Genomic DNA, 144,179 nt, shown 5'->3' on the forward strand with positions numbered 1-144,179 from the left:
ATATACAGATATAACCTAGGACAAGTGAGAAGTATATATACATATATTATACAGTTATATTACATATTATGAGTATACATTATATTGTTGTGTGTGCATGCTAAGTTGCTCAGTTGGTCTAATTCTGTATGACCCTATGGACTGTAGTCTGCCAGGCTCCTCTGTCCATGGGATGCTTCAGGCAAAAATACTGAAGTGGGTTGCCATGCCCTCCTCCAGGGACTCTTCCCAATCCAGGGATCGAACCCACATCTCTTACATCTCTTGCATTTGCAGGCAGGCTCTTTACTACTAGTGCCACCTAGGAAGCCCCTTATAGTGCTATACATAATATATAATACATAGTATTTCCTTATATGCAATGACTGACATTGCATATATTAGGATTACATGTGACATTCAGTTAATATGTATTTACCTTTGCTATGTATAAAATAAGTATATTATGTAAAATCACCACCATTAAGTAATATATAAAATTAAATAAATATTAACAATCATTGAATGTGATGATATGGATCATGGGTAATTATTTTCATGGATTTCAACTTTTATAAAAATAAGCATGTAATTTATAGCTCTTCATCATAATTTTAATTATTCTAAATATTTTTTAAAAATATCTCACAATTAAAATTTTGTGAAATAAAAGTGTGTCAAAAAGGCTTAAATGCTAATAGTGGCTCATGGCTTCATTCATTCAACAGATATTTATTGAGCACATATTGTGTGCCAGGTAAATTCTAGATCTAGTCCTTGACCTCATAATGCCAATAAGGTGAGAGAGACAGATTTAATCAAACAATTGCATGAATTAATTATTCCGATAAAGTTGGAAGAAGAAGTGCTTGATTTTGCAAGAAATGCTAATAGTGGGGTTTAACCCCAGCTGCAAAGGTCAAGAAATGCTCCTGGAAGAAGTGTGATATTAACTGAGATCTTTTGGAAGAATGGAAGTTTACCAGGTGAAAATGGGGAGGAAGCAGCATTGCAGGCAAACACAACGGCATATGCAAAAGTACTCAGAGAATTTTGGACTTACCTTCTGAAGACTGAGCCTGTAGGTTACCTCAACTTTTTCCAAACTGAAATTTGGCTAAATTCTTTTCCTTTACAACTGGCTACAGAAAGAATCTAGTCCATATTTAACCACCTTTTATGCCTATTAAAAATTTGCCTCTGCTTTAGATTTTTCAATTTGGAAATCAACGTTCAATACTCAAAACAGAACCTTCTATTAGCATATACTGTCCACATGCCTCCCAGGCTTCCCAGGTGGTGCTAGTGGTAAAGAACCCACCTGCCAATGCAAGAGACATAAGAGACGCAGGTTCAGTCCCTGGGTTGGGAAGATCCCTTGGAGGAGGGAACGGAAATCCACTCTCGTAATCTTGCCTGGAGAATCCTATGGATAAAGGAGCCTGGCAGGCTACAACCCATAGGGTCACAAAGAGGTGGATATGACTGAAGCAATTTAGCACATGTCCACATACAGCAGTGATTTGAGCCTGAAGTTTAATGAAAGGCATTTGAGGAGAAAATACTCTTATTTGTTTACTTTAAAAAAAGAAACAGTAAATTACAAAATATTATGGAAACAACTGTTCAAATAAAGTTTTAGCTAAAATTTAGTAATGATTTTGAAAATATTAGATGAGTACTGGCTGCATCAAATCAGTTTGATTTGGAGGCAACATGGTAAGAAATTGCTGAGTTCTTGATTCATTATGGGAAGCAAAGTTCAGGGTGATAGAAAGGTGATAGCTCTGTATATATGGTTAAAGGCCCCATTGGCTCACTTGTGTTTGGACTTCAGTAGAACAGCAAAAGTGAGGAAGGATGCTCTGCCTCCCCTGCTACTGTCTTGAGTAGACTGCTAGCATTGCCCGCCCTTGAGAGAAGAATTCCTTTAATTCTAATTCAGAACCAACCACAACTGTATGCGATTTACCAGCCCAGGGTTTCTCTACCTCAGCACTACAGCTTTGGACTGGATTAGTCTTCAATTTTGGGAGCTGTCTGGTGCATTGCAGAATGTTTAGTAGTATCTCTGGCCTCTGCTTATTAGATGCCAGGAGAAGTCTCCCAAATCGTTGCAACACAAAATGTCTCTAGATATTTACAGACATTCTCTGGGAGGCAAAACAGTCCCTGTTTGAGGACCACTTATACTAAACCATGTACAGGATCTGTATAAGAAGCAATATTAGAGATATCTGGGACCAGAAGCACCAGGAAAATGGTATTTCCCTGTGGAGCCTACTGAAATAAACAATAAGTCATTTCTGTAGCCCATTTTATATAAGAAATAATGGAAAGCAAGATATATATATGTATAAAGAGAGAGAGAGAGTTAAAAGTTTGGCCTTCATTGTCTCTTCCCCAATTACTCAGCTATTCCTGCCCTAATTTGCCTGTGATAGACTCAGGAGATGGCAACCCACTCCAGCGTTCTTGCCTGGAGAATCCCAGGGACGGAGGAGCCTGGTGGGCTGCCGACTATGGGGTCGCACAGAGTTGGACACGACGGAAGCGACTTAGCAGCAGCATACTCAGGAAAAACAGAGATGTTTTATGTGTGGAAGACACTTATTAAGAAGACATGCTAGAGAAACACATATAGCTATATTGTTAAAAATAAGTACAACTTTGCTAATTTTTTTCTAATGTCAAGTCAACATCAATAGTTGCTCAGTCGTATCTGATTCTTTGCATCCCAAAGGACTGTAGCCTGCCCAGGCACCTCTGTCCAAGGAATTCTCCAGGCAAGAATACTGGATTGGGTTGCCATTTCCTTCTCCAATGTCAAGTAAGCTTCTTTCAAAATTCAGGGAGCATTTGAACTGCGTAAAGCTGTAAATCCACTACGTTTATTTTGTTTGTGTGTAGAGTAACTGGAACTACTTTAAAATATCAGTAAAACTTCTCTTTGTGTAAAGATTCATACATTTAAAGAACTTATTAAATACATTATAATTTGTGATTTTCAAATTTTGGTAAGTTGAAATTATTTTTGTTCTTTTATTTCTAGATAAAGAATTTAAAGATCTGTTGACAGACACTTGGGTTGCTTCCATATCTTGACTATTGTATACAGTGTGGCTACAAAAATTGGGCTGCATGTATCTTTCTAAATTAGTGCTTTTATCTTTTGGATATATACCCAGGAGTGGAACTGCTGGATCATATGGTATTCCCATTTTTAGTCTCTTGAGAAAAGTCCATGCTGTTTTCTGTAGTGGCTATACCAGTTTACATTCCCACCAAGAGTGTATAAGTATTTCCTTTTTCCACATCCTCACAGACATTTATTTGTAGAATTTTGATGATAACCTTTCTTACAGGTGTGAGCTAATTTCTCATTGTAATTTTGATTTACATTTCTCTGGAGATTAATGATGTTGAGCAAGATCTTCTGCGCATTTTTGGGCAACTTGAGTTTTTTGATATTGAGTTGTATGAGCTGTTTATATATTTTGAATGTTAACCCCTTGTCAGTCTTTAATTTGCTGACATCTTCCCCCCATTGTTTAGGTTGTCTTTTTGTTTTGTTGACGGTTTCCTCTGTTGTCCAAAAGCTTTTAAGTTTAATCAGGTTCCATTTGTTTATTTTTACTTTTATTCTTTCGTGTTAGGAAACAGAGCCAAAAAAATATTGCTACAATTTATGTCAAAGAGCCTTCTGCCTGTTTTCTTCCAGGAGTTTTAAAGTTTTAGGTCTTACATTTAGTTCTTTAATCCATTTTGAGTGTATTTTTGTGCATAGTGTCAGGAAGCATCCTCATTCTTTTACATGGAGCTGTGCAGTTTTGCTAGCACCACTTATTGAGGAGACTCTTTTCTCAATTGTATATCCTTACCTTCTTTGTCATAGATTAATTGAACATAACTGTGTGGATTTATTTCTGGGCACTCTAAACTGTTCTCTTGAGCTATGTGTCTGCTTTTGTGCCAGTACCATGCTGTTTTGATAACTGTACTTTTGTAGGATAGACAAATAGGTAAAGAAGATGTGGTGTGTATATATGTGTGTGTGTGTGTGTGTGTGTGTGTGTGTGTGTATGTATACACATTTACACAATGGAATATTACTCTGCCATAAAAGAATGAAATTCTGCCATTTGCAACATGTGAATGGACCTAGAGAGGATTGTGTTTGCTGGAACACATCAGACAGAAAATGACAAATACTGTATATTATCACATATCTGGAATCTAAAATATAATACAAATGGAGGTACATAGCAAAATATAAACAGATTCACAGACAAATAAATCAAACTAATGGATGCTGATGGGGAGAAAGAAGGAGGGAAGGGCAAGATAAGGGTATGGGATTAAGAAAAACATACTGCCATATATAAAATGGATAAGCAAAAATAAATAAAATAAAATAGATAAGCACCAAGGGTACACTATACAGCACAGGGAATTTATGACCATTATTTTGAAATAACCTTAAATGGAATATAATCTATAAAAATACTGAATCACTATGCTGTGTACCTGACTCATATAATATTGCAAACAAATTATGTGCCAATTAAAAAAGAAGTTAATGCTCAGAGAAATTAAGTGACTTGTTTCAGGATGTGTGTGTGTTTCTGTGTGTATGCATCAAAATGATGAAGGAGCTGGGATTTGAACTGTTTTGTTTAGACTATTGGGTCCACATTAAAAAATGATATCCAGTAGAAAGTAGTAAAGAACTTGACTTCATAAAGATACATGTGTGTTCTTGACTATAAATTTTCATTTAAATGGCATCTGTAAAGACCTTAAAACTATTTTCTTTAGAATGGAATTAAACTGGCCTTTTATAGCCATGTTTGCACTAACTTGCTGTATAAACCCCCTCCTTTTCTGAAGATTTTGAGTTGAAAAAAATTCAGGGCATTGTCTGCATTATTTATGAATTACTGGTAAAAATCTAATGGAATTTTTCCTCTACAGAGATAGAGAAGAGGCTTCTTCCCCCCTATATTTAAGTGCTGCAAAGAAAATAAAAACTAAAAGAAAACTTTGCCCTTCATTTTACTCTTCTGGCAGGGACACAGCAATGGAGCAGATGTCAAGAGTCATATTCAGCATTGTAGGAAGAAAATTTGTTAGTCAGCTGCTGACTGTGGGGAGCAATGCAAGCCTTGAAATCTGGCAAAAGCAGGACTTAGAATTCTGCAGTGAGTTTTCCCAGACAGGTTTGAATCAGGAGACATGAAGCTTGTTACAGGGCAAAAAAAGTTGGGGAATCCATCCAAATGCTGTCTCATAACTTACAATGAGTTTAACATAATTGTGACATTTACCACAGCAGTAGTTTAAGGTCTGTTATTAAGTGGGAAAAGCAGATTGCAAAACATGATGTTCATTCTATAAACTCATTTTATCTGATTATATATGTATACTCCTAGACATATTTATTCATAAAGATAAAGCATTGTATTTCCAGGGAGAAGGGTAGAGATGAAAAAATTAATCATGGTGTCTGTGGAGTGGGGTGGAAATATGGTGGGTAGGATTTCTAATTCCTTCTTTTTTGTTTACAAGTTGTTTCTGAGTTTCTTTACAATCAACAGTTACTGCATATGATACATTTTACATTATTAACTTACTGATGAATTGTGTTATATAGAATAGGACATGCAGCCTGCTCTGACATTTGTGTAATCAGAGTCCCAGAGAAGAGAGACAGTAGGATTGAAAATGGGCTAAAAAAAAAAAATTAGAGCTGTGGCTGAGTAATGTTCTATTGTGTGCCTCGCTGCTTATGGCAATGTGGATGGACCTGGAGGGCGTTATGCTAAATGAAATAAGTCAGACAGAGAAAGACAAATACCATATGATTTCATTTATATGTGGAATCTAAAAAGCAAAGCAAGTGAACAAATTAAAAAAAGATTTATAGATACAGAGAACAAACTGGTGGTCAGGGTATGAATAAAATTGGTAAAGAGAATTAACAGATACAGGTTTCCAACTGTAAAATAAATAAAGCATCAGAATGCAATATACACATACAGAATATAGTCAGTAATGCTGCAACAACTTTATATGGTGGTAGATGGTAATTTGTTGTATTTTGGTGATCATTTCATAATGTTTAAAAATATTAAATTACTATGTTGTACACCTAAAACTAATATAATACTGTGTGTTAATTATAACTCAAAAAAGAAAATAATAGCTAAAACTCGCCCAAATTTGGCAAAATATATAAACCAAGAAATTCAGGAAGCTGAGTGAATCCAAATAGAATAAATTCAAAGATATTCATATGAAATCACAATATCATCATACGTAGATCCCTGTATCATTAAGAAATCTTAGCAATAACCTTGCATAACTTTATTCTTAGAGACCAAGTGATGCCCCAAATTAATTTTAAACCATAGCTGGGTTTTCCTGCCTAGAGAAGTTTGCTGGATAAAATACAGGACCCTCAGTTAAATCTGAACTTTAGATAAACAAGAAATAATATTTTTAATATAAATATGTCCCCCATATAACATAGAACATAATTATATTATACCTTAAAATGTCATTGTTTTTCAAAATTCAAGTTTAACTGGGTGTCCTATACTTTATTTGTTAAATCTTATAACTGTATGCCTAGAACTTTTTGTATAATTTAGGTTAAACTTTAACATGTATTGTAAACATACTGTATAGCCCTAAGTTGTTAATGACAGCTCTTTTTTCATTACATTGATTTTTCTGTTCATTCTACCTTATAGTTTCTCAAGTATGCCATTCAAAGGGAGATCTGGACCACCTCTAAGGAATCATTTGAAGTGATTGTTAAAAATTGTACCTCGGGCTGTTGAAATTGTGAGACTGAATCAACTCTAGCAATCTGCATTTCAAAAGCACCAAGGATGATTTTTATGCACAAATGAAATTGAGACTGTTTCTATTAAAGAGATGCAACAGAGCCTCTGAAATACAATAGAATTTCAAGGAGCCTGTGGATAATTATGAGGTTCTGACCTAAGTGATGATCTTGCTGATTCTGAGTGAAAAGAGGCAAGGCTGGTGCTCCAAGTGCCTGGGCAGTTCCATTCTCCACTTCAGCTGGAGCTCTTGAAGCAGGCTTCTCTGCTCCGACATCTGGAAGATGCTTCCAGCATCTCCAGCTGTGACCGCAAATGGGCTGACTACAGCATGGCCAGCTGCTGTGGACAACTGCTAGGCCCCTAATCAATTCCATGAGTCATAAAACCAGTTTAGCTACTAAACAATCAATGGCCTTCCTGCCAGCAGTGCGTCCAACATCCTGCAATCACTTGAGGAGAGAATTCATCAGTCATTCAGGAATCATTGTGTATCCTTGCTGAGAGCTAAATTGCTGGCTAGGAGAGAATTGGAAAACGATAGTTCAGCACTCTTGATTGCTCACCTGGTAAAATTTATTTGATGCAATTTATATCATGATCACAGCCTGAAAAACAGTTTTTGAAACCCTCGTGATCAAGTGATTTAGGTAACATAGATTCTAATAATAAAACTGAGATTGTCTAAGGCCACATCACCCAGAAAACATTACCCATAAATTTGAGTCTTCCTGAGCTTGTTAGACCAGTGATTCTGAATTTAAGTTGACTATGGGTCAGAATTTCCTTACATTAGATAGTGTTGACCTTGCAAGTACAAGATGTCAGGATGGGAAAAATATAGATTAGAGAAAATCTGGGGAGTTGGCACAATTGGATATGAAGCTTTGAAAGTTTGTTTTCCAATCTGCAAAGCATATATTGCAAAATTCTGCTCAAGAGCATACTTAAAATTTTTATATCAGCTTTTATTTTTTTCTTACTTAAAGTGTGTCTTTTCATTTTAATCTTGTTTACTTCCAATCATGGGTATGTGAAATTCAGTTAAGCATATTGTCCTATAACCTGGATGATATTTCTTTAGTGTCCTAAGATTTTATTTCTTTGTTTCACAAAATGAATAAGAGTATTGACTGCTCTATCAGCTAACAAAAATGTAATATAAAAAGCAATATGATTATGATCAATCTGTGAAAATGCTAGACATCTAGTCTGTGCCTGGAGAAGGAAATTGTTGGGGGAACATTAGTTAGGATGCTGTTGCCAGCAAATAACGAATTACTGCCTGAAACAATAAGAGAATGTATCTTTTCACTTGAGATTTGAAAGCATAAAGCTTCTGCAGGCAAGAATATCTGAGTGGGTTGCCATTCCCTTCTCCAGGGGATCTTCCCGACCCAAGGATGGAACCCGGGTCACCTGCACTGCAAGCAGATTCTTTACCATCTCAGACACCAGGAAAGCCCCTAGGATGAATGCCATACCATGCTCCTGCTCAGTCATGTCTGACTCTTTGCAAAAACATGGACTGTAACCCATCAGTCTTCTCTGTCCATGGAATTTTCCAGGCAAGAGTACTGGAACGGGTTCCCATTTCCTCCTCCAGGGGATCTTTCCGACCCAAGGATTGAACCTGCCTTTCCTGTATCTCCTGCATTGCAGGCGGATTTATTACCGTTGAGCCAAAGGGGAATATAGTGACTTAAATAATAAAAAATCCATCTGTTCTTTCAACTGGGGTAAGCTCAGTCTGCTATACCTTTCTTCTCAGAAGTACATTGTGTTTACAAAGTGACTGATACAACTCAGAGCACCTTATATTCATATAGTTGTAATCATACACACACACACGCATACACGCACACGCATGCACTCATACACATTAGTTTTTCAGTTTTTCTTTATCTGTCTCTCTCAATGATTAAATCTTTCCCTCAAATCTCTCCAGGGCCGTTATCTCAGGTTCCATTATCCAGAATGACTATGTCACCCTGGGTGAACACAGGCTCTACCAGCCAGAAATAACTGTGGCATTGGGAGATGGGATTCAGATAACTTTTGAGTAGACAACCATAATACAACCGCCACAAAGCAGAAGACGCTTTCTTAACTTTAAAGGCTTACAAGTTGATTATAGTTGTTGGACTTTTAATTATATCTTTTGTACACTGATTTCAATTTGCAAATTACCTCAAGCATATTATTTTACTTAGTTGTGACACTAACCATGTAATGTATATATTATCGCTATCTCTTTCTGCAAATAAGAAAATAAAGTCACAGAATGAAAAAAATATTATAATATAAGCTTTCTCATATATTATAGTATAATAAGTCTCAGTGCTCAATGACAAAAGATAATAATACACACATGCCTTAGAGATATCGTAGATTTGGTTCTAGACCACTGAAATAAAGAGCATATATCAATAAAGTGAGTCACAGGAATTTTTGGTTTCCCATTGCATGCAAATTATGTTTGTACCACTTTGTGTTTATTAACTGCAATAGCATTATGTCTAAAAACCAATGTATACACCTTAATTTAAAAATATCTATTGCTAAAAAATTCTAACCATCATCTGAGCCTTCAGTGAGTTGTGATCTTTTTGTTGGTAGAGGGTTGTTGAAGGTTGGGGTGACTGTGCCAATTTCTTCAAATAAGACAACAATGAAGTTTGTCACATCAGTTGGTTTTTCCTTTCATTTGCACACTTAGAGGCTATTGTAGGGTGAGCAATTGGTTTAACTTCAATACTGTTGTGTATCAGGGAATAGAGAGACCCAAGGAGGAGAGAAATGAAGGAAAGGCTGATTAGTAGAGCAACCAGAATACATACAACATTTATGAATTATGTTCTCCATCTTATTTGGGATAAGCATGGTTCATGGCACCACAAGGTAATTACAATAGTAACTTCAAAGATCACTCCTCAAATATCGTCACAGCAAATAAAATAATAATGAAAAATTTTGAAATATCATAAGAATTACCGAAATGCTACAGAGACACCAAGTAAGCCAGTGCTCTTGGAAAAAATGGCACTTAATAGACTTGCTAGATTCAGTGTTGACAAAAATCTTCAATATGTAAAAGCTACAATATCTGCCAAGTGCAATAAAGTGAAGCATAATAAAAAGGAGGTATGCTTACAATGAATTTGGAGATAAAAACATCTTAAATCAGAATGAGGGTAGGCAGTTGCTCTATGATACCAACTTTATTATAAAACAGCTGCTATTGTAGGTAAACAAACAAACAAAAGAGTAACAGACAAGAACTACTTGGAAATTAATGAAATGCTAAATTCTGTGGTTTTTACTGTTAGATAATGTAGTGGGTTAAATCTCAGCTTCAAGAACGATATGCCAATGTCCTAATCCCTTGAAACCTGTGAATGTTTGGAAAAAAACATTTGGAGAAAAAAATGAATTTCTGTAGATGTCAGAAGGGTCCCTAAATCCAATGACAGAATTCCTTCTAAAAGAGAGGCACAAGGAGATCTGATACAGAGATACACAAGGGAGAAGACCATATGAGGATGAAGGCAGAGGTTGGATTTATACTGCCAAGTCAAGGAACACCTGAGCCACCAGAAGCTAGAAGAAGAACAGAAGGGTACATGATTTTCTCCAATAGCCTTTAGAGGGAATCAACCCTGCCAAGACCTTGATTTTGAACATCAGGTGTTAGGATGTGAGGGAATAAATTTCTGTCATTTTTCAGCTACCCCAAAAGTGGTAAGTTTATTGCAGAAGCCCTAGGAAATGAACATAGTTTCAAATAGTTAACTAAATGACCGTGAAGTGCAGAACGCATTAGAGAAAGAAAAGATTGAGGTGTCAATTTACTTAATCCTTTCAGAAGTAAGGACAGTGTGAATGTAAGTGATTGTAGCTGAAGTACTAGGAAGAGATTCATCTGAGAGATTTCCAGAGGAATGAAGGACTAACCACACAGAGGAGTCAAGATAGGAAAAATCAAAGGTAATTCTAGAACTATCCTGGGATGTGGGAAAAATGACAGCATCTCTGATAGAAACTAAGATGGTAAGACAAAAAATTTATTTGGAGGATATAATACCAGTGGTTGGAATGTAGTATGCTTGAGGTAATGATTCAAGTTCGAGATAGAAAAGCCCAGCAAAGTGATATTCTGAAGTGAAATAAGGGACCCTCCTTTGGGAGCCATTTATAGAGCAGAGATAGATAAGGCTTTATGTGTTAAGACATGAGGAACAAGAAACAAACCACATGGAGGATATCCCCAATTTAGGAAGACCATTGTGTTATTATTACTGTTTATTTATGTTTTCTGTCAGAAGGAAGCTCATACAGTGCCCACCAAGGAATGCAGAATTATTTCTTTGCTTCGAATATAAGAATCATAGAGCACAAGTGAGTGAACCACTAACCATAAAGCAGGATTAGATAGTGAATTTGGAAAAAGAGGAAAAAAAGAAAAGTATACATTGGACACGTTTTATTGTTTAGACACACTTGTCCAGTTCTGCCATAGGGATTTTGCACTTGCTTTTCACTTTGCTTGAAAGGTTCTTTCTCACAATTTCTAGAAAAGTGAGAAGTGTTAATTGCTCCGTCATGCTTGCCTCTTTACAACCCCATGGACTGCAGCCCACGAGGCTCCTCTGTCCATGGAATTCTCCAGACAAGAATAGACAAGAATACTGGAGTGGGTTGCCATTTCCTCCCTCAGGGGGTCTTCCCAACCCAGGGACTGAACCTGGGTTAGATTGAACCAGGTCAATTTCTTAGGCCTGGCTGATTCTATTTATTTAGGTATTAGGGTGTGTCGCCCACTCCATAATAGAAGTGTGAAGCGTCAATATTCCCATCCTTCTATTACTATCATGATACTCTTGTTAGTTTTCATCCTAGTAGATTTAACCAGCTGAATTTATCATATACATATATTTTTAAAATATATATAAATTCTATTTTCAAGAAAAATGTCCTTGGAATTTTGATAGGGTTTTTCACTGAATCTGTAGATTGCTTTAGAGAATGTGGACATTTAGCAGTTAATTCTTTCAACCCATGAGGATGAATATATTTACATTTTTTTGTCCATCTTTAATTTTTTTCAACAATGTCATAGTTTTCATCATACAAGTCTTTCACCTCCTTGATTAAATTTATTCCTAGGTATTTTATTTTTTGTCTCAGTTGTAAAGAGGATTGCTGTCTTAATTTTTCTGTTAGTTCATTGTTAGCATATAGAAATGTAATACATTTTTGTCTGTTGATTTTATACCCTATCACCTTACTGTAGTTATTATTTCAAATAGGTTTTTGGTCAAGTCTTTATGCTTTTCTATATGTAAAATCATGTAATCAGGCAAACTGACAGTTTACTTCTCCATTTCATTTTCAATGCCTTTATTTCTTTTTCTTGCCTAATTACTCTCACTATGACATCCAATATTTTGTTGAATAAGAGTGATGAGAGTTGCATGCTTCTACATTTGTCTCTGTTAATGACATTGTTTTTGATGGAAAGTGGTCCACAAATAGACTTTTTTTCAAATTCTGAATAAATATCTTTAATTTTTCTCTGTTGTTGATATTCAGATATAGTTGAAATGAAACTCTATCTGGATCAAGGACATTTCCTTAAAAAATTAATATTGCAAAGCTTACATCATTTTATATGACTTTGTTCTGAGAAAAAATATAAACACTGTTTGCCATGGTTTTTAGAACCACTTTCTTTCTCTATATCACCTGCCTCTATTTTTTTTTTTTTTTGTCTCCTAAACTTCCTTAAGAAAGTTTAACTGCTTATGCAACTGTCCTTTCAGAGACTTTTGTAAATATCATTAAGACTTTTTCCAGACTGAGGAAAGTGCCTTGGGTAGCTGCCTAGCCTGATCTCATTATTATGCATCCCCATTGCCCTCCTGTGACAGACAGCAGAGAAAATACAGAGGCAGGAGGGTGGGGAATTAAATTATGTGAATTTTCCTCTGGTGACAAGGTGATGAATCAAATAACCACACAGGTCTCTGAATATCTATTTTTATACCTCATTCCAGGAATTTCCCTGGCAGGTAAGGCAGATGATCAGACAATCTAGAAAATTCATTCATATTGAGGTCAGTTAACAGTCTTTTCACAAAATGTGTCTGAAATTCATCTGTGACTTCTGTATAAGGGTATTCAGAAGGGTATATTTTAGAGAAGAAAAACACAAGAGATTAAGTAGTTAGCTATTACGGTTTGTTCAACATGGAAGTCTCTATCTAAATGGATATCTAGATGACCTCAGAAGAGGAATAAAACATTTTATTGCTTGGGAACTTTGGCTCTTATACTGTGTATTTGCTCTCCTTTTTGATATTTTCTATTAGTTCCTTCCATAAATGAGTACAGTGTGAAACTATTGTTTTTCTTTGCTATAACTTACACATTTTAAAGGGTTTAGATTCTTATTTAAAAGGATGTGAGAGTTGGACTGTAAAGAAGGCTGAGTGCTGAAGAATTGATGCTTTTGCACTGTGGTGTTGGAGAAGACTCTTGAGGGTCCCTTGGACAGCAAAGAGATCAAACCAGTCAATCCTAAAGGAAATCAACCTTTATTTGATTAAACTTATAAATCAACCTTTACTTGAATACTCATTGGAAGGACTGATGCTGAAGCTGAAGCTCCAATACTTAGGCCACCTGATATGAAGAGTTGACTCATTGAAAAAGACCCTGATGCTGGGAAAGATAGAAGGCAGGAGGAGAAGGGGATGACAGAGCATAAGATGGTTGGATGGATTCACTGACTCAATGGACATGAGTTTGAGTAAGCTCTGGGAGATGGTGAAGGACAGGGAAGCCTGGTCTTCTGCAGTCCATGGGGGTCGCAAAGAGTCAGACATGACTGAGTGACTGAACGACAACAGCAATCCATTGTGATCATATTTTGTGAGCATATTGTGAGCATATTTTCAGAGATCACTCTGAAATAATACTTCATTGCTCAAAGAAGTGACTGTAGATCCATATCTGAGGAAAGGGAAAAAGAAGACAAGATTGATTCAAAGTACAATAATTAGATCCTTGTGTACCCTCTTCACCCACAGGAACCAAGCATATTCATTGTACTTACACATTATCCACCCATCCATCCATCCATTCATTATCTACTTATCAGTACTCTCACAGTCACCTATATAGTGGAATCTGTTATTCAAAAGAAGGTAAGGAACAAAACGTAAAACAGATCAATGTAAAACTGCTCTTTTCTTAAGACAGAGCCTCAACGTCTCTGTTTTACAGCTGTACCTTTATATCTTGCTTCTCTGACTTCCTTGCTTTCCAGCAAGACCATGGAGAAGTAACATTGTGCACAGTTTTCAAATTACCACCCAGAGTCATTTCTGTAATAGGCAAATCTATTATTGACTTATTCTCTGTGTAGGTCTTTGAAAAATTATGAAAGGAGGACAAGATAACTTGCTTTCTTCTCTTTCTGGCTACATCTCTTCCTTTCTGGAAACTTCTTTATTTTTGAATGCCTGGAAATTCCCTACAGCTTGTGGTTGATGAGATCTGCCCTCTTTGACTCCTAATTTTTATCCCTGCTCAAATTTGCCCATTCTTATGCATGCCACATACTTCATATGAATGACTACTGGCTTAATTTACCCAGTTAACTGATCTCATTATGCTGTATAGAGAAAAAAAAACTTATTGTATGAAATGAATAAAAATGTTTCCTGGTTTACTTTGGTTTCGCTTTTAAAAAGTCCTGAACCTTGCTTTGTACAATTTATGTGAGATTATAAATTATATTTTAGAGCACTGCAATGTTTTAGATGTCCTGAAAACTCTACTACATAGGTGTTTGCCAACTCACCTTACTAAGACGTGCAGCTCTGCTTCTACTTTGCCACGTATGCTTGTAGGACTTAACGTAGTGTTGGTGCAGTGCACGGATTTTACACATACTTGTTGAATTTTATCAGTAATCGTATTATGTCTAAAAAGAGAGCTGTGAGCATCAGGACCTTGTCTGTGACAAAACAAGGGCTCTTTCAGCATCTTCAGGTGAGAGTTTCAGTGGGAATGGGTAAACTAGAGTACCCTAAGAGGGAAAGGGGATTGAGGTCTGGATCTTATTTATAACACTCTACTTCGCTTGCATGGTACAATGGCACAGGCCTAGGAATGGGTCATATTTGTGAATATCCCGAATAATGGGATTTTCTGAGAACCTTGTGGAAGTTATAGACTTTATACAAAATGAGCAACAACAATGTGGGCAATGTGTGGCCATATTAGGGGCTTCATGATAATTTGGCATCCAACCTAGTAGATCTATAAACTCTATGTTAAGGATTGCTGGTCTGTTACAGTCTAAAATAGGGCTTAAAGATGTGGGAAATGAAATTCTCTATGATTATTTTTCAGGTTAGGGCTTGGAATTCAACTATCATGGAAACTGCGGTGGCCTTATGGGAGGCTCTGATAGATGAATTATTATTTTTGTAACGGAGCACCAATTACAATTGATAGAGATAATTTGTATATGTGTTAGTCTGTGTGTTTGAGGATCCTGATAGATAATGCTACTAAATTGGTTCTGTTTGATTCATGGAAAATGCAAACCAATAGAGACTCACATGATTGCTAATTTGCATAATGATTACTTAAGATTTTGCATTTAATTAATGAGTATTAGTGGCTCAAATAAGCTCTGAGAACTGACAATAGCAACTTGAAAGTCACAGCTTGTAAAGAAAAAAAACAAAGAATGGTGCAGTGAGATGATCCTCAATGTCCTTAATTCAACTCTCTCAAACAGAGAAAAGTCTGCTTTATTAATGCCTTTATCCAAGGACAATAAGCTCACCAAAACCTGATTTTACTCCATATCTAACAAGTCCTGCATAGTTTAGCAAAAAACAGCTGAATTAAGTAACAGGTGTTCTTTTTAAGTTGCTAAGTCATGTCTGACTCCTTGTGACCCAACGGACCGAGCTGCCAGGCTTCCCTGTTCTTTACTATCTCCTGGTTGTTGTTGTTCTTCAGTTGCTCAGTTCTGTCCAACTCTTTGTGAACCCATGGACAGCAGCACACCAGGCTTCCGTGTTCTTCACTATCTCCCGAAGTTTGTATCGCCACTGAGGCAATGATGCCATCCAACCATCTCATCCTCTGTTGCCATCTTCTTTTGCCTTCAGTCTTTCTCAGCATCAGGGTCTTTTCCAATGAGTTAGCTCTTCACATCAGGTGGCCAAAGTATTGGAGTTTCAGCTTCAGCATCAGTCCTTCCAATGAATATTCAGGGTTGATTTCCATTAGGATTGACTGATTTGATTTCCTTGCTGTTCAAGGGACTCTTGAGGGTCTTCTCCAGCACCACAACTCAAAAGCATTAATTCTTTGGTGCTTAGTATTCTTAATGGTCCAACTCTCACATCCATACATGGCTACTGGAAAAATCATAGTTTTGACTAGATGGACCTTTATCAGCCAAGTGATGTCTTTTCTTTTTAATATGTTGTCTATGTCTGTCATAGCTTTTCTTTCAAGGAACGAGCATCTGTTAATTTCATGGCTGCAGTCACCATCTGCAGTGATTTTGGAGCCCGGGAAAATAAAGTCTGTCACTGTTTCCATTGTTTCCCCATCTATTTGCCACGAAGTGATAAGACTGGATGCCATGATCTAAGTTTTTTGAATGTTGAGTTTTAAGCCAGCTTTTTCACTCTTCTCTTTCACCTTTAACAAGAGGCTCTTTAGTTCCTCTTCACTTTCTGCCATTAGGGTGGTGTCATCTGCATATCTAAGGTTGTTTATATTTTTCCTGGCAATCTTGATTCCAGCTTCTGCTTCCTCCAGCCTGGCATTGCACATGATGTACTCTGCATATAAGTTAAATAAGCAGGATGACAGTATATAGCCTTGTGGTACCCCTTTCCCAGTTTTGAACCAGTCACTTGCATGTAAGGTTCTAACTAGTGCTTCTTGACCTGCATACAGGTTTCTCAGTAAGACAGGTAAGGCGGTCTGATATATCCATATCTTTAAAAATTTCTTCGTAGTTTGTTGTGATCCACAGCAGTCAAAGGCTTTAGCATAGCCAGTGAAGCAGAAGTAGATGTTTTTCTGGAATTTCCTTGCTTTCTCTATGACCCAATGAATGTTGGCAATTTGCTCTCAGGTTCCTCTGCCTTTTGTAAACCCAGTTTGTACATCTGGGAATTCTTGTTCATGTACTGCTGGATCCTAGCTTGAAGGACTTTGAGCATGACCTTACTAGCATGTGAAGTGAACACAATTGTACTGGAGGAGGGAATGGCAAATCACTTCAGTATTCTGGCCACGAGAACCCCATGAACAGTATGAAAATCATGTCTAAATCTTCATTTTTAACCTTGGCTCCTCTCTCATTTCACAACATGTTTAGCTTAGTTTGAGAAATAAAAAAAGAGACCAATAAATAGTTAAGTGAATGAATAAACTATTTCATGCCAATAATATATTTTTTCTTAAGCATGTATTATATTTTATTGACTCGACTATAAAGAAAGCTGAGCGCTGAAGAATTGATGCTTTTAAACTGTGGTGTTGGAGAAGACTCTTGAGAGTCCCTTGGACTGCAAGGAAATCAAACCAGTCAGTCCTAAAGGAAATCAGTCCTGAATATTCATTGGAAGGACTGATGCTAAAGTTGAAAGTCCAATACTTTGGCCACCTGATGTAAGGAAGTGACTCCTTGGAAAAGACCCTGATGCTGGGAAAGATTGAAGGTAGGAGGAGAAGGGGACAACAGAGGATGAGATGGTTGGATAGCATTACCGACTCAACAGACATGAGTTTGAGCAAGCTCCGGGAATTGATGATGGACAGGGAAACCTGGAGTGCTGCAGTCCATGGGTCGCAAAGGGTCGACACAACTGAGTGACTGAACTGAACTGAACTGGAATAATCAAGGTGACAGCAAAATATTATTTCAGATGAAGTATGAAAATGGAGGTATGATAGATCAAAGAATGTATTAATGATAGCTTCTATATTTTTGAAAATAATTATGAAAGTTTCATTTCATGTGGTCACATGGTGTATCACTTGGTCTGTTTAATGACAGTTCCATCTCCATATTTTGCTGTTTGACTGCTGCCAACTTTTAAGCTTATCCTGCGTCTTTCTCCTTTGCCCTGTAAGTGGGCTATAGCTGATAGAAACTCCCTTCTTCGATGCCAAAGGGAGATTCAAACCGCAAAAACCCCAGGCAGCATGCAGGAACTCTCAGTCTGGCCCTATCTCCTCACCACAACAAAAACTTAGACCAGTCTCCTTGCCTTGCTGTCTCAAGCCATTTTGGACTGGCTTGAGACTGCTCTACTCAAAGACTTCAATAATGTGAGTAATAAATCATTTTCCTAGCCTTTTGGTTTGTATGTGTGGCATGATGTCTTGCTATATGAACCAATGTGGGGTGAGGTTCCCTCCTGCTTTTGCAAGCTGTTTGTAATTGTGTGAGATGCCAGGTGCATCATCTATGTATCAGTATGTCTAATGAGCACAATTCATAAGGACTCGCCTGTGTCTAAGCTTGGGATTTCAGGTGTCATGTTCCTTTGTGGTGAACAACGGGGCCAAGTAGCACGGAAACACAGAAAGTGTTGTAGAGTCAGACACACTGCAGTGTGCCATAGGTTCTGTTTTTAAAATTTATTCTTGTTGAGCTATAATTGACACAGTACATTGTATGAGTTTAGTATGTAGAACATGTTGATTTGATACAAGTATACATTGCAATGTGATTACCAGGCAGCATTAGCTAACATCTCTTTCATTTCACATAATTGTTTCTTTTGTGTGGTGGGAACAGTTAAGATCTAGTCTCTTAGCAACTTGGAAGTTTATAATACAGTATTATTATCTATAATTGCTATGCAGCGTGTTAGATCTTCAGGGCTCATTTACATACTGGTTCCAATTTTGTACCCTTAAACAACACATTCCCAAGTCCCTGGCTCCTCAGCTTCTGGTTTCTACTCTCTGTTTATACCAATTTGACTATTTTTTGATTCCATGTATTAGTGATATTATATATTAATAGTATCTGTTACCTCACTTAGCGTAATGCTTTCAAAGTCTATCCATGTTGTTGCAAATCACAGGGTTTCCTTGTTTCTGAATAATGTGTATATGTGTGTGCACATGTTTATATATAAATCTCACATCCTCTATATCAGTTCATCCATTGATAAACACCTAGGTGATATGGCTATTGTGAATAACACTGCAGTAAACACAGGAGTGCGAATGTCTCTTTGATATCGTCTTTTGATCTCTTTTGGATATATACTCAGAAGTGGAATTGTTGGATCCTATGGGTGTTCGTTGGGAGGACTGATGCTGAAGCTGAAACTCCAATACTTTGGCCACCTCATGCAAAGAGTTGACTCATTGGAAAAGACCCTGATGCTGGGAGGGATTGGGGGCAGGAGGAGAAGGGGATGACAAAGGATGAGATGGTTGGATGGTATCACCGACTCAATGGACATGAGTTTGAGTAAACTCTGGGAGTTTACTGGGAGGCCTGGCATGCTGCAATTCATGGGGTTGCAAATAGTTGGACATGACTGAGCGACTGAACTGAACTGAACTGTTGATAGTTCTATTTTTAATTTTTTGAGGAACTTTCATACTGTTTTCCAAGTGACTGAAACAACTTACATTCCCCAAAAGAGAGCAATGGCCTGAGGCTATTCTTCATGGGAAAGTCTGGACAATAGGTAGCTGTGGTCTCCTGGGACAACTTCTAAGCTGCTTATTGCTGTTGGTCACTGCCTGGAGGAACACTCGGCCCCAAGGATGTGCCATGGAAGGCGTGTTTGGATGGCTGCAGTCTTGGACCTTGGCAGCATGGAGTTGGGACCACAGGGGCCCACACCGGAAAACCTAGTTGCTGCCCTGTGCCTGGAGGCCAGACTTGCCGCCTGAGCGTGTGCAGTTCACTCCCGGTTCTTGCCTCATGGTGACACCCCTGCAAAGTCACTGGGCCAGAGCCTGGTCTTCAACAGCCGGCTGAATCCCTGGGGCCGCTGCCACAGCACTGTGACCTGAGTAGGGGGTGGAGGATACATGGATGAAAACTGAGGTTTGCTTAATCAGTGGTATGAGCCATACTCGTTAGTGATGAGTCTGGGACAAGGGCCTCCAGTACCGGTCTACCCAGATATCCCCATCCCAAGGCTCTCCCACTGGCCTCTATAGAGCTCCCAAGGTCCTGAGAGATCTGGCTTCCACTGGGGGTGGGATTGCAACAGCAGCTTCTTGGACCTGATTCAGCCGTCTTCTGAGTCACTCAAGATGGCATGGGGAGGTATCGATTTTTCATGCTTCTCATTATTTCTTTCTGCAAATATTGTGTATGTGGAAGATATGTAGAATGCTTTTGTGTTTCCTTCTCAGAAAATCTTTGTAAAAGAAAAATTTGTTTGAATAGATTCAAGCCCAAGGGGGTGAAATGGCAGTTATAAAATAAAAATATTCTATAAACAAATCACTTGGATAATGATGCTGCCAACAGGAAGAAGTGCCCCTGGATTCAGAGAGAAGGTCAGAAGAAGTCTGGAAACAATAACTATTTCTGGTGGGGGCTTCCCTGGTGGCTCAGGAGTAAAGAATCCACCTGCCAATGAAGGAGACGCAGGCTCCATCCCTGGTCCAGGAAGATCCCACGTGCTGAGAAGCAGCTAAGCCCGTGTGCCAGAACCACTAAGCCTTTGCTCTAGAGCCCGGGAACCAGAACTGCTGAGCCACAACTACTGAAGCCTGCTCGTCACAACTACAGTGTAGCCACCGCCGGCTGCAACTAGAGAAAACCCCGCGCGGCAAGGAAAACCCAGCACAGTCAAAAATAAATAGAATTATTTAAAAAAAAAGATTTCTATTCTTAATAAGGAAGAAACTATACTAGCAAATGAATAAGTCATTGAAGAAACTAGAAGTGCATTTGTCAATCAGTTCAGTTCAGTTCAGTCGCTCAGTTGTGATTGACTCTTTGTGACCCCATGGACTGCAGCACTCCAGGCCTCCCTGTCCATCACCAGCTCCTGGAGTTTATCCAAACTCATGTCCATTGAGTCGGTGATGCCATCCAACCATCTCATCCTCTGTCGTCCCCTTCTCCCCCCACCTTCAATATTTCCTAGCATCAGGGTCTTTTCCAATGAGTCAGTTCTTCACATCAGGTGGCCAAAGTATTGGAGCTTCAGCTTCAACATCAGTCTTTCCAATGAATATTCAGGACTGATTTCCTTTAGGATGGACTGGTTTGATCTCCTTGCAGTCCAAGGGACTCTCAAGAGTCTTCTCCACCACCACAGTTCTAAAGCATCAGGTCTTCAGTGCTCAGTTTTCTTTATAGTCCAACTCTCACATCCATACATGACTGGAAAAACCATAGCCTTGACTAGACGGACCTCTGTTGGCAAAGTAATGTCTCTGCTTTTTAATATGCTGCAAAGTTTGGTCACAACTTTCCTTCCAAGGAGTAAGTGTCTTTTAATTTCATGGCTGCAGTCACCATCTGCAGTGATTTTGGAGCCCCAAAAAATGTCTCTCACTGTTTCCACTGTTTCCCCATCTATTTGCCATAAAGTGATGGGACTGGATGTCATGATCTTAGTTTTCTGAATGTTGAGCTTTAAGCCAACTTTTTCACTCTCCTCTTTCACTTTCATCAAGAGGCTCTTTAGTTCTTCTTCACTTTCTGCCATAAGAGTGGTGTTATCTGCATATCTGAGGTTATTGATATTTCTGCTGGCAATCTTGATTCCAGCTTGTGCTTCATCTAACCCAGCGTTTCTCGTGATGTACTCTGCATATAAGTTAAATAAGTAGGGTGACAATATACAGCCTTGGCATACTCCTTTCCCTATTTGGAACCAGTCTGTTGTTCCATGTACAGTTCTAATTGTTGCTTCCTGACCTGCATACAGATTTCTCAAGAGGCAGGTCAGGTGGTCTGGTATTCCCATCTCTTTAAGAATTTTCCAGAGCTTGTTGTCGTCCACACAGTCAAGTTTGTCAATAATAAAATCAAAACTAGACGACAAGAAAGTCTAGACTTAGGTGGGAAAAAAGTCATCATCGGAGATAAATTACCGTTATGTAAAGCCATATACTAAAATTAATTGGACACTATGCCAAGAAAAATGAAAGAAAATTTCAAACAACAAAGTGATTTAAGTCAAAGTCTTTTTCATTTGCTTTAGGACTTAATTTTCAAAGCCTTCAATCTAGGTACATAAAATTCATATATATGTATGTGTATATATAGGCTGTGCTGCGCTAAGTGGCTTTAGTCATGACCAACTCTTTGCAACCCTATGGATATAGCTCGCCAGGCTCCTCTGTTCATGGGATTCTCCGGGCAAGTATATAAGGAGTGGGCTGCCATATACATAATCACATTTATGTAAATCACAAATATATATATATATGTGTATATATATATAATCACAATATCATAATTAAGTAATCTCGGTGATGGATTGCTTTATATATCTAAATTTTATTCAGTGTGAGAAAGAACAAGTAGTCCTTGATAATTGGAAACTGATCGGACCTATAGAGTTTGGACTCTGTTGCCAGAAGCTTTCCTGACTCTTAACAGTTCAAAATCCGTGAATGCTACTTTGCTTTTCTAGGTGTTTGCCTATGGATGCTTCATTTAAATTAGCATAAATTAAGATGGTTTTCCTATCTCCAGAAATGACTTTTAAGAATGTTTTCTCACCTGACTTTAAATGAAGCTGAAGAATAAAACATTACATATACATGTAATTTTTTAAAAAGTTCAGTCTTAGTTGATTACCTAACTCCTTCATTTGATTTTTTTTTCAAATTAATTAAAACTTTAATGCTAGCTCATGAAAAACCAAAAATGACAACTCATCCACTCTGCTGGTCTTCCTTTCAATTTCCCATTTGTTGGGAATATACGTTTTCCCATATAGCCCAGTGTGTAAAGAACATGCCTGCAATGCAGGAGATACATGAGATGAGGATTCAGTCCCGGGATTGGGAAGATTCCTTTGGAGGAGGACATAGGAACTCACTCAAGTATTCTTGTCTGGAGAATTCCATGGACAGAGGAGCCTGGAGAGCTACAGTCCATAGGTTCACATAGAGTTGGGCAAGACTGAAGTGACTGAGCCCCCTAGTGATGTATACTTCTTAGTAATATTTGTTGTTTCCTTGGGTTCACCGATATTCTTGTTTAATGCTGTTACACCAAATATCGTTTTTCCCTAATGGCCTATGAGTGAAAATGCAGTGACTAAATTTGTATGAATTTCCAGGGACCTTTGGAAGCAGCCCGACTCACAGACTCACAAGGTCCAAAACCTTGTGTACTGTAATAGCAAAATGTTATTAGACAGTTTCCACTAGTCTATCAGATTTTTCCGAAGTAGATGAAACTAGGAACGGAGAGTGTAGGACAAAATTCATAGTTTTATAAGCATTAGTAACTTTTAACATATAAACATTAGTGTAAAGTTTTAAAACTATGTAAAATTAGTGTTTTATCTCTAATACTAGTGATTTTATTGGGTTTGACCTAATAGTTAACTTCACAAATTATTGCAACATACTTTTGGCCAGCAAAAGAGACACAATAGGAGTAAGGGAACAAAATCTCTCTTGGCCTCTTTTAGTCTCTATTTATATGGACGTTTAAAAATCCCAGGCTTCCCTGGTGGCTCAATTGTTAAGAATTTGCCTGCAATTCAGGAGACCCGGGTTTGATCCCTGGGGTGGGAAGATTCTCTGGAAAAGGGAATGGCAATCCACTCCAGTATTCTTGCCTGAAGAATTCCGTAGTCAGAGGAGCCTGTCAGGCTACCGTCCGTGGGGTTGCAAAGAGTCAGACGCAACTGAGTGATCAGATCTGTTAAAGGTCCCATGTAGGTTTAGTGGAAAAGTAATTACTTATGCCTTGTTTTTCAAAGAAGTTTTCATTTTAATATTATTATTTATTGACCATCTACTATGTATCAACCAATGTTGTAGAAAATTTATATCTTCTAACTGATACTAGCAGCAATGCTTGAAGATAAATTTAATTATTTCTGTTTAAAAAAATGACAGACCTGCAGGTAAGGTTGATTAAATAACTTGCTACATTTCTATCTTACTCCAAAGTCCCTGCATTTTCCACTCTCTGAACATAGCTATTTAGTCCTACTCAAATATAAGGAAGTTTTCACTCCATATTTGAACATACCCTTCAGTGAACAGGGAGAAAATATCTCCCCAAATGCCAATTAAATAGATCCATTTAACTTGTTAGCAGTTCACTTAGAATTATTGGTTCTCTTCCTGGTTCATTACGAAGCAATTACATCTCTGGCAAATGAAGGAGATAAAGATGACTGTATTGACTTAGAGGAATAGCTTTGCCAGAATCCCATCTTTGAGTTCTTATGCATCTAACATTGGGACCATATTTTACATAATAAAAGTTCCAGTCTCATTTAGCAGCATTTAAATATTTTATGTTGTTGCATTTGGCAAAGAATAATTAAAATGTACTTCTTTTCTACAAAAGAGTCATTTAAAATGTTACATTTCACAGTGATCAAATGTGAGTAAATCAGTGGCTTTCACTTCAAGGCATTTGATTATTGTTTCAAGCCACTCCACATTAACGCAGGCCTGATGAACATCTTGCTGGTATGAACCCTGGGACCAGCCCCCATTTGGTAAATGTCTTTCTTTTATCTCTAAGTATGCAAGACAGTTTGAAGAGAAAGTTTTGCTTTAAATTTGAACCAAAAGTTTTCTAGCAAATGGATTCTTCTTACTCAGGACACAGAAACAAATAACTCATTGAATGACAACACTAGGAGAATGCTGTTCCTCTTGAAATATTGAAGCAAAATTGAAAGAAACAAAGAGGAGTAAAGAGAGGGAAGCCCTGATGTCAGGCCAGCCTGGCAGAGCCTGGCAGAGAATAAAATTCCATGCCATCTGAATATGTATCAGAAGAGGGAGGAGGAAGTGACCCAGCACCAAGAGAGAAGAGCAGACAGGCAGGACGTGAAGGGAATCCTTTTATAGGAAAAATGCTGCCAAAGAACCTTGCAACCAGCTCCCGAGGGTGTCAGCTCCAGACTGAGAGCTACATGCATTTTTTAACAGGCCTAAAGCAATTTATATCTGCAAAATTACAACCTGAAGAATCTATTTCCGAGAATAAAAAATTAACTTAGACTTAATGAGTAAGGAAGAAGAGGAAGAAGATACATCGATGGACACAAAAGCTCCAGGATCTTTCTTGGTGTCATTTGACATTGTCTTATTTTTTCCAAAATGATTTGTAGACTAGGTGGTTAGAATTTTGACTACAGGCTAAACACACACACAGAGGAAGTCACAAAGTGGGACATTCAATAATTTCATATATGGTTCCTTCAGACATGTCTTAAATTCTGAGCCATCTTTTCAGAGACGCAACATAAGTGTTCATGACAGAGGAATGGATAAAGAAGATGTGGCATATGTGTGTATATATATATGCACACACAGTGGAATATTACTCAGCCATTAAAAGGAATGAAACTGGGTCATTTGTAGAGGTTTGGATGAACCTAGAGTCTGTCTTACAGAGTGAAGTAAGCCAGAAGGAGAAAAACAAATACTGTATATTAACACATATATGTGGAATCTAGAAAAATAGTACATATAAGTAGTTTTAATGAATGAGACTTAATTCCACAACTTTAGAGTCAAGCTGTGCTAGTTTGATTGAGGTTCTGCCACCTCTAGCTGTTTGGCTTTGGAGAAGTTGTTAATCCTTCTGGGCCTCATTTTCCTCAATAAAATGGGACAAATATATTACCTACTTCATATACATATAACTAGTCTAGAACAGTGAAAAAAATGAAGAAAAAAAAAACCCAGAATTTTTAGCTCTAAAAATTATTTTATTGTTATTATGATAACATTATTATCATTATTTTTTACCCTGACATCTCTACTCCTTATCCCAGGAAATTTTGAGCACAGTCAATAAAGTAAAAGCCTCTGGAGTCATAAAGTCTGGGCTTAAATCCTGTCTTCATCACCTGCCAACTTAAAATCCATAGGCTGATTACTTCATTTATCTGAGCTACAGTTCCCTCACCTGTAAAATAGGCCAATGAATCATTTAACTCAAGTCCATATGAAGATTATCTGTGATATTTTAGGTAAGGTATATTGCATGACAGTATACTTTTAATAAATAAACCAACTTTCTAGCTACTCTTAACACTCCTAGCTATCAATAGATTGGATCTTAGGAGCTTTCTTCTACAGGTTAAACCCTCTAGAGAAAAGAATTTGTAAAATGCTATAGCAACAAAATCCTCACATCTTTTTGTGTGCAATCATTTGTATCTTTTTTCAAGAGTTTTTTTTTTTTAAAGCAGCTTTAGTTCACAGAAAAATTGAGGGCAAGGTACAGAGATTTTCCATAGACCACTTGCACCAACATATGCATAGCTCTTCCACTATTGTCATGCCTTACCAGAGTGGTACACTTTTCACTGTTTCCATAGTTTTGCCCTTCCCAGAATGTTGTATAGTTGGAATTGTACTGAGCACAGCCCTTTCATATTGGGCTTTTTCATTTAGTAACATGCATTTAAGATTTTTCCATGTCTTTTTCTGGCTTGATAGCTCATTTCCTTTTAGCTCTGAATAATAGTTGCTTCTCTAGGGTTATGACAGTTCACTTATCCGTTCACCTACTGAACACTGTGTTGATTATTTCCAAGTTTTGGCAATTATGAATAAAATGGCCATAAATATCTGTGTGCAGTTTTTTTGTGTAGACAGAAGTGTTCTGCTCCTGTGGGTAAATAGCAAGGATCATGATTGCTGAAGGACTGATGCTGAAGCTGAAGCTTCAGTACTTTGGCCACCTGATGCGAAGAGCCAGCTCATTGAAAAAGACCCTGATGCTGGGAAAGATTGAAGACAGGAGAAGGGGGTGGCAGAAGGTGAGTTGGTTTGATGGCATCACTGACTCAGTGGACATGAGTTTGAGCAAACTCAGGAGATAGTGAAGGACAGGGAAGCCTGGCCTGCTGAAGTCCATGGGGTCGCAAAGAGTCGGACATGACCTAGCGACTGAACAACAACAACAGTGGTTGCTGAATCAAATAGTCAGAGTATGTTTAGTTTTATAAGAAACTTCCAAATGGTCTTCCCAAGTGGCCATGTCATTTTGTATCCCCACCAGCAGAGGGAGAGTTTCTGCTACTCCACATCCTCACCAGCATTTGGTGTTGCCAGTGTTCTGGGTTTGGGCTTCTCTAATAGGTGTATTTTGGAATACTGTTGTTGTTTTAATTTGTATTTTTCTGATGACGTATGACATGGACCATTTTTTTTTCATGTATTTATTTGCCATCTGGAACAGTGTCTGTTCAGGTGTTGGCCCATTTTTAAATTGGGTTGTTTTCTTATTGTTGAATTGCAAGAGTTTTTTTTTTTTTTAATATATTTTAGATAGCACATCCTTATCAAATAAATATTTTGCCAATACTTTCTTCCAGTCTATGGCTTGTCTTCTTGTTCTCCTGATATTGTTTTTTGTGTTTTATATTTAGGCTTGTAATCTATTTTGAGTTAAATTTTCTGAAAGATGTAAGGTCTGTGTCTACATTAATTTTTTCTTTTTTATTGAAGTATAGTTGATTTACAGTATTGTGTTAGTTTCAGGTGCACAATAGTGATTCAGGTTTATGTATATATATATTCTTTTTTATTCTTTTCCATTATAGTTTATAAGGAGATACTGAATACAGTTCCTTGTGCTCTACAGAGAGTCCTTGTTGTTTATCCATTTAATATATGGCAGTGCACATCTGTTAATCCAAAACTAATATATCCCTACCCTTCTTTCCTCTTTGATAATCATAAGTTTATTTTCTATGTCTGTGAGTCTGTTTCTGTTTCATAAATAAGTTCATTTGTATCATTATTTTTAGATGCCACATGTGAGTGGTATATAATACTTGTCTTTCTCAGACTGACTTGCTTCAGTTAGTGTAATAACTTAGAAGTCCATGCATGTTGCTGCAAATGACACTATTTAATTATCTTTAAAGGCTGAGTAGTATCCCATTGTGTATATAACATATCTTTAAAAGTGTAGATCTCCTATAGAAATTATTCTGTTGTGGCCAGTGCATAATCAAAAACAGCTTCTCTCTTGGGACCAAAGTAAGCGTAGAGACCAAGAGGGCAAACTTTGCTCATCTATGCAGTTTGTCTTTGAAAGATGAGATGCTACACTGAAAAATGCAAGGAGAAGGGAAGGTGGTGACCTGACAACCATGTGTGGATTGTTGAGAGGATATTGTAATCACTGTTCTATTGTTATCACAGTAATGATGCTGACGATGGTTTTAGTGCTGCTTTTTGCTGCCTGAGCATCCTTTCGCCCTCCACAGGATGGCCATCAGGTAGCTCTAGGTAGCTTAGGCCAGTTTCTTTTCAGCTGCTTATCTTTCAATCTACTACCTTCGATTTAGATCTGAGGTACTTATCCTTCAATCTGTTAACATTTAGAATTTTACCCATGATTGAGGTCCCCTTTTATATGTCACGTATGCTTTAAGATGTTTGCAATAAATGTGTGTCTACCCCATGCTGGTCTTTTAAATTAGTTTCTTCCTCTTATGATCGCAAAGCAGCAAAGGAGAAATAACTGTGCAGCACAGCATCAGATGTTGAGCCAGGCCCCTCCTCCAGCTCTGCGTATGTGAGATTCGTATCATCATGGACCTCTCTAAGTTGCCGCAAAGTGCCAGGCTGGGCTCCCTGTGTTAGACACCAGCTTCCCACAAGCTAGCTATTTTAAACATGGTAGTGTATATATGTCGGTGCTACTTTCTCAATTGATCCCACCCTCTCTGTCCCTGGCTGTGTCCACAAGTCCATTCTCTATGTCTGCATCTCTGTTTCTGCCCTGCAAATAGGTTCATCAGTATGATTTTTCTACATTCCATATATGTGCATTTTACCTCCTCTTCTGATCAAAGGATTTCCTAACACAGCATCCACAGCATTAACAGACTACTGTGAGATTTAAAATTTGACTCAATTAAATTTACCACCTCAGTCTTTTTTGGTTGCTCTGAGGTGGTTCCACCATTTACAGTACAACCAAAACCTTAAGAGCAGAACTATGGTTGTAGAAATATACTAAATACAGTCACCGCCTCACCTCCCTTTCAAATGGTTTTTTTCTTAGGTGTAGTGTTCCCTCAGAATCCATGTTTATCTGGTAACTCAGAATGTGACCTTATTTAGAAACAGTCTTGGAAGAAGTAATTCAGTTCAGTTCAGTCACTCAGTTGTGTCCAACTCTTTGCAACCCCATGAACCGCAGCATGCCAGGGCCTCGCTGTCCATCACCAACTTTACCCAAACTCATGTCCATTGAGTCGGTGATGCCATCCAACCATCTTATCCTCTGTCGTCCCCTTCTCCTCCTGCCCTCAGTCTTTACCAGCATCAGGGTCTTTTCCAATGAGTCAGCCCTTAGCATCAGGTGGCCAAAGTATTGGAGTTTCAGCTTCATCATCAGTCCTTCCAATGAACACCCAGGACTGATTTCCTTTAGGATGGACTGGTTGGATCTCCTTGCAGTCCAAGGGACTCTCAAGAGTCTTCTCCAACACCACAGTTCAAAAGCATCAATTCTTCGGTGCTCAGCTTTCTTTATAGTCCAACTCTCACATCCATACATGACTAATGGAAAAACCATAGCCTTGACTAGACGGACCTTTGTTGACAAAGTAATGTCTCTGCTTTTTAATATGCTGTCTGGGTTGGTCATAATTTTCCTTAAGGAGTAAGCGTCTTTTAACTTCATGGCTGCAATCACCATCTGCAGTGATTTTGGAGCCCAAAAAAATAAAGTCAGCCACTGAAGAAGTAATTAGGTGAGGAAATCTCCCTAGAATTAGAGTGGATCATGAATCCAATGACTGATCACTTTATCAGAGAAAGGAGAGGCATGTTTAGAAATAGAACCACGGATCAGAATAGGACAGTGTAGGATACTGTCACTGCCTAACAAGTACAGACTGACCAAGGATGTTAGATCTTCAATTACAGTTGAAGATAACGACAGAGATTGGAGTGATACAGCTTTAAGTCAAGGAACATCAAGGCTTGCCTGGAGCCTCCTGAATCTAGAAAGAAGCAAGAAAGGATTCTTTCTGAGGCTCTTTAGAGGGAGCATGGCCTTCTTGACACCTTGAGTTCAGATTTCTAACTTCCAAAATTGTGAGGACAAATTTTTGTTACTTTAAGCCATCGAATTTAAGTGTGTTTAACCACAAAGTAGCCCTAGCAGATGGATACACCAGGAAAGAGGGAGGAACCACTGTATCTTCTCTCAGGGTATTTTGTCAGTAGCACCCTTCCTGTGATCCTTGAAAACTAAAATGAGCTTCTTTTTATTTTTTTGGTCATGCATTGTTAAAAATTTTAATTGGAGACTAATGACTTTACAATATTGTGGTGGTTTTTGCCATACATTCCCATGAATCAGCCATGGGTGTACATATGTTCCCCATCCTGACCCTCCCTCCTACCTCCCTTCCCATTTGAGAGAACAGCAGTGAAATATGTATATTATCATGTGTGAAATAGATCACCAGTCGAGGTTCGATGCATGAGGCAGCGTGCTCAGGGCTGGTGCACTGAGCTTCTTTTTAAATCAAGTTTATGCTTAACATGGCTACAATTTTTGTAATTTGTTGAATGGGAATCTCACAGTGGATGTGAACTTAAGTTTGGCGCTTCATTTTTATTTGTTTGTTAACCTCTCACATGTGTAAGCTACAAGGGTTCTATTATTTGGATTTAATATTTATTTAAGTCCTAGGTTATCTGCATCTTAAAAGTCACCCTCTACTTAAACATCCTCTATAGAGGCCCTGACAATTTCTTGTTTAAACTATGCTCAATGGTTGTTCAGTTCTTACTGAGATAGGCTCATATTGGCATTGCAGTTCTTCAATAAGTATCTCAATGTGGAGTTAAAATGTTGCTAGCTATAATATCTACATTCCATTTAATTCAAGAACACAGGCCAGCCAGATGAATTCTACTCTCCCCCACCCCATAAGAACATCCTATCTTTTCTATAGCACCTATATTTAATGAGTTTTACTTCCCTTTTATTCTGTGAGTTAAACATGTCTGTTCTCCAAACAGATGCTCATGAAAAGGAAAGTTTACCTGTACTATTAACATCTTTGAATATTTCCCAGATTGGCTTCATCTCTTCTAGAGCACAACAGCCAGAATCAAATACGCTGCCTTTTTAAAGGACATTCTTCAGTGCAATCGAAGGGAGTGTAGGACACTATCACTGCCTAACAAGTACAGACTGACCAAGAATGTTAGATCTTCAATTTGAGGGGTTTGAGGAACCCCTGAACTGGAGCGGTCATATAGAAAATACTTCACACACAAAATAGGACTCATTTGATGTAGAAAATAACTTGTCATTCAGAAGCAAGTCATGTATTTTAAAAATGTTCCCCTCCCTCCCATTTAAGGTAAATCTACGTATTCCGTGAACTTAATATTAACCTTCCCTTTGTAGACATCCTCTCTGCTTTATTTTGAAGTCTAAAACGTAAATGGAAACTATGCAATTTTTCCAGTAATTGGGTATGTTACATGATTATATTTTGGTTCAGACTATTTTTAAACATTTAAGTGAAAGTGAAGTCAATTCAATATGAAGATTCATTTGGTACATGAATTTTTTTCTCATATGTTAAACTGGGTTCTTCCTAACTAGAATGCAATTTCTGTGAAGGCTGATGTAATAAAATGTCTTGCCGGTGCTTAGATAATGTCATTCAAACAGAAGACGCCCCATGTATGTTGTAAGAATGAACTTAAGATGAACCCTCTGGGACACTGGGGTCGTGCACCAGTTTAATCACGAAGTGACAGCTCCAGAGCTGGTAACCTCAACTTCTCCCTTGGCTTCTTGTCAGTCTTCTTTCTGCTGCTTGAATAAAGAGTAAATGAACCACAGGAATTAAAACTAACCCGGGGGAATTTGCATTAGATAAAGATCAAAGCCTCTAGCTAGATTTATAAATTTTGGATAGTGGAAATTTGGGCATCAACAAAAATTAAGGTAGAAAAAAAAGCATTTTTCAGACCCTGGCAGGCACCTTATACTATGAAAAACAGTTACAAAGATTTTGGAGTAATTGAATGATTTTTTAAAAATGCCTATTTCTTTCATTGTATTGTACTGGCTAGCCCCCAGGGATATTTCAGCTCTCTACAAAATGCCAGCAATGGTTTGGATATTGTGCCAAAACTGTACATTAAAAATAGCAAAGTAAGTTAAGCTAGAATTGTTTTTTTTTTCCCCCAAAGTAACTAATCTCAGTTATGTGATTCCCCTAGGACAATAATTTGGAAGTTTTTGAACTTGATAAGCCAGATTTGAGCCAATACCTTTGGACAGAATATCAGGTGCTCTAAGATGGCCTGAAGGGACACTCTTGTATAAGAAACAATTTTCAGGTTATAAATTAATTTTAACCATACCTATAAGACTTCCCAGGCTAGAATACTTTGGACACTTTAAAAATTAATACTTTGAGGGGTTTTTTAAGCTTGAAAAGTTGGGAGAGGTTTATATATGTGTGTATATGCCTGCATATGCAGAATATCACAGAGAAAAATTCTTTTCTATTTAGCAATGACTGAAGAGAGAAATTAAAATTGGCATTTGGAGAAAGCATTTTAGTGTATTAACAAACTTAAATTCATAAGTTCCTCTTTTATCTGTATCCTCTAAAATGTCTAAGTTTCCCTTCCTTTTTTTTGGAGAGACAACTATAACCCAAACTATAAATACATTCACATGAATCTAAAAATGTCAAAGAAAGGTAACTTCTATTATGAAAAAAGAGGAAAAACCTGGAGAAATCTTGGGGTTCAAATTCAGTGTTTGTCAGCTGTAGCAACCAAAACTTTAGTCATCAATCTTAGTCAAAATTATTTCTACTTCTAAAGTGATTTCTCATTTGGAAATCACAAAGTGTATTATCAGCAGTGGGTGAAACAGAGATTCCAAGGAAAAGCAGTTATATTTGTTGCATTTACCTAATGGACTATCATTGTTTTCCAATTTTTGGTTCATAATTCTAGTTTTATTTCTTATTTAAAACCCAGGTTGCACACATTTTTTTCCAGGCCACTGCATCCTGAGGAAATATAATTTTTAGGTGTAAATGCCTAATGATCTCTGTTCATTTCCAAGGCTAACCGTTCAATACCACAGTAATCCAAGTCTATGCCCCAACCACTAATGCTGAAAGTGCTGAAGTTGAATGGTTCTTTGAAGACCAACAAGACCTTCTAGAACTAACACCAAAAGAAGATGTCCTTTTCATCATAGAGAACTGGAATGCAAAAGTAGGAAGTCAAGAGATACCTGGAGTAACAGGCAAGTTTGGCCTTGGAGTACAAAATGAAGCAAAGGCTAACAGAGTTTTGGCAAGAAAACACACTGGTCATAGCAAACATCCCCTTCCAACAACACAAGAGATGACTCTACACATGGACATCACCAGATGGTCAATATTGAAATCAGACTGATTATATTTTTTGCAGTCAAAGATGGAGAAGCTCTATACAGTCAGCAAAAACAAGACTGGGAGCTGACTGTGGCTCAGATCTTGAACTCCTTATTGCCAAATTCAGACTTAAATTGAAAGCAGGGAAAACCATTAGATCATTCAGGTATGACCTAAATCAAATCCCTTACAATCATACAGTGAAAGTGACAAATAGATTCAAGGGATTAGATGTGATAGAGAGAGTGCCTAAAGAACTGTGGACAGAGGTTTGTAACATTGTACAGGAAGCCGTGATCAAAACCATCCCCAAGAAAAAGAAATTGAAAAAGGCCAAATGGTTGTCTGAGGAGGCCTTACGAATAGTTGAGAAAAGAAGAGAAGCAAAGACAAAGGAGACAAGGAAAGATATACCCACCTGAATGCAGAGCTCCAAAGAATAGCAAGAAGAGATAAGAAAGCCTTCCTCAGCGATGAATGCAAAGAAATAGAGGAGAACAACAGAATGGGAAAGACTAGAGATCTCTTCAAGAAAGTTAGAGATACCAAGGGAACATTTCATGCAAAGGTGGGCACAGTAAAAGACAGAATTGGTATGGACCTAACAGAAGCAGAAGATATTAAGAAGAGGTGGCAAGAATACACAGAAGAACTGTACAAAAAAGATCTTCATGACCCAGATAACCACGATGGTGTGATCACTTGCCTAGAGCCAGAAACCTGGAGTGTGAAGTCAAGTGGGCCTTAGGAAGCATCATTACAAACAAAGCTAGTGGATATGATGGAATTCCAGTTGAGCTATTTCAAATCCTAAAAGATGATGCTGTGAAAGTGCTTCACTCAATATGCCAGCAAATTTGGAAAACTCAGTAGTGGCCACAGGACTGGAAAAGGTCAGGTTTCATTCTAATCCCAAAGAAAGACAGTGCCAAAGAATGCTCAGACTACCGCACAATTGCACTCACCTCACACACTAGCAAAGTAATGCTCCAAATTCCCCAGGCTAGGCTTCAACAGTATGTGAACCATGAGCTTCCAGATGTTCAAGCTGAATTTAGAAAAGGCAGAGGAATTAGAGATCAAATTGCCAACATCCATTGGATCAGAGAAAAAGCAAAAGAATTCCAAGAAAATATCTATTTCTTCTTCATTGACTATGCTAAAACCTTTGACTGTGTGGATCACAACAAACTGTATAAAATTCTGAAAGAGATGGGAATACCAGACCACCTGACCTGCCTCCTGAGAAATCTGTATACAAGTCAGGAAGCAACAGTTAGAACTGGACATGGAACAAAAAACTGGTTCCAAATAGGGAAAGGAGTATGTCAAGGCTGTATATTGTCACCCTGCTTATTTAACTTATATGCAGAGTACATCATGCAAAATGCTGGGTTAGATGAAACACAGGCTGGATCAAGATTGCCAGGAGAAATATCAATAACCTCAGATGTGCAGATGACACCACCTTTATGGCAGAAAGCAAAGAGGAACTAAAGAGCCTTTTGGTGAAATTGAAAGAAGAGAGTGAAAAAGCTGGCTTAAAACTCAACATTCAAAAAATTAAGATCACGGCATTTGGTCCCATCACTTCATGGCAAATAGATGGGGAAACAGTGGAAACAGTGACAGACTTTATTTTCTTGGGCTCCAAAATCAATGCAGATGGTGACTGCAGCCATGAAATTAAAAGACACTTGCTCCTTGGTAGATAAGCTATGACCAACCTAGACAGCATATTAAAAAGCAGAAATGTTACTTTAACAACAAAGGTTATCTAGTCAAAGCTATGGTTTTTTCCAGTAGTCATGTACAGATGTGAGACTTGGACTATAAAGAAAGCTGAGTGCCAAAGAATTGATGCTTTTGAATTGTGGTGTTGGAGAAGACTCTTGAGAGTCCCTTGGACTGCAAGGAGATCAAACCAGCCCATCCTAAGGGAAATCAGTCCTGAATATTCATTTGAAGGACTGATGCTGAAGCTGAAGCTCCAATACCTGACTTAATGGAAAAGACCTTGATGCTGGACAAAATTGAAGGCAGGAGAAGAAGGGGATGACAGAGGATGAGATGGTTGGATGGCATCACCGACTTAATGGAAATGGGTTTGAGCAAGCTCCAAGACTTGATGGACTGGGAAGACTGATGTGCTGCAGTCCATGGGGTCACAAGGACTGAGTGACTTAACTGGCCTGAACTGACCTGAGAGCAGTTTGGGGCTTGAAGTCCTTACCAGGGAAATTAACATAACCCCAGTCTTCTCCTCCCATTTTGCCATTGTCTTTACTTCCAATCCTGGGGGCATTGACATTCTCCACAGACATTCTGAGTGTTAATATCTTTAATGGTCACTTGTGGCTTTAGGTCAAGAAGTATTACTAACCATTACTCTCTTTTTTCATTAAGTAAAGAGCTCCTTGAAGAATCGATGTCACAGTCACTTCTGTTTATGTCACATGGAATTTTTTTTTTTTAATATTCTTACTCTCATATCTTAACATGCTAAGGGGGTTCTGGATTGCATGCAAGAGATGAAAATTTTCCACTTCCCAGGTCTTTGCCACACTCTTTCCCAGGCCAGATAACAGTCCTCTTTGTACCCAAATTTTCCTAAATTTGTATAACTTGCCCATACCCAGTCAGTTCAGTTGCTCAGTTGTGTCTGACTCTTTGCGAGCCCATGGACTACAGCACACCAGCCCTCCCTGTCCATCCCCAACTCCCAGAATTTACTCAAACTCATGTCCATTGAGTCAGTGATGCCATCCAGCCATCTCATCCTCTGTCATCCCCTTCTCCTCCTGCCTTCAATCTTTCCCAGCATCAGGGTCTTTTCAAATGAGTCAGTTCTTTGCATCAGGTGGCCGAAGTATTGGAGGTTCAGCTTCAGCATCAGTCCTTCCAATGAATATTCAGGACTGATTTCCTTTGGGATGGACTGGTTTGATCTCCTTGCAGTCCAAAGGACTCTCAAGAGTCTTAGATTCAAGGGATTAGATCTGATAGACAGAGCGCCTGAAAAACTAGGGACAGAGGTCCGTGACATTGTACAGAAGGCAGGGATCAAGACCATCCCTAAGGAAAAGAAATGCAAAAAGGCAAAATGGCTGTCTGAGGAGGCCTTGTAAATAGCTGTGAATAGAAGAGAAGCAAAAGGCAAAGGAGAAAAGGAAAGATATATCCATTTGAATGCGGAGTTCCAAAGAATAGCAAGAAGAGATAGGGAAGACTTCCTCAGTGATCAGTGCAGAGAAATAGAGGAAAACAATAGAATGGGAAAGACCAGAAATCTCTTCAAGAAAATTAGAGATACCAAGGGAACATTTCATGCTCATACGCAACCACACGCAAATAATATATCCCACCCTTTAATTTTCACCTGAATCATTGGGATAAGAAAAAAAACTTGTCTTTTCTCTCCCTTTCATAAAACAAATACATCTGTGCATAGATATGGATACAAGTACATCTTTTGAGTCTATAACTTGCAGAAAGATTTTACACCAATGCCATTTGTGCCCTAGTCCAATCAGTCTAAAAATTTACTGCTTAACATTCATGCCTGCAAAGTGTCATTTTTTTTTTTTTTTTTTACTGTTTTGGGAAAAGCATGTAGTGAATGAATAGTATAAAAATTTTAAGGTCTTTTGTGCCCTATTGTTGTTGTTGTTCGGTCGCTACGTCCGACTCTATGACCCCAAGGACTGCAGCATGCCAGACTGCCCTGTCCTTCACTATCTCCCAGGGTTTGTTGAAACTCACATCTGCTAAGTCGGTGATGCCATCCAACCATCTCATCCTCTGCCATCTCTTTCTCTTGCTGCCTTCAATCTTTCCCAGCATGAGGGTCTTTTCTAATGAGTTGACTCTTCGCATCAAGTGGCCAAAGTATTGGAGTTCAGCTTCAGCATCAGTCCTTCCAATGAATACTCAAGGTTGATTTCCTGTAGGAATGACTGGTTTGATCTCCTTGCTGTCCAGGGGACTCTCAAGAGTCTTCTTCAGCACCACAATTTGAAAGCATCAGTTCTTCGGCACTCAGCCTCCTTTACGGTCCAACTGTTACATCCGTACGTGACTACTGGAAAAACCATAGCTTTGACCATATGGACCTTTGTCAGCAAAATGATGTCTCTGTTTTTTAATATGCTGTCTAGGTTTGTCATAGTTTTACTTCCAAGTAGAAAGAGTCTTTTAACTTTGTGGCTGCAGTCACCATCTGCAGTGATTTTGGAGCCTTTCTGTGCCTTGTAGCACCTCTGTATCCACACACATCTGACTTCTCAGCTGTGGGAGAATTCTTGGGACTTGCAGCTAGGAATCATCTGCTCCAAAGAGTCTCCTGGATGAATCCAAAGCATCCAAAGAGCCTTTGGAAAGAATTTACCCCAACCCCACCTTCTACAGTTGTAGATCACGGCAAGCAAACTATGCCTCCCAGTGGCTCAGTAGGTAAAGAATCACATGCAGCGCAGGAGACATAGGTTCAATCCCTGGGTCAGGGAGATCCCTGGGAGAAGGAAATGGCAACTCACTCCAGTTTTCTTGCCTGGAGAATCCCATGGACAGAGGAGTCTGGTGGACTACAGTCCATGGGGTCGCTGAGTGACTAAGTCATGACTGAGTGAGGAAGCATACAAAGTCGGTCACATTGCCTGACTCTTTGAAGTACTTGGACAAAGCCATTGTGTCCTGAAGAGTGAACTTTGTCTCAGCAGCAGAAGTACATTTAAAATGTAATGGACATGCCCCTTAATGGGTTGCCAGATAAGAGTTCAGAAAAGTAAAAGGAAACACGATAAAATCTTATTCAATGAATAAAATAAGCTCATGCATGTATCTAAATGTGAAGATTTTATCCTTTTCCTCTTCCTTCTCCCCTGTGCTATTTTAAGGTGACATGGGTCCCCCTAAACGGAGGGTCCTTGCTTGGATAGTGGTGGTGTAACTGTAGGTGTGCAATTTGCTGAACTGTTTTGAGTATTAACGTAAGGAGCCAGTCGCAGTTTATGGAAGTGGGAGAGAGAAGCCCGAAAAAAATGGTGCAGGGTAGGGAGGAAGGAGCTGCATGGGATAAAAATGAAGAAGACTAATCCTGTGAATAGGCTTCTGAGGATTAGAGGATTTTTAAAGCTAGATATGCCTGTTTTGAGAAATTTGCTGTAGGGTGGGAAATGTAAACATCTTACAAAGTTACTACAATCTTTTCAATGAATTTTGCATAGCTCCCTGAGCTATTCAATTGAGTGGATTATTTCTGGGTAATATGAAATGTGTACTGAATTCTCTGTAAAACTAGAGGAAAATGGGAAAAGGAGTGCCTGCTTAGAGATATATTTTTACATGGGAAGTGAGTTGATAGAAATTTACATTGCATCTTTTATTCCAATATGCACTTGCACAGATTTTTTGACCACATTTTTTTTGCTTCTAACTACATCAAATATATATGCTAGAAACCACTTAAGATTCTCTTCTAAGTACTCTAGCTCTTGTGCTAACTTGTCCATAAATTATTCATAACACCAGCATTTGCCAGAATAAATTTTTAAAGATGGAGCCAATTTTAACAAATTGGGAACAGAACTTGTTTTGCTAGAGAATAATTATCAGGTAACAAATTTTACCAGAAATAATTATCAGGAAATACTATTTTCTCTAGGAAAGAGAGATAGGATATATCTAGAAAAAGGACCAATTAAATTAAAATTGTGAGTGATGACACATATGCCTGAGTAGAGCATTTACAATGTAATTACATAATATGCATTTTATGGTCTAAGTATTATCATTATTATTTTAATAGTTGAAGAAACTGAGGTTCAGTCACTAACTCTTGTCCAACTTAAAAGTGCTTAAAAGTGTTCACCCACAGTCATATAATAATTCATCAGCCTCTGCCAAACTCTGCAAGACTCTGGGCAAATTGGAAAAGAAGTTACTCTTTCTTGAATCTAGCAGGTTGAATGTTGGCTGGATTTCAGCCCCTAAACTTGTTATAGACCTGACATCTTTGCACACAACAAACATTGTTCAATATTACTTGGCTGCCGTAGGCTTTGAGACCCCTGCTATGTTTGCTCTTCACCAAAGAGAAGGTGAAATCTATATATAACTAATTATTTTGGGCACAAGCACAGAAGCCAAATGGTTTTTGTGCTTTGACCTCTAACAGAAGTCAATGTTTCTTAAATAACGATGATGACTCTGTGGAGCCAAAACTAATTTCATAGTAAGTGTCTCAGTAAAAAGTGAGAATCGATCATTGTAAAACACCAATGTGTGTGAATTAGAGAATTGCATCACCCGTTGGTTAGAGAAATATTTTCTAAAATAGCTTCTGGGCAAATGTGATTGCCTAACAAAATCTTGCCTTCCCATAGTAGCCAAGTCATGTAAGCAAGGATTAATACTCTTATTTCATTTTCATCTGAACTATCATGAAAATGGAGAGATTGAGTTGTTTTGTATGGTTTCTCTCTTTTGACACAAGTGGATACAGACTTAATTCCACAAAAGAGTAGTTGGTATAAGCATTTCCTATTCTATAATAATCCAGCACCAATGGGAATAAAGAATTGAGCACAAATGAATTTTCCTTATAAATGAAACTTTTCATTTTAAAACTGAAATTTAAAACCTTTCTACAGTATGTTATAGCTTCCCAGATGGCACAGTGGTAAACAATCTGCCCTCCAGTACAGGAGATGCAGAAACTGTGGGTATCATCCCTGGGTTGGGAAGTTTTATACTTTAACCTAATTTGTAAGAGGATATTATGAAAGTAGGTGATATAATAGAAAGATTATAGGTTGTGTCCTCAAAAAGAACTTGTTTTTGTTTTGTTTTGGTTTGGTTTTGGTGGTAGGGTGACTGTTTTGTTTGCCTTAAATTATTTTCTTTCTCTGAGTTTCCATTTTCTCCTCCATGAAATGGCTTTGTGTGACTCACACGCTATTTCTTGTGATCTCTGCTTCTGTGTAATAAGAGTATTAATATCACCAAATTGTGTGTATTTAATCAGCTCCACACATTCTCCAGGACTCAAATTGCCAGGGAATGGCTACTTTACTCAGACTGTTTGAGCAAGGGAAACCCCAAAAGAATTATCTCCTTCAACAAGAGAGATGAGAGGACATTAATTACAGAGGAAAGAAAGGAAAGCACCAACTTTAGTCCCAGCCTCAGGCAAGTTCAGTTCAGTTCAGTTGCTCAGTTGTGTCTGATTCTTTGCAACCCCCTTGGACTGCAGCATGCCAGGTTCCCTGTCCATCACCAACTCCTAGAGCTTGCTGAAACTCATGTCCATCAAGTCAGTGAGGCCATCCTATCATCTCATCCTCTGTCATCCCCTTCTCCTCCTGCCTTCAATCTTTCCCAGCATCAGGGTCTCTTCCAGTGAGTCAGTTCTTCACATTAGGTGGCCAAAGTATTGGAGCTTCAGCTTCAGCATCAGTCCCTCCAATGAATATTCAGGACTGATTTCCTTTTCGATTGGCCGATTTGATCTCCGTGAAGTCCAAGGAGAGTCGTCTCTTGTGTTGTTGACTTCTTCTCTTTGTCCCAGTCTTTGCCTGAAACTTGTGTAGAGTTGTCTCTTGTGCTGTTGACTCTACACAAGCTACAGGCAAAGAGCGGGACAAATAGAAGAAGGCCACTGGAAAGTGTGTGGGTCGTCCAGACTTGGAGCCTGGGAGACCCATGCCTCCAGCATCACTCAACTTGCGTGGTTGCGTGAGGATGTGTGTACACGCACACACACACACACAGACACAGACACACACACATATATGGAATAATAATAGTAGTTACCTTACAAGACTACTGTGAAGAATACATGCTATCATGTACAGACGTATTTATCTAACTAATAAGTGATGTCATCGCTATTGCTGTTATGTAATATTATCATAACAAATAGGTAACTTAGTGGTAGTAACATTAAGTTTAAAGTCAGAATTTCAACTCTGCTCTTTATTGATTGCATAATCTTAAACAAGTCGTTTATCTCCGGTTGGCACATTCATTCATATCAAGCCCTGATTCAGCTTTCTAGATGCTGGTATCAGTGTCATTCTTCCAAAACATTAAATATCTTTCTCCTTCCTAGAGTAGCCTAGAATAACATCATGCTATTTGCAAAGCTAAGTTTGAATTCTCAGTTGGGTACACAAAGCCCTTTTCAATGAGGGTGTTGCATTTCAGTTTTCCAGTCCTGGTGGCTCTGTAACTTTTTAACATCTTTGTAACATCTGTGACTTCAGTCACCACAGTGAATTCCTTGCTATCCTCCACCACATACATCTCTTCCCCTTTGGAGCTGATTTCCACATTAAAAACAAAGTATTCTTATTTTTTTCTGAAAACGCAAATCATCTTATTTCCTTATTTAAATCTATTCCTCAATCTTTTTCATTGTCACTAAAGAAGAAAATTATTTTCATAGCATATGGCATCCTAACCTGTCTGCTCCTGCCTGTGTACTCATTTCTCTCTACTTGTCTCTTTGTCTTTTATTTGACACATATTTACTCTCCACGTACTAAGCCCTAGTTCTTCTTGGTAGTGAGAACAAGGCAGTTCAGATCTCCTGCTCTAACAGGGCTTACATCCTAGATGAGGGAGAGAGACAGAAGCATAATTTATATCAAAAGATACTGCAGAATAGAGGTAAATAATGAGTGCTGGGAGTACTGAATTTTAAATTACATAGTCAAAGAAGACTTTAGCATTTGAGCCAAAACTGGAATGAGAAGCAATGAGCCATAAGTCCATCTGGGGACAGAGCATTTAGACAGAGGAAAACAAATGTAAAGTTCAGGGACCTCTCGCCCGAGTAAGTTCTCTTTATACTGATCATCTTCACTTTCCAGATTTTCCATGCACTTGGATTGCCTTCTGCTCCCTTAAATTTAACGCTCCCTTCTCTCTACTTCCTTTTTAATCTAATTTTGACTTTTTCTTCAGGCCTCAATTGAAACACCATTTTCTAAGAAAACTTCCTTGATTCCAAAAGTCTGTTGTGCCCCATTGCCATTCACTCACGATGCATCTTTTAAATTTCCTTCACATGTCTTCTCACCTTCACAGGGACTTGTTCATTGCCCATCTATCTTGCTGGATGGACCACTAGAGGGAAAGCCTGGGTCTTTCTCATTTAACACCTCCTTTCCATTGCTTTGAAGAGCTCCAGGTACCTATGGAAATTTGGTATTTACATCATGAATGAACAGAGCATGAATGCTCTTGATTATAATCTCCCAGTCCAACCTATGTGATCTTGGGCAGGGGAGGAAATCATAAATATTTCCTGAGTCTTATTTAAAATATGGGGCAAGAATATGTGTTTGTTTTGATTTGTAGGTTAAAAATGAAGGAGGTAAGGAAGGAGAGAAAGGAGCAGAGAGAGCAAGTCAGGAAGAAAACTGAGAAATCCTTTGAAAATGTTCTCTCCCAGTTTATGAATGAAAGTCTGCATTTAAGAGAATATTAAACCAAGGCTAAATTTTCTTAGTTTTATTCTTATTGGAAGGAAAAGAATGACAGTCTCTTAACTCAACTGAACTGTCTCAAAGGCAGTGAAGCAAGACATCACACCAAGTGTCTATAACAGGTATAGAAAACTAGAGTGGGCAGTAAATGAAATTGGAAAACAATGTTAAAAATTAAGAAAAAGGATGACAAAGGCAAATTTCATCAGCTTCTTTATCATTCCATCTTATTTCCCCCAGGGGTCTCTGAAAATCAGAGCATTTCCCCAAAAATGGATTTCAAAAAGTAGCTAGTCTCTCCATATTGATTATCTCCTTTTTCTAAAGTGGTTGAAACAGTTTTTATTTTTAAAAAAATTCAATGGATTTTAATTTTTATTGTATCATATGTGAATGTTCTTTTCTTTAAAATAATACATGTGCACAATCTGGGAGAGTCTGATCAGGAGGTTGCAAGTACCGTCCTTTATTTGGAGATCTTAGTTTCCATTTTGTATAAAAATACTGTCTCCTATCTGGTTTGTATTAAGTTTGACAAAATAGTGTGCTGTGCAAAAATAGAGCCATTGATGTTGTGGTTTTGCCATGTGAACATGCTTATTGATGGCTAGATTCCAGCTTCCTTAACTCTATCAGGAATGTCCGAAGCAACAGTCTGATAAGATGAGATACTTTTATTTGGAGGCTATTCTCTCATTTGTGAACTGAAAGCTATTGTGGGTTTTCTTGTGCTTTAGATTTGTTTTTATAGTCTTTGGAAAAACCCAATCCCAAGAATATTTCTGACAAAGTGCATAACAGGAAGAAAAAAATTAGTTATTTGTCATTGATGTACTACTCTGAAATTCCACAGTTTAATTCCTGCTGTCATTTCCAATTTAGCCTTCAGAAACAGGGTGGGGGTTGCGGGGGCAGGTTCCTCTTTGCATTCCCATAACCAATTGTAAAGCTTTCAGTTCAAAATCCAATAACTTCTAAATAGTGCAAATCTATTTGGGTTTCAAAATTTTCATTTATTCCAGTGCTACTGAGGTTTTCTCTTTCTTTTTTATTGAAGCTCTCTCTCTTTTTATTCAAATTATCCCACAAATGTTCCAACTTTCCTGCATTCGTCTGTATAGGAAAGTTTTAAGTGCAAACCGTATTTCAGGGTAATTTAAGATAAGAACCAAACCAAATGGGTAAGGAAATTGTCACATTATCCTATATACTCTTTCCATCTGGTTGTATCCAAACAATGACTTCAATTACCATCTGTACATAAGTGACTTTCTATGGGTTCAGGTGCTGGAAGCATGCCTATAACATCTTTAAGCCTAAACTTTGAAGCAAAGATGTCAAAATGTAAATTTAAATGGTGGCTGCTTGCTAGGAGCTCTGTCATAATTATTTTTTACTGATAAATTTAATTTTAAGAGTATCCGTTTCTAAAATTAAATATATCCATTTAAATGTAGAATTTTATAAACTTGGACAGCCATCTATACTTTTGTTATCAACTTATGAATTAAATATTTTTTATCTCCTTGAAAATATATCCTCTCTTCCCCTGCAGTCAGTCCAATTCTGTACCAACCCCAAGTAATGTCTGGTCTTTCTGAAATTATAGATTGCTTTGGCCAGTTCTATAATTTCTTTCTTTCTTTCTTTTTAATTGACATATACTTGACTTTTGAGACTCTGTTCGAAGCTCCATATGTCAAGAGGCCTTTTGACTGATACAAACACAAATTTCCCATCTCTATAGAAACTCAGGGAATTGTTCAGCTTACTGCTCACCAGTGGCGTTCATGGATAAAGCAGTGCTCAGTCTGAGACTCAAGGGCAGCCTTCTAAACATCTCTAGGTAGCTCTCTGTCTGTAATTTTATTCCCTCAGAGATTCTGTCCCATAGGTTTTAGGCAACTTAACCTCCCTGAACTCGATAATCTCTTTTTAATTCAGCAACACTGCCTGACTCTCTTTGCTTCCCTTCTCTTCACTGTGGTCTGGAAAGCGCCTGCAGAAAGCAAAATAATTATAGGACTCAGGTACCTCAGTCCTGTTTTCTTGAAAGTCATTGTCTCACACTGCCTCTAGTCCAGTATCTGAAAATGTTGTTTTATATATGTTTTACCTGGTTTTCTAGTTTAAAGTAGGAGGAGATCCCCTGGAGAAGGGAATGGCTACCCACTCTGGTATTCTTGCCTGGAGAATTCCATGGACAGAGGAGCCTGGTGAGCCTTGCAACCATGGGGTTGCTAAGAGTCAGACACAACTGAGCAACTAACAGTTTTGCAAAGTAGGATGAAAGTCTGGCCCCATTTTTTTCTTCAGTACCAGAATCGGAATTCCTCTGTGACTTTTAATATATAAAGAATATGCATTTGCAATTATCATGAACAAATGAATGAATCACTGAGTCAATAAGAAGGTTTTATTTACTATGTTTCCATTATGTATTATACTCTGTTCTTTGCTGTGTGCTAACATAGTATATATGTGTCCCAGCCTTGCTGGTGGAGTTTTCCATCTATTTAGAGATACAAAACTATCAAATGGCTTAATAGCACAGTAAGTATATATTAATTCATTCTGTATAGCTTAAATGTTCATTAGTAGTATAAGAAATGTAATGATTGCTATAGATTGGAGTAGTGAAAGTTACATGAACAATGTAGAACTTTAATTAGACCTTGAATTATGGATGATACATGAGGTCAAAAAGGGGAGGGGGCAACCCAATGGAAGAAATATAATAGTTGCACAATATCAGGGTGGGGCCTGGGGAGATGGATATGGCAGACACCTGAGAAGAGCAGCCTGATAAGAGAAGAGAAAGCATTTTTCTTTTTATGATTATGTAATAAAAAATTGTTACTCCATGGCTGATTCATATCAATGTATGACAAAACCCACTGGAAAAAAAAAAAAAATTTGTTACATAACAAAAACCCCAGACATTAAAATAGAAAATAAGGGCTTTAAAACTATCAGTTTTACCTTTGAAGTACAATGATAGACAATTATTTAACCTCTTTTAACTTCCATGTCTTTAACTGTGGTCCCACTTTTTATTATTGCAAAGACCTTGGTATTTCCAGTAGGCAATATTAAGGGAACATTCCCATTGAATATAGTCATATATTATTTTCAAATGTAGCCATTTAATATCTTCTCTCAGGAACACACAGATGTGAGACTAACATAAAAATGAACCCACACTCCTGTGCTTGATTTAGTTCTTTTCCTGTTTGACACTGATGTTACTTATTCATGTCTCAGACATAAAGCCTAAGACTGCTACTATTTTTATCATGTTGATTACCTACTTTAATTTATTTTCTGATAAAAGTTGTGTATATCTAAGGTGTACAACATGACTTGACCTACATATACATAGTAAAATGATGACTGCATGTGTGCTTGCTCAGTTGTGTCTGACTCTTCGTGAGTAAATCCTGAGTTCTCATCACAAGGAAGAATATTTTAAAAATTAATTTATTTTAATTGGAGGATAATTACTTTACATAATTATGATGGTTTTTACCATACATCAATATAAATTGGTCATGGGTATACATATGTCCCCTCCATCCTGAACCTCCCTTCCAAGGAAAAATATTAAAAAAAATTTTTCTTTTATTTTGTATCTATATGAGAGGATGGATATTCAGTGAACTTGTGGTAATCGCTTCATTATGGATAAATCAAATCATTATGCTAACACTCTAAAGTTATAGAGTGCTGTAAATAAAGCTAGAAAGAAGAAAAAGGCCATTACCAACTGACATTAGATACCTAAAACTATCTTGTATAAGATTTGAGGTGCAAAAGCCAATAGTTTTCATTTTCTTGGGCAAAGAAAACCATATGGGTAGAATGTGGGTAACTTCTGAATTACTGCTACTACCAATATTTCTATCATTTTCACATGTAGTAATCTCAGGTAGATTGGTTGTAGTTACAATCATTTTTGTCATACTTAGAGTTCAGAAAGTTCAACTTGCCAAGTCACTCTAGCATTTCTATGCTGGCATTGTTGAAATATGGTTTTCAGAATTCTCTCTAGGAATCTTTCAGGGCTCTGCACAGTATGTTAAGTCTTTCCCCTCCTAACTTATTAATGTAATGGGAATATAGATAATACTTAATTTTTCATATTCTCTGACTGTGTGTATAAACTTATTGCAACAATGCCCCACATAATTTTTAACTTTATTTCAGAAAACTTCAGAGAACTGTCAGCATAAATTTAAACATCTAATATCATGCCAGGGTTTCCCAGGTGGCGCTAGTGGTAAAGAACCCACTTTCCAATGCAGGGAACACAAGAAATGGGGTTCTATCCCTGTGTTGGGAAAATCCCCTGGAGTAGGAAATAGTGCCCCAGTCCAGTATATTCTTGTCTGGAAAATTTCATGGGCAGAGAAGCCAGGCAGGCCACAGTCCATGAGGCCTCAAAGAGTAGGACACAGCTAAGCAACTGAGCACATAATCATGCCAATATTTTTTTGGGAGAGTGGGAAAAATTGGATTAATTTTTCTTCTTAGCCCTCTAGAAATGTCTAGAACACTTTGAAATCTGTTGGAAGCCCCACCCATGTATCTTGTCTCAGATACAGAGCATTTACATACATACTGTAGGCTCAGACCAACATACTGTGGAAGTTAATTATATGAAGCTTGGTTTGACATGTGTACCTCTGTGTATATCACCACCGCCCCCCCCGCCCCGCCCCTTACATAAACGCTAAACACTGCAGGTATTCTAGATTTTAGGGCATCATGAAGCAGGGTCTAATTCTGAGGATTGCATGTTTAAAAACTCCTGCATTCAAATGTTATCTCCTATTATGTGTTGATTTTACAATGACCAAACTAAAAAGAATGACTTATGTATCAGCAAATCCACTCATTATTCACAACGGGAAATAAATCTAAATCCTTGCAAAGATATCTGTTTTCCAGTATCTTGGCACTTGGAAAGCTTTATCACTAAGTGGAAAGTTGCTAGCTGAGCCAGGACTTTTTGATTCGTTGCCAGATGTCCTTAAAGAATCTTTCACCAAAACTGTTTTTGTTTGGTGAGTCACCTTCTTCTACCACAGAATTCAACCTACCATGTTGTTGAAAGTACAAATGCTAGGGTCTCCTTCTTTTCAGAAATCATCAAGGTATGTGGGCAAATTACTTGACACTGCACCATTCTTTGCATCATGAGGATCACCATCATTTTTATTTGTTCTTGTTACCCATTCTTAATTGTTTCTCAATGACCATCATATTCAATGTAATTCAGAAAACACAGATTTAGAACCATGGTCTTTAGATCCAAAAGAGTATTGAATACTCATGGTGTCATCATCCCAGTCTTTCAGAAAATAGTTTGCCCTTGAACAACATGAGTTTGAACTGACAGGTCTATGTGGATTTTAAAAATAAGCACAGCAGTACTACATGATCTGTGACTGGTTGAATCCGTGGAGGCAGACCCACAAATACAGAGTCTACTGTGGAACTTGAACATCCATTAATTTTGGTATCCACAGCAGGTTCTGGAACAAGTCCCTGAGGGACACTGTACTTGTGATTTTGGCCAGTGCTGTTGCTGACAGTTTTGTTCTTCACCCACTGAAGTTCCATAGAAATTGCCCACTGTGCATACTTCTGCTTTCCTGTCTGTTTTCTCTGAAACCATGGAACCCTGCTCCAATCTAAGCCCAAGAGCTGCCCAGAGTATGGGAGGGTGCTCTCCTTCAGGGATAATCTCACCCAACAGGGGACAATAGAATGATTGTCTTCTGACACAGTTATGTCTTAGAAGTACTTAAGAACCATTCAGAGGTTCCTCTGGGGTTGATTATATTCTTTTGTTAGGCTTTCTTCTTCTGGTCTTACTCTTCCTGCTCCCTATTCCTGCTTCTTTGAATTACAAAGAAATGATGGGCGCATAAGCCTGTTTCAAGCCCTACTTTTAAGGGAATCCATATTAAGAAAGAGAGCAACCTTAGGAATCATCTAATGCAATTCTTCCAATCTGCAGTGGTGAAAACAAAAAGCAAGAAAACCTAAGTAACTTGAAGACACAAAACAAAGTAGTGATAAAACTAGTACTAGAACAGGTATCTATGACTTCAGTTTTATGAGTTATTATCACATTTGTCTCTGAACTGGAGTCCATGAGACAGCAGATTCATCTTTGCCATATATATAATACCAGTCCTGGTAATTTCCCAATAAATATCAAACATTACCTCTGTCTATTTGGCACATTATTTCAATAGAAATTATTAAAGACTAATGCAAAACAGAAATTTTTATTTATGTCAATCAAAGATATGCAATAATTATTGTATGTCTTACTGATTATAGTACATTTTCAATATATAAATGCTTTGTCCTCTGTGTTGGAAATGCCAATTTTGTTCCCCCATGTGACTCCCTATAATCTCTTTGAATAGGCCTTTGAAATGCAATGTGAGGATAATTTTTATTAAGTTTAAAATAAATCAAACACTTGAATATTGAGCAGGAAAGAAATCTATGTAAATCTGCTCCAACAGTAGGACAAATTGGTGACTTTCTTTTATATTAGCAACAAAAATCTTTCTGTGATAGCTAGCTACAACAGAAAATAACTGGGGCATATTGAAAGGCAAGAGCTTTTCAGATATATAAAGTATGTGCTTCTCCACGAAGAAAAAAACAGATTGCTCAGAAACATTATCGGAGGCAGAGGGACTCGGTTCTAACAGGATAATGTTCTTTTCACCATATTTATATTTCTCATGTTTCTGTTTTTATTATCCCTTGTAGGTTTCAGTTTATTTTATGAAGTCCAAGGCTTACAAACATGAGATTCTATTACCATATTTTTATCTTGTTCACATAAAAAGTAACCTCTATCTTTGGAGTCAATATTATAATTTTCTTTGTAAAACTGCTGACATTGTAACCTAGATTTCTAGATCACAGGATTTAAAACAGTGACTGTGTTTCCTAACAGTAGTTATCATCTTTGAAAAATAAATGGATACATTGTCATTTTATTGATGTTAATATTTGGGCAGAAAGTCCTTCTTTAAAGTTAATGTTTTTCTATATAATAACTATATGTCAAGTGAGTAATAACATTTTACACCAGTTTTGCTGCTGGTGTGTCCTCTTTAAACGCTTGTTTCTTCAGTAAGTAGCAATGTTGTCTAGGCACAGAGTTGGACTGATGAATGACCTGAATCTCTATGATCAGTAGAGCTTGACTTTGCTTTTTCTCTGGCCTCTTGGGACAGTTTTCAGTGTGTAGGCTCTCACTTAAGTCCTGATGAATGTGACTGGTTGCTATCACACGATCTCTCGATCAATCTACTAGAAAGAGCAGTGTTTCTTGTCTATTTTCTCAATGCTGTATTACCAGAACCAAGGATAATATTTGGCACGTGGAAGGCACTCAAGAAATGCATGAGCTCCCACCTTTTAATCCTTGATGTTGTTTTAATTTTTTAAAATATCAAGAATAATTTATATGCAGAACATTCACCTTTTTTAATGCACAGTTCTCTGAGTCTTGACACACATAGACAGTTAGGAATTCACCTCTTAATTAAAATATAGACTTGTTCTAACATGTCCCCAAATTTTCGCAGTAGCCCACCTCTAGTTCCAGCACTTGACAACCACTGTTTCTTTCTCTCCCTTATTGTTTTACTTCTACAAGAATGTTATATAAATGAAAACATATAGAATGAAGTTTTCATTTTTTTACTCCACTTTTACTTAGCATATGGTACTTGAGATTCACCCATATGATGGCATATAAATTATCATCTTTTAAAGGTAAAGGCCTCATGGACTTTTGAGTATCATATATTTATAATATATGATACAAAGAATTCGTCTTTGAAGAAAAAGTTTTTAATTCTAAAAGTTCCTTCTAAAGTACACTGTTTATGGTGACTGTGCTAAAATCCAATAAAGAAACAGTATTGAGTCACGACTAACACTTTTAGGGAAAAAAAGACCACTTTAATAAAATTTTAACTCTAGGCAAGTTATTTATTTTGGATCTTCTCTCTTGCAGTGTTACTTGTTTTCAGGTTGGAATCTGAAAATGGAGAGCAAATTTGATAAATGCTGTCAGGAGACTGTGGGTGAGGAAAAAAGAATAAAAAATATAGAGAGAATTAAAGAGAAGAAATGGCAGGAGTCAGTTAATAGGTAATTATTTTTAAAAGAGGCAAAGTGTACATCAGAAATACAAGCATTTATTTACAAGTAAGAAAGACAATTGTTTCCATGATTTTCACTACATATATTTTTTCATCTTTAATGAAAATATCAGATAACTGGGAAAGTCTTCCTGAGGGAGGGAATTTACATGTTCCAGATGGATTCCTATGGGGTATAAATATGCTGAAAGTGAAAGAGGAGAGTGAAAAAGTTGGCTTAAAGCTCAACATTCAGAAAATGATATCATGACATCCGGTCCCATCACTTCATGGCAAATAGATGGGGAAACAGTGGCTGACTTTATTTTTCTATACTCCAAAATCACTGCAGATAGTGATTGCAGCTGTAAAATTAAAAGATGCTTACTCCTTGGAAGGAAAGTTATGACCAACCTAGACAGCTTATTAAAAAGCAGAGACTTTACTTTGCCAACAAAGGTCTGTCTAGTCAAGGCTATGGTTTTTCCAGTGGTCATGTATGGATGTGAGAGTTGGACTATAAAGAAAGCTGAGTGCCAAAGAATTGATGCTTTTGAGCTGTGGTGTTGGAGAAGACTCTTGAGAGTCCATTGGACTGCAAGGAGATCCAACCAGTCCATCCTAAAGGAAATCAGTCCTGGGTGTTCATTGGAAGGACTGATGCTGAAGTTGAAACTCCAATACTTTGGCCACCTGATGTGAAGAGCTGACTCATTGGAAAAGACCCTGATGCTGGTAAAGACTGAGGGCAGGAGGAGAAGGGGACGACAGAGGATAAGATGGTTGGATGGCATCATCGACTCGATGGACATGGGTTTGGGTGAACTCCGGGAGTTGGTGATGGACAGCGAGGCCTGGCATGCTGTGGTTCATGGGGTTGCAAAAAGTCAGACACGATTGAGTGACTAAACTGAACTGAATGATCTAATTTCATGGGTCCTAAGAAGTCCTTTCAATGTAGTAACTAGTGGTTTATTCGGCTCCACACAGGGTAGAGGCAGAATGGTTGGGCACAAAGAACAGTGGTTTTTAATGGAAGCTGGAGCACAGGAAAAGTTCACAAAAGGAATATATTTGAATCAGAGCAATTGTCCATCCAGCCCAATTTCATCATTATGCATATTTTTATTCAATGACTTTTTAAAATAAATATATTTAACTTTGTACTTTTAGCCAAGCATGACTAATTAGAAAATAAAATAGGGCAAGATTTCTTCCCTTGAGGATCTTGTAACCTTATTAGGAAATATAGACAGAGAAGCAATTAGAATAGAGTAAGTTAAGATATGGACTCACATAGAAAGGGGACAAAGTAATTATAGGTGTAGGGGAGAAGGGAAAAGTCCTCAGATATGAGGGCAGACCTCATATCTGAAAATTGAGTGCTAGGTCAGGAGAGATTGAAAATAGAGGAGAGATAATAGGAATAATTTAATGGGATCAAACGTCCAAAACAGTGGGAAGGGGCTGTGCAGAAAAGGATAACTGAGTGGGCCTGGACTTCTCACATTCTACTTGTTCTGGGGTCTCTGGAATGAGCCCTTAACTCACTTCCTGGGAAATCACCTATGAACCCTTGGAGTATCCTACCTGATAAGAGTGTTTGTGTACACCCAAGGATTGGACCAAACTGGATACTTTACGCCTACCACGTGACTGTGGTGAACATCTGTTTTGTATGCTGGATGCTTTGAGTCACATTGTATCAGGTTGTCTCCTGGGAGGCTGGGGTCTGAGTAGCTGAGGCCAGTCCTGTGGGTAAAAACCCTGGACACTGAATTCAGATGGCCTTCCCTGGTTGGTCACATGCATTATCACACATTGTTGTTGGAAAATTAAGTGTGGTCCGTACTAGTCCACTGGGATAGGACACCTGAAAGCTTGCATGTGATTTCAACTTTTCCTTTGCTGAGCCTAATTGGTATTCTTTTGCTATAATGAACCATAAGTGATCATCATAGATTTATTTCTGAGTTCTTTGTGTCGTTCTCATTAGTCATCATTCCTGGAGTGGGCTTGGGAACTCCTGATACAAAGGTGGACTCAGAGCACCACTGATAGAGGGAAGAAGAAAGGTGGACTTGGGAAAGTTTATGAACTAGGCAGGTGGGAAAGGAAAAGCATTGCAGTCTAATGGCTTCTATTTATTACTTTGAAGTTAGTGTTTTGCTGAAACATAGTCAGTGGAGAGTATAGGGTTAGGGAAAGGGCTCAAAGATCTGAGCAGAGTTTTCAGAAATTAGGGCTTTCCAGGTTGTGCTAGTGGTAAAGAACCCATCTGCCAATGCAGGAGAGTAAGAGACTCGGGTTCCATCCCTGGGTTGGAAGGATCCCCTGGAGGAGAGTGTGGCAACCCACTTCAGTATTCTTGCCTGGAGAATCCCATGGACAGAGGAGCCTGGTGGGCTACAGTCCATAGGGTTGCAAAGAGTCAGACATGACTGAAGCAACTTAACAAGCTTCCAATTTCAGGAATTAGTATAATGTTGAAAGTCAGAAAGCAACCTGGGGAAATTTGTGGCACTTGGGGAATACTAAGAACTAATTTGAGGTTATAGATCCCAAATTTATAGTGACCTTGATCTACCAAGTTACAGACTTCTCTTTGGCTGTGATCTATGATTCATTCAACATTTGACCTTCTATCAAGGACAGTGATGCTAGGTAGGATTAGGCTGATAATATGAAAATCACTCATTTCTTCTAAGCTGAATAGGGAACATAAGAGGAGGCTGAACACAGAGAGGAATCAAGGAGTCAGTTGACCATGGATCTCAGTGAGATGAAAAGCAAATAAACAAACAAAAAAATAAGCTAAGGTATTGGATATACTTGAGATAGTGAGTGGATCAAAGAAAGTTATAGGTGAGATGGGAAAATAATCACTAACTGAATTCAATATTTCGCCTAAACACATTGTCTTTAGCAGTGGTAACATCAAATGTTTCAAGGAAGAAAATGATGTCTAACATTGACCAGTAATGGAAAGTAAGGTAAATGTTTATTTAAATGATTAAGTGAATATTAATAAGCATTCAGACTTCATTAACATGCTCAGGAAGCTGTATGGAAGACAAATAAAAACTGAAAATACTTAAGACATGTAGTACATGAATTTCAAATTTTAATCCATCCTTAAAGCAATGCATGAGAATCCTCTTTTCCCCACACCTACACTCAATCTTATAAAGTCAAACTTCTTTTTTTTTTTAAAAGAAACATGAGTAAGAATTGGTATTTTTTTAAAAATTACATTATCCAGGTTTTTAGTGAGTTAAAATGTGTGTAGTTTTTTTCTTGCTTTCTTTTTATTTTCTCATATTTGTCTTATTTTTTTAGCTTTATCATTTACTTTTATCAAAAAGTTGTTTCATTGTGATATACCTAAATTTATTCAAGTTTTTTTTTTATCATAGCTTGTGAATTCTGTATCTTACTCATAAGGTTTTCCTATCCCAAGTTTCATAAAAGTTTATTCTATATCTATTATAAAATTTTTATTGTGTGGCTTAGTTCAGTTCAGTTCAGTCATTCAGTCCTGTCCAACTCTTTGCAACCCCATGGATTACAGCACACCAAGTCTCCCTGTCCATCAACAACTCCTGGAGTTTACTCAAACTCATGTCCATCGAGTCGGTGATACCATCCAACCGTCTTATCCTCAGTCGTCCCCTTCTCCTCCTGCCTTCAATCTTGCCCAGCATCAGGTTCTTTTCAAATGAGTCAGTTCTTTATATCAGGTGGCAAAAGTATTGGAGTTTCAACTTCAGCATCAGTCCTTCCAATGAATATTCAGGATTGATTTCCTTCAGGATGGACTGGTTGGATCTCCTTGCAGTCCAAGGGACTCTTAAGAGTCTTCTCCAACACCACAGTTCAAAAGCATCAATTCTTCGGTGCTCAGCTTTCTTTACGGTCCAACTCTCACATCCATACATGACTACTGGAACCATAGCCTTGACTAGTTGTATCTATGTTGGCAAAGTAATGTCTCTGCTTTTTAGTAAACTGTCTAGGTTGGTCATAACTTTCCCTCCAAGAAGTAAGCATCTTTTAATTTCACGGCTACAGTCACCATTTGTAGTGATTTTGGAGCACAAAGACATAAAGTCTGCCACTGTTTCCCCATCTATTTGCCATGAAGTGATGGGACCAGATGCCATGATCTTAGTTTTCTGAATGTTGAGCTTTAAGCCAACTTTTTCACTCTCCTCTTTCACTTTCAATCCCTGGATTGGAAAGATCCCCTGGAGAAGGAAATGGCAACCCACTCCAGTACTCTTGCCTAGAAAATTCCGTGGATGGAGGAATCTGGTAGGCTTCAGTCCATGGGGTCGCAAAGAGTCAGACATGACTGAGCGACTTCACTTTCTTTCTTTCTTTCACTTTCATCAAGAAGCTCTTTAGTTCTTCTTCACTTTCTGCCATAAGGGTGGTGTCATCTGCATATCTGAGGTTATTGATATTTCTCCCGGCAATCTTGATTCCAGCTTCTGCTTCTTCCAGCCCAGCGTTTCTCATGATGTACACTGCATATAAGTTAAATAGGCAGGGTGACAATATACAGCCTTGGCATACTCCTTTTCCTATTTGGAACCAGTCTGTTGTTCCACGTCCAGTTCTAACTGTTGCTTCCTGACCTGCATACAGATTTCTCAAGAGGCAGATCAGTGGTCTGGTATTCTCATCTCTTGAAGAATTTTCTATAGTTTATTGTGATCCACACAATCAAAGGCTTTGGCATAGTCAATAAAGCAGAAATAGATATTTTTCTGGAACTCTCTTGCTTTGTTGATGATCCCGTGGATGTTGGCATTTTGATCTCTGGTTCCTCTGCCTTTTCTAAAACAAGCTTGAACATCTGGAAGCTCACAGTTCACGTATTACTGAAGCCTGGCTTGGAGAATTTTGAGCATTACTTTACTACTGTGTGAGAGGAGTGCAATTGTGTGGTAGTTTGAGCATTCTTTGGCATTGCCTTTCTTTGGGATTGGAATGAAAACTGACCTTTTCCAGTCCTGTGGCCACTGCTGAGTGCTCCAAATTTGCTGGCATATTGAGTGCAGCACTTCCACAGCATCATCTTTTAGGACTTGAAATAGCTCAACTGGAATTCCATCACCTCTGCTAGCTTTGTTCGTAAGGATGCTTCTTAAGGCCCACTTGACTTCACATTCCAGGATGTCTAGCTCTAGGTGAGTGATCACACCATTGTGGTTATCTGGGTCATGAAGTGTCGGGGGATGTTCAACTTTAAGGGATCCGATATGTTTTCTTCCTTTGTGTGCCATTTCTCAAGGACTCTCTGTTCCTTATCAGTTCCTGGAAAACAGGAACGAGCAGAGCTGCACGCAGTTCTCAGGACTGAGATCATGGGAAAGGGCACCTGCTTGGATTCCCTTCAGTGACTCCCTTCAGTGGCCTTGTACTTAAAGGACTATCCATTTTGTTGCACCTGGTGAAATTTCATTCTTTTTAATGGCTGAGTGATGATTTTATTAAAGATATATAAGCATGTGTTTCTGCAAATAAAGTACACTTGTTTCACTCGAGACTTGGGTCCCCTGCCTCCCTCTTCTCATCAACTCCAGTCCCCAGGTCCTGGTCTATGAAGACCGTGACAATGAAGATCTTTTATAGTTCTTCTGTGTATTCTTGCCACCTCTTCTAATATCTTGTGCTTCTGTTAGGTCCATATCATTTCTGTCCTTTATTGAGCCCATCTTTGCATGAAATGTTCCCTTGGTATTTCTAATTTTTTTGAAGAGATCTCTAGTCTTTCCCATTCTATTCTTTTCCTCTATTTCTTTGCACTGATCACTGAAGAAGCCTTTCTTATATCTCCTTGCTATTCTTTGGAATTTTAAATTTATTTTGTTTAAATTATTAGCCAATCTGGAATTTATTTATATTAAGATAGTAGATGGAGATGTGCCTTATTTTCTAAAATACTAATCAGCTTCCTAGTTTCCTTCATTAAATGGTTTAGCTTTATCCATGGATTTTAAATGCAATCTAGGGACCTCTCTGGAGGTCCAGTGGTTAAGAACCCATGCTTTCATTGCAGGGGGCACAGATTTGATTCCTTCTTGGGGAACAAAGATCCCTCATGACAAAAAAACAAATAAATAAAAATAAATTCAATGCAATCTACATCATGTTATAAATACAGATATATAATAAAGTCACATATCTGTTTCATTGATGTATTTGTCTATTCTAGATGGTATCACTGTATCTTTATACTGTCTTCTGACATCCCTGTTATGTTTTTTTTAATTCAAAATTGTTTGCCCTCCTCTCTAATTTTACTTTCACATACATTTCAAAATCAGTGCATCAAAAACCTTAAAGATATTGTTAGAAATACATGGAAATGTTTTGAATTCGTTGAATGCATGAAAATTTTTTGAATTCATTTATTACATTGAGAAGAATGGCTTTCTTTCACAGTGTGTCTTCTGACTCAATGGGCTAGTCTATTCATTCAATTTATGTGTACTTCAGTAGATTTCTACATATACTTTACAAACAAAAACATTACATTTTGAGTAAGGTTTTTAATTAATTTTTTTAATTGGAGGAAAATTGCTTTACAATGTTGTGATGGTTTCTACTGTACAACAACACAAATCAGCCATAATTATACATGTATCACCTCCCTTCCTCCCCCATCCCACCGTTCTGGATCATCACAGAGCATCTGACTGGTTCCCTGTGTTATATAGCAACTTCCCACCAGCTATCTATTTTACACATGGTAGTGTACATATGTCTATGCTACTTTTTCCATTCTTCCCACTCCCTCCTTTCCCCACTGTGTCCACAAGTCCATTCTTTATACCTGCGTTCCAATTCCTTCCCTGCAGATAGATTCATCAATACCATTTTTCTAGGTTCCATATATATGCGTTGATATATAATACTTGTTTTTCTCTTTTTGACTTCATTTTGTATAGCAGGGTCTAGGTTCATTCACCTCTTGGATAGGTTTTATTTGACTTTTTCCCTTGGATATTTGTTGTTAATTTATTTCTAGATACTTAGTTTTTTGCTGCTGTATTTCCTAATTGAAACATTAATGAGTTCTCTTTTTCTCTAATATTTAAATGCAATATTAACTCAATTATTTGATATAGTAATTTGTCAACTAAATATTCTGGATTATCTACATAGACAAGTGTAGGTTTTAATGTATTATGGTTTTGTGTCTCTTTTTCTAATTTTTTGCTTATTTTATAGATTTTTTTTTTTGGTCTTAGGGCACTAACTAAAACTTAAGCTTGAAATGATAAATAATATTTAATTAATATTCTGTATTTTTCTTCCTCCATATACTCCTTAGAATGCTTACTCTATCAATGTTATCCTCTTGTTTTCAAGCTCAGCTTTATTCATTTGCTTTTAAAACCATGTTCTGGGATTTGATGCCAGAGAGGCAAGTTGCAGAGGATGCTCAATAGACCATCTTGAAAAGGAAATCAAAAACATATTAAATTTCTAAATAAATTATGCACTCTAAAGGTAGAGGATTAGTGCCACCAAAAAAAAGTACTCTCTGGGCATAAAGAAACTTTTTAAAATGACAGTTGAAATGCTGGCAATTTTCTTAGCCCTCATAGTCTTGTCTTCCCTGGTGGCTCAGTCAGTAAAGAGTCTGCCTGCAATGCGGGAGACCTTGGTTCAATCCCTGGGTCAGGAAGATCTCTTGGAGAAGAAAATAGCAACCCACTCCAGTATTCTTGCCTGGAGAATTCCAAGGACAGAGGAGCCTGGTAGGCTACAGTCCATGTGGTCACAAAGAGTCGGACATGACTGAGTGACTAACACTTTCACTTTCATAGTCTTGCCACACTTTGGCATTATTCTTAAAAATTTAGATCTTTGGAACAATAAATTACTAAATAACTCAATATGTCAACCAATAACATATCTATTACATTTTTTTTTACTTTCCTTGATTTTCAGATTTTATGGTTTGTAAGCATATAAAGACCTGCTCAGGTTTCCTAGTATATTAAGAGGAGAAAAGGCCAGAGGGTAGAGTCCTTAAAACTCAACAGACTCTTAGAAACATTTTCTTAGCCCAAAGCACTCAGCTTTGTCAAGGGGCAGCCAAACTCTCATCACGTTTTTCCCTACCACCTATTGAACTGCAGCAGGAAATAGATTTAAGGAGGGCTGAGTCTCTGGGGCATAAGCATGCAAGTCAAGCCCTGTAGAGTATATTTTAATCTTTATTTCATTGTAGATATTTAGGAGTCTGCTAAAAGCCAGGGACATTCTCCTCAGAATTTTGCATAAATCCATATTAACATAATTTTATATTCAGTCTCATAGGTATTATTAACAATCCTCAGATTATCACTGGCTCAAATATAACCTAAGAATATCTATTTAGAAAAATTATTTTACTAGATCTAAACAGGTGACTTGTGCCACGAAAGGTGAAAGTCCTTTTAAACATTTTTTCCCCTCTCTCAATTCTTCTGTCTGTTCAAAGTGCTTTTGCAACTGAAATAGTTTTCTGGGATTCACATATACTGACTCTTACTTTACTGAGATGTAGAGTAGAAGACAAGGAAAGTCTTTATCAGTATAAGATGATGAAGTTCATTTATGCTTATGATGTCACTTTGGGAAATACAAACTATTGAAGACAATATATTAAACGGAAAAAGTATTCTGTGAAGCTGTGAATAAACTTCTTAAAAATATATAATATTAATGTATATAATTACAGTATATATCATATCTACTATATTTACATTTAGGCATTTTATATATTTATATAATATTCATTTACTATATACATAATGATTTTGTTATATATTGTATAACTTAAATTCTTAAAGATATTTATTTCTGTTTTTATATTTTTATATATGTTTATAAATTACATTATTTGTTTACAAATGATGTCATGTTAAGGTATATAGCTCATTACTGGTAATCAATAAAATGAGAAGAAAATTTTCACCTACTTCCTTCAGCTTTTACTGAAACATGATCCATTTCCCTAGAGGTTTGATCATTCCCACCATAATTTTCTATTTGCTGCTGATTTTTACTTTCTCTGGTTCTACTTTATATTACATACATGCCACTCTATTGCAGCCTATATGTTTTTATATATATTTTCATTTTTCACTCCTCTTGCATCTTTTCAGCACATGTGTATGTGACTCCCATTTTTCTACTTCAATATACTTTTTTTTTAAACAGCAACAATTGAAAAGAGCTGTCACTGACCTGACCATAGGTACTTATAACCTCTTTCTCACAAACCTTGAGCTTAGTGAAAATGTCTATTTCTTCCTCTATCATCAAAATATTGCTAGGGAAGAGCAGCTCCTATTTTAAAATCTGAGTGTACTTGTTAAGATTCATAAATGGAGATCTGGTATTCTGTGCATATAGAAATGCTGTTACATTTATTGCCTTGAGGAAACACAATTCTTTGGCATAGTTCCATTTAGCCTGTCCTTATCAGTCCTGGGTGTTCATTAGAAGGACTTTTACTTGGGATCAGACAGAGCTGGCTTCCCACCAGGGTGGGGCCGCAACCTCAGACATCCCCGTTTTCTGGAATCGGGTTCTTTCTAACGCTCTCTTATAAAGAGCTTGACACCCCCCAAGCCCACCAGAGCTCTGACCTCATGCAGATGTGTGTACATACATGTATATGCGTCTGTGTGCACATAGGGACCAGCACAGAGATTCGTATGAAGGACGCACCCCAGCCCCAATAAAGAAGTGACAGAAAAAAAAAAAAAAGGACTTTTACTGAAGCTGAAACTCCAATACTTTGGCCACCTCACGCGAAGACTTGACTCATTGGAAAAGACCTTGATGCTGGGAGGGATTGGGGGCAGGAAGAGAAGGGGACACAGAGGATGAGATGGCTGGATGGCATCACTGACTCGATGGACATGAGTTTGGGTAAACTCCAGGAGTTAGTGATGGACAGGGAGGCCTGGTGTGCTGTGATTCATGGGGTTGCAAAGAGTCGGACACGACTGAGCGACTGAACTGAACTGAAATAAATTACTTTAAAAGATCTGTGCAGTTTCTTTGGGGAACAATAAAAATTGATATTTAGGAATTAGAAAAGTCTTTCATTTCTGAGACAAAAAAGCCCTACTTAATTTAGCAATTCTTCTGGGGACAACTTGTACCTAATTTTGGTCCGGTTTGGCTTTCCTTCTGGTAAGCCAAGTCTCCACTTTTCTACCACCTTTCTGCTGCTTTTTTCTGTGAAGTCTTAGAGACTATTGCTAATGTGTTGCTATTTTATTTTTGCTCTGTGCAGACAGCAATACTTCCTCACCCACTGCCCCAGCTAGCCTAGTGAATGCTCATTTCTGCGGGGTTGTTTATCTCTCCTGGGGGGGATGTTGGCTCATTCAGTGAACAGACATCCGGCTCCTGGCACAAACATTTCCAGGGAGTCTGAATCTCAGGGAAACTTAACAGCCTCTTTGTAGGATTTAATGGAAATTTATTTTGACCTGCTCCAAGGTATGCTACTTAAAAAAAAATCCTTTGCTATACACCTTGCAATTTTTTCTCCTCTCCTCATAACTGGAGCTGTGTGAAATTCATTTTTGCAGACAGGCTGAGAACAGCCCTGCAGCTCTGCCAGATAAACAGCGTGGTAGATACAGCTGCTCATCATCAGGGCAGGACTTGCTCTTTGGGAAACCGGCTGGGCTCAGCTAGGGTGAGAAAATATCAGGCAGGCAGATATTAGCTCTATGGTAAACAGTGTAACCAACTGAAGGAAGTAGAATATTAGCTCTGGAGTGAATGGAAAGAACAATGGTTGAGTTGAGAAAGATTTAGATTCTCCTATGGCATTAGAGATGAAAGAGGGAAATGGACCATATATCTTGACATTTTGGGGGACATTTTAAAATGAACAAAATTGTAGCTTACCCTGGATTGGTTTGCTTTAGATATAACTTCAGTAAAATAGCACAGAGTCTTTCCTCTGATCTTCACTTTCATGGCCTGTGTAATGTGTCACATCATCAAAAAAAGGATCATGTTTAAAGGTGGAAAGGCTGTAGAATTTGCTCACATAAATTAAACTCAGGCATATTTCCAGAATTTTATTTATTATTATATCCCATTCTCAAAGAATCTAGGTTCTTCACATGATTTTAAAAAGGTGACTTATTTCCAACAGAGTTTTTTTTTTTTAATAAAAATTGTTTGTGTTACTGTGTTAAAATTTAAAGAATACAAATTGCAATAAATGGAAATTCATATGCTGCTGTCAACTGCTAATGTTTATGAAAACTCTGCTTTTTAATTTGACCAAGGTTCCTTAACCTCAACACCACTGATATTTTGGCCTATGCTGTCCTTTATTGTGCGAATGCTCTGTTGGTTATAGAATGTAATGCCTCCACGCATCATATGCTAGAAGCATCCCACAGTTGTGACAATGAAAAATGTCCTAAATGCTAAATGCTCCATGGAGGTAAAAGTCACCTCCATTCAGAAATGAAAGTGATGTTTTCTAAGGGTGGTAGACATGCAACAATTTGATACGGTGAAAAGGGCTTGTCCTTTTTACTGAAACAAAACTAAGTTTGAATTCCAGGTCTATCATTTCATACCTCTGTGAATTTGATGAATTTATGTAATCTCCAAGAGCCTCATTTTCTTTCCTGAAATCTATGAATAATAAACACTAAAATAAATTGCATGTAAAATGCACAGTAAATAAGCAGTAACTTAAAGGCTCCATTGGTTTTATATTTAGCAATATTTATCTTAATTAGAGTGCAGGCTGACTTTAAAATACTTTAGTTGAGTTTCAAGTAATAGCTTTATCTTATATATTAATCACCAGTCCCAACAGTTACCTAATTAAAATGATAAAGAAACAGAAAAAGAGATATTTCTACAGTGAAAGGAGAATTGAAAGAGGTAAGTAGCAGACAAATAACTTCAGCTAGTATCTGAAGAACTACAAATGAATGGGGCAGTGAAGACTGATTGACGAAAACTGAATGCATTATTTATGCAAGGAAGTTATAAAAATCTGCTAGCTAATAGACCTCATCAATACACTTACTTCTTGCAGTTATATTTTTGTTGTTGCTGCTTTGTCTTTAAACATGAAACAAAGCTCACTGATATTTAGAAATGTCTGAAAAGTGAAAAAAAGGAATAAAACAAATTTTAAATGACCATAAAATAAATTCAGGTGTGTAACAAAAATTTTTTTAATTGATATATACAGTTTCTCCTCTACTTTATATAGAAGACAAGAAAATAATATAATTAAAAGAAACAACTAATTAACAATAAAAAGCTTGTCAAATTTAAAAGATGATTTCTGAAATTAAAAAAAACAACAACTATGTATCAGTATATGAAGAGGAAATCGAGCAAGTATTCAAGAAAAATAAAAAAGGCAAAGATAGAAAATAGGGGAAAGAATAGACACTGACTAATAATACAAATTTCCAACACATGATTAAATACATAAAGCAGATTAAAGAGAAACCAGAAAGCAGAGGAAAGTGCACCATTGCTTAACAATAGAGATGAATTATTTAGAACTAAAATGTGGAGATTTCAAATTGCAAAGACGCATCAGGGCTTCCCTGGTGGCTTAAACAGTAAAGAATCTGCCTGCAGCGCAGGAGACCTGGGTTCGATTCTTAAGTTAGGAAGATCCCCTGGAGAAGGGAATGGCAAGCCACTCCAGTATTCTTGTCTGGAGAATCCCATGGACAGAGGAACCTGACAGGCTACGGTCCATGGGGTCACAAAGAGTTGGATACAACTGAGCGACTAACACTTTCACCAAACAAATCCAGCAAACACGTTGGAGGTCAGTGCTTGCTCCCCTATGCAGAATTGAGGGAAATGAGAACATTTTAAAAGGGTCCAAAGAGGAGAGGAAAAAAAAAAAAAAAAGAAGATACAGAAGAAGAAGAAACACATTGTCAGAAGACAATAGCAAAAATCAAAATTAAGAGACAATGAAATGAAATGAATCTTTCGAATTCCCAGGGGCAAATGATTTCAGTGTGTTATTATGTACCAGTCATGCTTTTATACATTAATGGGGGCTGACGACAGATATCTTGCATATGTAGCTACTCAAATAATGGATTCTCCCTTTCTTTAGGAAGTTGTCTGGAGGGTAAATTTGAGAGAAGTTGAAAGAAAATTTAGAAACTTAAGTAGCTGGGAGCTACAAAATAATGAATAAAAGTATAAATGTAACAAAGGTAACCAATAATGGATCTAAAAATGGTAATATGACCATTTGCAAGAAAAATGGAGGGAAGGTGGGCATATGCAGGTATTACAAGCAACCTGAACTCTTTAGTTACAGGAAGAAGGTAATAGACGACAAAAATTGAAAAATCTAGAAAAGATGATATAAATACTACTACAAAATTTTGAAGACAACATCAGAAAAAAATATTTAAAATAAAAAGTATTTAGCTTAGTGGAATAAAACTGTAGTTAGGAAGGGGTATATGAGGAAATACTGTTTTTCATTACAAGTCACTTTATATCATTTTAATATTTTTATGTATGGATTTTTTTACTTTAAAAAATATTCTTCCAGTGTCATATTCTCCAAATCCTCATTCATATATGAAAAGACACAGAGTAAATAATCCAAAAAAAATAGAGTTTACTTGTAATCAGTTTCTGAATTCAAATGTGAATATGGATTAGGGAATTTGTCGCCTCCAAATATAATAGCCAAACCACCCTTCGTCACAGGCTAACCTTAGCAGAAGATACGCACATAGCTTTTGTTTATTTTTATTTGTCTATCTTTACCATCCTCTATTCTTCCAATCTCACCTGGTCTTCTTTACCTACCCTTCACCCCTTCATTCTTTTCATTCATTTATGATGCAATACAACAGGAAAACCTTTGGAGGCTAATGCCTCTATAACCACTGCAAAGAAGATGATAACCCCTAGGATTTACCTTGTTGTGGGAAAAAGTTAATGCAAGATCAGACAGAGAGGATCTGAATTACACCCAGCAGCAATAATAACAGTTAACATTCATTAATGTCAAATAGATGCAGGGCACTTTACACCCCAAATCTTATTTAACTCTAATAATAAATTCTTAAGGGTTAGTAACTCTGTTTTACAGATAAATACACTTAGGGTTGTGGATGTTAAGATAATACTCCTCTAAAACTACTGTTTGAAATCAAAGATCATAGCCTTTCTTCTTCACCAAATATAAAAAGTAAGTCAGATTTTTAATTTTTTATGAGAATTTTATTTATTGATTCTCCTTAAGGTTGAAGCAGGCATCTTTTTAAAAACAAAATTTAGTAAATCAAACCAAAATGGATCTTGAGTCTTAGCAGTGAATACTGTGTTTAGATGCTGACCTCAGTTTAAATTTTCATGGTGCCCTCCCTGCAGATACTGGTTCCTTTGTTCAACCAGGATCTAGGCATGACCACTGTTCTTCCCTAATTTCATTTGTTAGGTGGGTAATGTAAAGATTCCTCCAGGGTGAATCACATCAATGTATAGTGCTGGGAAAGCAAAAATGACATGCAGAGTAAATATCAGCCGAAATAATAAGATTAGGAAAAGTCAATAAGAGATGCTGAGATAGGAGTCCGTATTTAGAGATTAGATGCCCCTGAGGTAGCAATTCAAGCAGACATAAATATGGATGTGAGTGATGGGCAGAGGAAGGTCAAAGTGGATAAAAGATCTGTGTGATACTCACTGTTCTTCTACCCCTTATACCAAGAAACGTGACACAAAGTTGACTCTAAGTTTCTGAGGGTTTTTTTTTGTTTTTTAACTTCTGAGCCAAAACAACTTCATTCTTCACAGAATAAAAATAAGCACATAATATATGTTTATAAAAAGTCATCTGTCATGTCAGACAAAGAACACTGGCAAGGTGTAGTGTATATCAATAATAAAAACCAGATAACATCAATTTAAGTAAATTGTGGGTTCATGGTAATATGCTTTCTTTCTTTCTTTTTCTTTTTATTAAAATTTTTGGCTGCACCCTGTGGCATGTGGGACCTTATTCCCTGGACCAGGGGTTGAACTGGGGCCCTTGAATTGGAAGGCAGAGTCTTAACCATTGGACCACCAAGGAAGTCTTGATATACTTTCTTTAAATGTGAAAATTACCTCATGGAAAAATGTGAGATCATTTTCTGACCACTTCAAATTACCCCACTGTAACATAGTGGAGTTATGGTAGTTTGTATGTAGTTCTAAATGTCAAGTTTTGTGGTATATGACAAATTCTTCAGATATAAGAGCATCGGGTAGTGCCATTCCTACGCACACATACAAGTGTGTGCACACAGACTTTATTTGAAATTTTAGATGGCAATTAAATAATAGGAAAGGAAAGAGATTTTACTTTATTATCCTTTCATTCTGTATAATAGAGCTTCTTCATTTTCATATTTCTCTACAAGTGCAAATCATCCATAGATCAGCCCTCAACTCTGAGGGATTTTTGAAAACAATTGTATGAAAATGTTTGAAGCCTTAATACATGAAATACATGACACATTTAGAAAAGTCTAGCTCTGAAAGGAAAAAATCCAGCTCAATGATATATCACAAAGTGAATTACACATGGACACAATGAAGGTAAAATAACAGCAACAAAAATACAGAACAAAATCTCAGAATTTTTCATTATGCTCCCTATAGTCAATATCCCTCCCTTCCACAAAGGTGACCACAAATCTGACTTCTATTATTTTTATATAATTAAATTCCAGAAAATACTCAGCAACTTTTCATAATTTTGTCTCATAAGTTTTAAATCCTAAATAATGCAGTATAACTTGAAATATTTTGAATTGTGTACAAATGCATTATATTGTATGTAGTTTTTACTTTGATGAACTTTTTATGTATGAGATTTTTTTCCAAATTCTTAGGTGTATCTGTTGATCATTTTCATTGTTATGGAATGTCCCATTCTATGGAGATAGCATTCTAATTTGGTGGATATTTTAGGTGTTTTGAGGGTTTTGTTATTATGATGGGATAATGTTGTTCTGGTACTTTCCTGTACATGTCTTATAGTGAACATGCACAGATATTTTCAGTGGATATAAGCCTAGGAGTACAACTGATAGGTTGTAAGTATGTCTTAAAATGCAGTTTTTCATGCCAAACAGTTTTGTTATTGCATTGATTGAATGTCCTTTCATGAGCATTAATCCCAACACTGAACATCACTAATACTAAATCTTCTCCCACCTCGTTTGGACCGTGTTCATCTGCTGTCTTGGCTCAGTGACTCTGACTCTGTTTTGCCAGATGTTTTAAATCAGTGGATGTGTGAGATGGCTTGAATTCTGTGCTTGTTCTTCTAGGGGAAGACTGCCATTTAATTTTATCTTTAAATTTGGGGTGAATGCCTCAGATTCCTATAAATTTTAGGTATCATTATGAGGAAACATTTTCCCCCCCAACTTTCACACTCTTCCACCCTTGAGGGGTCTGATATGGAAAGCCTGATCACAAGTCCAGCATCAGCAGGACCTATGTTTCAGTTAAAAATGAAAGTTTATTTTTGTGTGTGTTACCCCCTTCATAGCCAAAGTCTGGGTGTGCTTACATCTGAAGTCTGTGTCTTTGGAAGACAGATACTTTGTTTTGTAGGTTCTGCATAGGAAATGAAACTATAATATGAGCTATAGTAACATCACATTGCAAATAACTACTTTAAATAACTTGGTGTACCAGCCTTACTGCACATAGATTAGAGAGGTGTGAAATATAAAATGCCAAGTACAGTGTTAGGTAAATATTAATGAGATATGATATTTCAGAGGATTGAAGAAAATAAACAAAATCGGGTAATGGGTGAGCATATCAGATAACTATGCCATTGGACTCCCAATCAAACAGTTTTGAAGCCTTCTTTAAAAGGAATAATCAATGACATTAAATCAAACTGAATCATCAGATTGAATCAAACTGAAGCCAGTGTGTGTGTCTCTAGATCTCTGTCTAAAATTATTTTGTTCAGTTAATGTCAGTGGAAGGTATAGTAAGTATTTTAAGTTCTCACAATAATGAGCATACATGTGATAAATTTTGTACGTGCGTGCGTGCATGCTGAGCTGTTCAGTCGTGTCCAACTCTTTGCGACTCTAGATTTCTCTGTTCATGGGATTCTCCAGGGAAGAATCCTGGAGCAGGTTGCCATTTTCTCTTCCAGGGGCTCTTCCTGACTCAGGGATTGAATCCACCTCTCCTGCACTGGCAGATGGATTTTTTTTTTTTTTTTTTTTTTTACCACTGATCCACCTGGGAAGCCCAAATTTTGTACATCCATCAGTTGAATTTAAAATGATCAAGGAAAGAAATGACAAATATTTTTGTTCCAAGAGTCAAGGAATAACCTTAATTAAAGACCCAGATTACAAAAACGGAACTCTGTGTAAACAGCACAATTGTTTAGACCCCAATCAGGCCAATAGAGGGCTACACCATTTCTGGGGACTTTGTGTCCAAGGCCAGCACACCAAGCCCATAGGCCGCCATGGTTGCCCCGTGGGTGTATCCAACAAGGAATACATTTGTGGGTGCTGTCTGTAAATAGCTTACACAGTTTAAAAAAAATGTGTTAGAGATTTCCACATCATCAGAGGGAAAGAATTGATTATGAATTAGTGTCAGAAGAACCCTTCTGAACTCTCCTGTCCTTCTGGAAACACACATCCATGTGTCTTGGTAAATGACTTCTACCAATTTTTTCAAAGATAACTTTTGGAGGAGTCTGAAGATGTGAAACACACGTGAAAGATTCCATTGATCTTGTATAAGCATGACAGAAGATGCATCCCTCAAAGTTGACAGAAATGGGTTGGACTGTTTTAGTGAATTGTGATTGGAAGTTTCCAGCCCAGACACTGAATGTAATGTCCTTTGATGTTTTCAGATATAACATTTGATTGAAAAATGATAGGAAAGGTAATCTGTAGCATGAGATTTGGGTAATAGGTGGTTGATGAGTGAAGGGATTGTAATATTTATAAAAATATTCCTTTGTGTCAACCACTTTATTTGTATTATCTTATATTTTCTCAAGCAACCCTTTATGAAATCTTCATTATTTAAGATAAAGAGGTAGGTAATTTGGGAATAAAAAGTCACAGAAGATGCATCTTGTAAGCTGATGAGGTCAGATTTAAATTTAGAATTTTCTAGCCCCTATGTCAATAATCCTTCTCTTAAAACATATGACACCAGTTCTGCAGAGAAATGACAATTATATTTTCATGGTAAACTTTTTCTCTATGAGGCAAACATCATTATATATTTCAATAAGGCATTTAGAAAATTTAACTTTTCAGGAGAGTAAAAAAAATATTTCTTTTTCATATTCTCAATAAGGCAGATGATTTTTACCATCTTTGCAATCAGGAAGCATTTCTTAAGTGTTTCTTAAAATAAGCAAGAACTATGTAGTAAGGAATAAGAATAAGGCAGGGGTTACAATGAATGGTCCCTGTCTTGTCCTTCCCTTGATTGGACTTATATACTTTCCAAAGCTTATTTTACATTTTTGTACAGAATTGTGAAAAAGGTACCGGAGTCGGTCAAGGTGCTCTGTAGCATTGGTGTTGACTCATCATCTGTGGAATATGCAAACTGAGGGAGTAGGGGCCAACAGACAGAAGGATTAAGATTCTTACCAAATAGCTCACTGTTAGGTGATACACAGGGCTTCCCCAGTAACTCTGATGGTAAAGAATCTGCCTGCCATGTGGGAGACCTGGGTTCAATCCCTGGGTTGGGAAGATCCCCTGGAGGAGGGCATGGCGACCCACTCTAGTATTCTTGCCTGGAGAATCCCCATGGACGGAGGAGCCTGGCGGGCTACAGTCCATGGGGTCACAAGAGTCAGACACAACTGAGCACAGCGCAGCACAGGTTATACATTAAACTTGAATTAGCTGATCATCCTTTTTTCTAGATCTCTCGATTGTTCTCTGCTGAAAATAAATATATGTGGCTATCCCCTCTGAACTCTCAAGTCCTCCATTTGACTTCACATTGGCACAGTCTTCCAAAAATCAGATCAGGCAAACTCAAAATTCTTTCATATTTGCTTAAGTGGATGGTTTTACATCTGGTCTGATTATCAGTGCAGTTGAATTGATTTTGCTTGTTGAGGTAAGCAGAGAAATGACATGAGGATCAATGAAACTGAAAAATGCTTCAGGGATCTTTGAGGAAGTTAATTGTAGACTTACTAAATGCTATTTATCTAGTCTCTTTTAATAGGCCAGTTAATATATTCTTACAAAGGAAAAGATGTAATCAATATACTGTTTGCTCTCTATGGTACAAAGAGCCTCTATGATAACCAACGAAATATATTTAAATACCCTGCATGAGGTAACATGAAACAGAAAATTTTAAATGCAAACATAAATGATGCACAAAAAAGTGTTGTGTGTGGCATTATGTTGTGTGTGATCAGTCACTTCCAACTCTTTTCAACCCCACGGACTATAGCCCACCAGGCTGCTCTGTTCATGGAATATTCCAGGCAAAAATACTGGAGTGGGTTGCCATTTCCTACTCCAGGGGATCTTCCCTGACCAGACATTCAAATCATGTCTCCTGCATTGTTAGGAGGATTCTTGACCACTGTACTTTCTGGGAAGCCTATATTGGAGCATAATTCATTAAAAATGTGTTAGTCTCAGGCGTACAGCAAAGTGATTCAGTTGCACATAACATGTATTTATTATTTTTCAAACTGTTTTCTCATTTAGATTACTACAGAGTATTGAGCAGAGTTCCTTTTGTTATACAATAGGTCCTTATTGGTTATCTGTTTTAAATATAGCAGATATTTTAAATATGTAAATATTTTACATATTTTTACATTTTACATTTACTTACAATTATATATAAATAAATATGTAAATCTGTTTTAAATATGTAAATCCCAAACTCCTTCCCATACTTCCCCTCTGGTAACCATTCTCTAAGTCTGTGAGTCTATTTCTGCTTTTTAAATAAGTTTATTTGTATCCTTCTTTTAGATTCTGCATATAAGTGATATCATATGATATTTGTCTTTCTCTGCCTGATATACTTCCTTAGTACAATAATCTCCTGGTCTATCCATGTTGTTTCAAGTGGCATTATTTCATTCTTTTCAAAGGCTGAGCAATATTCCATAATATATATGTACCACATCTCTTTTATCCATTCATCTGTCGATGGACATTTAGATTGCTTCCATGTCTTGGCTACTGTCAACAGCATTGCAATGAACACTGAGATGTATGTATCCTTTTGGAAAAAAAAAAGCAAGTTTTTCTCAGGATGTATGCCCAGGAAAGCTGAGTGCCAAAGAATTGATGCTTATGAACTGTGGTGTTAGAGAAGACTCTTGAGAGTCCCTTGGACTGCAAGGAGATCCAACTAGTCCATCCTGAAGGAAATCAGTCCTGAATATTCATTGGAAGGACTGATGCTGAAGCTGAAACTCCAATACTTTGGCCACCTGATGTGAAGAGCTGACTCATTTGAAAAGAACCTGATGCTGGGGAAGATTGAAGACAGGAGGAGAAGGGGACAACAGAGGATGAGATGGTTGGATAGCACCACTGACTCGAAGGACATGAGTTTGAGCAAGCTCCAGGATTTGGTGATGGACAGGGAGGTCTGATGTGTTGCAGTCCATGGGGTCACAAAGAGTCAGACTTGACTGAGCGATTGAACTGAACTGACTGATGCCCAGGAGTGGGATTGCTGGATCATATGGTAGCTCTGAGTTTAGTTCCTTAAGGAACCTTCATGTTAATCCCCATAGTGACTGTACCAATTTGCATTCCCATCAATAGTATAAGAGGGTTCCCTTTTATCCACACCCTCTCTAGCATGTATTATTTGTGGATTTTTTGATGATGCCCATTCTAGGTGATATCTCATTGTAGATTTGATTTGCAATTTTCTAATAATTAGCAATGTTGAGCATCTTTTCATGTGCCTCTTGGCCATTTGTGGGTCTTCTTTGGAGAAATGTCTATTTGGGTATTCTGCCCATTTTATGACTGGGCTGTTTGCTTTTTTGGTATTGAGCCATGTGAGATGTTTGTAAATTTTAGAGACGAACTATTGTCAGTGGCATCATTTGCAAATATTTTTCTCCCATTCTGTAGGTTGTCTTTTTGTTTTCTCTGTGGTTTCCTTTGCTGTGCAAAAGCTAATGATTGCCATTTGCTTATTTTTGCTTTTATTTACATTACTCTAGGAGATGGCTCAAAAAAAGATATTGCTGCAATTTATGTCAGAGTGTTCTGCCTATGTTTTCCTCTAAGAGTTTTATAATATCCAGTTTTACATTAGGCCTTTAATCCACTGGAAAAATAACCAGAATACCAAGAAGAGAGAGATTATGTGAGCTGACTAGGTTCAAGAGAATCTTAAAGGGAAGATGTAACTTTGACAAATCCTAAAAGATATGTAGGGAAGAGAATATATACTGGGAGAATTAAATGGGCAAGAGTACGGTGATGGAAATTGACATAATATATTTTGGGGACAGTGAGAAGACTGCAACTTAAGTAGAGATACTCTGATGGGAAATAGGAAGACATATTCAAGAAGGTAAATCAAGATATTTTGTGGTACCAAAAATGTCAGATACAGACTCAACTATAAATCCCATTTTGATATGTTGCTATTGTTCATATGACCATGATAAAGTCATATCACCTAAGAACATCAATTTCTTATTTTAGAACGTGTGAAGCTTGGGTCTGATGATATCCATGTTCCCTCATAGATTGAAAAATCTGTGATCCGAAGATTCCATGGGCTTTTCTGGTGGTTCAGATGGTAAAGAATCTGCCTGAAATGCAGGAGACCCAGGTTCGATCCCTGGGTTGGGAAGTTCCCTTGGAGAAGGCAATGGCAACTCATTCCAGTATTCTTGCCTGGAGAATTCCTGTAGCTGGGCTACAGTCCATGGGGTCGCAGAGAGCTGGACACGAATGAGCGACTAACACTTTTACTTTCAAGATTCCAAGATGTTTGGACTTTAAGCTGCAGGCAGTGGGGGAGCTCTAATATTTCTGAGTGAGGACATTCCAGACCAACTTCTACTTTGGGTAATTTGTTCTGGTGGTGTGGATTAGAGGAAAGAGAGTTTAGCCCAGAGCATCAGACAGTAGAATAGTACATGAGTCCAACAGTGAAATAGTGTGGTAGCATTGACAGGAAGAATAAAGTGATGACTATGAGGAGTGTATTATCAAGTAAAGTCAAGAAAATGGTAAACGTCTTGGTGGCATTCGCTGCCTCCCAAATTTACCTTGACTCTCACTGAATCTTTCTTGAAGGGAACAGGTGTGGAGGTGCAGCTGTCTTGATACCCTCTCAGAGGCATTCAATGCCCTTCCCTCTTCTCCCACTGCTGGGATGAGGGTCATAGAGGGGCAGATTTTATTCTTCTAAGCTAACTGTCTCTCAGTGTATGTCTCTTGGAACACAGTAAGAAAAAATAAATGAAAATCTCTACTATATTCCCTGACAGCTGCCCTCAAATGTTTTAGTCTCAGTATCTTTTGCACTACTAAATATTACTAAGAAACTTAACTAATGTTAATTTGAATTATGCTTACTGATATTTATCATGTATTAGTCCCTCAGTTGTGTCCGACTCTTTGCAACCCCCATGGAAGGTAGCCTGCCAGGTTCTTCTGTCCATGGAATTCTCTAGGCAAGAATACTGGAGTGGGTAGCCTTTGCCTTCTGCAGGGGATCTTCCCAACCCTGGGATCAAACCCGGGTCTTCTGCATTGCAGGCATATTCTTTACCATCTGAGCCACCAGGGAAGCCCAATATTAACCATATTAGAAAATAAAACTGAGATTTAAAAAACACATTACTTAAAATAATTAATCTATGTTTTAACTTTTTAAAATGACTTTATTTTCCAAAAATGTAAGAAGAATATAATTATTTTATATTATTGCAAATCTTATTATTGTGTGGCTTAATGGAAGACAGCTAGGTCCTCATATCTGCTTCTGTATATAGTTACAATGTTACCTACTAGATCACTTCTAGAAAGTCCACTGTACATTCATCACAAGGTGAGATTGAAAGGGATATATCATATTTTAATATTTTATATCATATTTTAATATTATTATGAATACAGTTTTGCCTCTCTGGGTTCTCTGTGGTCCTGAACTCCAGACCACACTTTGAGAATCTTTATGATATTTAAAGGGGAAAAAAAGAAATTATCTAGATGAATACACAATAAAAATAGCAATGAGTTAGCAAACCCTGAAGCAGATAATAGAGGGACATTTATTTATTAGGAGAATCATTAGCTAACCAATGTCTCCAGAATGTTTATCCATTTTAAAAAGGCACACAAATTTCCAACTATCAGCTCTGCTACATAAATGTATACAAATTAAACTTGTTTGGACTTCTAGAGGCCAATGATTCGACTCCTGAGCACCTAATCATTGATTTATTTGCTGTAGTTGCGATACTATACTTTTAATGCTTTAGTATTTAGTTTTTAGTTAATATGTAATTCTTTATCTGATCGTATGTTATGTGTGCTCTGTAGTGTCAGGTTTCTGCTGGACCTTCACATGTGACAAACATTTCAGTGATTCTGAGGAATAGAAAACCCTGACTACAAAGACATTTGTGTTACATCCTGTTCTGATCCATGCAAGAAGAAAGTGTCATAACACTGGTGTTTTACAAAAGAAAAAAATTGAGGGTTGGCTCAGAAAAATGTAATGATGTGGTGTGATCTTTGTGTTGGCATAAAAAGAAACAAAAATGTCAGAAATGAAAAGAAGAGTCTCAGGGTGCTGCCTTTTCTTTGTCTGCTATGCAAGTTAATGACTTTAGCTAACATCCTGCTGGAATAGCTAGGAGTGATGACAAGGGTAAGAAACTCTGAGGAGTCGATGCTGCTGGAGGTTATTTGGGGGAATGTTCATTATCAGGACAATGATGGCTTGAGACATTCTGAAATGAGATATTTTATATAACTGAAATTGGAATTAGAACAGCTGCAATATAGAATTAATGAGGAACAAACTTGCCTGGAGAATCCCATGGATAGAGGAGCCTGACAGGCTATGGTCCCTAGGGTCACAGAGTCAGACACAACTGAATCGACTTAGCACGCACACATGCAAACTCTGATTACATGAAAACAAAGAATCTTATAAGAATGTTAAAAGGGAAGTTACATTAAAAGTCTGAAATCTATTGATTTGAGGAAGAGCCTAAGATTTCTCTGATTGAATAAATACTGTGATGAAACTGTATATATTTTAAAAACTCATTGACCATGATTTTATTACTTTATACATATGCATGTATATATATGTGTATGTATATATATTTGTCTGCCTTTACAGTCCCTGGCATTCTCTCATTTGGATTTGGCCCTGCCCTATTTCAGTATGTCCTCATCTTTACTAACTGTGTCTGCAAGACCCGATTTCCAAATGAGGTTACATTCTGAGGTCCTGGGCATTGGGACTTGGACATATTAACGTGGGGAGAGGAGGCACCGTTCCATCCATGCAGACAGGAATGCAGGATTCTTTCCACTAAATCAGTCCTACACTTCCTTGGACATCTCCATTGTGTTCAAACAAGCAAATGACATGAAAATGAAATGAAATGAAATGAAAATGAAACAAGAAACAAGCCAACAAATCAACAAACCAATCAATTAGTTCCTGAGCGGGACTCCCATGTCTATTCTGTGTGAAGGCGTCTGAGTGTGTTCTGTATAGGGCAAAAACCTGCTTCCTGTTTATGCAACCAGTCCCACCTTTGCAACAACCTACACATAAAACTCTTTAAAACAGCAGCAACAAGCTTTCCTGGATCTGCAGTAATTTGTCCTATGCATAGTGGCTTGTATCAAAGGGAAGAAGGTATATTAATTCTCACCTTGAATGATGTCCCTTTGATTTAGAACTTTACAGGTTAAAACATACTTACGTACAGTTTGTCTCATTTAATTCCTACAGATACAGGACAAAGGCAGAGCTCTTCTTGTCCTCGGCAGATAGCTGGTGAACTCAAGCTCAGTTAAATGAAATGCCTGGACCCAAACCAGAAAACCAGCGGGGGGGCAGAGACAGGAAGACCCCAGTCCTTCAGTCTCTGTTGCCAGGTTTTTGATGCTTTCCACAACCCACTGTGGTTTCTCTTCAGAAGTTATTTCTTTCAAATCCCAGATTTCTCCTTACCATTTCCTCCAAACATCATGCTTTTCCTTTTTGTGTCTTTGATCCTGTTTCTTCCAGTTGCCTGATTATTTCTGCCATCTTTCCTTCACCTGTGTAAATTCCATATGTCCTCAACATTCATAATTTCTGCCTTTTCCAGCTATTTCAGCCTACACTTATCTTTTTCTAAAACCAAAGGTACATATATATACTCTGTAAAATTTAGTGCTTGATTGTTCATCAATGTTCTCTACTAGTTTCACAAGTCAGTTTTCCTTTTTGACTTTTTTTCTATACTAGATATTAAATTTACCTCAAGATCATAATATATATATATATATATATAATGACACACATACTTAGTATACACATACCCACATATAAACACACACACATTTTATTTTTTAGCACTAATTTATCCGGCTCAGTGCTTGGTCTAACAAGGCCACCGAAGAACTGTTTGTTTATTGATTAATTTATATTCCATCTATTTGACAGGATATTTATTCATAGTGGCCTGCCTTAGGGTCCCTAAACAGTGTGGTATATAGATGTTCTTTATTAGATACTTTTGAGTTCAGTTGAATGTGTCCAATCACAGCATAATAATTCATAATGATCAAAGAAATGCCCTTGAATTTTCATACAGATCTGCTATAAACTTGAATAGTTTATGCATATGTTTATGAAGTAAGAAAGCCAGAATAAAAAGCTATTTTATACATGTTAAAGAAATGAAATAACATGAGTCACCAGATTGAATTAAATTGTATTTAATTACTTTTTTTCCCTATGATACTAGAACTCATTTTAGTGAAACTATTATATTCTTTCTATTTCATTTTTATGTCTTCTTTTGCTTCCTTTGTCAAATGTTTCATTAATCTTCTCAGTATTACAGTTAGATAATTAACTAGTTTTACTCTAGAGTAAGGTACAGCCTCTGCTCATTATTTACGTAATTAATGGCAAACAAGTAAGAAAACAAGTCCTTCTGCCTTCTGCTTTAGCTGTGGACCTGTGCTGACTCAGAAGAGAAAATAAGGGTCCAAAAGTCTTGTTACACGTGATCTTATCCCATTGCCACTGTAAGATTATTCACTGTAGGGTCATTCACTGTAAGATCATTCACCTTTTCTGATGAGGTTGGGACCCAGTCTGCACTCTCCTCTACCTGGGAAATGCTGCGGTCTGCTTTTTCTTGTTTATTTCTCATCAGTTTCTATTTGAATTATACTGAATACAAAGCAATAACTTAGCCATCCCTTTAATGATGATTTTCAGCATCTCAGAGAGGCTGCTCACTGTTCAGAATGAAAGAAGACACATAATGTGTAAAGAAAAGTGGTTAAACAAGAGTTCTAGATAATTTAAAAAATGCCTCCCTTCCTCCTTCATGCAGTCTAAGAAAGCAAACATCCAAATCAGGGTGGTTCTTAAGACATTTTGAATATTTCTATTTTGTTTCCTTTTCATTTTATTTTCTAACTTACTGTTGCCAAAATATAGAACAATAGATTTTATGTGGTGACTTTATTGTAAGAAATTTTATGAATTTTCTTGCAGTTTCTCATAAAATTCATCTGTTTATTGCTTTGGATTTTCCCTGTATCTAATCATATCATCTGTACATCTGCAAGTAATAGCAGCTTGTTTCTTCCTTTGTAATGTCTTATATTTCTTTTTAACTATGTTAGCTAGCTCCAACAGAGCTATACTAATTCTCAAAGGGGATGTCTTAAATACTTCACCATCAACTTGAATCTATTTTATTGTTTTTACTTAGTTGATACCAATTATTGTTTAAGAAGGTTTCTGGTGTATTAAAAATCAATATTCTGGTTGTATGCTTGATCTCACCAAAGGTTTTTCTGCATCTTTTGATGGACCATGTGATTTTTCTCCTTTTCGTAAATACAGTAGATCATTACAATTGATCTTTATTGTTAAAATTACCTTTTAACTCCTGAGATAAAACCAGATGTGACAATGTATTATATCTTATGTAGATGTATTCATTGCTGGAATAAATTTGCTTATTTTCTAACAGAATTTAGTTGTTTGGGTTTTCTTCTTAAATGTTTGATAGAATTTACTGGTGCAGTTGACTGAGCCTGAAGCTTTGTTTATGAAAATTTTTTTCACAATTGATTTAATTCTTTAGTGGTTTTAAAAAAACTCATGTTTCCTACTTATTATGGAGTCAGAGTTGGTAAGTTACATATTCATTTAATTTGGCATTTCTTCTAATTTTCAGATTTACTGGCAGAATATCCAAAACACCCACTTAGTGTTGTTTTACAATCTATGATATTTGTAGAGATATTTCCATTTTTTCTTGATAATTATCCAAAACTATTTATTATTTCTTTGTTAGTCTACTTATTTTTTTGGGGGGTATTAATGTATTTTTTATTTGCTATTTTCAGATCTTAACTTTTTTTTTCTTTCTATGGCATTTATTTTGATTTTCTTTTCTTGCTAATTTTTAGGATAGTGATATATTGTAATTCACTGATTTTTCACTTTTCCAGAAAAGAGGTAAAATGTTTAGACTTTGGATTCTGACTGACTGGTTAAATGTGGCAATATAAAAAGTATGTAAAGGTCATCTGAAAAGTGGGAAAAACACAGCTCAGGAATTTCATTAAAGTCTACTTATTCACATTAATCCATACTAATAAAGGGAATTCTAAAATTCAAAGTATCATTGGTACAAGATACTGGTGAGTATTTGTGTGTAGAAGTTTGTATGCATGTGTATATGTTTTACTAAAGTCTCATTTTCACTCTTCTAGAACTCATAACGTTAAATATAGAAAAAAGTTTTTGAAATATATTTCTATTTCCAAAAATAGAAATTATTTCCTATTTTGACTCTGCACTGACAGTTGCAATTAACATGTGTTACTTCTTGGCATAATTATTAATGATGTCATCTTTAATTTTCAAAAGTGTCCAGTTTGGATAATAAGAGATATGGTGATTATAATTAATGCCTACTCATTCTTGAGTTTTTAGGCTAAGTTTTATAATTCTCAAGAAAATCTTCTGTAATATTCCAGATTAAATTTGGCCCCATTACTATAGCACTCTGCATTTTCCATTTGTAATATTGTACCCGTATTAGTGGTTTGCTCATCCTACCTCTTTCCTGCTACATGCAATGCTAAGAAGACTGGAACTTTGACCCTTTTATTAAACATTGTAACCCCCAGAGCCTAGTATAATGCATAGAAAATAGTAGATCCTCAATATGTTTATTTATTTTTTATGTTTACTTTTTCATTTTTTAAATGAATTAAAGAAGCAAACAGTTTTGTTTTATATTTCAAAGAATTAAGCAAAATGTGTGCAGTCTAGGTGAACAATTGAAAAACTGGAACAGTTATGCATAGGCATTACAGAAGAGTCTACTGAATCCTTTATAGACATAATGCTAGATAACTTCTTTGGCTTTGAAAGTAGATTATCACACATCTATCTCCTCTTTCTTCTTCTTAAGAATATCCCACACTCTAGATATTAATATAGCTTTATGCATGTATGCATACATACACAAAGAGAGGGAGAAAGAAAAAATGCACCTAATTGCTTAATAGTAACTACCTCTGCATGTCAAAATCTATTTTACTCTTTATTCTTTGCTACCTTTCAAATGATTTATTTTAGTTATAGATATAAAGTTTTATTTTTATTACTTGCATTTTAAAACAGCCTAACTCTTCCAAACTTTGGATATTATGCCTTTAACATTTAGCTAAAATTTCATATTGTTAAAACCACAAAAAGTATCTATTTGAAGAAATAAATGGGTTGTCCACATACAGGTGTGATTTTTTTTCAGGAAGAATTAAGCTAAGGATATACAGCTTTTGTAAGTTAGGTAGTGATTGTAAAACATATATTTATGAGATCTAAATGTTAAAATTGACCACACATAATTTTGGACAATGATCTTTGCACCAAAAAGTCCACAGGCAACATAAAACACATTCTTTTAATGCTTGCTATGCTCACAATGTTACACAATAGATGCATAACTCAAAAACTTCATTTTCTATTATATTGTATAGAATAAAAGGTATGTTAATGTTTATATATATGTAAGTTTATAAATATATAAATGAGTTGTAAGCTCATGTGATATATGAATGTTCACTAACAAATATGAAAGAAAAAATAAAGAAGAGGGAATAGATTTTCAGATATTAATATACCATTAATGCAGAGAGTAGAGCAATATTGGAGTATTCATGGGATTGCTGCAATAAATCTCTTTTTTTCTTTTGGCTAAGGACAAGAATGGATGAGCATTCAAGATTAAACCATGAGACAAAAGAGAAAAGAGAATCCTACTGGATTTATTGTATTTTGGCCCATTCATCTTAAAATGTTTTACTCACATGGAATAAAATTGCAAAAAATCAGTCATCTAGGAATTAGGATGTTTACTTGTGAAAACACAAAAATAAATTCAGCTCTTGTTTACAAGTCCATTTCTGGGCATACACTCACATAAATTCCAGTTTCTACTTGAAATAAAGGTCATATAAAGCAAGGAAATCAGCAGAATGTATATTCATTGTTTTCCCTTGCACACATCAGAAAATGGATTACTGTCAACAGTATTTTCATGATTGACTCTGGTTGCTAAATTCTTTTTACACACTCAGAAATACAAGTTAGGTTTAAAGAGAAAAATTTTTAAATAATTATTGCTGGGAGTCAATTATTACCAAATCGATTCTGTATGAGCACAAACAACAATGTAAATATTATAATACTTTTCTTATTTTTGATGCTCTCGAAAGAAGCAGCTAACAGGAATGTTTCCTCTTGTGAACTGACTCTAGGGCCAGGGTTTAGAAGTAGATGATAATAAGAAGAAAAATTATTCCAATTATTTTTTGAGACTTACTGCTTAGCTTCCTTTTTATGTATCTTACCTCTTTATTTTTCCTATCTTTTGTTTAATAAAGCCAGAAGAGAAGGTAGATGGACATCTGTTATGAGTGCTTGTAAAAATACAGAAATATTATTGATGTTACTTGATCCCTGGGTCGGGAAGATCCCCTGGAGAAGGGAATGGCAAACCACTCCAGTATTCTTGTTTGAAGAATCTTATGGACAGAAGAACCTGGTGGGCTATACAGTCCATGGGGTCACAAAGAGTTGGATATGACTGAAGCAATTTAGCACGCACACACTGTTATATACTACTGCTGAACTGGTCAACGGAAAACATGCTGGGGTCCTAGAACCCCTATCTGGTCCAGGAAGGTTCTTTTTCCATTCAGATTCATGTGGCCAATTACAAAACAGATGCTGAGATAGCACAAACTTTATTCAATGGCCAAAGAATGGAGAAGCAGAAACCTGGTTCACAAATCAACTTCTCAACTCAGTTTAGAGTGGAGACATTAAACTTAAAGGCGCGTAGAGTTAAAACGGAAGGAATTGGGAAGAGTGGGAGGAAAATTCTTGACTTATCTGAGTACAGGATTGTGGTTTGGACCCATTACTGATGCAGCTCTCCTTTTCAGTCCTTGTATGGACCTTTCCATTTGTTGTCATGGCAACTGTCAACTGTCTGCCACTGGTCGGGGTGTCATTTAGCTAATGTATTACAGTGAGTGTATAATGAGGCTTTAGGTCTACTGGATGTTCTATCTTCCTCATCTTGGGTCTACTTGGTTCTAGCTAGTTCTTTTTTTTTTTTCCAGATTCTTCCAGAAACTTAGATAAGTATAATTGGTTTTTCTTCAAGGCAGGGGCAGGGGTATGATTCAGGGGCAACAGCCTTGGTACCAATATTAAGGAAGCACCTATGGTCTGAACTGTTACTTACTGCCCACTTGCACAAAACCACTATCCAGTGATTGAAATTTAAAGTTGATAAGGAGCTTTGTCAGACAGATTTATAACTGACTATCTTTTGAGAAAAGGTGCCTCAGGGTTGATCAATGCACTCAAATAGAACACTTATCACTGCACTAAACCCCATGATTATATTTGTTATTTTATTCCACTCTTCCTCTGATCTTGGAATTCAAGTCATCTCTGACTGGTCTTGTCTTTGACCCGAAGTGCAGCCATGCAAGCCAGTGGAGCTTGAATTTTTTCTTTACTTGATTTGGTCATGTTATTAAAATTGATTCCATTAGCCCTGAATCCTGTTCGCTCTCTGGAAACCTCCAAGGAGCAGGGGCAATGGTGGAATATTGACATCTGTTGTTGCTAAGCCTGGAGGAAGTTTGAATCCAATACATCTTCAAAAAAAAAAAAAAAAAAGATAACTAAATACATAAAAAGAGACAAAAGAAATTGCAAGGAAGACTTGTAGTTGGTTTGCCATTTTTAGACTAATTATATTTCCAGATGCAGAGAAAACAAAGTATAGTGTTCTACAAATCTGCATTGGGCTAAAACAATTTTGAAATGCTATTTTTTTAGTGCTATGCACACCTCTCTATCCACACACACACACACACTCTTCCACACTCTCTCCTCAGCCACTTGCATATTGGAAAAATGCAAAATAGATGAAAATTGATTTTTTTTAATGGTAGTCCCTCAAAACTATGTCAATTTTGACAGTTCTTTTTTTAAATTGGAGTGTAACTGCTTTACAATGTTGTGTTAGTTCCCACTTTACAACAAAGTGGATCAGCCATATGTATACATATATTCCCTCCTTCTTAAGCCTCCATTCCACTCCTCTAGGTCATCACAGAGTACCGAGCTGAGCTCCCTATGCTATACTACAGGTTCCCACTAGCTACCTATTTTACACACACTAGTGTATATGTGTCAATGCTGGACAGTTCTTATTTCTTCCTTTCTCTCCTATCTCCAGGAACCCAGCCCTCATCTCAAATAAACATTCGCCAAACTTAACAACAGCAAAGGCTGTTGACCTTCACAACAGCAAAGGCTGTTGGCTGTTGACCAACCAAAGGCTAATGACCTCCTAAAGGCTCTTGCAAGCAGAAGGAATACAAGGATGATCAGGAAATAGCCTTTCCTGTAGGAAACTCACTCTCTAATAAGTCCTTTGCTATAACTTTTGGCAAGGAACTGAGGAAGGTTTGGGCTACCAGGGGAATTAGAAAGTAAATTCTACCTGTTTGCCTTTCAGCAAAAACCAGCTTATTTTCTAATTGAGGAACAACAACAGGATAGTTAGCAGTGTAATTTGAGTAATATTTAATTTCATATGTCAACTCATCTAATTCTCACAATAAACTTATTTGATTATTATTTGCATCTAATTCTTTATACTCCTATTGCTAGACTGGTAGTCTAGATAACAGGAACTCAGCAGCCAGACACTCTGAAGCTAAATGTTTTCCGTAGGACATCTGCCATCACCCCATGTTAGGGATGAGAAACACTGAGGCTCAAGGACTTATCTGCTTAACCACAAACTATTAGCAAGTAAGAGTCAACTTGCTCGTTTGATGGAAATCCTTAGAACATTTTGACTAAATACTTCATTGCCTTCAATAAGAGAGATGAGTACACTACTCTGTGCAACCCCATGGACTGTAGCCCAACAGGTTCCTCTGGCCATAGAACTCTCCAGGCAAGAATACTGGAGTGGGACGCCTTGCCCTTCTCCAGGAGAATCTTCCTGACCCAGGAATCAAATCCACATCTCTTAGGTCTTCTGCATTGGCAGGTGGGTTATTTACCACTAGCACCACCTGGGAAGCCCCAATAAGAGAGATGAGTACAATTTTTAAGAAAATTTTTCTTTTGTGGAAGAAGAATGGTGAGAGGCCCTCAGTTACTACTCTTTGAAGAGTTTCCATTATATTGGTATTTAATACATTAGTGATATAGAAAATGTCTTCAGCATTTCAAAAGATACTGCAAATCAGTTATCACATCACTGATGAAGAATTACCTAGAAAGGCCAACATGATTTTTTTCTGTTTTCTTTTTTTCTAATGACTCAAGAGTTTTTAAGATCAGATATTTCTTTTTAATTTAGTAAATTACTTAATGTTGTACCTGAGATTCCACCTGTGTACTGATTATAGGTGAGAGGTTTGTGAAGTGATGAGGAGGGAGGAGAAAGAGATTTAATCAGCTCAAAACATAGTCTCTTTATCCCTCCTCTAAAAATATTCTCCTGATTTGTACTGATTAAATAAAATGTGAATCAAATTTACTGTTTATATAGCTTAAGAGATCAACTTTAGAGGATTTTGTGCCTTTTCATGTAATTGCTGGCAGAGAAGGGCAAAGGGGTAGTAATCGTTGGAAGATTTATTAAAAGAAAAGTAAGCTTATTTCGATTCTAGCTAAAGTAAAAGAATTACCAAATGCACACAACATGTACAGTTGTGCACATGTGTGTCTGAATGTGTGTGTGTGGCTTGAATCTGTGGGGCTTGAATATAACTACTTATTACTCAACAAAGCTACAATAAAAGACCTCACTTCAAAATTTTTAGGATTTAAGCAATGTTCCAACAAAGCTGACATTTGTGTGCAAAGCCATGTGTAGTACATGCCAAGTCACTTCAGTTGTGTCTGACTCTGGGACCCTATGAACTGTAGCCTGCAGGCTCTTCCATCTATGGGATTCTCCAGGTAAGAATATTGGAGTGGGTTGCCATTTCCTCCTCCAGGGGATCTTCCCCACCCAAGGATCAAACTGGTGTCTCATGTTAGAAAGCTAAAGGAATACATATTCTGACATCAACTGCCAAATAGTGCTTAATACTTACTGATGTCGTTATACCTTGTAGGAGTGGGGAAGAGTGTGGGAGGGCCTGTGATACTGTGAGAAAATGGCTAAAACAGAAGGAAATGGAAATTGCTGATCTTGGGAAGTAGGGAGAAGTGTACAGAGAAAAGCAAGGTTATCCATAGAGCCATGACCTGCCTTTGAAGTGGTGGAGTGTCAGAGCCCTGCCCACAAATGAGTGCTTTCCAAGTGGCCCTCTCTCTTCAAAATCCATTTATAATGCCTCAGTCAAAATTGATCGCGTCTTTATTCGCCTATCTGCTGAGCTCCTTTGCTGCTGTTTTTCAGTCACTAGCTTGTTTTCAGTCGTGTCCAACTTCTTTGCGACCCCATGAATTGCAGCACGTCAGGCTTCCCTGTTCTTCACTGTCTCCTGGAGTTTGCTCAAACTCATGTCCATTGAGTCAGTGATGCCATCCAACCATCCAATCCTCTGTCGCTCCCTTCTCCTCCTGCCTTCAATCTTTCCCAGCATCAGGGTCTTTTCCAATGAATCAGTTCTTCACATCAGGTGGCCAAAGTTCTGGACCTCCAACTTCAGCATCAGTCCTTCCAATGAATATTCAGGACTGATCTCCTTTAGGATGGACTGGTTGGATCTCCTTGCAGCCCAAGGGACTCTCAAGAGTCTTCTCCAGTACCACAGTTCGAAAGCATCAGTTTTTCGATGCTCAGCCTTTTTTAGGATCCAACTTTCACATCCATACATGACTGCTGGAAAAACAGCAGCTTTGACTATACAGACCTTTGTCAGCAAAGTGATGTTTCACGGTCTAGGTCTGTCATAGCTTTTCTTCCAAGGAGCAAGCATCTTTTAATTTCGTGGTTGCAGTCACCATCTGCAGTGATTTTGAGCTCCTTAAACATCAGTTTATCTCCTGCCTTATTTGGCTCCATGTGTATTTACTTTTGCATATGACTGTTATCTGTTATGACAGCTAGAAAGACTATGGGTTATGGAGTCAATATGCCTGGGTTTGTATCCTGGCTCAAAAGGCTGATGAGTTCTGTGTTTTGAGCAAGTCCACCATCTTGTACCTCAGTTTCCTTCTCTGTAAAACAAGTATATTAATAGGACCTACCACACAGGGTTGTTTTAAAAATTAAGTTAATTTAAATGAAGTAAATAGAACATAGCTTGGCACATAGTATTTGCTTGTTATCATTATAATAAGTAGATTGAGTTTTTAAAATTTTCTATTTCTCCCAACCAGACACACTGGGTATGCTACTTGACCATTCAAAAGAAAACCAGGAAAGTCATAAAATAAATGGAAGCAATGATTAATAACATATTCTACTTATAAGATTTTGAATACCAGTCTACTCCTAATAGAGTATCTCACAGAAAAGTACAGAACTTAATTTAAGAGGGTATATTTTTAGCCCATCTTACAAGTAAGAGAAACAGAGTAGTAAAAACTAATTAAATTAAACCTCTTTTTCAGTATTCAAATAACTTCTTACTAGGGGCTATAGAAGCTAGAGTGTGTCTTCAAATATCCCATAAAACATAGAACAAGAGAATTCATCCAAAAAAGTCAGCAACAGAGCCCCCCAGTTGGACAAACTACTTATTTTCAATATATATGCAACATGTTAATCAACTATAATTTTAGTGCCTCTTATGCATGAGGTATTTGACATGTGTTGTATACACAGAAATGAATTTAATTTTGTCTTTCAAATTTGATAGATGAGCAAACATGGTGAGTTGACACGTAATCACAGAAATAAAAGATGAACAACAACAAAAGAAGATGGGGATGATGTAGAATTTTAAAATAATAAACACCAAGCTAGAAGAATTCAGAGAAAGGAGTGCTGAGTAATTCCTCAGAAAGGAGGTCTGGTTGGTTTAATTAAGTTTGGGGATTAGGCTTTGAATAATTTGCAAGGATTTCATCAGATGACACAGTTGATGCTATTTCAAGATACAGAGTATCAACAATGATTTAAGGAAATATAAGTGCTCTAGAAGGATCTAACAGAGATACCGGTGTCACTGGTGACACTGAGGAATTTAGGAAAATGAAGCTGAAAAGGATCAATGCAACATATTTTGAAAACTTCACTAGGACTTTATTCCATTGGCAGTAGGGCGACAGAAAATATTCAAGAGAATGATTTTCTAGAGAGAATTTTGGAATATAATTCTGATAACAAGGTGAGGCATGGATTAGAAAAACATGTGATGGATTAAGAAAACACAACCACACTATTACCCTTGTCCAGGAGAAGTAAAAGGGCTTACAGAAGATGGTGGTAGTGGGAAAAGATCAGAGGGTGAATTTGAAAGATTCATTAATTATGTAATTGTCAGAATTTCAATGTAAATGGAAAATTTTTGAATGAAGAAGGGGAGACTCAAAGATGGCTCTGATCTTTCTTGTTTTTATCACAAGTTAAGAACATGGTTCCATTCATTGAGATGGGGACAGTGGAGGGAAAAACACCTGCAAGGGCTTTCGGTTAATGTTTTCAGTTTTGAGGAGGTGGGTTTCGATTTTCCAGGGAAAGATAATGATACAGTAACTAAGAGACTGTTGGCTTTGTGAGTTTGGGTCTCAGGAAGTGGAGGAAGAAGAAAGATCTTGGAGCTTCTAACAGGGTATTATTTGAAATTGTGGAAGAAAATGGCCCTACTAAGAGCTGGAGGAACAGAAGAAGCAAGACATTTCTCTATTTTGCTCTATATAAAAGACACTGTATAGATTGTTTTGCTATATTGTTAAATTTAGGTCAAGGTCACAGATGTGGACATAGGACAAAGCAGTATTTACTGGATGAATTGATGAGCAAGAGTTAACTCTAGGAGGGACTTCCCTGGTGGTCCAGTGGTGAAGATTTCAATGCAGGGAGCGCAGGTTCGCTCTCTGGTGGGGGAACTAAGGTTCCACATGCCTTGTGGAGTGGCCAAAAATAAATGAATTAAAATTTTTTTTAGAAATTAAAAAAAAAAAGTTAAGACAGGAAAGCAGGGACAATCAACAGTGGGATGCAGAAGCACAAGATGAGTCCCTCTGAGGACAAAGCGGATAATATTTTCAAGGTTGGCAGTGTCACATGCTGCATAGATACTGGGTAGTGTGAAGACCCGGCATATTGTAATTAACAATTAGGATTTTGATTCTGATTTATTTTTTGGCTGACTGCAATTTCTGAAAACATAGTTCATCTTTGTAAAACATCAACTCATTATTTAATTTTATATCATCCTTGTTCCTCTAGTCATTGAATGATCCTGGGAAAGAGCCTTAACGAACCCAGCAGGCATTGGGAAGGTATCATTTAATGGACCTCTGCATCCTGATTATCTCCTCTTGTTCAAAGTTGGGTTCTAGGATCTCCAACTGCTTATACTATGTGGCTGCAGAGTCTGTTATGAGAAGCAATGGAGAAAGCCAGGAGAAATGGGAGAATGAAATTGGGTCTCATATTTAGCCAGGTCTTTATTTTTTCATTTGGATCTACAGGGAGCATTAATAGGGCTATACAATCAAAAAGAATTTTCCTCTTTTTCCCTTCCTGAGGAAGGGAAAACAACTAACATTTTTCTAAGATTGTCTACTCCTCATATAGGTTATGCCAAGTTGGAAGAGACCCTTGGTGGTCAAAGTATCTTTCTGTGCATGGCTGTTAGTTATTCCATTTTGTCTGAATATTTGGCAAAGGTTAAAGTGTCATTGATTCGTCTGCTAATGAAAAGGTCTTCTTTGTTGGGGTGGGAGGTGAAGAAGAAAAATGAATATATGCAGAGTCCTGGTCTCTATTAAGAAGTGAAGATGTATCTCCTTTGCTTCCACAAGGAATAAACAAAAAGATTAAAGGACAGAAAGCAAAGGACAAAAAAAGCAAGCCAAGAAAGACCCTATGGGCAGTGGTGTGTTGTTGAATTGGCTCACCGGAAAAAAAGAAAATCTTGTTTTGTATTATCTAACAATTTCTGAGTCACACTCTCATCATGGCCAGTTTCAAACTATCGAGAGTTTAACCACCAGTTTGCAAAATGTCTGAGCAGTTAATAATTAGGTCAAGTAAGCCATGCAAGTTAATTTCAGCACTTCGCAGCCTCTGTGTGTGTGTGGCAGGGTGGGATGGGGGTGAGCCGGGCTTTAGTTCAGAGAATCAGGTGTGTTTTTTTGATAGCATATTTGCCATTGTAAGGAATCATCTTTGTTTTTTCATCTGGCTTTCTTAAACTGACCTGCACTGGGAATAATTATCAATACCTGAATAGTCTTTGTGTTATTTTATTACCTTCTGAAGTATGCTAGTCCTTCTCTGCTCACCAGGCAGAGGAAAAGGACAAACCTTGAAGGATGAATTTCATGTTCCTTTCCTCCCCAAAGCACCTGTACATAGAGCTCTTGAATGCTCTGAATCGACTTTGTTTCACAATATGGCTAAAGCAGACCTTTGTTTATCTGCTGCTTTAAGGCTTCATCAAGGCATTTGTCTCTACTGGTCAGACATTTCAATTCACTTTAAATTAAGAGAAATGTCATCCAGGCAACGTTAAATAACCTCTCAATTCAAAAGAGAAAAACAACTGAAAAATTATGATTAAAAATCAAGTATATATATATATAGGTTATTTTTTTAATGACAGTCTAGGAATAAATAAAAATTGTGATTTTAAGTTGTAGTTAAAAAATTAAACTGTCAAGTTTGAAGCTGTGTGAGTCACAGTGATATAAAATTAAAGAGTTTATCATAAACTATAATCAAAATGAGGAGCTGTTATTTTTAAGCTTTGGTTTTTCATGAATTAGTATTTTATAAAAAGCCATGTAAGGAGATGTTGAGTTAAACTTTACTTTTATTAACATTCATATCATGGACTCTGTTATTAATACATTTTATTACTGTTAAAGGTTCACTGACTTTGTCAACACTGGGAGAAAAAAAATGACTTTATATAATCATCAGTTACTATAACATTCAGACTTTCAGCAGTGATTCTCTTGCTTTCAAGTTTTGCTGAGCTACAGAAAAAATGCCTATAATTAAGGCGCTTGTGGTTTTCCTTGTTCAAATCACCACTCAGCTTAATTAAGATACGGCTAGTGTTAATTGATATCCTAAAATATGCTTTTATAACTTTGCTCAGTTTAAGTTTCTATGATCTATGCATCACACACAATAACTTAAATAGAGATAACATGTTTGGAGAGTAAAGTTTCTTAGGAATACAAAGCTGTCATATTCGAACAACCAGTGTTTAAGAAGTCATTCATTTTGGCTATTTTGATAGTAATCACAAATGTCTGAAGATGTAATGGAGAGATGGGAAGAGACAAGAAGGGAACACACTGGGAATTTTTCCATGTTTCATTTTTAAACTTTGAGAGCCAACTGGACAGATTTGGAGGGAGAAGTAGGGGATTGTGAATTGCAAAAAATAATTGTACCTTTCCTCAGCTTCATATAGCCTGGATATTCTCGTTCTGGAGCATTTGATGAACCAAGGTTAAAAAAGTCTGTGCTAAACTCTCATCAAAACATATGTAAACATTTTCTCTGCTACTCACTAATCCTGATGCAAAATAATGTTAAAAAACAATCTCCTAAAATGTTGTAATAAATGAAGCCTTGTCACGTTATAACATGACCGTCTAAATAATAAATATATTTGAGGGCTTATTTGCTTTAAAAAGTAAATACTTAAAAAAGTTAATCTTGATTAGTTAAAAAACTGTTTTTCTTTTCTGCTAGTTCATTGTGTGTGTGTGTGCATAGAGTGTATATATGCACACACACACACAACTCTTCTAAATATCTTGAGCTTCATGTAAAAAAAGCTAAGGAATTAAGATTCTTATCTTTCATAAATGTTCTCAAGTTTGGTGAAATATGACAAGTGATAGATTTGTTATTAAGGTATTCATGCCATTGTCACAACCTCTCTCTTTTCAAATAGTGAGATGTTACTCTGGCAGCTTGGAAATTTACTAAACTCATTACTGAGTGACGAGAACAGCTCTGATGCATCTGTTAAATATTTCATAAAGACAAGGCAAATAACGTAGAAATTACCTTGTGGAAAAACAGGATACCCTCAAGCAGTCAGAGGTTCTCACCAATATCCACTTTGAATAATTTATCTTCCTGCGATTATCCAGAATATAAAAATATATTCAAAGTCTTCAAAACGTTTACCCTTACTAAAAGCAAAGTCAAAAATCAAAGAGCTTTATTAGTAAGTACTTGATAGTTTAGCAACTCATTGCATGAATTTAAAATACTCTTACCTTTCAGTTCAGCCAACACACTATTCTATATCAAATATCTTCCACAGCACAAAATATTTAGAATCTTCAGCAGTGTACAGTTATTTCTATTCCAGAATAAGATTTCAGAGACAAAGTGTTCATTTTTCAGCTGCACATGGTGTCCATCATACAAGCTCTCCTTACTTGGCATGGTTTAAAAAATAAAAGATTCTTAAGGCACCTTTATTGTTTTTCTTTTGTAAGGTTTCTTTTTTCATCATTGTTGGGACATCTTGTTGATCCCACCTCCTCTCTCTCTTTCTCCCTCTCCCACGCCCTATATAATACAACACACACACACACACACATTCTTAGATCCGTGTAGAACCTAGATCCTTTCCTATGACAATTTGTGGGTTATTCTCGCTTGACTTGATCCTCTACACAGTTAAATGGTTCATGTCTCCTAAACTCCTGTCCAATACACTTTGCAATTGTCTTTGATTCTGGTCACTTATGTCTTTCTTTGTTGTCCTGATGTGAACATTGCATTTCTGAAAGTACATTTGGCATCATTTAGTGACTGAAATGTAGTAATTTTCAACAAATGTTACTGATCCTATTACTATTATTACTACATTATCTTCCCAAATAACTGATTTTCACTATTTTGGCTTTTCCCCTTTACTTTCATACCCAAGCTATCCCTAATTCCTTATCTTTTGGATTCTGCCCAGATATTTCAAAGGAAATCTAAAACTTCACACCTTCCCATCATACAAACACTCACACACATAATCACAAACTCACATGTACATATAAACATCTGGTCCATAATATTCTATCCCCTTACTAAAATCAGTTTGAGAATTTCCTGTCCAACTATATTGTGACCTTAATTTAATCAATCACATGACTATAATTCAATATGTTGTTGTTGTAGTTCAGTCAATAAATTGTGTCTGACTCTTTGCAACCCCATGGACCACAGCACGGCAGGCTCCTCTGTCATCTACTATCTCCTGAATGTGCTCAAATTCATTCCATTCAGTGAGCAATGCTATCTAACCATCTCATCCTTTGCCAGCCCCTTCTCCTTTCATCTTCAATCTTTCCCATCATCAGGCTCTTTTCCAATGAGTCAACTCTGCATCAGGTGGCCAAAGTATTGGAGCTTCAGCTTCAGCATCAGTCCTTCCAGTGAATATTCAGGGTTAATTTCTTTTAGGATTGACTGGTTTGATCTCCTTGCAGTACAAAAGACTCTCAGAAGTCTTCTCCAGCAGTGTAATTCCAAAGCATCGGTTATGTTGTTGTTGTTCAGTTGTTCAGTTCAGTTCAGTCAGTCAGTCACGTCTGACTCTTTGTGACCCCATGGACCGTAGCACGCCAGGACTCCCTGTCCATCACCAACTCCTGGAGTTCATTCAAACTCATGTCCATTGAGTCGGTGATGCTATTCAACCATCTTATCCTCTGTCGTCCCCTTCTCCTCTTGCCCTCAATCTTTCCCAGCATCAGGGTCTTTTCCAATGAGTCAGCTCTTTGCATCAGGTGGCCAAAGTATTGGAATTTCAGCTTCAGCGTCAGTCCTTCCAATGAACACCCAGGACTAATCTTTAGGATGGACTGGTTGGATCTCCTTGCAGTCCAAGGGACTCTCAAGAGTCTTCTCCAACACCACAGTTCAAAAGCATCGATTCTTTGGCGCTCAGTTGTCACTATAGTCCAACTCTCACATCCATACATGACCACTGGAAAAGCCATAGCCTTGACTAGACGGATCTTTGTTGACAAAGTAATGTCTCTGCTTTTTAATATGCTGTCTAGGTTGGTCATAATTTTCCTTCCAAGGAGTAAGTGCCTTTTAATTTCATGGCTATAATCACCATCTGCAGTGATTTTGGAGCCGCCCAAAATAAAGTCAGCCACTGTTTCCACTGTTTCCCCATCTATTTCCCATGAAGTGATGGGACCAGATGCCATGATCTTAGTTTTTGGAATGTTGAGCTTTAAGCCAACTTTTTCACTCTCCTCTTTCACTTTCATTAAGAGGCTCTTTAGTTCTTCTTCACTTTCTGCCATAAGGGTGGTGTCGTCTGCATATCTGAGGTTTAATATTAACATATTTCTCCCAGCAATCTTGATTCTAGCTTGTGCTTCCTCCAGCCCAGCGTTTCTCATGATGTACTCTGTATATAAGTTAAATAAGCAGGGTGACAATATACAGCCTTGAGGTACTCCTTTATTTGGAACCAGTCTGTTGTTCCATGTCCAGTTCTAACTGTTGCTTCCTGACCTGTATACAGGTTTCTCAAGAGGCAGGTCAGGTGGTCTGGTATTCTCATCTCTTTCAGAATTTTCCACAGTTTATTGTGATCCACACAGTCAAAGGCTTTGGCATAGTTGCTCAGTCATGTCCAACTCTTTGTGACCCCATGGACTGCAGCATACCAGCCTTCCCTGTCCTTCACCATTTCCCGGAGCTTGCTCAAATTCATGTCCATTGAGTTGGTGATGCCATCCAACCATCTCGTCTTCTGTCATCCCTTTCTCCTCCTGCCTTCAATCTTTCCCAACATCAGGGTCTTTTCCAGTGAGTCAGCTCTTTGCATCAGGTGGCCAAAGTATTAGAACTTCAGCTTAAGCATCAGTCCTTCCAATGAATATTTGGAGTTGATATCCTTTAGGATTAACTGGCTTGATCTCCTTGCAGTCCAAGGGACTCTCAAGAGTCTTCTCCAACACTACAGTTCAAAAGCATCAGTTCTTCAGTGCTTAGTTATGTTACATAGTTACTTTAAAAAGTAATGAAAACAGGTTTCAAGATAGTTAAAATCACACTAAAAGCAGGAGAAAAAAGGCAAGAAGAAAGTCAAATTAACTTCAAGATGATGACCCATTGCAAAGCCTCCTCTGCACCTACTGCTGTTCTGGATTCATAAACATGATTTTCAAAAATCATAATGTTAAAAGACTTGGAAGAGTCACTGTAATTTGGGGGCAAAGTTCTCAACGTGATTTACAAATTGATTAAATAAACTCCTGGCAACAGAATATAACAGGGGCAGCTGGAAAATTTCATGTTATATAAGCCAATCTATTTCTTTTAGGGATGCTACTGAAAACATATATTTTAAAGGTATATTTTTCTTTCCAAAATTAAAAGAAATGTAAACCTAGATTTGTACCATTAGCTAATTTACGCTGTCTGTATTAGTTGCTAAGCTGTGTCCAACTATTTGCGACTCCGTGAACTGTAGCCTGCCAGGCTCCTCTGTCCGTCTAATTCTCCAGGCAAGAATACTGGACTGGCTTGCCAGTCCCTTCTCCAGGGGATCTTCCAGACCCAGGGATTAAACACAGGTCTCCTGCATTGCAGGCAAATTCTTTACCATCTGAGCCACCAAGGAAGCCCCAATTTATGCTGCTGCTGGGTTGGAAAGACCCCCTGGAGAAGGGAATGGCTATCCACTCCAGTATTCTTGCCTGGAGAGTTCAGTGGACAGAAGTGCCTGGCAGGCTACACCCCATGCTGTAACAGAGTCAGACATGACTGAGTGCCTAACACTTTAGCTCTGGGCTACAGTACTAGATGTCTCTGAAGCTTCAGTTGTATATTTTGAGCATTTGCACTTTTCAAGATAAACTGATTCTATGCTTTTTGTGATGAATTAATGTAGTTAATGAAGACAATGAAATGTTTTCAATGAATCTGAGAAACAGAATGTACTCGACACTAAGCTTTTGACATTGGAATATTTTAAAATTCAGGGCAGGTATGTTTACCTTGGGTGAGAAGGTGACATTCAGTGGAGCCAACTGTTTAAACAGATGAAATATTGTACATGTATCTTTAGTCACTCTTCCACTAACAAAGTTAGTTGCACAACTAGGTCTACAATGTCCAATACAAGTGACCATAAGCCTCATGTCCCTCTTGTACAAACCTGAAATAAATATATGTCAAAGATCTTATTTAATTCACTAATTGAATGAGGAAATTAGATAGATGTTACAACTGATTCAATGGAGAATCCAAACATATACCTTTATAGACCAGGAATATTGAAATGAACTAGCAAATGGATATAAAACCGGCTTTTACATGGGAAAGTGTTGTTCTGCCACTGAATGAAATCTATTTGCATTGCCACCAACTTGCTGTTTCTTCAATTTCAATTTAATCTCTACGGAGTTGTACAATAGCCTAGAGAAGGCAGTCCTGAATATGCTACAGGGTCATATAATCTTCAGAAGCTCTCACATTCCATTGAAAGGATATCCAGTAATCTTTGCTTGTTTTGGTCTTACATTTCCCTTTAAATATAGGAGACTTCAGTTAGAAATAATTTTGTTCATATCTCTGGATGTTAGTCTTCTCTTATATGCTGGACGAGCAAAGAGACTAGCCAGTAAAAATCACAGTGATTATATCTCTGAGAAAATTTCTATGAACATGTCTTAAATCCAGAGGTAGAATGTAGGACAAGGAAGAAATATTATGGAAGTCAGTTAGTTAGTAGTATTAGTTGCTTAGTCATGTCCAACTCTTTGCAACCTCATGGTCTGTAGCTCACCAAGCTCCTCTGTCCATGGGATTCTCCAGGCAAGAATACTTGAGTCTGTTGCCATCTCCTTCTCCAAATATGGAAGTAAATGAGCTTAAACCTTGCATTTTCAGAAGATGTTTTCTTATTTATTAAATTTGCTGGCTCTGTGTAAGGGCTTGTGAGATACAGAGCACTAGCAAATAGCCCCGCTTTAAGCCAGTTCTATTCTTACTTGGAATATAATATATACCTGAAAATTAATGCAAGGTCTTAATGCTAATTGGAGATTGAGGCAAAAAATGTTTTAAAAGCTGAGGAATAGGAATAATTAAGTGGTTTATCATGGATTGGAAAGGCTTCTCAGAGGAGATAATGCCTGAATGGAATATAAAGCAAGGATCAAAGTTTACAATTATTAAGGGCTGCAAGGTGAGGCTTTCACTGTTAATTAGAAAGAAAAAACAAACAGAACTCTAGTTGGCCAGTGTTCTTCTTAAAGCTTTAAGTCCTGAACCTAAAATAATTTTATTCTGGACTTAATATATTCAGTTTTTCTCTAAAGAGTTAATCTATTTGGATAGACAAAATTTCTCAAAATAATAAGTAAATACAATAGGAAGAATGAGAAGGGATAAAGTACTTCATATGCATTTATTCAAATACAAGAAATGAATATTAATATAATCTTTAATGTTTAATTAAGAAATCTTTAAAAAATTTCTAAGATATAAGTGTAGGTAAAAAAATAAACAAGCCAATCAACAGAAGACCCCCCTCTACCAATATAGAAGAGAGAGGAAATGATTTAATATTGAGTAAGCACTATTGGATCTACATGCATGTGAGTCAGCATTACGGTGACCACAGAATCTGGACAGTTCACACAGATTTCTGAGCAAAGTAGAAGAAAGAATGATGCCATTCCTTGGCATAACTCCTCCTTTGACCTCTAAGGAGAACTTTCTGCACATGTGTGGCGGGGGCTGTCTCCACATAAGAAATATGTGATCTGGGCGGGGCCCAGCCTTCTCCTTTAATTGTTCTGCTATTCTTGTCTTGGCGTTTCAGCCCATAGGAAATGAATCTCCAGTCACTTTACCCTTGGTGGGGAGGGCATCTACCTCCTACCTCAGTCACAGAGAACAAAGTAGCTCAAGGGTCTCGGCCATCGTATCAGAAGTGAGGGTTAAATCAGGAAGGCAGAATGTAGAAGAAAGCCAGCCAGACACCCGTCTGTGCCTAAAACTATATAGTACTCTAAATATCTGCACCAACTGACATAATCCCAGCTTCCAGGAGTAAGATATTTTAAAATGGCTTCAGAGCAGTACTCTAGCACTAGAGAAAGACTTATCTGTTGGAATTATAGCACAAGAAAATCTAATAGAGAAGTAAGCAGCTTATTTGAGAAAAACAGGAAGGCAGGTACCCAAAAGCCATACCAGAAAGAAGCAGACTTTAAACCAGACTAGAAACCAGAGAACTGCAGGGACCACTGTTACCAGGACTGGGTGATGGGCTCAGACATGGGCTTTTAGGTTAACAACTGAGGCTGACATAACCAGAGCCTGTCAGTCAGGTTGTCAGGAACCACCATGGCACTGCATCTGGAGCTGGAAGGGGGAGCAGATTTAGATGTCAGGGACTGTGAACAGTCAGAAGGGGACAAAGTTAATAGGGATGAGCGCAGCAGTATAGTGGGGTGACGAAAAGCCTGATTCAATTCCAATTGTCCCAAATTTTTCTATTTATTTGCACTCATTCCTAATCAATCCCAAGAACCTTCTCTGCTCACTCTTCCATTTTAATGCATAAGTGACATTATTATTTTTTTTTGATCAAATGAGCTTTGTTTATCTCTCCACATTCCAATTTGCTGCCAATCAATTTCTATTTGTAGACATCCCCGCATCTTGTTAACTGGCTCTCATACCCCTCCCCCCGAAAAAAGCAAGGCTGGTGACCCACTATGTACTGATTATCCACTCTCAGTAGTGTTCTCAGTTACACTTATGAAACAATTATTTTAATAGCTATTTATTTCCTAAAAGCAAGCAATATGAAATATTTTTAGTTGGGCATGAAAATGACAGCATTTGGGGCAGCTTTTTTTTGGTGCTGTAATTTGCCTATTGCCTCATTGAATTTTTTTTTTAAAAAAAAGCAATTCAGACTGTGTTCTTATATTAAAGAGTATTATCTAGAGAGGAATAGCAGTTGCATTTTTCATAAACTTCTTGTTTACCATATCCTAATGTCCTAGAATGAAGTGCTTCTGACAGCAGTTTTATATGAAAGGATTATTTTTGCTCATTTTGCTATTATACTTCATATAATTAGAGACCTGATAAAGGTGGCAGCATGGTTAAGAAACCGCCTGCCAATGCAGGAGACACAAGAGACATAGGTTTGATCTCTGGGTCAGGAAGATCCTCTGGAGGATGAAATAGCACCCCACTCCAGTATTCTTGCCTGGAAAATTCCATGGACAGAGGAGCTTGGTGGGCTATTGTCCATGGGGCCACAGAGTTGGAGACAATCGAGCAACTGAGCATAAGAACAGAAAAAAAACGAATAAGAACTAGAGAACACAAATAATGAATACTAAAATTACAGCAAAGAAGCTCTCCTTATCCCAATTTGATATCCATAAGCAATGCAAGATTTTTCCTTTTTTCTTTTAGAGTAAAAGCAACAAAGATCAAATTATGATGGTCCAGTCACTGAAATGCTTGCATACGAACAATGGGATAGGGATTTCAACTAATCAAAACAAGACAGTCAAGGTGTTATGGAATGAATCAAGTCCTGCTGCTCACTGCTTACAAAATCAGTACTCACAAATGTTGGCAGAAAGCAAAGGTGGCTTTAACCACAATGCCAGCAACCTGGGGAGATGGGGGACTCAGTGTTCCCCAAAAATCACCTCCAAAGATTCTGCTGGGCCATGAAAGCTTTTAAGGGAAACAAGGAGGTAGTCTCAGTGAATCATTGAGATAGGGAGTCAGAGTTATCACCCTCCCCGACTGTGTGCAGGCTTGTATGCAGGCTTATCGACTCCTCCTGGTCTTCCTCTTGTTATCTTGTTCACACAGTTTGGGATATTACTGAAGGGGAAGCTAAGGAAGAGATCAGTTCATCTGTTCATTACTTACTCTTCATTTCTACTTCTTTGATCTACAGAAAGAACTGATCAATTAGGCAAGGTATTGTGGGCTTCCCAGGTGATGCTAGTGGTAAAGAACTCCCCTGCCAATGCAGGAGACGTAAAGAGACACGAGTTCGATCCCTAGGTCGGGAAAATCCCCTGGAGCAGGAAATGGCAACCCACTCCAGTTTTCTCTCCTGGAAAGTTTCACGGACAGAGGAGCTTGGTGTGCTACAGTCCATAGGGTCGCAAAGAATCGGACATGACTCAGAAGCAGGCATGGCACAGCATGTGTGATTAAAGATTTGAAAAGTGTGCATGGGCTGGTGATGAGTAGAACATGATGGTGCCTGGTTTAAAAGTTAGTTACCATATAATTTTGCTAAAGTGACAAGAAAAGGGGCTTCCTGTTGAGGGTGAGTTTCTTGCAAAGAGCTGTTTACATAGGGAATATTAGTGAATCTTAGCAGTAGCAAACAAAAACAATAATATAAATAAGTAAATATGCCAAAATTATCTTACATGGAATATGCCTAAAGTACATTTTTAAAAACCCTCTTCTTGCCTGCCATATAGAAAGAAAAGCATTTCCTACTTCAATATAAGTTGTAGAATCTTATATAGTGAGAAAAAGAAATTGATCCCATGTTAATTGCTCAGTGACTGGCAAAAATCAATCAGAAAAGAGCTATAGAGCACCCCGAGGCCCTTAACTCTTCGATATAGGTTACAGGGATATAGTCCTCAATCTCACATTTAAACTTTGCAGAACAAGGTAAGAGACATATAAAAAATTTAGATATGCCATTATATAATCACTTGTTAAACTTATTTAATTAATTCAGAAAAAATATTATGAGGGGAAAAGGGGGTTGTGATTTTATCAAAAGAAACTGTGATATCAGAAAGACTGAGGGACTTCTCTGGTGGTCCAATGGAACTGGTTAGGACTCTGTGCTTCTACTGACAAGGACACAGGTTCAATCCCTGGTTGAGGAACTAAGATTCCACATACAATGCAGTGCAGCCAAAAAAAGAGAAAGACTGGGTTGAATTTTGAAGAAAGGGTACATTCTACACGGTAATGAATCAAAAAGTCCAGGCAATTGCAAAAGTAGTGAAAAGGCAAAAACAAAGGCATAGAAGGAGAACAGAAATGGGTTGTATATGTGATGTGAAGAAAACTAGGATGACTACAGTGAGAATTACGTGTTGAAGGTTAGAATGGATAAATCTCTCTACAAAGGATTAAGGGTGGTAGCAATGATAGCCAGACAAAAGCATTTGGTCTCCAAACATGAGTCCTTGATTAGAATCCTAAGCAGATGGAATAGTCAAAAAGATTTGAAAATGTAGGTTGTTTCCTTTTTTCTTGACTAGAAAGAAGTTGATTTAAATACATATACATACACACCCAGGCAACACATCCCTCAATTTCTTAGAAAAATTACAGGTTAAGAAGTCATCTAGAAGCTGCCTAAAGTCAAACTGTGAAAAGCAGCACAAATAAAATGCATTACCTTGAAGGAAAGTGCCTCTCACCTTCAGAGCGCTGAGGAAATGGGCTGTTGCTTCCTGGCCTGCCTGAATTATCTGGTATGTTCTCAAGGTCATTGTAGAATAAAGGAAAAATTGCAGGAGACCAATAAAAAAACTCACCTGAGGCTACCGAATCTTGGGTGCTTCCCCTCTGAAAGGAGTACTACTGACCTCAGGTCTGAGATAATTCTCCTCCTCTCCCCTCAACATCTCTGCTGCTTCCTTGGACAGCCAGGTGATTGATTAACGGGCTGCCAGGTTCTCCTTTAATAACTAGAAGCACAGATGGATTGATTGTCACATTAGTGGCAGGTCCCAGAGAGAAAAGAAGTTGAAATAGAAGCTCTGGGCAGTTGCAGCCAAGCTTAAATACCTTACATTGTCAATATGGTATTTTTTCGTTTGTTTAGTTGCTTAGATACCAAAAGTGGGAAATAATTATATGAGGTTATTGCATAAAGTTTTACCTTGAAGCTTTAGCTTCCTAGTAAATGTATGATATCAGAATTTTAAAGATAGCGAAGCTAACAAAATCATCTGTAGAATACTTTTGTATTAGGAATAAACATACTAATAATCACTTACATCATCAGAGCAGTATGTTCAGGCTTTTCTAATTACAGTTTTAACTTCATTAAGAGCAGGCTCTGATTGAGCATATTTTCAATGTTTTGAAAATGAACACCAGAAATTTTATAAAAAAGAGCCTCTGGAACTAAAATAATCTTAAGTAGTTTGCTAGGGTTTTTTTTAATATAATATTCTCTTAAAATATAACATATAATATAAAACCACTGTGATTATTCATTATCACTACACAGATGACCAGTACTGAGTATTAATTTGTGGGCTGACAAAATCCTTGTAACAATCCCTGATGCAAAATATAATTCCCCAACCCCACTGAATGGTGTTCATGAAGGAAATCAATGCTATTACAATCAAAATGAATTCTAACTGAAGGGCTAATTTGATAATAGAAAAGGTAATATCACAAATGTATTTTCTTTTTTTATTATCATTAAATGTGAACATTTAATTTGACAAAGTAAAGAGATATCTTTACAAAAAATGTCTTTTCTCTTATATGTTATTCACTTTTATAGATAATATAATTTTATAGAATTTGCAAAATTGCTTTCCCTCGTGTTGAATATAACATTTTTATCTGTTCTAATAACATTCTTTAAAATATTGACTTTTCCCCATATATCCACAGTGGTTATTTATAAAATATTATCAAGATCCTTCAGTCAGTTCAGTTCAGTTCAGTTGCTCAGTCATGTCCGACTCCTTGCAACTACGTGGACTGCATCATGCCAGGCCTCCCTGTCCATCACCAACTCCCAGAGTTTACTCAAACTCATGTCCATTGAGTCGGTGATGCCATCCAACCATCTCATTCTCTGTCGTCCCCTTCTCCTCCCACATTCAGTCTTTCCGAGCACCAGGGTCTTTTCTAATGAGTCAGTTCTTCACATCAGGTGGCCAAAGTACTGGAGTTTCAGCTTCAGCATCAGCATCAGTCCTTCCAATGAATACTCAGGACTGATTTCCTTTAGAATGGACTGGTTGGATCTCCTTGCAGTCCAAGGGACTCTCAGGAGTCTTCTCCAACTCCACAGTTCAAAAGCATCAACCCCTCGGCACCCAGCCCCCCGACACAGTCCAGCTCCCACATCCATACACGACCACCGGAAAAACCACAGCTTTGACTAGACGGACCCCTCCCGGCAAAGCAATGCCCCCGCTCTTCAATACGCTGTCTAGGTTTGTCATAGCCCCTCCTCCAAGAAGCAAGCGTCCGTCAGTATCATGGCTGCAGTCACCATCTGCAGCAACTCCGGAGCCCAAGAAAACAAAGTCTGTCACTATCTCCACCGCCTCCCCATCTAACTGCCATGAAGCGACGGGACCAGATGCCACGATCCCAGCCCTCCGAATGCTGGGCCCTAAGCCAACCCCTTCACCCTCCTTCCCCACCCCCATCAAGAGGCTCCCCAGCTCCCCCTCACCCCCTGCCACAAGGGCGGTGCCATCTGCATATCCGAGGCCATTGACACTTCTCCTGGCAATCTTGATTCCAGCTTGTGCTTCCTCCAGCCCAGAAGACTATTGGTACCAAGCCAGGCTTTGCAGAGTAAAAAGAGGGATACAAACTTAAAATTTTGCTCCTCAAAGGAGACACTTGTCGTTACCATGTGAGCTGCTATGTGAGTCAGCCATCACATTGAGTTTCAAGGCAGTAGATGGATTGTTGTTTAGTTGCTGAGTCGTGTGTGACTCTTTGTGACCCCATGGACTGTGCCCACCAGGCTCCTCTGTCTATGGGATTTCCAGAGTAAGAACACTAAAGTGGGTTGCCATTTCCTCCTCCAGGGGATCTTCCTGAACCAGGAATCAAACCCATGTCTCTTTTATTGGCATGTGGACTCTTTACCACTGAGCCCCACCAGGGAAGTCCTTGACCATCTCGCTCTCTTTCTGTAGACAATGATTGAAATTAAACTTGCTTTGTATGTTAATAAAGCAGAAATAGATGTTTTTCTGGAACTCTCCTGGTTTCTCGATGATCCAGCAGATGTTGGCAACCTGATCCCTGGTTCACGTATTGCTGAAGCCTGGCTTGGAGAATTTTGAGCATTACTTTACGAGCATGTGAGATGAGTGCCATTGTGCGGTAGTTTGAGGATTCTTTAGCATTGTCTTTCCTTGGGATTGGAATGAAAACTGACCTTTTCCAGTCCTGTGGCCACTGCTGAGTTTTCCAAATTAGCTGACATATTGCGTGCAGCACTTTCACAGCATCATCTTTCAGGATTTGAAATAGCTCAACTGGAATTCCATCACCTCCACTAGCTTCGATGTAGTGATCCTTCCTAAGGTGCACTTGATTTCACATTCCAGGATGTCTGGCTTTAGGTGAGTGATCACTCCATCATGATTATCTGGTTCATGAAGATCTTTTTTGTACAGTACTTCTGTATATTCTTGCCACCTCTTCTTAATATCTTCTGCTTCTGTTAGGTCCATACCATTTCTGTCCTTTATCAAACATATCTTTGCATGAAATGTTCCCTTGGTATCTCTAATTTTCTTGAAGAGATCTCTAGTCTTTTCCATTCTATTGTTTTCCTCTATTTCTTTGCATTGATCGTGGAGGAAGGTCTTATCTCGCCTTGCTATTCTTTGGAACTCTGCATTCAAACGGATATATCTTTCCTTTTCTCCTTTGCTTTTTTCTTCTCTTCTTTTCATAGCTATTTATAAGGGCTCCTCAAACAGTCATTTTGCTTTTTTGAATTTCTTTTCCATGGGGATGGTTTTGATTCCTGTCTCCTATACAATGTCATGAACTTCTGTCCATAGTTCATCAGGCACTCTGCCTATCAGATCTAGTCACTTAAATCTATTTCTCACTTCCACTGTATAGTCATAAGGGATTTGATGTAGGTCATACCTGAATGGTCTAGTGGTTTTCCCCACTGTCTTCAATATCAGTCTGAATTTGGCAATTAGGAGTTCATGATCTGAGCCACAGTCAGCTCCCAGTTTTTGCTGACTGTATAGAGCTTCTCCATCTTTGGCTGAAAAGAATATAATCAATCTAATTTCAGTGTTAACCATCTGGTGATGTCCACGTGTAGAGTCTTCTCTTGTGTTGTTGGAAGAGGGTGTTTGCTATGACCAGTGTGTTCTCTTGGCAGAACTCTATTAGCCTCTGCCCTGCTTCATTCTGTACTGCAAGGCCAAATTTGCCTGTTACTCCAGGTGTTTCTTGACTTCCTACTTTTGCATTCCAGTCCCCTATGATGAAAAGGGCATCTTTTTTTGGGTGTTAGTTATAGAAGGTCTTGTAGGTCTTCATAGAACTGTTCAACTTCAGCTTCTTCAGCATTCCTGGTCGGGGTAGAGATTGGTTTACTGTGATATTGAATGGTTTGCCTTGGAAACAAACAGAGACAATTCTGTCATTTTTGGGATTGCATCCAAGTACTGCATATCGGATTCTTTTGTTGACTGTGATGGCTACTCCATTTCTTCAAAGGGATTCCTGACCACAGTAGTAGATATAATGGTCATCTGAGTTAAACTCACCCATTCCAGTCCATTTTAGTTTGCTGATTCCTAGATTGTTGATGTTCAGTCTTGCCATCTCCTGTTTGACCACTTCCAATTTGCCATGATTATTGGACCTAACATTCTAGGTTACTATGCAATATTACTCTTTACAGCATCAAACCTTGCTTCTATCACCAGTCCCATCCACAGCTGGGTGTTGTTTTTGCTTTGGCTCCATCCCTTCATTCTTTCTGGAGTTATTTCTCCACTCTTCTCCAGTAGCATATTGGGCACCCTCCGACCTAGGGTTTTCATCTTTCAGTGTCCTATCATTTTGCCTTTTCATACTGTTCATGTGGTTCTCAAGGCAAGAATACTGAAGTGGTTTGCCATTCCCTTCTCCAGTGCACAAATGTATTTTCAAATCTATGAACCTAGATGTGTATATTTCCTTTCAATGACATAGCAAATTTCATTCAATTACAATGGATGTTTAAAAAAAAAAAAAAGATGCCTTTGACAAAATTCAACATCCATTTATGATAAAAACTCTCCAGAAAGCAGGAATAGAAGGAACATACCTCAACATAATAAAAGCTATGTATGACAAACCCACAGCAAGCATTATCCTCAATGGTGAAAAATTAAAAGCATTTCCCCTAAAGTCAGGAACAAGGCAAGGGTGCCCACTCTCACCACTACTATTCAGCATAGTTTTGGAAGTTTTGGCCACAGCAATAAGAGCAGAAAAAGAAATAAAAGGAATCCACGTAGGAAAAGAAGAAGTAAAACTCTCACTATTTGCAGATTACATGATCCTCTACATAGAAAACCCTAAAGACTCTATCAGAAAATTACAAGAGCTAATCAATGAATATATTAAAGTTGCAGGGTATAAAATTAACACACAGAAATCCCTTACATTCCTATACATTAACAATGAGAAAACAGAAAGAGAAATTAAGGAAACAATCCCATTCACCACTGCAACAAAAAGAATAAAATACTTAGGAATATATCTACCTAAAGAAACAAAAGAGCCATATATAGAAAACTATAAAACACTGATGAAAGAAATCAAAGAGGACACAAATAGATGGAGAAATATACCATGTTCATGGATTGGAAGAATCAATATTGTCAAAATGATATACTATCCAAAGCAATCTATAGAGTCAATGCAATCCCTATCAAGCTACCAATGGTATTTTTCACAGAACTAGAACAAATAATTTCACAACTTGTATGGAAATACAAAAAACCTTGAATAGCCAAAGCAATCTTGAGAAAGAAGAGTGGAATTGGAGGAATCAACCTGCCTGACTTCAGACTCTACTACAAAGCCACAGTCATCAAGACAGTATGGTACTGGCACAAAGACAGAAATATAGATCAGTGGAATAAAATAGTAAGCCCAGAGATAAATTCACATACCTATGGACACCTTATCTTTGACAAAGGAGGCAAGAATATACAATGGAGAAAAGACAACCTCTTTAACAAGTGGTGCTGGGAAAACTGGTCAACCACTTGTAAAAGAATGAAACCAGAACACTTTCTAATACCATACACAAAAATAAATTCAAAATGGATTAAATATCTAAATGTAAGACCAGAAAATATAAAACTCTTAGAGGAGAACATAGGCAAAACACTCTCTGACATAAATCACAGCAAGATCCTCTATTACCCACCTCCCAGAATATTGGAAATAAAAGCAAAAATAAACAAATGGCTCCTAATTAAACTTAAAAGCTTTTGCACACAAAAAAGGAAACTATAAGCAAGGTGAAAAGACAGCCTTCAGAATGGCAGAAAATAATAGCAAACGAAGCAATGGACAAAGAATTAATCTCAAAAATATACAAGCAACTCCTGCAACTCAATTCCAAAAAAATAAATGACCCAATCAAAAAATGGGCCAAAGAACTAAACAGACATTTCTCCAAAGAAGACATACAGATGGCTAACAAACACATGAAAAGATGCTCAACATCACTCATTATTAGAGAAATGCAAATCAAAACCACAGTGAGGTACCATTTCACTTCAGTCAGAATGGCTGCTATCCAAAAGTCTACAAGCAAAAAATGCTGGAGAGGGTGTGGAGAAAAGGGAACCCTCTTACACTGTTGGTAGTAATGCAAACTAGTACAGCCACTATGGAAAACAGTGTGGAGATTCCTTAAAAAACTGGAACTAGAACTGCCATATGACCCAGCAATCCCACTGCTGGGCATACACACCGAGGAAACCAGAACTGAAAGAAACAGGTGTTCCCCAATGTTCATCACAGCACTGTTTATAATAGCCAGGACATGGAAGCAACCTTGATGCCCATCAGCAGATGAATGGATAAGGAAGCTGTGGTACATATACACCATGGAATATTACTCAGCCATTAAAAAGAATACATTTGAATCAGTTCTAATGAGGTGGATGAAACTAGAGCCTATTATACAGAGTGAAGTAAGCCAGAAAGAAAAACACCAATACAGTATTCTAATGCATATGTATGGAATTTAGAAAGATGGTAACAATAACTCTATATGCAAGACAGAAAAAGAGAGACAGATGTATAGAACAGACTTTTGGGCTCTGTGGGAGAAGGCGAGGGTGGGATGATCTGAGAGAATAGCATTTAAACATGTATATTATCAATTGTGAAACAGATCGCCAGTCCAGGTTTGATGCATGAGACAAGTGCTCAGGGCTGGTGCACTAGGATTACTCAGAGGGATGGGATGAGGAGGGAGGCATAACCCCATTTTAGTGAATCTAATGAAATCTTATCTGTCAAAAGAGTACAAATGGAGTTGTATTTGAAATGCCATTTCCCCCTACTCTTCATCTAGTCCTATAGTCCTGAAGATGTTTAGGGTCATTTTAATCATGTCCAAAGTCATCTATAACCATCTATAATATTAACTATAGTATTTTAGATAAATTGTGAATTGCCATTTCTGTAAAAAGTTAGTCACAAAACTAGGTGACTAACAATTGCAACTGTGAAGTAGTTTATAGAAGGTCCAGCATAGTCATTCTAGCCTTAGAACCCTAGCCTATTTTTCTAAAGCACAGAGCTAACTAGGAGTTAGGTGTCAAAAATCTCCCCAAATATTTTATTACAGTTAAGAGGTTTTCTGAGTACAGTATCACTTTTTGCCTTGATGATCTTAGCAATATAAATAATTTTAGATCCTAATCTTACTGGGACCTCAGATCTGAGATAATTCTCCTCCTCTCCCCCGTCTCGACCACTTCCTTGGACAGACAGGTGATTGATTAACATGCTATCAGGTCCTCCTTTAATAAAACTATTTCGTAGTTTTTATATATTTTAATGTATCATTCAATATATTCCCAAATTATATACCATCAGACAGACTTATATCAGGAAACTTAATATGATAATATCATTTAACCTATATTACTACTCTCTCCTCTAAAATAAGCACTCATCTCATTTTAGAGCTAGGATTTAGTGATCTTTCTATGGCTAGACAACTAATAAGAGATGACTTGGATTTACTTGCCATGATGTTTCTCACTCTCACAGCTCAGACATATTTTTTTGTCCCATTGTCATTCAGAGAGATGATACAGTGACATGAAACATTTGTTTCTAGAATCTGCAAAGGATAAAGATTACTCATTAGAGAACTTTTCACAATAGGACTCTGTTGTGTCAATTTCCTCTAAGTTTTGAAGTTACTTGCAAAGGTAGAAAATTTGCTTTTGTTTTGTCATCTTAAAATATAAAATAGACTATGAAATAATATATGTATGTATCACTTGTTTATAATACAAATCACACTACATTATTATAAATTATTAACTCTTGTTTAAGATAGAATTAAGAGTAAATATAATTCCTAAACCCTAGAATTCATTTTTATATTAATTAGGCACATGATATAATAAAAAGCTTCTAACTTTAATTGATTCTTTAAAGCACACTATATGTGGTATTTAATTATTTCAAAGTGTGTTTTAAAATGTTAGACTGTGCTCAATGTTAAGTCTTTTTTTTATCAGTAGGTAACAACTCATTTGACATTGAATATTTTGAATTACTGGAAAACCTCCAAGTCTGCAATCTGTTCTTCCTTAAAAAGGAAGTAAAGAACAAAATAAAGCAACTTTAAATGTCATTTAATTAATAAAATTTAGCTTATATAGAATCCTGAGCTTAATTGGATTGTTGGCATTGCTGAACTCTGATTAAATGCAGTTGGATCAATGTTAATATGCTTAACTATGAGGATCACATCAGAGAGGCACTTGGTAGTTGGATGAATTATGCTTCTTGCTTTTTCTGGACTAATTTCCTTCTCCTATATCATTGGATAATATTTAAAATTAGTTATTATTTAAATGACAGCAGATTCCAAACTTGGAAGATTATGTAACTGGAAACCATCATGGCCAATCACTCACTTGTGATAAATGACCAACCAGGAAAGACATAGTTTATAGACTCTAAGTTATATTTATGCTTGCCATTTTGGTTTTCTTTCTTTTATTCTTTTTCTATATCTGAAGGAAGGAACTATTGATGTAGGCACTCATTATTGTAACATGACAGGCTTGCTTTGAAGCAGAAAAAATTCCAGAGCCCACAAAGTTGTCTGATGATGGTTAGGAGAAAATAAGCTTACTTTCTCTTGAAAGAAGACAAGGTTAGCTCAGAAATGCATTAATTCTTTTTGTTCACTTCAAACAAGACAGCAGCAAAAAGACATTTCCAAAATAACATGCATGGATACTTTGACCTGTTTTTATTCTCAATAGTGATACTATTTTGTAGTTTTTATATATTTTAATATACCATTCAATACCTTCCCATATTATGTACCATCAAACAGATTTATATTAGGAAACTTATTATGATAATATTATTTAATCTATATTACTATTCTCTCCTCTAAAATAAGCATTCATCTCATTTTAGAGCTAGGATTTAGTGATCTTTCTATGGCTAGACAACTAATAAGAGATGACTTGGATTTACTTTCTATGATGTTTCTCACTCTCACAGCTCAGGCATATTTTTTTTGTCCCATAGTCATTCAGAGAGATCATACAGTGACATGAAACAAACACTAAGTATTTTTCAATTTCACCAAATTTATGTTTAAGTAACATTGTAAAACATAAAATATTTATTCCTTTTAGAGACAAGACTAAGGAAGAGTAAGACCAAGAATCTTATTCTTGATAGGTATGTGTATGTATAATTCTGTGGTCAGTTTTGTATTTATAGTCACTAATAATACTTTGACCACCTCACATGAAGAGCTGACTCACTGGAAAAGACCCTGATGCTGGGAGGGGTTGGGGGCACGATGAGAAGGGGACGACCAAGGATGAGATGACTGGATGGCATCACCGACTCGATGGACAGGAGTTTGGGTAAATGGACTGCAGCACGCCAGACCTCCCTGTCCATCACCAACTCCCAGAGTTTACCCAAACTCCTGGAAAATTCCTAAAGATGTGGGAATACTAGAACACCTTGTGGTGGTTTAGTCGCTAAGTTGTGTCTGACTCTTGTGACCCCACGGACTGTAGCCCTCCAGGTTCCTCTGTCCATGGGAATCTCCAGACAAGAATACTGGAGTGGGTTGCCTTTTCTTTCTTCAGGAGATCTTCCCAACCCAGGAATCGAACCCAGGTCTCCTGCATTGCAGGCAGATTGTTTACTAACTGAGCTACAAGTGAAGCTGCCACTAGACTGCCTTATCTTCCTCCTAAGAAACCTGTATGCAGGTCAAGAAGCAGCAGTTAGAACCAGACATGGACCAACACACTGGTTTTGAATTGGGAAAGGAGTATGTCAAGGCTGTACAGTGTCATCCTGCTTACTTAACCTATATGCAGAATACATCATGTGAAATCATGGACTAGATGAAGCACAAGCTGGAATCAAGATTGCCAGGAGAAATATCAATAACCTCAGATATGAAGATGACACCACCCTCTTGGCAGAAAGCAAGGAGGAACTCAAGAGCTTCTTGATGAAGGTGAAAATGAGAGTGAAAAAGGTAGCTTAAAACTCATCATTCAAAAAAAGTAGGCATCTGGTCCCTTCACTTCATGGCAAGTAGATAAAGAAAAAATGGAAATAGTAACAGGTTTTATTTTCTTGGGCTCCAAAATCACTGCAGATGGTGGCTACAGCCATGAAATTAAAAGACATTTGCTCCTTAGAAGAAAAACTATGACCAATCTAGTTCAGCTCAGTTCAGTTTCTCAGTCGTGTCTGACTCTTTGCGGCCCCATGAAGCACAGCACGCCAGGCCTCCCTGTCCATCACCAACTTACAGAGTCTATCCAAATCCATGTCCATCGAGTCGGTGATGCCATCCAACCATTTCATCCTCTGTCATTCCGTTCTCTTCCTGTCCCCAATCTTTCCCAGCATCAGGGTCTTTTCCAATGAGTCAGCTCTTTGCATCAGGTGGCCAAAGTATTGGAGTTTCAGCTTCAACATCAGTCCTTCCAGTGAACACCCAGGACTGATCTCCTTTAGGATGGACTGGTTGGATCTCCTTGCAGTCCAAGGGACTCTCAAGGGTCTTCTCCAACACCACTATTCAAAAGCTACAATTCTTCTGTCCTCAGCTTTCTTTATAGTCTAACTCTCACATCCATACATGACCATTGGATAAACCATAGCCTTGCCTAGATGGACCTTTGTTGGCAATTAATGTCTCTACTTTTTAATATGCTGTCTAGGTTGGTCATAGCTTTCCTTCCAAGGAATAAGTGTCTTTTAATTTCATGGCTGCCATCACCGTCTGCAGTGATTTCGGAGTCCTGAAAAGTAAAGTCAGCCGTTGTTTCCACTGTTTCCACATCTATTTGCCATGAAGTGATGGGACCTGATGTCATGATCTTAGTTTTCGGAATGTTGAGCTTTAAGCCAACTTTTTCACTCTCCTCTTTCACTTTCATCAAGAGGCCTTAGTTCTTCTTCACTTTCTGCCATAAGGGTGGTGTCATCTGCATATCTGAGGTTATTGATATTTCTCCTGGCAATCTTGATTCCAGCTTGTGCCTCCTCCACCCAGCATTTCTCATGAGGTACTCTGCATAGAACTTAAATAAGCAGGGTGACAATATACAGCCTTGACGTACTCCTTTCCTGATTTGGAAACAGTCTGTTGTTCCATGTCCAGTTCTAACTGTTGCCTCCTGACCTGCATGTAGGTTTCTCAACCACTCAATCAGGTGGTCTGGTATTCCCATCTCTTTCAGAATTTTACACAGTTTATTGTGATCCACTCAGTCAAAGGCTTTGGCATAGTCAATAAAGCAGAAATAGATGTTTTTCTGGAACTCTCTTGCTTTTTCAATGATCCAGCAGATGTTGGCAATTTGATCTCTGGTTCCTCTGCCTTTTCTAATTCCAGCTTGAACATCTGGAAGTTCATGGTTCACGTCTTGCTGGAGCCTGGCTTGGAGAATTTTGAGCATTACTTTACTAGCGTGTGAGATGAGTGCAATTGTGCAGTAGTTTAGGCGTTCTTTGGCATTGCCTTTCTTTGGGATTGGAATGAAAACTGACCTTTTCCAGTCCTGTGGCCACTGCTGAGTTTTCCAAATTTGCTGGCATATTGAGTGCAGCACTTTCACAGCATCATCTTTCAGGATTTGAAATAGTTCAACTGGAATTCCATCACATCAATACAACAATGTGGCCATCATTGGTATCTCTAATTTTCTTGAAGAGATCTCTAGTCTGTCCCATTCTGTTGTTTTCCTCTATTTCTTTGCATTGATCGCTGAGGAAGGCCTTCATGTCTCTCCTTGCTATTATTTGGACCTCTGCATTCAAATGGGAATATCTTTCCTTTTCTCCTTTGCTTTTTTCTTCTCTTCTTTTCACAGCTATTTGTTAGGCCTCATCAGACAACCATTTTGCTTTTTTTCATTTCTTTTCCTGGGGGATGGTCTTGATTCTTGTCTCCTGTACAATGTCACATGTCTCCATTCATAGCTCATCAGGCACTCTATCAGATCTAGTCCTTTAAATCTATCTCTCACTTCCACTGTATAGTCATAAGGAATTTGATTTAGGTCATACCTGAATGGTCCAGTGATTTTCTCCACTTTCTCCAATTTCAGTCTGAATTTGGCAATAAAGAGTCCATGATCCAAGCCACAGTCAGCTCCCAGTCTTGTTTTTGCTGACTGTATAGAGCTTCTCAATCTTTGGCTGCAAAGAATATAATCAATCTGATTTTGGTGTTGACCATCTGGTGATGTCCATTCCATGTGTAGAGTCTTCTCTTGTGTTGTTGGAAGAGGGTGTTTGTTATGACCAGTGCGTTCTCTTGGCAGAACTCTATTAGCCTTTGCCCTGCTTCATTTCGTACATCAAAGCCAAATTTGCCTGTTACTCCAAGTATCTCTTGACTTCCTACTTTTGCATTCCAGTCCCCTATAATGAAAAGAACATCTTTTTTGGGTGTTAGTTCTAGAAGGTCTTGTAGGTCTTCATAGAACTGTTCAACTTCAGCTTCTTCAGTGTTACTAGCTGGGGCATAGACCTGGATTGCTGTGATACTGAATAGTTTGCCAACCTAGACCAACCTAGAGAGCATATTAAAAAGCAGAGACAAAGATTAGTCTAGTCAAAGCTATGGTTTTTCCAGAAGTCATGTATAGATATGACAGGTCAACCATAAAGAAGGCTGAGCACTGAAGAATTGATCCTTTTGAGCTGTGGTGCTAGAGAAGACTCTTAAGAGTCTTTTGGATTGCAAGGAGATCAAACTAGTCCATCCTAAAGGAAATCAACCCTGAATATTCATTGGAAGGATTGATGCTGAAACTGAAGCTCCAATACTTTGGCCACCTAATGCAAAGAGCTGACTCATTAGAAAAGACCCTGGGGCTGGGGAAGACTGAAGGCAGGAGGAAAAGGGGGTGACAGAGGATGAGATGGTGGAATGGCATCATCTATTCAATGGACGTGAGTTTGAGCAAACTCTAGGAGATAGTGAAAGACAAAGTAGCCCAGCATGCTGCAGTCCATGGGGTCGCAGAGATTTGGACTTGACTGAACAACTCAACAACAACATGTGTTTTAGGAAACAACTCCAAAGAAAGTGATCTTGCTGGAAGTCAGAAGACACATGTCTAAAGACTGACTTCTGAGGCCACTTCTACTGTCAACATCCCTGAGATTCCATTTCCCCATCTCTTTGGTTTCTAATCGGCTGTGGAAGGTTCCTATTAGGATAAAAGAATATAAGAAATATGAGATGTATTGTACACTACATAAGGTAGAGCATTGCTGTTCTTGGCACTGTGTGATGGAATGGCTAGTGACCTCTGAGTCAGAACTGGACGACCCTGGAGAAGAGGACTCAATGACTGTACCATTCATCTGTCATCTCTTAAATAAAGACATGCATTTAGCAATTCATTTCAGTTATAGCACTCTCTGATTCCAGAGGAGCTAGGATTTTCAAACTTAAAACTCAAAAGCCCTAAGCCCAATTCGTTTCATGAAACCCTGAAATCATTTTAATCACCAACCTTAGTATCTCTCCTTCAAACCCTAAACAGTTACAGAGTAATTTTGGAATTTTTGTCTGATTTTATAGACAATCTTGGGGGGAAAAAACCCTGCTGATGTAAAAGTACTGTTGAATGGCCCATTTATTCTTCATTCTTTACCTTTATTTCATCTGAATAGTCTCTGAACAGTGTGAGTTACTTTCCTGAACTTAAAAATGCTATGCTCAGGCATAGCCTCTTAGACTAAAATCTTGCGGCGGCTGTGGCTGCGACGGACAATGCAAAAGCGTGGCCAAAAGGAGCTACCCCACGCTCGAGGTCAGGGGCGGTGGCTGAGAGGAGCAACCCCAGTCTAAGGAGCAGCAGCAGCATGGGCGCAGGAGGGCCGAGAGGAGCTACTCCACGTTCAAGGTCAGGAGGGACGGCCGTGAGGAGATACCCCTCGTCCAAGGTAAGAGAAACCCAAGTAAGACGGTAGGTGTTGCGAGAGGGCATCAGAGGGCAGACACACTAAAACCATAATCACAGAAAGCTAGCCAATCTGATCACAGGACCACAGCCTTGTCTAACTCAATGAAACTAAGCCATGCCGTGCGGGGCCACCCAAGATGGACAGGTCATGGTGGAGAGGTCTGACAGAATGTGGTCCACTGGAGAAGGGAATAGCAAACCATTTCAGTATTTTTGCCTTGAGAACCCCGTGAACAGTATGAAAAGGCAAAATGATAGGATACTGAAAGAGAAACTCCCCAGGTCAGTAGGTGTCTACTGGAGATCAGTGGAGAAATAACTCCAGAAAGAATGAAGGGATGGAGCCAAAGCAAAAACAATATCCAGTTGTGGATGGGACTAGTGATAGAAACAAGGTCTGATACTGTAAAGAGCAATATTGCATAGGAACCTGGAATGTTAGGTCCATGAATCAAGGCAAATTGGAAGTGGTCAAACAGGAGATGGCAAGAGTGAATATCAACATTCTAGGAATCAGTGAACTAAAATGGACTGGAATGGGTGAATTTAACTCAGATGACCATTATATCTACTACTGTGGTCAGGAATCCCTTAGAAGAAATGGAGTAGCCATCATGGTCAACAAAAGAGTCCGAAATACAGTACTTGGATGACATCTCAAAAACGACAGAATGGTCTCTGTTTGTTTCCAAGGCAAACCATTCAATATCACAGTAATCCAAGTCTATGCCCCAACCAGTAATGCTGAAGAAGCTGAAGTTGAACGGTTCTATGATGACCTACAAGACCTTTTAGAACTAACACTCCAAAAAGATGTCCTTTTCATTATAGGGGACTGGAATGCAAAAGTAGGAAGTCAAGAGATACCTGGAGTAACAGGCAAATTTAGCCTTGGAGTGTGGAATGAAGCAGGGCAAAGCTAATAGAGTTTTGCCAAGAGAACGCACTGGTCATAACAAACACCCTCTTCCAACAACACAAGAGAAGACTCTACACATGGACATCACCAGATGGATGACACCAAAATCAGATTGATTATATTCTTTGCAGCCAAAGATTGAGAAGCTCTATACAGTCAGCAAAAACAAGACTGGGAGCTGACTGTGGCTCAGATCATGAACTCCTTATTGCCAAATTCAGACTTAAATTGAAGAAAGTAGGGAAAACCACTAGACCATTCAGGTATGACCTAAATCAAATTCCTTATGACTATACAGTGGAAGTGAGAAATAGATTAAAGGACTAGATCTGATAGACAGAGTGCCTGATGAACTATGGATGGAGGTTCGTGACATTCTACAGGAGACAGGAATCAAGACCATCATCATGTAAAAAAATGCAAAAAGGCAAAATGGTTGTCTGATGAGGCCTTACAAATAGCTGTGAAAAGAAGAGAAGAAAAAAGCAAAGGAGAAATGGGAAGATATATCCATTTGAATGCAGAGTTCCAAAGAATAGCAAGGAGAGATAAGAAAGCCTTCCTCAGCGATCAATGTAAAGAAATAGAGGAAAACAACAGAATGGGAAAGACTAGAGATCTCTTCAAGAAAATTAGAGATACCAAGGGAATATTTCATGCAAAGATATGTTTGATAAAGGACAGAAATGGTATGGACCTAACAGAAACAGAAGATATTAAGAAGAGGTGGCACGAATACACAGAAGAATTGTACAAAAAAGATCTGGAGTAACAGGCAAATTTGGCCTTGGGGTAAAAATTGTACAAAAAAGATCTTCACGACAGTGGTGTGATCACTCACCTAGAGCCTGACATCCTGGAATGTGAAGTCAAGTGGGCCTTAGGAAGCATCACTATGAACAAAGCTAGTGGAGGTGATGGAATTCCAGTTGAACTATTTCAAATCCTGAAAGGTGATACTGTGAAAGTGCTGCACTCAATATGCCAGCAAATTTGGAAAACTCAGCAGTGGCCACAGGACTGGAAAAGGTCAGTTTTCATTCCAATCCCAAAGAAAGGCAATGCCAAAGAGTGCTCAAACCACTGCCCAATTGCACTCATCTCATACGCTAGTGAAGTAATGCTCAAAATTCTCCAAGCCAGGCTCCAGCAAGACGTGAACCGTGAACTTCCAGATGTTCAAGCTGGAACTAGAAAAGGCAGAGGAACCAGAGATCAAATTGCCAACATCTGCTGGATCATTGAAAAAGCAAGAGAGTTCCAGAAAAACATCTATTTCTGCTTTATTGACTATGCCAAAGCCTTTGACTGAGTGGATCACAATAAACTGTGTAAAATTCTGAAAGAGATGGGAATACCAGACCACCTGATTGAGTGGTTGAGAAACCTACATGCAGGTCAGGAGGCAACAGTTAGAACTGGACATGGAACAACAGACTGTTTCCAAATCAGGAAAGGAGTACGTCAAGGCTGTATATTGTCACCCTGCTTATTTAAGTTCTATGCAGAGTACATCATGAGAAACGCTGGGCTGGAAGAAGCACGAGCTGGAATCAAGATTGCTGGGAGAAATATCAATAACCTCAGATATGCAGATGACACCACCCTTATGGCAGAAAGTGAAGAAGAACTAAAGAGCCTCTTGATGAAAGTGAAAGAGGAGAGTGAAAAAGTTGGCTTAAAGCTCAACATTCCAAAAACTAAGATCATGGCGTCTGGTCCCATCACTTCATGGCAAATAGATGTGGAAACGGTGGAAACAGTGTCAGACTTTATTTTTTGGACTCCAAAATCACTGCAGATGGTGATGGCAGCCATGAAATTAAAAGACACTTATTCCTTGGAAGGAAAGCTATGACCAACCTAGACAGCATATTAAAAAGTAGAGACATTAATTGCCAACAAAGGTCCGTCTAGTCAAGGCTATGGTTTTTCCAGTGGTCATGTATGGATGTGAGAGTTGGACTATAAAGAAAGCTGAGTGCCACAGAATTGATGCTTTTGATCTGTGGTGTTGGAGAAGACCCTTGAGAGTCCCTTGGACTGCAAGGAGATCCAACCAGTCCATTCTAAAGGAAATCAATCCTGACTATTCATTCAAAGAACTGATGCTGAAGCTGAAACTCCAATACTGTGGCCACCTCATGCGAAGATTTGACTCACTGGAAAAGACCCTGGTGCTTGGAGGGTTTGGGGGCTGAAGGAGAAGGGGACAACAGAGGATGATATGGTTGGATGGCATCACCGACTTGATGGACGTGAGTTTGAGTAAACTCTGGGAGTTTGTGATGGACAGGGAGGCCTGGTTGCTGCGATTCATAGGGTCGCAAAGAGTTGGACACTACTGAGTGACTGAACTGAACTGAGAGTTAAAATATTCTTAAGATTAAGGATGAAAACAAATAAGATTTATTTTTTAAAAAAGCAATAGGGGAAAATTGGAAGTCTTTTGAAATTATTAAAGATAATTAGATAAGGAAAAATATATAGCTGGAAGAAATTGTGTTGGTGATAACAGGTGTCTTCCAGAGAAGAGGAAGTAAGTTGTTTAATATGACTAATTTCTAATAAGGCTGGTCTGCTGCTATTGTATTCCAGCTTTGTAACACTTACTTTTTACTATCATAAGGCTGATTAACTATAATCAGAAATTTGATATTTGCCAAGTATTATATGGCCCTTTCCCTAGTGTATTTTATTTAACAGATTCAATATGATTGGGCCACTGTTTACAGATTCAAGATGAAAAAGAAAATTTAATATATCCAATATAGCAAGTATTTTCCATGCTACATTTATCTAAAGCATTCAGTTACTTAGATCCATCTAATGCTTTTATTTCCTTGAATTTATACAGCATCTTGGTCAAAGTTTCACTGTGGAGTTATTTTTAACCAAATTGTCTATTCTTTTCTTTAAAAATGGCTTTATGAAAACATAATTATATATCTTACAATTCAAATATTTTAATTTTACAATTTACTGAGTTTTAGTGTATTCACAGAATTGTGCAACCATTATGACAATCAATTTTAGAACATTTCCATTATCCCATAAAGAAACACAATACAAATCAGAAGTCACTCCCACACCCCAGCCACCCTTCCAGCCTTAGACACCCACTAATGTACTTTCTGCCTCTGTTGATTAGCGTATTCTCAACACAGAAATGAAATCATGTGATTATAGTCTTTTGTGACTGGCTTCTTTCATACTGTTTTCAAGGTTCATCATGTTATAGCATTATTAGTACTGCATTTATTTTTACTGCTGAATAGTATTCTTGCCTGGGAAATCCAATGGACAGAAGAGCCCAGTGGTGCTACAGTCTATGGGGTCACAAGAGTCAGATAGGACTTAGCAATTAAACCATCACCACCACTATTCCATTATATGGTTATACCACATTTATTTACCTATTCAAGACTTGAATGTTTGGGTTGTTTCAACTTTTGGATTATTATGAATAATATTGCCATTTTAGAACTAATCTCTTCTTTTGACATTAAAATTGAGTCAATCAACCTGGATTATGTAAATTTGAGTCACTCTCCTAGTAACTTCTTAACCTGCAAAATTTAAAAGTCTCCTTTAAATCTGGGTTTGAGGAATCAGATTGAAATGCTGTGTGATTCCTGCACTGTATAATAATCATTGTCCCTTGTGGGTATTTTAGTGTTTGAAGTTCAGAAGAGGCTGTGTTTCTACTCACAAAATGAAGATTTACCTTCCATGAGTATCTTTATAGTTAAGATAAACATGGGGCTTTGGGGAGGATTTGATGCTCTTTATGAAAACAGAAAAAAAAACTCTCCCAAACAGTAGTGAAAGCTTACCACCATATATAATATGGGCCATAATTTTTAGCGAAAACAGAAGGACAGGCAGTATTGATGAATCACATAAAATGTGGACACATTGCAGGCTAATGAGAGCAGGAGGGAGAATATTTTTTTTGTGATATCAGCAAAATATACTACATATATCATGCTAGAGCTGAGTTTGCTTTTTCCTTCCAAAATAATGCTGCTCTATTCCCTTTTCAACTGTTCATCTCACTGGCATCTCTAAGGCTTTCCCCAAACTAGATTTTATGTTGGAATGACCTTCCTCTATTCATCTCTCTTTTTCTTCCCTCTAACAAGTCTTCAAATTCGTATTTTCAGGAAATTTTGCTCAAATAAGTAAAAGAACAATTGGTAACTTACCTAACTGCCTATTTCTTACCACACTAAACTCATCAACCCTTTACTTGTATTTCATATAGTTTATGAAATATCTGTAGACTCTCAGTCTATACCATGAAAAACAATCCGGTTCCATCTTCCATATAGTTACTAAATCACATGTTTGAAACTATAGATCATAAATTATAAATGTCAAAGTCATCAACTCATTTTCTGTTAAATGTTTTAAAATACATATAATTTAGGTATAAACAGAGAAAAGGGAACATTCACCAATAATGCTGAAAGAAAAATGAAATCTTGTTCAGTTGGGCCAAACATATGTACATAAACATATATACATATGAAATTTTACAAATAAGTATATTAAAAAACTCCACTTCAAATCTAATAGGGCATGGTGATGTCATTTAAAATAGAAGAAAATTAAATTTTGATGCTACTTCCTTCTATTGACAGATATAATTGAACAGGTAAAAAACCCACATATCTCTGAAAGATTTTTTGATTTCTAATGGATATGGTCTAGGCAGCAGTTCCCAATTTTTGGCACTAGGGACCAGTCTCGTGGAAAACAATTTTTCCACGAGACTGGGGTGGAGGGATTGTTTGGAGATGATTCAAATACATTGTATTTATTAAGCACTTTATTCCTATTATTATTACATCAGCTCCACCTCAGGCCATCAGTCATTAGATCTGGAGGTTGGGCAACCTACAGTGTTTTTCTTGTTCAGTTGCTAAGTCATGTCTGACTCTAAGTCATGGTGCGACTCCATGGACTGTAGCACACTGGGCTTCCCTGTCCTTCACTGTCTCCCAGAGTTTTCTCAAACTTCTGTCCATTGAGTCAGTGATGCCATCCAACCATCTCATCCTCTGTTGCTCTCTTCTCCTCTGCCCTCAATCTTTCCCAGCATTAAGGTCTTTTCCAGTGAGTTGGCTCTTCCAATGAGTCTAGAGTAGGTAATTTTTTTTTTTTTTTTTTTAAGCAGAGGCTAATGTTTATTAGAACATGGAGAGTAGGCTTGGAACTAAGTAGAAAGTAGAGAACTAAACTGCTTCTACATTGAAGTGAAGAAATCCTGAATTTCCAGAGGCAGGGGGAAGGAGCATAGGAAGACTCAACAGATAATTTTAGAAGTAAGATCAGCTTGACTTTGGGATGATGGAGGCCTCTTGGATTCTCACTTGCACTACTGAATGAAAAGTAATACCATTCATGAAAATGGAAATATGAAAGTAGAATCCAGTTTAGGGCAAAAATCATGTGTTAAATCCTGGAGCTGAGAGAAATCTGTGCTGACTAGGTTTGCATATGGAATACCTCAATGCCTGCTCAGTGTGAATTATGGATTGGAATAAAATAGAAGATGATCTTGGATTAATCCTTGAGGAATTCCATGTTTAATAACTTGGCAAGAGGTGATGATCTAAAGAAAATGAAGTAAATACTTAACTCCCTAGTAAGAATAAAATTTATTCTTAAAGCACTGATTGAATTGGCTGCTTTGTAAACCAGATTCTGGGAAGGAGAGGATGCCTGGTTCTCCTGGAGACTAAAGAAAGCTTGCAGTTGTAGGTTGCGACTCAGTAAAGCATTTCTTTCCACAAAAGAGCAGCCACCCTGCAGGTCCTTATGTTATTCATATCCCTTTTGGACAAATTTTGCTTGCCCACAACACAGTGAATTCTTCAAGGATGCCCCTTTTCTCCATTATTGCCTGTGGTTACTGTAGACTCTCTCTAAACCACGTACTCTGATTTAATATTGCAATAAGCTTTTTTTTTAATGCATTTTCTCATGGCACAATTTAAGGAGATGGGTAAGGGTATCAAGGAAAGGTTTTTATTAGACGCGAATCAGAGTTACTTGGGAAATTCTTTGGGATGTTGAACACCTGCATCCTAAACAGAAAGTAGGCAGAGTATGAATTTGGACTTGGAGTAGCAGGCATGCTGAGAGAGCAACATAGATGGATATGATCCATGCTGGAAGAGGATTTCTTATTGGAAGAGTCTAGGCAGAAATCAGTGGTACACTGATGGAGTCTCACTGAGCATTCCAATACCAAGGGTACTGGTGTAGGTGCATTTCAGGACAACATTCTTGGACATAGCTGACATCATAATTATGAAATAGGCACACATAGATCAATAAAGTCATAGTACTCCATTAAACAGATATGACTTAGAGAAGAAAGGACACTCTTTGAGAGAAAGATATCTCCTTGGTAATAGACAGTGGATTCTTCATATAAAAAGAGTCACTCTGTTAACAGTCAGCTCCTTCCTATAGGTACCTTCAGTTCACTTCAGTTCAATCGTTCAGTCGTGTCTGACTCTTTGCAACCCAATGGACTGCAGCATGCCAGGCTTCCCTGTCCATCACTAACTCCTGGAGCTTACTCAAACTCATGTCCATTGAGTTGGTGATGCCATCCAACCATCTCCTTCTCTGTCGCCACCTTCTCCTCTCACTTTCAACCTTTCCCAGCATCAGGGTCTTTCCAATGAGTCAATTCTTCACATCAGGTGGCCAAAGTATTGGAGTTTCAGCTGTAGCATCAGTCTTTCCAGTGAATATTCAGGACTCATTTCCCCTAGGATGGATTGGTTTGATCACTTTGCATTGCAAGGGACTATCAAGAGTCTTTTCCAACACCACAGTTCAAAAGCATCAATTCTTTGATGCTCACATCATGTTTTTCCATACATGACTACTGGAAAAACCAAAGCTTTGATGAGACGGACCTTTGTTGGCAAAGTAACGTCTCTGCTTTTTAATATACTGTCTATGTTTTTCATAGCTTTTCTTCCAAGGAGCAAGTGTCTTAATTTCATGGCTGCAGTCACCATCTGCAGTGATTTTGGAGTCCAAGAAATTAGTCTCACTGTTTCCATTCTTTTCCCATCTACTTGCCATGAAGTGATAGGACCATTTGCCTGATCTTAGTTTTCTGAATGTTGAATTTTAAGCCAGCTTTTTCACTCTCCTCTTTCACTTTCATCAAGAGGATCTTTAATTCTTCTTCGCTTTCTGCCATAAGGGTGGCGCCATCTGCATATCTGAGATTATTGATATTTTTCCCAGAAATCTTGATTCCAGCTTGTGCTTCATCCAGCCTGGCATTTCACATGATGTACTCCTCATTTAAGTTAAATAAGCAGGGTGACAATATATACCCTTGACATACTCCTTTCCTGATTTGGAACCAATCTGTTGTTCCATGCCCAGTTCTAACTGTTGCTTCTTGAACTGCATACATATTTCTTAAGAGACAGGTCGGGTGGTCTGGTATTCCCATCTCTTGAAGAATTTTCCACAGAGTTTTTTTTTTTTTTTGTTCCATACAGTCAAACACTTTGGCATAGTCTATAAAGCAGAAATAGATGTTTTTCTGGAACTCTCTTGTTTTTTTGATGATCCAGCAGATGTTGGCAGTTTGATCTCTGGTTCCTCTGCCTTTTCTAAATCCAGCTTGAACATTTGAAAGTTCACAGTTCGTGTACTGTTGAAGCCTGGCTTGGAGAATTTTGAGCATTACTTTGCTTGCATGTGAGATAAGCGTAATTGTGCGGTAGTTTGAGCATTCTTTGTTGTTGCCTTTCTTAGGGATTGGAATGAAAACTGACCTTTTCCAGTTCTGTGGCCATTGCTGAGTGTTCCAAAATTGCTGGCATATTGAGTGTAGCACTTTCACAGCATCATCTTTTAGAACTTGAAATAGCTTAACTGGAATTCCATCACCTCTACTAGCTTTGTTCATAGTGATGCTTCCTAAGGCCCACTTAACTTCACATTCTAGGATGTCTGACTCTAGGTGAGTGATCACACCATTGTTGTTATCTGGGGTCATGAAGATCTTTTTTGTATAGTTCTTCTGTGTATTCTTTGGCATTGCCTTTCTTCAGGATTCGAATGAAAACTGACCTTTTCCAGTCCTGTGGCCACTGCTGAGTTTTCCAAATTTGCTGGCATGTTGAATGAAACACTTTCACAGCATCATCTTTCAGGATTTGAAATAGCTCAACTGGAATTCCATCACCTCCACTAGCTTTTTCATAGTGATGCTTTCTGAGGCCCACTTGACTTCACATTCCAGGATGTCTGGCTCTAGGTGAGTGATCACATCATCATGATTATCTGGGTTGTGAAGATCTTTTTTGTACAATTCTTCTGTGTATTCTTGCCACCTCTTCTTAATATCTTCTGCTTCTGTTAGGTCCATACCACTTCTGTCCTTTATTGAACATATCTTTGCATGAAATGTTCCCTTGGTACCTCTAATTTTCTTGAAGATCTCTCTAGTCTTTCCCATTCTGTTGTTTTCCTCCATTTCTTTGCATTGATCACTGAGGAAGGCTTTCTTATCTCTCCTTGCTTTTCTTTGGAACTCTGCATTCAAATGAGTATATCTTTCTTTTTCTTCTTTGGCTTTAGCTTCTCTTGTTTTCTGAGCTATTTGTAAGGCCTCCTCAGACAACCATTTGGCCTTTGTGCATTTCTTTTTCTTGGGGATGGTCTTGATCACTGCTTCCTGTACAATGTCATGAACTCTGTCCATAGTTCTTCAGGCACTCTATGAGATCTAATCCCTTGAATCTATGTGTCACTTCCACTGTACCTTATCTTACATTTTAAACTACACTATAGGACAGAGATATCACAGACAGAAGATGACTGTTCTCCTCTCTTCATCAAGGTAGTCATGTTTCCCAGCTGAGATCTGTGTGAAGAAGGGAGGCGAAGGCGGAGACCTAAGATAGATAGGCAGTTACCCCTACCATTACCTCAGCTGCCCATTCTTCAAAAGACTGATGTCAGCCTGTGAAAAATTGGGTAATTAGAAGAATTTTGAAAGAACTGTGCCAAAATGGCATAAATGCTGGACCGGCGAAGTGCTAAATAGGAAAAATCAATGGAGAGGAGATAGGTTTGCATCACCTTTTCTCCTCTTTCAGGCCATGCATGGGAAACTGTGAGAGCAAGACGCTACCCAAAGAACCCTAGTCTAACAGTCATCTGTTTCTTCTTCTTTGCCCTATTTACCAACCCTGCCCTCAACACTCACACAAAACATCTTGGTCTGCATAGAGCTGCAAAGTGAATCCTTAGCAACCCCTGCTCCTAGGCAGGCTCTAAGCCTCAGAGAGCTAAACCCAAGAAATGGCCACTTTACTGGCTTAATGAATATACAGAACTCCCTCCATCTCAGTTTTTTGCACTCTATGGAGCCAACTGAGTAATTTTCTTCTAAAACATCTTCTAGGATCTTTGTCTATCTAGTTCACAAGAATACAAATTGGAGTTGTCAGGCTACATTCAAAAATTATAACTATTATATAAGTACATACCTATCATGTATCTATCAATTATCTTTTATCTATCTATCATCATCATCTATCCATCTATCAATAGATCTATCTAGACTTCTTTCTTCCAATGTTAATGAAATTCTTAGAAGGCTCATCTGCAAAACAAAGGCAGCCAGCAATATTTTTCCTTCAGGAGAAAAAAAGACCTGAGCAATAACTGTCAGCTCAAGAATAATCATCCACTTATACTTTCAGAGATAATAAGAAAAGAGTAATAGGCAATTGCAGGGAAGGGTTTACCAGAAGGAGCAAATGCTCTTCTCTCTCTGTCTCTCTCTTAATGCGCTGAACACAACCGGAAGTGGAGGTAGACAGTGAGCAGCTGGAGTGGGTACTTGCCCTGAAACCTTCTTGGCATTCACAGCAATTTCATCATCCTTAAAGATGAGATGCTAGCATTACTGTTATTAGCACTGTGACTGAAAGACGTAATGGTTACAGTATGAAATCAAGGGTAAGAGCCTACAGAGAAGGAAGATGTGGGGTGCTCATTTCCTGGTAACCCCTAGACAAATGGGAACACTCTGCCCCCAGGCTTGCCACCCTACTCCCCCCATCCCAGTCCCCTAAAATAATAGAATCTGACTACATCTCCGAACACTGTGTTTGTATAATAGAATACTTACACGTTGTCCCTGTTAAATCAGGGGAAAAAGCTTCCTTTTATATAAATTGTCTTTGGCAAGCTCATCATTCCGCAGACCAGTGTAAATTATCCTCTGAAATAGCTGCAGAAAGTCACAGTGATAAACAGACTGGGGCACTCGTGTCTCTGCAAAATCGAAATTGTTACTGCTGGGTGAATATTCTGTATTCTTTTCACATCATTCACCCATCAAGTGCAGCACAGATATCTTTGTCAAGTCAAATGAAAATAAAATTTCTTATTTGATTGCATTTACCACATGCTACTGAATAGTGATTTACCTTCTTATTCCAGATGCTCTTTTCCCAGATTCACTCTGCTTCTTTTCAGAATGTCTGACTTCTAGCCACTTCACATTTCCACAGATGCTCAATCCTGATTTTAGTTCATCCTATCTCTTGTGGTTCAGACAGTAAAGAATCTGCCTGCAATCCAGGAGACGCAGGTTCAGTCCCTGGGTCAAGAAGATCCCTTGGAGAAGGAAATGACAATCCACTCTAGTATTCTTGCCTAGAGAATTCCATGGACAGAATAGCCTGGTGGGCTACAGTCCAGGGGGTCTCAAAGAGTCAGACATGGCTGTGTGACTACACTTTCATACTTGTTTATGCTTCATGCTACTTCATTAACTTCTTTTGGTATTTTCAGATAAATGCTCAGAGTGAAAATCTATGTCTGCAAGTGATTCTATTCTCATGTTGCTTAAAAAAAAAAAAAAAAAAAAAAGTGTTCCCAGATTCTATGGCTGAACAAGTAAAAGTTATTGAGATATGAGTCTGAATCTGTGAGCCAGCCTACGCAAACTCAGAAAATGTCTTGGTCACCGAGTTCTGCCTCCTAGACTTCTGCATGTGCGTGTGGTTTCAGTAGCCACTGAGATACGGAGGGACTTCTTGTGAAACAATGCCTCTCTCTAGAGGCTCTCCAAGAAGAACAGAGGGAGCTAGTCTTGTCTTGAAAAAAAAAAAAGACTACTCCTTTCAAGCTGGTAATTTACAGAAAACCATTCACAGGAACCCACAACTGATAGCATTTATACCTTTTGTCTCCTTTTAAAATGAAAGTGCCCAATCTTATTTTGTCCTAAAGCTAAAAGGCAACACATGTCTGGATTTGGCAAGGACAGCCTCAGTTTATGCCTGTTGTCCCAACACCTCATCTAATTTAACATTTGTCCCCAAGTTTTAAATTTTAATATTCTGTTGTTAATAGTTGCATTAAGGGAATTCCCTGTTGGTGTGGTTATGTCTCTGTGCTTCTACTGCAGTGGGCATGGGTTCTGTCCCTGGTCGGGGAACTAAGATCCGGCATGCCTCATGGCAAGGCCCCGAAATGAAAAATTGCATTAAAATAAGCCTAGATGAGCTTAGTATAAGTCCTTATTTTTTCCTATTAGCTTGTGCAAGTTTCTTGTGTCTAGTAGGGTGTGAGGTGCATGGGCAATGAACAGTTTTAATACTTTACTAAGTGGCAGAAATGGCTAACCTTTCTCTTTTTGTTGACCTGTCTAGACAGATCTAAATTAGTATCTTACTTTAAAAAACAAAATGCCGTGGATGCACAGATAAAATACCCATAGACAGGATTGGGGGTGGGATAACTACCCTTTTCTAGTCTCCTTTAGTGGTGAAAGAAATAATCTAGTTTCTACTGGGGGCCACTGGCTGTAACAGACAGCTTTGCTATCCCTAGGGCAGCAATCTGCAAGAGGCCTGGTCTCCAGGCTTCCATTCTTCTGCCAAAGTAAAACGTGGTGGGAATTTATAGGTTAGATATGTGCAAAACACATGCAAGGGGCAGGATGAGCAACCCCGCCTAGAACATGGGATAGGCTAAAGGACTTACTGAGGTTTTGCAAGCATGATGTGTAAACCTAAAATAATTCATTCAATTTTTTGGTATTGCTTTTTATCCTGTAATAAACCAGTTTTGCTTCCTCAAGCTAAAAAATATGAATGAAAAAATAAATACTGAATTTCTGTTCCTCAAGAATATGAATCGATGGATAACTTGCAGAGAATGTGCACAAATGACACTCACCAAGGAGGCCATCATGATGTCTTGGATCACTAGACACTAGAAGAAAAGATTGTGTGACATCGCAGTCTTCAAAAGTTTGAGGTTACTTGAAAAGATTTTACCAAAAGATGGCAGTTTACTTCTTGCTGCTTGAGAAAGTATGCTTACACATCATTTTGTGAAGCTTGATTTTTTATTTATACCAAATGATCGCTTTCTAATTTATCGTGACTCAATTTTCATTCTAAGTTTTTTTTGGTCTAAATATATATCATGAAGTTATTTAGTGTGGTAATTCTGCTAGCAGTAGTTGAATTTTTCAAAGTTAAATAATCCAAGTTTTAAGTTAGTGTCATCATATGCTTATTTTGAAAATCAGTTTAATTCTAATAAGAACTGATTTTAAGAAGAATTCAGTATTTTTGGCCTTCCCTGGTGCCTCAGAGGGTAAAGCATCTGCCCGCAATGCGGGAGACCCGGGTTCAATCCCTGGGTCGGGAAGATCCCCTGGAGAAGGAATTGGCAACCCACTCTGGTACTCTTGCCTGGAAAATCCCACGGATGGAGAAGCCTGGTAGGCTACAGTTCATGGGGTTGCAAAGAGTCCGACATGACTGAGCGACTTCACTTTCACTTTCAATACTTTCAATAAATTTTTGAAATTAAAAGAAATCTTTTGGAAGCTTATTTTTTTGAAGGTGAAAGATGTTTTGCTACTGTAGACAGTAGTGCAGGTGAAGTTTAGAAATGCATCACTGGAAAAAATTTTTGGAGTGATCATAAGAATATACATTTTGTTCTTTTCTAAATTTAGAACATAGTCATGGTAAAAATAGTACTCTCACTAAATTGAGAAAGTATGGAGCTAAAATGTAACTGGAAATGGTCATATTCACACAGAAATAAATAATGTATCCAAATCGCATATTTGAAAATAAAATATTTGCTAACTACTCTGTAGCTTGACAGAGTAGTTAGCAACTATTATACACACATACAGATAAACTGCATTGCAATATTTTGTAATGCAATGGATTCTGAATGTGAAAAATGTATTAAGTAAAACAGTACGTACATTCTTTGCTGCCCAGTATTAAGCAGATTATAGAAAAGTTTGAGGCTTTGAAAAATTACTTTGTATATCAACATAAGAATTACCCCCTTGCTTTGAAACTGTTATAAAGATGTGGGTGCATGTGTGCTCAGTCGCTTAGTCATGTCCAACTCTTTGTGACTTCATGGATTGTAGCCTGTGAGGCTTAGTCCATCGGATTGTCCAGACAAGAATACTGGAGTGGGTTGCCATTGCTTTCTCCAGGGGATCTTCCTGACCCAGGGATTGTATCGAATCCACATCTCTTGCATTTCCTGCATTGCCAGGCAGTTTCTTTACCAGTGTGCCACCCGGGAAGACCATAAAGGTATTATCTTTTTTTTTTTGAAATATAGTTTATTTACAATATTATATTTGTTTTGGGTGTTCAATGTATTTGCTATTTTTATGGATTCAATATTTTTATAGATTATACTCCATTTAAAGATATTACAAAATAAGGTCTATATGCTCCTGTGTTGTACAATTTATCCTTGTAGTTTATTTATTTTATACATAGAAGCTTGTATCTCTTAATCCCCTAGCATCATCTCGCCCTTCTGAGCCATTCTGACCCTCTTTGTTCTTGTCACTGGTAGCCACTAGTTTGCCTTCTGTATCTGTGAGTCTGTTTCTGTTTTGTTACATTCATTCCTTTTATTTTTTAGGTTCCACAAATAAATGATTAACATAGAGTATTTCTCTCTCTTTGTCTCATTTTACTGAGCACCCACATTTTATGGCTGAGTAATGTTTTGTTGTATATATACACTGTATCTTCTTAATCCATTAATCTACGGATGAAGACTTAGGTTACATTCATATATTGACTATTGTAAGAAATGCTGTAACAAAACAATACTATGTTTTGTCACTACATTTTATACTATATTTTGTTAATTGAACCTGGGGAATATCTTGAGTTTAGAAGTAATCTTTCGATTAAGCTCATATTTTTATTTAAATAAATTTTTACTTGAGTGTACTAAAATCACTTGAGTGATCTGTAATTTTTGCAGATTGCCCTCTAATTAGGGCAAACCATTGCAGACCATCATTAGTAGAAGCAACTTATTTAACAAGCTTTGGTTATAAAAGTTTTTTCATAAGTAGGTACCCCAAGTGATATCTTCAAAAATATCTCTGCTGAAATATTTGCATACCTCAGTGTACAAAATATAATTTAGAATATCCTCCACTTTGAAGAATTTTTTTGAACTTATCAAGAACCTCAGCATCTGTAGGGAAAGTATTTACTCAATTAAAAATATGGTATAGAGAAAAGCTAAAACTTTTAATAATATCTAATTTATTAAACATAGAATAACAACTTTGAAAATAATCAAAATCATGCTTTTAAAAACTGCATTTAAAAGTGTATTTAAATGGATATGGTTAAGAATCTGATTAATGTACATAACCCTGAAGCAAAAAATAATCATGTTTACTATGGAAAGCTCAAATAATAAATAGAAAATTTTTGTTTTGAAGTACATGGATATACTTTAATTAAACAATAATTTTATTTAGATTTTTTTACATGGAAATATTTTTATAAGACCACCAATATAATAGACTAATGTGTCAGAAAATAAAATTATATATCTGTATTTCACTGTCCCTTTGCACATTTGAGTCTCATTTTAGATTACAATATATATTTCCCACTAACTAGCATTTTGGGCTTCCCAAGTGGCTCAGTGGTAAAAATCCACCTGCAACGCAGGAGATGCAAGTTCGATTCATGGGTCAGGAAGATTCCCTGGAGAAGGAAATGGCAACCCACTCCAGTATTCTTGCCTGAAAAATCCTGCAGACAGAGATGTCTGGCAGGCTATACAGTTCATGGGGTTTCAAAAAAGTCAGACATGACTTAGCGACTAAACAACAATACCAATAATAGCATTTTACACACCTGCCATTTCTAAGAATGCTTCTATACTCCATTTTAATTAAAATTTGTTTAAAATTCCCCCTTTACACAACACAGCCTGCCTATCTCTGGAATCTCTTTTTACCAACCCAGGCTGGAAATAAACCAAAGACTGTCTTTCTGAACAAGTACTTTAGAAATTATTAAGAGACAGAATGTCTCCTTTATGTAGATTTCTTAACTGGCATGAAAAAGTTAACTAGATTAAACTAGCCAGAATGTTTCATCTAGTTTATATTTTATATTAAAGAAAAGGTCCCAAATTGTCTAGCTCTGAGTCCTGGTTCCTTCACTGTCTGAATATGTTGTAAAACTCTAAAAGTTCCTGCAGCCCAGAGGTGGCTCTGACCCCTTGGTTCTTTGAAGTGGACGAGAAAGAAGTCAAGCCCAGCCTAGGCTCTGTTCAGTTCCAAAATATCTTTCATTTCCTTTGTAAATAACATTTATCAAATTGTTTAATATCTGGCCTACCGTGACATCCTAAAACACTGAATAATAATAACCTTGTTGTTCAGAGAGAAAGAAAGAACTATATTTGAGAAGGCAGGCACATTCTGATTAAATGCATGCTGATAAAAATAGGAATAACAGTTACAGGATAGAGAAGAAGCCAGAGTGCATTGACAGAATATTGACAAGAAGATGCTCATGTCTGGAATTATTCCTCATCTTTCCTGAATGCCAAGTAAATGTTTTCTTTGTTCTCAACTGCAATTTATACTCAGCCACAAAGGAAATATAAATGACATTTGAAAAAAATTTCTCAAAGCAGATAGCATAATATTTTTCTTTATTATGTAGATAGCAGCAAGATGAATAGGGATCATTTCACATAATGACCATGAACAAAAATGGACAATTCTATATTGATCTGAAAACAATAAAGTAGTTAAAAATAAATATTATGCAGCCTATTGAAATGTCAGTTTCCTAAAGATCAGTTATGATATTTCTTATGCAGAATATCTATTCAGATATAGCATAAAAAGAGCTGAAAGGCACAAGCAAAAAATTCACATCTTTGTAATAGTTGTCTTTGTGTTTTAAGACTCAGTACCAAAAGAATATCATAGAAATGACTATTGTCTTATTATTATCACTATTATTTGATTTATTTTTTTAATATAAAAGGAACAGATTAGATAGCAATTAAGGGAAGTTGAATGGATATGCAGAGTTTCCATCAATAGATATGTTGTCTAAATTTATGAAGAATCAGCAACTTTATTATATTGATTTGATATCATTTGTTGTCCTTTGGAAAGAAGTTGCCTTAAGAACATTTGATTCATTTTACAAATTCTGGAGATATTTTTGAGATAGTGGGTTAAAACTCTGCAAGGTCAAATTGAAAGAATAAAATTAAAATATTATCATTATTATTATTAATATACTTTAGGGGGTAGTTTCTTAGTAAATATATACAGATGTAGGACTGTTCTTAGAAAAACATACTTCAAATAAGTTATCAATCTGATTTTGGTCACTGGTTGGAAGTGGACTCATCATAGATATGGCTATTAAAAGAACAGAAATTTTATGACGGTGACAAGTGTTATAGGCACAACTTAATACTTGTTACAGGCTGACATATTGTCAGACCTCACAACATAGTTCTTTCATTGCTGAGCACTATCAAAATCTACCAGATCTATAATGATGCCCTACTACATGAAATGTGCTAGATATATTTTCAGATTTTTCATGGTAGGACAGACATATGATTTTGCCAGGAGCCTGTGTTCCTTTCACTCCATTTGGTCTCATCACAGCAGATTTGCAACAATGGGCCAACGTTACAGCTCACCTGCTTCTCAAGATTTTATTAAGCAGACAACAGAAAGTATACTCCAGAAAGAGGAAGGCCATCAGACCTCCAAGGAACTCGGCTTGGCTTTCCTTTTTTATATTCTCTGTCTCCTCCCTCCTTGGAGCCTGATTGGTTCTACCCTATGCAAAACAGGGCTCATGCCGGCCATTGGTCAGGAGTTCAGTTCAGTTCAGTTGCTCAGTCATGCCCGACTCTTTGCCATCCCATGGACTTCAGCACATCAGGCCTCCTGGAGTTTACTCAAACTCATGTCCGTTGAGTCTGTGGTGCCATCCAACCATCTCATTCTCTGTTGTCCGCTTCTCCTCCTGCCTTCAATCTTTCCCAGCATCAGGGTCTTTTCAAATGAGTTAGCTCTTCACATCAGGTGGTCAAAGTATTGGAGTTTCAGCTTCAACATCAGTTCTTCCAATGAATATTCAGGCTTGATTTCCTTTAGGATGGACAGGTTGGATCTCCTTGCAGCCCAAGGGACTCTCAAGAGTCTTCTCCAACACCACAGTTCAAAAGCATCAATTCTTCTGCGCTCAGCTTTCTTTATAGTCCAACTTTCACATGCATACATGACCACAGGAAAAACCATAGCCTTGACTAGATGGACCTTTGTTGACAAAGTGATGTCTCTTCTTTTTAACAAGCTGTCTAGGTTGGTCATAACTTTCCTTCCAAAGAGTAAGCATCTTTTAATTTCATGGCCGCAGTCACCATCCGCAGTGACTTTGGAGCCCAATGAGATAAAGTCTGTGACTGTTTCCACTGTTTCCCCATCTATTTGCCATGAAGTGATGGGACCAGATGCCATGATCTTAGTTTTCGGAATGTTGAGCTTTAAGCCAACTTTTTCACTCTCCTCTTTCACTTTCATCAAGAGGCTCTTTAGTTCTTCACTTTCTGCCATAAGGGTGGTGTCATCTGCATATCTGAGGTTATTGATGTTTCTCCCGGCAATCTTGATTCCAGCTTGTGCTTCATCCAGCCCAGCATTTCTCATGATGTACTCTGCATGTAAGTTAAGTCAGCAGGGTGACATATACAGCCTTGACATACTCCTTTTCCTATTTGGAACCAGTCTGTTGTTCCATGTCCAGTTTTAACAGTTGCTTCCTGACCTGCATACAGGTTTCTCAAGAGGCAGGTCAGGTGGTCTGGTATTCCCATCTTTCAGAATTTTCCACAGTTTATTGTGATCCACAGTCAAAAGCTTTGGCATAGTCAATAGAGCAGAAATATATGTTTTTCTGGAACTCTCTTGCTTTTTCGACGATCCACTGGATGTTGGCAATTTGATCTCTGGCTCCTCTGCCTTTTTCTAAAACCAGCTTGAACATCTGGAAGTTCACGGTTCAGGTATTGTTGAAGCCTGGCTTAGATAATTTTGAGCATTACTTTACTAGCGTGTGCAATGAGTCTAACTGTGCAGTAGTTTGAGCATTCTTTGGCATTGCCTTTCTTTGGATTAGAATGAAAAACTGACCTTTTCCAGTCCTCTGGCCCCTGCTGAGTTTTCCAAATTTGTTGGCATATTGAGTGCAGCACTTTCACAGCATCATCTTTCAGGATTTGAAATAACTCAACTGGAATTCCATCACCTCCACTAGCTTTGTTTGTAGTGATCCTTCCTAAGGCCCACTTAACTTCACATTCCAGGATGTCTGGCTCTAGGTGAGTAATCACACCATCGTGATTATCTGGGTCATAAAGATCTTTTTTTGTACAGTTCTTCTGTGTATTCTTGCCACCTCTTCTTAATATCTTCTGCTTCTGTTAGGTCCATACCGTTTCTATCATTTATTGAGCCCATCTTTGCATGAAATGTTCCCTTGGTATCTCTAATTTTCTTGAAGAGATCTCTAGTCTTTTCCACTCTATTGATCAGGAAGGGGGCGTGTTTTTGTCCCAACAGAAGTTCCCACTCCAGTCCTTGGATTCTTCCTTTTTTCTCTTTTTCGCAGACTTTGTAACCACCATTTTGGACTCCCATTTTTTTCTACTCTGACTGCCTAGCAGTTCTATTTCAAAAACACATAATGTCTTTTTATTTGCCAACATGCAATGACTTTTATAAATTTGCATCCTATGAGGTAATTAGGAATTGTTAGACTATGGGTGGAATGTGGTTCAGTCTAGCTTCTGGTCTTTGTAAGCACTCAGCACCTTGGACACCACCTTGTATAGCTCACATTACAGAATTGGATACAAATACAGAGGTAATCCATCAAAAGGATCTTGGAGAAAAATGCACTAGTTCTGTAGTCTTTGCAGCTCCTGATAACTCAGAAACTTCTGAACAAGCGCCATCGTGAATGCACTGTAATTCTCTAAAAACCCTACCAGTTCTATTTAAATGTAGCTCTTTGTAAGATTGTAATCATAGATCTTAACTAGTTGGTTTTTTACAAAATCTTGTGAAATTATGTATATTGCATCTAATAGATCAGAGCTTAAGTGCTCCTTTTTATTTGTGGTCTCATCAGAAACATGACAATCATCAAGGGGAAACTGAAGCGAGTTTAATAAAGGGACTGTTGATATACAGGTTTAGGAAAATCCAGCAGTGATGTAGGACCCTTGGGTTAGTAACAGCAGGGAGCTACCACCTCTAGGCTACAAGGGAAAAAAAAGAGGAGAAATTAATAGAAACTGGAAAGAATACCAGTAAGAAGAAAGTTTCTTCATAGCAGCTGTGGTCTTCAGTGGAAGGTAGAATGTATTCTAAACTCCTAAACGTGGATGTAAGAATGATAAACAACTAAACAGAACACATAAAGAAAAAAAATTCTGCAAGCAACATAAAGAAATACACTAAAAGTAGTCATGATGTTGTAACCCCCACTCCTCATAGGACCCCAAAGAGACTTAAGATTTGGGGATGCCAGTTATATCTTGAATGGAGTCATAAACAGGCTTGCCTAATCACTTGGTTAAAAAGGTATGTGTGCTGTTGTGTGCTAAGTCACTTTCATCGTGTGTGACTCTTTGTAACACTATGGACTGTAGCCCATCAGGCTCCTTTGTCTATAGGATTTTCCAGGCATCACTTACTTAAATCTAACAACCACTATTTTAAAAGAATGATATAGGATGGTTTTCTTTGTATGAATTTTGCAAATTGAGTTCTTGCAGAAGGAGAGGAAAGATGGGACTAAGAAGGAGGAAGGAAGGTTGCAATCAATTCGAATTTACACCCCTACGTAAAAAGAGAATACATATGTAGAATACATCTGGTCTGAGTGGATGACGAAGGGAAGAAAAAGAACTTTAAAAATCTCAGCCACTCAATATCTTCTTTGCTACTAAGATGCCTCTGCCCTATGTAGGACTCTAAGCAACATATTTTAATATTTGTGCAGAGACAGAATATGCTGCAAAAGCTATTGGTTACACCTCATTGAATTATTTCCATGTTAGAGCATAATCAGAGTTTGCAGCTACATGGTCAATTTTATGTAACCAAAGATCTCTAATTTTACATTCCAGACATTTTGCTGCTATAAACTTTTTAAAGCTTTTCAGCTATAACCAAAACAGAGCAAAACCAAAACAAAACAAAAAAACTTTGATTTGCAAGGCTCCATATGCATCACTGGGCTTCCCGGGTGGCTCAATAAGTAAAGAGTCTGCCTGCAATCTGGAAGACCTGGTTCAATTCCTGGGTTGCGAAGATCCCCTGGAGGAGGACACGGCAACCCACTGCAGTAGTCTTGCCTGGAGAACCCCCATGGACAGAGGAGCCTGGAGGCCTGCAGTCCTTGGGGGCAAAGAGTTGGATACAACTGAGCAAATAAGCACAGCGCAGCATATGCATCATTAATATTTCATCCAGAAAGGGAACATCCCCAAATTGGTACAAAAACATAAAGCAAAAAGCTTTGATAACTCAGGTGGAGTTCCACCAAGCCTCTGAGAACATGCATTTGTCAAATGTCTCTTCATGACCTAGGACCAAATATATTAGAGATATATTCAATACTGTTTACTTCACATGTTTAAGAATCTGTTGTCTGTATTCACAGGTATGTTGTTATTGTTCTCACTCCGATAAAGAAACTTATGAATCATAAATATTTTATGATTCTATTCTCAGAGGCTGAAAAATCCTCTCAGAATCCATTCATAATCCACCTAATATGTCTCGGTATTCTATTTTAGTTAAAATGTTTCATATGACAGTGAAACATCCGCATGCTTTGTTTTCACAAGGCTACACACATTATTTGAAGAAAAACTGGCTAGATATTGCTATAGGTTTCAAAGACTGGCATCAAATAATACATTCTTAAAAGCAACCGTCAAAAGTCAATCTCAGAATTTTTTCTCCACTACGAATGCGATTGCCGATTATTGAACACCATGTCTTTATACATTTTACCATAGTATGAAACAATAGGACCTCAGAGAACAGCAAGAGACCAATTAGCGTTGAAAAATGCCCAGGGATTAAAAACATATAAATATATACCTTTTCCACCATCATTTATTACCTGCAATGTAATATTGAGTTTGAAACAGATACTGTTTGCAAATATTATCTCCAATCCTGATACATCCAGAGGGATATTGCTTGCATTTAATTATTTCCAAGGTCTAAACAATATTAGGTCCTTAGCACTGTTTTCTTTGAAATTTTAAATGTATAAAAAGCATTTCCTCTCATAAAAATAAGATATACATTTTTTCTTCTGTATTAGTAGAATATATATTCTTTTAAATTTAATGTTTATGGACTAAACTATTTAATAAACTATAGATAGTATTAGTAAACATAATAGTTATTATTTTTGATCATAAAGGAATATGGAGTTTTGAGGTTCTCAGAAAGAGCCAATTGGAAATATTACAAATATATTTGATGGACTAAAAATTCAGTTGATAGAGTTTACTGAGGCTAAAAAAAAGTCAGTTGATAAGTGATGATATAAAAACATAGTTTCATCTGACTCAGAGCTTCATAAAATTATTTCTAATGGTATGATCCAACAGTGAGAATTGAATGAATGAGTAGAGGCAGCTGAAAAAGTATATATTTCAGCTGAACGAGTTGAAGATATTCCAAAGACAGTGAGTAAATCAACTCTATTTATCTTAATAAATAAATCAGTGATATTTATTAAGTTTAATGGAAAACTGAGTTTTCCACTTTCTTTTACTTCAAGATAGACTATGAGGAAACACCTCAAATAGTATCTAATACGCTTCTTTCTTTCATTGTCGCTGTTGTTCAACCCCTCAGCTGTGTCCCAGTCTTTGTGACCTCATGGACTGCAGCATTCCAGGCTTCCCTATCTTTCAGCATCTCTTGGAGTTTGCTCAAACTCATGTCCGTTGAGTCTTCCTTTTATTAAACCAGCATTATTAAGACATAATTTACATATAATAAATACACCCATTTAAAACATATACTTTCAAGAGTTTTGGCAACCATTGTTAAAGATAAACCATTTTTATTTTCACAGCTGAGAACTTCTTTAAGTCCATTTGAAATCAATGGCAACACTTACTCCTGGCCTCAGGGAACAACTGTTCTGCTTTCTGCCACTGTAATTTTCTGTTCTAAACTTTCACACAAATGGCTCATGTAGTTATACTCTATTGTGTCTGACTTCTTTTTCTCAGTGTAATGTTTTTGAGTTTATTCGTGATGCACAATTAATTTTTTTATTATTGAATATTATTATATTTCCAGATATGTTAGTTTCTTTATTCCTTTTCTCATTCATTATTTTTCCCAGCACATTGTTTTGGAAGTATAATAGCTTTAGCTTTTATGCTTAGGACTATGTTAATTTAAAATAATTTTTTGTGCATAATATTATGTAAGGAATGTCATTCATTCTTTCCAAATCATATTAATTCATCCAGCATCATTTGTTAAAATGCTTTTCTTTTCTTTGGTGACTTACCTTAATATCTTTCTCAAAAATCAATTGACTGTGTGCATGGCTATATTTAAAGACATTATATTCTATTCCACTGACCATAAATTTATACTTCTCCCAACACTACACTGTTTCGATTATTGTAAGTCTTGAAATCAGATTATGTTGTCAAATTTTGTTGTTTTCCAAAGTCGTTTTGGATATGTTATGTCATTTGAATTTTCACATAAATTTTAGAATCAGTTAATCAAGCTCTATAAAAAATAAGCTACTGGGATTTTAATTGAGATTGCCTTGAATCTGTCAATAAATTTGGGGAAGATGCCTTTCTCTATTGAATTATTGGAGATGATTTTTTAGGACACATGGTTCACAGGATGTTAGTTTTAATCACTCAGTCATGTCTGACTCTTTGCAACCCCATGGACTGTAGCCTGTCATGCTCCTCTGTCCATGGGATTCTCCAGGCAAGAATGCTGGAGTGGGTAGCCATTCCCTTCTCCAGGAGGTCTTCCCAACCCAGGGATCAAACACAGGTCTCCTGCATTGCAGCCAAATTCTTTACTGTCTGAGCTACCAGGGAATCCCCCTGGAGGATACTGAATACCATCAAATGTAAGAAATGATTATTTGTGGTTAACATCTGTACAGATTTATTTTCACAATCAAAAAACATCTTCATATGCATTATCTAATCTCTAGCATGACTCTGCCAGGTAAGCATTATGTTATTATCCTCATCCTATGACAAAAGATTTGATGCTCAGGTGGATTAATTATCTTGCTGAATAGAATGAAATTAGGTTGTAATGAACAGTGATTTGAAAGTCTCCTGACTCGAAATCCATAGGTATTCCTCTGTGCACAGAATTAGCAAATGAATATTAAATTCCAGGAAGTTCTTCTAAGAAATAATAATGATGTGCTGGAATTTTTTCATGCATTTTTAAATAGGACTAACTTCTCATGACTTTACAGCACACAGGAATTTGCATTTTCCAAGAAAATTGTTTTGTTTCCTATGAGTTGATTGCCAACTGATCCATAAATTCCAAAACAAAACATGAAATTAAAGCACTCAAAATGACATTCTGAAATTTACTTAATTTCCCTCACAGAATTAGAATGAAAACACTTGGTGATTTTACTTAGTCTAAGGGCTTAGAAAAATTGACTTTTAATGCTGAGGAAATAATGTTCTAAATGACAAACATTGGCAAGAAGGCAATATATCAATACTTTTGAAGAAGGCATTTTCATCTTCAGATTTAGTCATAAATCTTTGGAAAGATGAAATTTAATGTTTATTTTGTGACTTTGCAATATGACATTAACCTTTGATGACTCCAGAAGCCAATGTCTTAGATGGGGATTCCTTTGGTTTAACAGGTCACAGTGGGATAGAAAGTCAACTGTACAGTGGATTAAACTGAGAAAAGCTCACATTAAAATTCTAAATTCCATTGAAAAAATAATAAAAATCCTAGAATGGTTCTCATTTCCAGGGAAATGCACCATATGTCCTCTGAAACACAGACTGAACCAAGTGCATTAAGAGAGCAATTAAAATGCTGCCCCACAGTGCTGGAATATCATTTCACATATGGCATTCTCACCTGTAACAATTTCTTACTTTACTTGGCTTCTTTCATAAACCAGCTCTTTCTTTTTTAATTGCTTTGTTCAAAAATAAGATTCATTTACAATAATAAAAAATGGAATACTTTTAGAAAAGATATTTATTATGTTCAATGTTTTATTAACATGTAATCCCTGAAAATCTATTTTTTAATTGTATTGAAGATATTCAAGTGGTTGACAGAATGAAATGAATTATAGACAGAGGAATGCAGTAAGAGAATAAATAATTAGTATCATCTCTATAGCATGTATGGTAATGAAGCAGTTTTTACACTGATGATCAGATGATGTATTTGTTTATAATTGCCTATGGATGTGCCATATAACAAACTCTATTCTTCATTATTGCTTGGATGTTTTTTGCATACTGTTGAGTTGAATTTTGAAGACCATATTGAAATTAGAGAGATAATAGAGCATGTTGGTTAACAATGTAAGTTATGAAATACTGGCTCTAAACACTAGCTCATTATCATCATCATCACGATTATCACCTCCTTATGGACAATGTTCCTAAGAAACAAGTGTAGGTCTGAACATTATTCATCCTCCTCTTAAAACTACAAGGAAGAACATTCATCAGTAAAATTATAAAGTCAGAAGTTTTAAATTTTCTTCCTCAATCTTCAGCATTTATTTTAACACTGAACACTCTGAATCTTTATGTCTTTCAAAATTTAATAGGTATTAATTTCTATTCTTTAGTATCCAATAATTTGAAAGAAACTCCCAAGAGATACCCAAGTTAATGCTTTATCTATAATCACATTCCAATTTTAACCTGTGAGAATCTTTGTGTATTATTCTAATGATTTTCTATTATTAAAAATAAATATTCTAAATTGATTAACTTTCTAAAATTACTATGAATAAACTGCAACTCTCCATCTTATCTCAAAGCCTTGGAAACAATCAAATGCAAAATATCTATTTTCCTGCCCAAATCCTTTGTTTTCTTACATATAGTTGTTATTGGTCACCCAGGAAAATGAGACATTTCAACAACAGAAAATGGCAGAAAATATCATTGAAGGCATATATATTGGACTTCAGTGGTGGTGCAGTGGACAGGAATCTGCCTGCCAATGCAAGGGGAAATAGGTTTGATCCCTGGTCCTGGAAGATTCTACACACTGCGGAGCAGCTGATCCATGTGCCACAACTACTGAAACGCGCATACCTGGAGCTTGCACTCTGCAACAAGAGAGGCCAGTGCACCTCAATGAAGAGCAGCCCCTGCTCGCCACAACTAGAGAAAGTCCATGCAAAGCAACAAAAACCCCAGTGTAGCCAAAAATACATTTTTAAAAGACATATATATACATATATATGTGTATGTATACATACAATCTTAAACGTTGGTCCTTGCCATAGGCTACTTTCACAATTAGATGAAACCATGGACTCCTTTTCAGCAAAATGCTCTAAATTTATCCATAATGTCAATATATAAGATTACAAAGGAAACAAAATATGTACACAATATAATTTTTAAAATATTCTAAAACATTTTTAAGACATTACATATGATCCCTTGTTAGCACATTAAATAAGATCCAGCAATAACTATTTAAAGTATTAATATATATAAATAATGTCATGAGATACATGCAGTGACTATAATGTGATATAAAATTATCTGACTTCTACTGGTGTTGAATTCACAGGAACTGCTAATAATACTGTAATTTGTTACTTTCATTTGTAACATAAACTCATGCTAAATTTCAGTGAAAAAAATGCACAAATTTACAGACCCTGCACATGTATGTACATGTGTATGTACTTGTGTGTTGTGTATATTATACATTAGAAGGATAAAAAAGAAACTAATAAAAATGGTCACCTAGTTTAAGAGTCAAAGCTAAAACTTTTCAAGAAAAATATAGGAGGAAATCTTTGAGAACATAGGTTAAGGAAATATTAGGTTAGATACACCAAAAGCAGTTTTTTTTTAAAGAAAAAGATTGACAAATTGGACCTCATCAAAATGTAAGGCTACTGAGCATCCAAAAAAAAAATTAAAAATAACATGCAGAAGACTGGGAGAAATTATTTGCAAAATATATATCTAGGAAGAACTTATATCTAAAGTATAAAAAGAACATCTCAGTAATAAAATAACCCAATTAAAATATGGACAGAAAGTTCTAACTTTCACCAAAGAAGATATGCAAATGAACATTAATCATGTGAAAAGGTCTTCAGTATCGTTCATCATTAGGGAAATGAAAATTAAAATGGGATACAGTTCCATACTCACTAGAAGGAACATAGTAATTTAAACAAATGTTGGGAAGGACATGCAGAAATGGGAATCCTCATACTTTGCAGATGGGGATGTAAGATGGTATAGTCACTTTACAAAACATTTTGGAAGTTCCTCAAAATATTAAACATGAACTCATCATATGACACAGCATTTCCATTCTTAATTATCTACCCAAGAGAAATGAAAATATACATCCATGTAAAAACTTTGCATGGATGTTCATAGCATTATTATTCAAAATGACCAATGATTGGAGAGAATTTAAATGCCCATCAACTGGTGAATGCATAGGCAGAATGTGATGCATGCATATAGAGAAATCCTATTCAGTCCTCAAAAGGAAGGGAATACAAATGCATACTATAACCAGGATAAACTTCAACAACATACTCAGTTAAAGTCAGGCATAAAAAAATCCACATATGACCCTATTTATATAAGATATTTAGAAAAGTCAAGGATAGAAAGACAAAAAGTGAGGTCTGTAGTAGCTTGAGATGACCCAAATGTCAGGAGTGTGAGGATTCACAGAAAAGTGCATGCATGCTTGAAGGTCAGCCACTCAGTCCTGTCTGACTCTTTGTGATCCCGGGGACTGTAGCCTGCCAGGCTCCTCTGTCCATGGGACTGTCCAGGCAAGAATACTGGAGTGGGTTGCCATATCCCCCTCCAGGGGATCTTCCAGACTCAGGGATGGAACCCGAGTCTGCTTCTCTCCTGCACTGGCACGTGGATGGTTTACCACTGTGCCACCTGGGAGGGATTGCACTGGGGCGACAAAATTTTCTAAAATTAATTATGCTAATAGTTGCACTTCTTGGTATATTTAGTAAAAAATTATTGAACTGTATGTTTAAAATGATAAGTTATACGGTATGCAAAATTTGCAAAAAATGTCTTAAAGTTATTGAAAAGTCTATAGTGAACCACATATAGGTGGTTGATGAGACAGGGAGAAAGGGTAGTGTTTAAGAAGATTTTTCTGTATATGCCTTTCTACATAGTATTTACTTTTAAATCTTGTAAATTGCCTTATCTATTCAAATTAAAATTAACTTTAAAAATAAAAAAATAGGTTCATTATGACCACTATATATGTTTCTTTTTGCAGAGTTGTTACATGTTGTATTCTCTCAGTCTGCTAGTCTCTTCTTGTTTTAAAAAAATCTTTTTCCTCTTCATCTTCTGAGGGAGTTATAGATTTATGAACTTCTTTTTCATGACTCTGTCTATTAATATATATCTACTTTGTTGCAATAACTTACAAAACTTTATTATACTTATAAGGAATTTGAGAAAGGGTGAGGTAATGCTATCATAATGACCTCTTCATATATATTTCATGTCCTATTGTATCTTCACAAACTTGTAAGGTTGGAAAGACAGTGGTTATTACCTTTTCTACCCAATTCTCTTTTCCCCATCTTGTTAAAAGAGCCATGGCATTAAGCTATAGAATTAGATGCTCCACTTGGACTAGTTCAGCCATGTTCTTCACTTTATAAGGACATGTTATTTTACACAACACATAAAATCCAAATTGAACTAGTATTTTTCCTAAACTTTTCAAAAAAAGTATTAATCCAATAATTGCGGTTGACACCTTAGTCTCTGTATTTAGTTCTGAAATTTTCCACAGTTTAAAAAGTGCTTAATAATGAAGG

The sequence above is a fragment of the Cervus canadensis genome, chromosome 28, assembly GCF_019320065.1.
Source record: "Cervus canadensis isolate Bull #8, Minnesota chromosome 28, ASM1932006v1, whole genome shotgun sequence".
In the NCBI taxonomy this organism is placed as follows: Eukaryota; Metazoa; Chordata; class Mammalia; order Artiodactyla; family Cervidae; genus Cervus; species Cervus canadensis.